Genomic DNA, 144179 nt, shown 5'->3' with positions numbered 1-144179 from the left:
AGATGTTTTATTTTAACTTGGCGTCGAGTGCATTTCATATACTTCCTTCTCAGACCTAAGTCATTTTCTCTTTGCAAGGTCATTATCAGGTAGGCTCTATTTTTTGGGATAATGGATACAAATATATGTGTATTCCACAATTCTAAAGTGAGAATGATGACTTTCATTAGGAATGTAAAGCCAAAACGGTGGAATAACATTCTCAAACCTATTGATGGCATGACACGAATTGTTGTTAGTCAAGAAATTGGAGGAGTTTTCAAATATAATAACTCATCGAGGATGAAAAATGATGTCATTGGGATTTTTATAGGTTGTACGGTGATAATTGGCTTTAAAAAATGGGATATGATCTGATTGTGTCTGAATATTTTCCAATAACCTTGGTGCAAGGGCATCGAGGAGGCCATTATGGGTTTGAATGAGGATTTTTTCTTGTTGCTCCCTTAAATGTATATGGAGTATGACCTCGACAGTTTGAGCATTGCCAATATTCCTAGGCACCCTACCATAGTCATCAGAGATTGGTTTACCTTCAATATGGCTTGGCCCAAGATGGTACCCTACTTCTAATTCTTAATGGGTTGGAGGAAGATAACTCTGATGATAGGGAAAGGATGGTTAATCAATTATCTCAAATTACACAAGGCATATGTTCACTCGAGGGTTACTTTTGAAGATCTTGACAAATTGAATTTTTGTACTCTAAATATTGAAAAAACTAGTAGGGAGAAGTCTTCCTTTGAGTTACCTGCTTTCTTTAAGGTAGAAAATCCTTGTCACGTCGCTAAAGTGATTATGATATATTGGAAAAAGTAACAGACTCTCTTGCAAGGTTGGTCTTTTCGCAGTCCATGTTTTTGGTCATTTATTTTAAGCTATGTCAAAGTATAAGGAAAAGATTTTTTTTTTTGATATCATCTCTTTTGACGCCCCTGTAATTAGGGTTCTTAGATTATTTGATATAGTTATAGCTTTAGTGTTTAATATGTTCATACTAAAAAATGATGGGTGTATATTTGTAAATATCTGGTTAAGTATTTGATACTTAGATAAGTTAAGACAGTTTTAGTGTGCATATATCCAGTTTCTTGAAGACTCTGTATTGGTTCCTATGACATTAAGCATTATATCAAATGGTTGATTATATTACTATTATGGTTGCACTGAATTGATTGTGGAATCTCGTGTCTGGTTTTACAGTAATTGGGATGGCTTCTGAAGGTTTATGCATGAGATGTAGGTTTGGTTTTTTCTCTTGTTTATTAAGTTTAGGAATGGGTTTTTAGGTTAATATGATCCGTCTCAAAGTGATCTGGTATCATTCAAGTTGTATTCAGGTTCCTTCATTATATGAGTTCTGGTAGATTTGTAATTTTGTCAAAGATTAATCTCGGCCTTCGATGGATTCAAGGTTATGGATTTTAAATTTAGGGTTTTATTGTTTTCTCAACTTTTGGTTGTTGGTTAGAATTGGTATCTTTGAGGGATTTTCTATGGTTAATTCATTTTCTGCATGGTTTATGAATGCTCTGTTTAGAGTATGTTAAGCTTCAAGGTTCCTATAGTATGATTTTAGGTTATATGGTATCCTATTCATATCTATGAATTCTTATGAACTATTAGATAGTAGGTTAAATGATGATGATTTATGTTTTTACGAGCTCCCATTTTATCGAGCTGGTGTATAAGGGTTAGGCTTAGTAGAGAATATCTAAGTAAATTCATTAAATGGCATTTATCATCGATGCTTTTTAAAGATTGATTTAAGGATTCATAACATTTTAGTTTTTGTTTCTTGATCTCTTTGATAGTAGTAAATCAATTATTTACTCAGAAATCATGAGAATTTTTAAGCCTCTGCTAGCTGGCCTTGTTCTTCTTATGTTCTCTAACCTCAATAAGTTTCAAGATGGAATGTGTATTTAGTAAGGGTGGCTAGATAGCTCAAAGGCAGATTCTGACTCTTCAACAAGCATTATTTGTTAGATGTAATATAGAAAAAATTGTTTGTAATTTATTAGGGGTATGCCCCTATATTGATTGTAATTTAAACATGTAGTAGTGATGATTTTACTGCGTGTAATGACCCGTACCAATAGACAACTAAACAAACCCTAAACTTAATACACTGCTAAAATATATTGCTGAAATAAAAGAAATAATAGTGCCAATGTATTCATTTAATGAAAACCAATTTTTTTTACAAATGATATGGAAAATTTCAGCACCAAAACATTATGACATAGCACATTACAGAGAAACCCTAACTAGTTGTATACAATTGAGAACGTGTTTCAACTATAGATTGAAATGAAGAACTCAGATTGATCAAATGGTGGAGACTGAATCCTAAAGATGATATGGTGAAAGTGCAACTCCAACAGAAACTCCAAATCAGCAACTAAACACAAATGAAAGGACTGAAATATCCTTTCCACAACTGCAATAATTTAGGTGATCTCTCAGACCCTCAAAATTGTGTACCAATTGAGAGTTTTCGTTCTCAATGGCCAATTGTGACTATTTGCAGAAACCCTAGGCTCCACAACACACATAAGAAAAAATCAATAATAAATCTAGATGATAGGCAATGAGCCCTCAATGCCTCTTTATTCTTTTTTCCTTGATAGGTCAGCCTCCCCTTTTTAATTTTTCTCCGCTTCTTCTAGCAACCTCTAGAAGCTTTTTTTTTATTTAATTTACAAATTTACCTTGTAATATATATATTTTTAATTGATAACTTTATAATTAATTCCTCCAAAAAAAATGGGACATTACAAGTCCGCCCCTCCTAAAATTGCTTGGCCTCAAGAAATCTTAATGCTGGATACTGCAAAATCACTTCTCCCTCCGAAGTAGCATCTTCAATAGGTAAATCTTTCCACTTAACTAGATACTCTTTGATTACTCACCTATGAAGCTACTTCTCTCTATTATCCAGAATGAATTCTAGCACTAAGATCAATTTCCCCTCATCATCCAAGGGAGGTAATACTGTAGAAGGCATCACATTCTGACCCAACACCTTTTTGAGGCATGATACATGAAATACATTGTGCAGTCGACTATCTATTGGAAAGTCCAACTCATAAGCCACCTCACCAACTCATTTGATGATCTTGAATGGTCCATAATAGCGTGGCTTGAGTTTCTCTGCGCCACTCTTCTTAAGAGTGGATTGCTTATATGGTTGCAACATGAGGTAAACCATATCATTTACCTCAAAACTACACTTAGTCCTCTTCTTGTTTGCATATTGCTTTCATTGGTTCTAAGCTCTAGCAATGTTGCCTTTGAGAGTAGCAACTATATCCTTGCTTTCCTATAATAGTTCGCCTACACGGGGTACTCGAATATCTCCCAACAAAAAATGTAAGAAATTAGGTGCCTCATAACTGTAAAGTTCCATGAAGGGTGTCATTTTTATAGTCATATGATATGTAGTATTGTAACAATACTCATAGAGATATATCCATCTGACCCAAGCTCGCTATTGATCTACCACATAATTCCTCAAATACCCTTCCACTCATTTGTTTACAATCTTTGTTTGGCCATCAGTCTATGGGTGATAATTGGTGCTAGGTCTAAGCTCAGTGCTACACAATCGAAGTATCTCCTGCCAAAAGTGACTCATGAAGCGGATGTCCCTATCACTCACAATGCTTTGAGGAAAACCGTGTAATCTAAAAATCTCCCTAAAGAAGACCTCTACCACCTGAGTTGTTGAGCATGTAGTAGCGATAGGGAAGAAGTGAGCATATTTTGTCAGCCTATCCACCACCCCATAGATACAATCACGCCCTTGGGCCCTAGGCAAGCCCATAATAAAATCCATAGAGATGCACTCCCACTTCCTATCAAGAATAGGAAGTGGCTGTAGGAGCCCTGTTGGATAAGTGTGCTCTTCTTTGTTCTACTAGCAAACATGACACTCACACACATACTGCAAAACATCAACCTTAAGTCCCTTTCAAGTGAATCATTCTTGTACTAACCTATAAGTCTTGAAATAGCTAGGATGGCCTGTTGTAGGTGAATTAAGGAATGCTTTAAAAATCAACTACTTCACTTTCGATCCTGGGACTAAGTAAATTATGTTCTTGTAAATGATCAAATCATCTATGAGAGTGTATTTGGTGTTGATTGTTGTCCCCTCCACTATAGAAGAGGCCCACATGTCTTTGGCATATTCTGCTACAATCAAGTGTCGCTAATCCTTTGATATCTAAATCATAGAACTGAGGTGTGGCCTACGGGATAAAGCATGTGCAAAAATATTTTGTGTCCCCTTAACATATGTGATATCAAAATCATATGCCTATAACTTACTCACCCACTTCTGCTGATGATCATTCAGGTCCTACTATCCCAAAATGTGCTTCAAACTATTATGATCAGTTTTAATACAAAATTTTCTGCCCACGAGATATTGTCTAAATTTGGGCCCCTCTGAGTTTCTTACTCTCATAGGCTATAGGATGCTTGTCCTGCATGAGTACAACACCAACTCCCTCTCCAGAAGCATCACATTGAAACTCGAATGGCTTTGTGAAATTAGGCAATGCTAATACTAGGCATGTAGTCATTATTTCCTTGAACAACATAAAACACTCATGTGCCTCCTGAGTCCAGATAAATGCCCCTTTCTTCAGCAAATCTTTCATGGGCACTGCATGTCATGAATAGCCACTAACAAACCTGTTATAGAATCCACATAGACCAAGGAACCCTCTTAACTATGTAAGGTTCTCTTGTGGTGGCCAATCAACAATAGCACAGATCTTTTCATGATCCATTTGCACTCCTTCTGCACTAATGATGTGTCTAAGATAAAACAATTCTATCATCCCCAAATCACATTTGGACTCCTTGGCATACAAGAACTCACTTTGTAAAATGCTTAATACTGTCTCCAAGTGCTCTAAATGTTCCTGCCATGTCCTGCTATAGATCAAAATATCATCAAAGAACACTAGCACAAATTTCCTCAACTGATGGTGGAAGACCTTGTTTATAGTGGACTGAAAAGTGGCAGGTGCATTAGTCAAACCAAAAGGCATGACTACAAACTCAAAATGCCCATAATGACATCTACAAGCAGTTTTTTCAATATTGCACTCTCGAACTCTGATCTAGTGATAGCCTGATCTCAAATCATTTTTTGTGAAATAACAAGCCCCATGCAATTCATCTATTAGCTCATCGATGCATGGGATGGGATACTTGTTCTTTATAGTTCTCTTATTCAACACCCTATAATCAATACACATTTGTAGAGTACCATCCTTCTTTTTTACCAAAACAATAGATGATGCAAAAGGTGACTTACTTGGTTTGATGTGTCCCATTGCTAGCAACTCATTGATTGTCCTCTCGATCTCATCTTTGAGTCATTTTGGGTGATGGTATGGTGTGATCATGACAGGCTTAGCACCTTCCTCCAACTCGATAATGTGCTCAATACCTCTGTCTGGTGGCCTGCCTGGTGGAATCTCACTAAATACCTTCCCATACTTGATTCTCAATTTTTGAATATCTGGATGATATTCAATCTTATGTTGCTCCCCCTAGGTAGGCATCAAGGAACTTTTTTCTACCCACTCTATATTATTATACCTGGCTAATCTTTCTAACCACCTAAATGAGATATTCCTAACATCACCATTATGGATAGCCTTTAGCACATGAGTCCTACCATCCACCACGAATCGTATCTCCATATCCTCCAATCTTAGGGTAACCTCCTTCAAAGAATGTAGCCATTGCATCCCAAGTACTATGTCCATGTCACCCATGTTGACCACATGATAGTGTGCCTTAAACTCATAGTTGTTTAGGCACAAAGGTAGATCTCGCACCATCCTATCACAACGAAGAGTATATCCATCAGCTACCTTAACTCTCAGTCCCTCAAACTCCTCAGTAATGAGTCCATGCCTCTCCAAAAATTGTGCATCAATGAAATTATGCATGGCACCTGTATCCAATAGAGTAATAATCTTTTGTCCTACCAAGACTCCCCAAAATTTGAAAGATCCCTCTCTTTGAATACTAGACAGGTGTGCCTCTTGTAAATGTATCTCTGGAGCCTCTTTTTTCTCAGCACTATCTACCTCTTCTTCACCCTCTACCTCATCAAGATCCTCATCATGGTGCTCTGAGATGTCTGAATCTAAACCTTCATAATAAGCCCACATCACCTAGTTAGCCTTCCCCTTAGGCTTTATAGGACAATCATGACCAAAGTCATAGAGCCCTTTGCAAAATAAGCATATCTTCTTCCTACTTAGGTCATTAAGTGTTTCCTTATCCCAAGATGCAGCTAGCTTGTCTTTTGAGTCACTAACCTTCTCTTTACCCTTGCTGAATTCCCCTTTGTTATCTATAAATGATGAAGAACTCTTTGAACTAAACCAGTTTGCTAGAGCTGCAAGTTCCATACTACGGGCTTTCTTCATGGCTTCCTATAATTTAAGAGGATCAAAGTCCTTTACCCACCCCTTGAGTGGTTCAGTTAATCCCTCTATGAATAAAATGAATAGCCTCCTTTCTAAAATGTCAGGCACCATCACTGTAAGCTTCTGAAAGTCATTGATAAATTGTTCTAAGCCTCCCGACTATCTCAACTGGGCTAACTCTTGGAAATAAATTTCAAGAATTTTTTTATCAAACCTTTCTATCAATCTATCTGCAAACTCTTGATAAGTAGTTACTTGATTGTGTTGCAATGTGATCATGCCATGTGTCCACCAATCATGTGCTGCCCCATCTAAGTGTAAAGTGGCATACTTGAGTCCTTCAATTTCTATCATAGTCTTCAGAGATAGGAAAGTATCCACCTTATGAATCCAAGCACAAGTAGTCATTTTTCCGCTACCATCAAATGTGGGTAATACCAACTTGTTGGTGACCTTTTGCAACTCATTGTGCTTATCTACTTGCCTCTGCCTAGTAACTCTATAGTTTAGGTACCTATAAAATGTCCATCCATCCTGTACATATTCTGTTAATGAATACAACTCATTCCTCACTTGTCAGATTTCATCTACAATATCTATTACCATAGCATCAGGTGTGCGTGCTAGAGTTTCTTCTCTGAATGTAGGATGTGTGGGTTTATTAGTTGTTCTAGACCATGTCCTATGTTGTGATCCTGCTATGCTCCTATCATCCTGGTCATTATTATGATTATTCCTCCTATTTTCCCCAATCAAATGTTGCATCATAACCATCATTGGCTATGTACTTTCCTCTATTGACTATAGAAGCATCTCCTGTTGCTGTAAAGTCTCATCATCTCACGCACTTTTAGATGGGCTTTGAGAATGTCTCTTAGCCATATTCTTAGTTATGTTGGTTATTTTGTAAACTAAATTAAATGATGGTTAGGTAACCCTATCATGTTGGCAGGAAACTGCTCTGGTACAACTGTAATGACCTGTACTAGTAGGCCACTAAACAAACCCTAAACTTAATACACTGCTAAAATATATTACTGAAATAAAAGAAATAATAGTGCCAATGTATTCATTTAATGAAAACCAAATCTTTTTTACAAATGATATGACAAATTTCAGCACCAAAACATTATGACATAGCACATTATAGAGAAACCCTAACTAACTGTATACAATTGAGAACTTGTTGCAACTATAGATTTAAATGAAGAATCTGGATTGATCAAATTTTGGAGATTGAATGCTGAAGATGATATGGTGAAAGTGCAACTCCAATAGAAACTCTGAATCAGCAATTAAACACAAATAAAAGGACTGAAATATCCTTTCCATAGCTACAATAATTTAGGCGATCTCTCACACCCTCAAAATTGTGTACCAATTGAGATTTTTTGTTCTCAATGGCTAATTGTGACTATTTTCAGAAACCCTAGGCTCCACAATGCACATAAGCAAAAATCAATAATAAATCTCGATGATAGGCAATGAGCCCTCAATGCCTATTTATTCTTTTCTCCTTGATAGGTCAGCCTCCCCTTTTTAATTTTTTCTTCGCTTCTTCCAGCAACCTCTAAAAGCTTTTTTTTATTTAATTTGTAAAGTTACCTTGTAATATATTTTTTTAATTGATGACAATTATAATTAATTACTCGAAAAAAATGGGACATTACACTGCAGTATGCCCCTTTTAAAATGTAATAATATAGGACATATGTCCCAAGCTAGACTAGAGGTTTTCTTCTCCATTCTTTCCTACCAGTGCCCGTTTGAATAGAGTAAAGCTATTGTGACTTCATTTTTAATTAATATAATTTATTAAGGCCTTGGCCATTTACCAATAAAAAATAATAATAATTAAAAAATTGTTAACTTTTTGACTATTAATAAATTAAACATTTATATGGAGAATAAGCATATGTCATAGTGGATATAAATCTTTATTTCACTTCTAACTAAAATATTTAAATAATTTCTCTAAGAGAATTATCTTCTTTCTCTTCTTGTTCAGTTTAATCTTCTTTAGATTGACCATTAGTCATTAGTTGTGAACTTATCATCTTATCTTGGTCATATCACTTCCCTAGTTTTACATTTTTATAGGTTAAATGTTTATATCATGAAGGTTGTTCGACTGATTGGATTCATAAACTTTATAACCAATAATAATCATCAAAGAAAAGCTTATATCTTCATATTAAATGTCATAAACAATCATGGGTCTAATCTCTTGTGTGGATTTTGTATTTCTTCAACTTCATCCATTTATATGAGTCTTATGGTACATTATTCATCGTCTATCAAACAATCTATGAGTAAATGGATTAAATTCATGATAAATTTTATTGTTCTTTCATCTTCCAACTAGATGAAATTATCATAGTATTGAGCAACACATAATGAATCCACTCTTCTTTGAAAACCTTTAGTAGGTTAGCTAAATGAGTTAGACCCATCATTACTAAGTACATGAAATCTTCCTTCAACTCTCTGTTCTCATCACACATTTTCAGATATTCCTTCTTGATCTCTACATTTCCTAGCTCAATAATTTTTCATTATACAAATATTATGATATCTTCTATTAGCATCACTCAGGGAGGAACTGATGAGAGGGCACTAGCTTTATCAAATTCTACATGCTTTAAAGGATAGATTTTGTATTTAGGTAGGTTATTTTCTATAATCTCAAACAATGTTGTGATAACAATGTTTACTTCCGTGGTGATCCTGTGAAACCTTGTCTTTAACCTTTAATATTTTCTACAAAGTTTTTTGGTTGATTCTTCCACTCAAATAGGGTTAGCAATTGCTTAATTTGTTCTCTAGAAAGTACTTAACTCTTTAACAATTGACGCAACAAATCAACAATTTATGCACTCACACTTAGCTCAAGACATCACTCTTTGAAATTATAAGGTGACAATTTATTAGTTTTTCATTTTCTTTATTTTTCAGAAACTTCCCAACATCTATAAGGAAAAATCATCACAAAAAAATCAAAACTCTTTACCGATAATGATAGTTTACTATAGTAGATAAGTTATACCCTATTAGGAGCTACAAGTTTCAACCTTCTACATGGATCACCCTATTAGGAGTGATTAATATATTGTTACATGTATCTAAAATCCCTAAAAGAATATCCTAGTAAACTATATTATCCCACTATTATAGTGTTGAACTAGTTAAGGGATTTATCGATTAGTCTTGTTAAGAAGTGCCTTGCTTAAACGATCTTAAAAACTTGTTAATTTTTTTTTTGGAAAACAACCAACATTTGACCTATAATTGCCTTCTACAAGACATCATCAGATCCCTTATGCTTTGTATCTGTTAATACAATCCTTTTATGTCCTCTTGGAGATCATATTTGTGATCACTCCTTGATTCTGCTGCTATTCTTCATATCAACACTTAACTCTTATCAACTATTTTTCATTATCCTTAACTTCATTTATTATGTCCTTTCCTTTAACTAGAAAACCTAATTAGGGTTCTAGATTCCTCAATTTATCTTCCTCTAAAATCCATTTCCAATTCAAACTTTCTCACATCTTTGAGCACATCAATTGGATCTTTGTTTTTTTGTAATTCACTATGTAGAAAATTAACGACATTTTTATTTACAAATACATATTTAGAATTCACAAAATAAAAACTATTCACACATCCCCATAAACTATTCCATTAGGCAATTTAATCTATGCAGATACTTTTACCATTTGTCAAGATTCACTAGATCTTGCTCCATTTTGATTACACATCAAATTTTATCAAAATGGTTATAAACTTCACATGTTCATAGACTGATTGGCTATCTTATTTACCTATTCACAAATATCCATTATTTATCGGTAGGTCTTTACCTATTGGCTCTTCACATATTGGTCTATCTATACATCAATAAATCTTGTATTTTTGTTCACTAATAAGACTTCACATGTTTGTCTCTACCTATCTAACTTGTTTGTTGTTAGTGCCTAATTAACCTGTTTGTCTTTACTACATTTGGCAAGTTATGCCTATTTACCTATTGCATCTACTTAGTGTAACTTCACAAAAATAACTTCACCTATGCAAAGGTTTAGTAGGAATGACAACCATTTTCTGAAATCATAATCAATAACTTTATTATGATTTTCTAACCATTACATTTTTCTAAAAAGTTATTGTAATCTATCAATTTAGTATGGTCCCCAATGATCCTTCATATACCCACTTACTTACAAGTGAAACCATAATTCAAATGCAACCATAATTTCTCTTGTAGTCATGGTTATATAGGTGATCCATCTATCCCATTCTCAATGTAATATGGTTGATCCTTCTATCCCCAAAAGAACACCCTAAATTAAGCAAGTTATCGTTGTTAATTCATTCTTAACTTTATAACTAACAACAAGTGCCACATAGTAGCTTGTATTAGTCAATAGTTTAAAATAGAGTAGTAAAACTAAAATTTCAATAGTTATAAGGAAAAAATGAGTTAATTGTAATAAAAATATTTAATATCATTTTATTAATATTCCATTAATATTCTAATATTTGAGTAATTCTTTTAGATGGAGATTTCCATATCTAAAAAAAAGAAATACTAAAAAATTAACAATATTTAAAAAAATACTATTTTTTAATTTAATAAATAAAATAATTATAATTTAAGATAATTCCTAAATTATAATGTTACTATTATAATTTTATTAGGTTTTTTAAATTGAAAAACTATTATATATATGTATGTATGTATATATATATATATATATATATATGGGTCATGCTTGTGACTATAACACCCAAATATATGAACTAATCAAATTAGAGTACAATGATTTTATTATTTTATTTTTTACATATAAACATTAGAAAAATATAAAACTACAACTAAAAATATATTTAATTTGTTGAAATACAAAATATTAAAATAAAAAATATTAATATAACTAGTTAAGAGGGTGTTTTAAAACTTTATAAAATTTCCTAAATGAAAAATTAAAAGTATAAAAATTAATAAATATTTGAGACACTTAAATGCTATTATTTGTAGCATGAGAATAATTGAAATTTGAGAAATTCAAAATCCTAATATTTTAACTTTTAATAAAATACAAAAATTGTGCCTAATAAAAACTAAAAAAATACTCTCTACAATTATTCCCCATTGGAATTCTCTTGTTATCCACCAATATCTCCCATTCTTTTGTTTGAGATAAAGATGGGTTCACTTAATATGTCCATTTGAAACAAGTGACATATAATGGTTTACTACTTGTCATGGTTTTAGTATAAATATAGTTTTCATTTAATAAACTATTGTAGTATATAGAATATTTAAAATTAATAAAAATGTTGTATAATATTTTTATAATAATAATATATATATAACTATTTCTTAAAAGATTGTATAATATAAGTATATATAGTAATTTCAATTGAATTAAAAAATTAATTTTTAAAACATAATATTAAAACTCTAAAAAAGTATCAAATTATCATGTTTTACAATTTGAGTTAAAATAAGAGTTTAAATGATTGATCCAAAAATATTTTATAAAAAGTATTAAGCTGAACATCTTGACTATGGACAATGTATTGATTTTATTATTAAACTTTTAAATGATACATTTAAAATAGTGAAAGGAAAAAATTCAATCACTAGTTAAGGCATGAAATGCAAAAATATCACCTTAATTTGAACATTCATATCTAATTTCCACCATATGTTGTACTTATAATTAAAATCTACGCTTGCAATTTTAAATAATAAAATATTAAAAATATGAACCTTCAAAATATAATTATTATAACATTTTATTAAAAAAGTGTCCAAGTTAGGGAAAACATGTTTATAACTATAAATACAAAGTTTACTCTCAAAGTTTGTGTTATGAACTTTGTACAAATGTGTATAAAAATATAATACTAAAAAAGATTAAGGACCTTCCAAGTCCTATTATTTTAATATTTTTCTCCAACTACTAAAAGTGTCCGTATATATATTTGTGTACAAGTATCTAACCTTTTTAGAGAGGTATTTCAAATTCATTGATAACCTTAAAACTTTCTTTATTTACAATGTAAATGTCAATCACTTCAAATTTTTTTCCCAAAAAATACATTTAGGCATTGCATATAAATTGATTACCCTAACCTTAATTTCCAAAACTTGCCCTATTTATAATTGAAATCTATCCAAATTATTGCATTACCCTTACCTCGCCTCTGTCCAAGGTGTTCTCATACAAGTCATTAGAGAAATGGGAGTGGTAGTGAAGGAAGGTAGAGTAGAAGAATTGTCTAAACAACCTTCTATCCATTTTAATATTTTTAACAAACTATTAGAAGTGTCTCCAAAAAAATTAAATAATATTACATATACAAATATCTAACATTTTCTAAAAAAAGTATTTTAATTAGATTGATCATCTTAAAAAAACATTATTATAATAATTTCTAAAACTTTATCTATTTCTAACTGAAATCTAAATCACCTCTATTTTTCCCTTAAAAATGCTTTTAATTTTTATGTCGGCATTTCAAATAAAGTAATTACCTCAACCTTAGTTTCCAAAAAAATACACTATTTATAATTGATGGCACCACTCTTACCCTACTTCTCAAAAACCCTCCAGATAAGGCAACTTAAATCTCATTATTTGTATTTACCAATAGCTGAAAATGTCTTGGCATTCAGTTCAATGTGAACTAGGTGTTCTGACACAAATCATTGGAGAAATGGAAGTGAAGGGAGTTAGAGTAGAGGAATTACATTCTCTAGACTCGCAATGTCTAAATGATCTTCTACCCATTTATGGCATTATCTTCCTGCCCAACTATAGATTACCAGAGAATGATAACAGGCCTGTATTGGATCTTCCAAATATCTTCTTTTCAAAGAAACAACTCAACAATGTGTGCCCAACTTAGGCCATAATTTTCATACTCATGAACTCTCCATCTCATGTGTAAATTGGTCCACAACTCTCCAATTTGAAGGAGTATAGTAGAAATTTCAACACCACTGCTGAAATCTATTTGTATTACAAATAACAATGTACTTTGTGAAGCTCACAACAGTTTTTCCAGAGAAGAGGCTGATGCTTCTGCTTCTCAAATCGATGGGCATACTTTCATTATCTATTTGCCAGTTGATAAAATTGTTTATGAATTAGATGGGATGAAGGAAGGGCCCATCTCTCTTGGCCACTTTGATGGATGTTATGGTTTGGATTGGTTGAATGTTGTTCATGTTGAAATATTAAATGCATATAGTCATTTGTTCTTTGAGCCAAATGCCCACCTACCATACATCAGAAACATTAAAGTTCTATAGGTGAGTTTTCAAATCTGAAAATGAGAGGAAAAACATTTTGCTAGTAAGATAAAAGGAATGATCTAGTTCATTCGACCATAGAGTTGAAGAGACAAATTGTAGAGAAGAGTAGAGAAGAAAGAAAAAAGAAAGTGATCAGTAGACCTAGTTGTGCAGAGGATATAAGGAACCTCGTTTCATGCCTGCATTTGCATGTGTTTCTTTGCTGGTCAGTTTGTAAGTTTGTGTTTGTTGAATTCATCCTATTCATCCTTTGAAGTAGTGATTGCTCCAAGCACTATTGTGTGCAGCCATTAGATCTATAATTTTAAAGTTTAAAGAATTAAGTTTTACCCATTTGAAGATTTAGGGTTATTTTAGGGTTTTCTGGTTGAAGCTGAATACTCCCAGATTTTCTAATGTTTTTAATCAATGTTGAATAGCAAATAAGCAGGCATAGTTGAATCTATTGTTCTTCCCTATTCATTGCATTTGAGAAGTTTATTGCTGAATTTTTCAAGCTTTGGCTCTTTGGTTTTAATGCTAAAAATATTCATCATATAAATCTGGTCACTCAGTATTATTTTTGGCAAAAAAAATTTATAGTTATTGCCGGGCTCGCTCGGCATCCACTTTTATCGAGATCTATCCTCCAATGGTGACTAAGTGACCACACTACCGAGCTCACTCGGCATATACTTGCTAAGTTGCTTTGTGTGCTAAATTCACTCAGCATCTTCTTGTGCCGACCACATTCTCCTATCACTCGACATCTATTGGTACCTAGCAAAAGTGGCACTTGGCAATAGTTTGTGCTAAGAAATTTTTTTTGAGTTGTGATTTATTTTTCACAGTTCACCCAATATTTCAAGAAAGATTGGAGAAATACATGGAAAACAACATTGAGTTGACCATATTGGGTGTTATAAAAGATTGGAAAGAAGAGTATGTTACCTATTTGGAAAATCTCCAAAGCGGGAAAGATTAGCTTGTGGAGAAATTGAGAGGCAAGATGGATAACGAAAACCTATTGAGGATTTTGACAGAGATAGAATCTAAGATTGAAACTTTGAAGTAGAAGATATCAATGAAGGATGAGAAGACCAGAAGTTGGAAGAGGGAGAATGAAACTAAGAAGCATAATTATGCAAACTATTTTGAAAATTTCTTTAAGGTTTTGTCTTACAAGGGTAAACTCAATAATTTAATTAAGAAAGCCAAGTGTGTAAGAAATTTATTACCAACCCTAAATAATAATTTCACAACACTTAAATTTTACTCGGCACAACATATTACCAAGTGCAAAAAATTGCTTGGCACTTTAATAAACTGAATGGTAGGAGAGTGCCAAGTGAACTTGGCAAATGAAGAGAAACTCGGTAAACACTAGATACCGAGTGAGCTCGATAGATGAAGAATATCTCGGCAATTTTGAGTGAACTTGGTAGCTAATGCAAGGTGTGATTATCGAGTGAACTCAGTAGGCAATGCAGGGTGTGATTACCAAGTGCACTTGGTAGGATTACTGAGTGAACTCGGTGGCCACTGGAGAGAGGAGCCCAGAAGAAGAAAATGCTGAGTGAGCTCAAAAATAACTATAAAGTTGAAAACTAAAATAAAGAGCAAACTGAGTGAAAAATTTCCAACATAAACTTTCCCACCATTAAAATCAGAGAACCCAAGGCTTAAAATATTCAACAATAAACTTCATAAATGCTAAGAAACATTGGATTCACATATGCTTGCTAGCTTTCTATTCAACTTTGATTCAAACTATTACAAAATCTAGGAGCATGCAACTTCATCTAGAAAACCCTAAAATAACCTTAAATTGATAAAACTTGAACAATTTCAATACTTCAAAACCTTAAACTTGCAGCTCTAATGGTTGCTTACAATAATACCTAGAGCAATCACTACTTCAATAGGTCAAAAAAAATAAATAAACTATGAACTTACAAGATGACACAAAGAAGCACATGCAACTATAGTCACAAAATAAAACTTCCTTTGTTCTTGCAAAAAATTGGATCTGTTGATCACTTTCTCTACAACTTCTGAGCTCTTCCTCTTCTACTCCTTTCTACTAATCAAATGGAATAGAACATTCCTTTTTGTCTTCTGCCAAGAATGTTTTCCCTCTCATTTGCAAATTTGGAAACTCACCTACCTATAATAATTTTTTTCTAAATGTTCAGGGGTGGTAGGTGGGCATTTGGCTCTAGGGAGAAATGACCAACTGTAATTAATATTCTAACACTCCCCCTTTATCTCAAGCGAAACAAACAAGGATCACTACTGATCCAAATCAACTACACCAAGACACTCTCTTAGGTGTACAAAAGTCCCAATGCCTAATGGCTTAGTAAATATGTATGCTAGCTATTGCTCAAACTTGCAAAATTCCATCTTGATATAGCCATTGTCCACCAACTCTCTGATGAAGGGATATCTAATTTCTATATGCTTGCTTCTCCCATGGAAGACTCGATTCTTGGATAGTGTAATTGATGAGATGTTGTCACAATAAATTGTGGTTTCATCCTCTTTCCTTTCATTCAAATCTGTCAAGATCCTCCTTAACCAAATAGCTTGACATGCTACTGAATTTTTTGCTATATATTCAGCCTCTGTTGTAGATTGAGCAACAATAGATTGCTTCTTGCATGCCCATGAAATTGCACCTGATCCCATATGAAACATGTATCTGGAAGTTCTCTTCCTATCATCTATACTTTCAGCCCAATCACTATCAGTATAACCCACCAACTTGAAAAAATTTACTACAGTATAAAAAATTCTAAATCCCTTGTTACCTTTCACATACCTTAGGATCCTCTTTCCTGCTTGCCAATGGGAATCCTTTGGTGTTTCCATAAATCTGAAAATCAAACTTAATACATACATCAAGTCTGGTCGAGTTGTAGTGAAATACATTAAATTTCCAACCATACTCTTGTATAGTGTTGGATCCACTCTCTTGCTAGAGTCTTCCTTGCTCAACTTCAGACCTACTGTTGTTGGTGTTGGGGCTACCTTACTATTTTTTATATTTAATCTCTCCAATATATGCCTTGCATATTTTTCTTGAGAGATAAAAATGCCATCATGCATTTGTTTTACTTCTATGCCTAGAAAATATTTCAAAAGACCTAGGTCTATCATCTCAAATTCATTTTTCATGGTCTCTTTGAACTCACTAATTAGATCCTTGTCATTACTAGTAAAAAAAAAATTATCTACATACAAGAAAACAATCAACACATTTCCATTTGTTACCTTGATGTAGAGAGTAGGCTCATCGTTGGTTTTGCTAAAGCCATCGCTCAACAAATATGAGTCAATCCTACTATACCATGCCCTTGGAGCTTGCTTGAGCCCATAAAGAGCTCTCTTCAATCTATATACTTTGTTCTCTTCACCTGCTACTTCATAACCATGTGGTTACTCCACATATACTTCTTCCTTCAATACACGATTTAGGAAGGCAGACTTCACATCCATTTGGTATACCTTCCATTTGTGCTGAGCTACAATTGCTATGACAACATGCATGGTTTCCATTCTTACAACTGGGGCATATGTCTCATCATAATCTTTGCCATACTATTGTTTGTAGCCCTTGACTATCAGAATTACCTTATGTCTATCAATCTTTCCTTCAACATTGCATTTGGTTTTGTAGACCCATTTCACTCCAATCACTTGCTTCTTGGGAGGCAATTCAGTTAACTCCCATGTCTCATTCCTTTCTATAGCATCTATTTTCTCATCTATGGCCTTACATCATTTCTTCTCTTTAATAGCTTCTTCAAAATATATTGGATCATTATGAGAAAAAAATGCAAAATTAACACTCTCATCATAATCTTCATACCTTTCATCTTGGTATAACTCCCTAAGACTCTTGGTCTTTCTTGGTAACAAGGAGGAGAGTGTGGGATTAGAATCTTCACTGTTGCTACTTTACTAACCAACATGATCTATACTATTACTTGGCACTGACACTTAGTCATGCCTAGAGGTGCTCGGCAATGACTAAGGTTGCTTGCCTTTTCTTCTATCCGCTCCTTCTTCTTGTTGTTCATTAGCATCATCTTCACTCATAATTGGGACTTTACTTGAAGTGCTCAGTGACTCATCAATTGAACCATACCAAGACTAATTTTCTAGAAATTTCACATCTCTTGAAAGAGTCATCTTGTTGTTCAATGGGTCACACAATCTGTATGGATTTGATTCTGAGTTGTACCCTGTGAAGATGCACTTCACAACTTTTTCATCCAATTTCTACCTTTGCTTTTTAGGCACATGTGCATATGCAACACATCCAACCACCCTTAGGTGTTCAACTGTCCATCTTCCTCCTGACCATGCTTCCATTGGAATTCTATTACAGACTGCCTTTGTAGGACACCTATTAATTAATTAAATTTTTGTTGCCATAGCCTCTCCCCAAAATTCATTTGGGAGAGCTTTCTCTTTCATCGTGCTCCTTGCCATTTCAACAATGGTCCTATTCTTTCTTTTAGCTACTTCATTTTGCTATGGTGTATAGCTAGTTGTAAGCTCTTTCTTTATGCCATGTTTCCTGCAAAAATTTACAAAAGAATTGATGGTGTACTCCCCTCCTCTATCTGATCTTAGGACTTTGATATAATGTCCACTCTCTTTCAACCTGGGCTTTAAATTCTACAAATTTATCAAATGCTTTAGATTTATTCTTTAAGAAATACACCCATATCCTACGACTGAAATAATCAATGAATGTCATGAAATAAGTACTCCCCCCAATGGAAGTAACTTGCATAGGACTGACTCGATTAGTATACATTAACTCTAATGGATATCTAGCCCTCCTAGAGTTTTCAAAATTAAAGGAAAGCCTATGTTGCTTACCCAAAATACAAGCCTCACACTTGTCACAAGAATTTCCTATACATGGAAAACCTTCTACGATTCTTTTATTTGACAACAAATTTAAACCAGCATAGCCAAGATGACCATACTTGAGGTGCCATAGCCATGAGGGGTCTTCAACCACACTTCTTAGAGCTGATTGTGTGGGAGGTGTAGCACCAACTTGAGATGAGAAACATGTCTCTATGCTCAAGGGAAACATTATGTTCTTTGTCATTTGAACTGTTGCAAGTAGGTTCTTGCTCCCATCCTTTTCATGAATGACACATGAGTCATTCCCCATTAGCACTTTCTATCCATTTCAGATGAGCTAACTAATTCTCATTAGATTGTGCTTCATACTAGGGGAAAAATACACATTTTGCATTTCCTTCTTCTCACCTTTCTTGGTGCAGACCATAATAGATCCTTTGACCATAACTGGTAGGGTTCCATTGTTACCCATTTTAATCTCAGATTTGAAACTCTCGTCAATGAATGAAAATAAGGTTTCATTACCACTCATGTGGTTGCTACATCCACTATTGAGGTACCAAACCTCAGGGCTTCTTTCTTCACCAAAATTACACATGATGAAGGTAGTGGCATTGTTTCCACTTCCCATGTTCACATCAGCCACATTTGCTTGTCCCGATTGATCATTTTGCTTCTTCCAGCATTCACTTCCATAATACCCATATTTATGATATTAGTAGCATTCTACATTACTCCTATTTGAGTTGTAGTTTTTCTTACCTCCTCTTGAAGTATTTTGTGAGCTACTTGCTCTATCTGCTCTTCCTAAGCTTTCTGCTACAGCATTTCTTTGTCCTCCATTACCTCAGCCTCTACCTCTAGAGTTTCTGCCCAAGCCATTTCTTCCTCTCCCCCTTCCTCTTTAATTTGACTGAGCCTTGAATGCTTACTCATGGGAAGAAGAAGATGTAGATCTATTGATCCTATGCTCATGGGTTTGAAGAGTACCCATCAACTCATCCATTGTCAAAATAGTGAGGTCTTTTGTCTCTTCTATGGTCATCACCAAATTGTCATATTTACAAGGTAAACTCCTCAATATCTTCTCCACTATCCTCTACTCTTGATAGTATTTTCCATTAGAATTCATTTGGTTAATCACATTGGAGGTCCTTGAACTGAAGTCTACAATTGATTCATTTTTCTTCATATGAAGGTTCTCAAACTCCCTCCTTATATTCTGTAGCTTTGTTGTACGAACTTTATCAGTCCCCTTGAAGTTCGTCTCAAGGATATCCCAAGCTTGCTTTGCATAGTTTTCTGCTGCAATTTTGGAAAAAATTGTCTCTATCATTGCTGCCTCAATAAGACTTAATGCCTTAACATCCTTCCTCCTTGACTCTTTCAAATGAGTCTTCTATGCACTTGTGAGAGTAGCATATTGAGCTGGGTCTGTCACATCATTGAACCCATTAATTAAAAACTCCCATAAATCATTTGCAACCATAATGGAACTTTTTTTTTCTTTGCCCATGTATCATAATTTTGTCCATTGAAGGGTGGTGGCTGCTGCCATATCTTTCCTATATCTCTTGTCATATCAAATATCCCAAGAAAAAAATTGTCCTAACTCACTTTGTATGTGAGGCCTCAAGGCTCTAATACCATGTAAGAATTATATTACCAACCCTAAATAATAATTTCACAACCCTTAAATTTTACTCGGCATAAACTATTACCGAGTGCCAAAAATTGCTTGGCACTTTAATAAACCGAGTGGTAGTAGAGTGCCAAATGAACTCAGCAAATGAAGAGAAACTCGGTAGACATTGGATATCAAGTGAGCTCTGTAGATGAAGAACAACTCAGCAATTTTGAGTGAACTTGGTAGCCAATGCAAGGTGTGATTATTGAGTGAACTCGGTAAGCAATGTAGGGTGTGATTACCGAGTGATTACCGAGTTCACTTGGTAGCCACTGTAGAGAGAAGCCCGAAAGAATAAAATGTCCAGTGAGCTCAACAATAAATATACAGTTGAAAACTCAAATAAAGAGCAAATCGAGTGACAAACTTCCAATGTGAACTTTTCGACCATTAAAACCAGAGATTCCTAGGCTTGAAATATTCAACAATAAACTTTACAAATGCTAAGAAACATTGGATTCACGTATGCCTGCTAGATTTGTATTCAACTTTGATTCAAACTATTACAAAATCTGGGAGCATGCCACTTCAACTAGAAAACCCTAAAATAACCCTAAACTGGTAAAACTTGAACAACTTCAATACTTCAAAACCTTAAACTTGCAGCTCTAATGGCTTCTTACAATAATGCCTGGAGCAATCACTGCTTCAATAGGTTAGAACAAACAAATAAACTATGAACTTATAGGATGACACAATGAAGCACGTGCAACTGCAGTCACAAAATAAAACTTCCTTTGTCCCTGCAACAAACTAGATGTGTTGATCACTTTCTCTGCAACTTCTGAGCTCTTTCTCTTCTACTTCTATCTACTGGTTGAATGGAATAGAACATTCCTTTTTGTATTCTGTTAAGAATGTTTTCCCTCTTATTTGTAAATTTGAAAACTCACCTACTTGTAATAATTTTTTTCTAAATGTTCAAGGGTGGTAAGTAGGCATTTGGCTCTAGGTAGAAATGACCAACTGCAATTAATATTCCAACAAGGCCCATGCAAAAGAAATAATAAATCTTGATCTGTGGTGGGAAAAATGTGGTTAAATTGTGCAATGATATTTGATATATTTAAAGTTTACTTATAAATATAGTATTTTACAAAGATTTAATATAGGCATGTATGTTTCTGTTAATTTGATACCCTCTATCAAAGAGCACTCAGACTTTGATCTTGTGACCACTGATATTAAAATAAATTTTTACATAGAATAATATTTACGATTTTTCATTAAACAAATATTATTATTATTATGAAATTTTGTTATCATACAGTTTACAACGAGAGTTTATGAAATTGGTATGTTGACAACTATCCATGAAAATTTTAAAATTTATTTATAAAAAATTAAAATTTACAAACCACTTAGATATATCACTTAATAAATACATCATCCAATACAATTTTCTACAAAATATATAAACAGAGAGCACTATAATCATAGTTATTGAATTATTCAACCTATTAAAACTATGGTACCTACTAAACATGAGCAACCCATAAATGAAAACTACACCCTAGCATTCACCTTCCCTCTTTCTTTCTCCAAAATTCCAACAATTCAGAAAATTTCCAAATTCAAGAAACAAATAGTTAAATCTACACCTTTGTAAGAGTTGAAAATTCAAATTATGTCCAAAAACTAAAATAATGTGCATTACTTGTGTGGGTTTCCACTCTTTATCCTCAACTATTTCTTCTCGGTGATCTGACTAAGGCACATATCCCAATGCTTTGATCCTCTCTGACAAAATTGTATGGAGACAATCGGTGTCCTCAATTTGCAGGAAGGAATGAAGATGCTCCAATTTAACTAGTTTTTCTTCTACTTTGTCTCAACTTTTCTAATTCTTATTTTGATTACCATCTTTCATGTCTGAAGCATATGCCATGATGAAAACTATAAGAGATAGAGGAAGGAAGAAACACCATCCCAATACCACCAATGTATATAGAATAAAACATTGTAAGCATTGGGTTAACAACTCCTGCAGTAGAATTCTTCTCACAAATTTCTCTAAACAAACTCTCACATAATCGGTGAAACATCTCCTGCAATCCATTATGCTACGAAACAATAGCTTATCGATTTCTTAATACATAGATTTATTTTGAAAAGTGGAATCTTAAAATTTTAAAAATTGCCAACATCAATGCCACTGATTTGGAGGAGGCACGGCTAAATTAGAGCTGGGGCTTTTAAAATTTTATGTAGTGGCTGATTTCATGGTCGAATATTTTCATTGCTAATTTTATTTTAGTTTTAAATTCACATTTTAATAATTTGAATGCATTTTAAGAGGAAAATTCCAACATGTAGTAACATAATTTTGTAATTTTTTTTCAGTGACCATTTTGGCAATATTCAATGAGGGGATTCTAAACTTTGGTGAGACATGATACTAGTTTGAAAATATGAAGCTTGCTTCAACATTTTTTTATTTCTAAATGTGGATATACAAATTGTTTCCTCTATACCACAAAACATTCCCCGTAATTTGAAGGTTGGTAGAGACACAGAAAACTAAAACAAAATTAGAAAGCATTGTATTATCACTTATTTTCCTAGTGATTACGTCCATTACATCTACCTCTATTTATAGAGGTCTAGAACCATACACATTAACGATAGCAAGGATCTGGAATACATGGCAGTCAAAAATCACATATAAAAAGAGGAAAGAGAACAATGTATATGGAAGGGTGGTCGGAAGCTTCCTCATTAATATTGGTTGTTGAAAAAATTATGCCAAAGTCTAGATTGTTGACAGTGGTAGAAATGACCACATGCCAACACTAGCCCATAATTTCTACCATTAATTCTATTCAAGTTTACAATATTCATTTGATATATTAAATATTCAAATTGTTCTTGTGCTAATGCCTTTGTAAATATATTTGTCAATTGATCTTCGGATTTGCATTAATACTCCAAGCTAATTTCTCCATTATTGACCAATTCTCGAATAAAATGATATGTAGTATCAATGTGCTTTGTCTTCTTGTCAAAAATATGATTCTTTGATAGCGCAATGATGGAGTTGTTCTCAAAATAGATTGTAGTAGACTCCTCTTTCAAGACTCTTTGCATCCATATTGCTTTACATGTTGTTGATGTACCGGCTACATATTCTGCTTCAACTGAAGAAATAGTCACGATAGGTTGCTTCTTTGATGCCCATGCCACACCTATTCCAAGATGAAATGCATATCCAGATGTGCTCTTTCTATCATCAACACTTTTATAAAAATGTTATATAATATTTTTATAATAATAATATATATATAATAGTATTTCTTAAAGGATTGTGTAATATTAGTATATATAGTATTTTTAATTGAATGAAAAAATTAATTTGTAAAATATAATATTAAAAATCCAAAAAAGTATCAAATTATCATGTTTTACAATTTGAGTTAAAATTAAGATTTAAAATGATTCATCCAATCAAATCATAGAAAAGTATTTTATAGAAATTATTAAGCTAATATTGATTTTATAATTAAACTTTTAAATGATAAATTAAAACTACTCGAAAGAAAAAATTTAATCACTAGTTATTGATAAATTTAAACTACTTCAAGAAAAAAATTAATCACTAGTTAAGGCATGAAATGCAAAAATATCACAATAGTACTTAGCCTACAACAAGTACTAATAGATTGATCTCCTTAATTTGAACATTCATATCTAATTTCCACCATATGTTGTACTTATAATTAAAATCTAAGTTTGCAATTTTAAACAATAAAATAATCAAAATATGAACCTTCAAAATATTATTATTTTAACATTTTAATAAAAAAAAAAGTGTCCAAGTTAGGATAAACATGTTTATAACTATAAATAAAAAGTTTACTCTCAAAGTTTGTGTTATGAACTTTGTAAAAATGTGTATAAAAGTATAATACTAATAAAGATTAAGGACCTTCTAAGTCCTATTATTTTAATATTTTTCTCCAACTACTAAAAGTGTCCATATATATGTGTGAGTGTGTAAAAGTATCTAAATTTTTTAGAGAGGTCTTTCAAATTCATTGATAATCTTAAATGAACTTTCCTATAATAATTTATAAAACTTTCTTTCTTTACAATTAAAATATCAATCACTTCAATTTTTTTTCCCAAAAAAATACTTTTAGGCATTGCAAATAAATTGATTACCCTAACCTTAATTTCCAAAACGTACCCTATTTATAATTGAAATATATCCAAATTATTGCATCACCCTTACCTTGCCTCTCTCCAAGGTGTACTCATACAAGTCATAGAGAAATGGTAGTGAAGGGAGGTAGAGTAGAGGAATTGTCTAAATGACCTTCTATCCATTTTAATATTTTTTACAAACTATTAGAAATGTCCCCAATAAAATTATATAATATTTTGTATACAAATATATAACATTTTCTAAAGAAAGTATTTTAATTACATTGATCATCTTAAAGAAACATTATTATAATAATTTCTAAAACTTTCTCTATTTCTATCTAAAATCAAAATCACTTCAATTTTTTCCTTAAAAATGGTTTTAATTTTTATGTCAATGTTTAAAATAAACTAATTACCTCACCCTTAATTTCCCAAAAAATACACTATTTATATTTGATTGCACCACTCTTAGCCTACCTCTCAAAAACCCTCTAGATAAGGCAACTTAAATCTCATTATTTGCATTTGCCAATAGTTGAAGATGTCTTTGCATTTAGTCCAATGTGAACTAGGTGTTCTGACACAAATCATTGGAGAAATGGAAGTGAAGGGAGAGGAGAGGAATTACATTCTCTAGACTCACAATGTCTAAATGATCTTCTACCCATTGATGGCCTAATCTTCCTGCCCAACTACAAAATACCAGGGAATGATTACAAACCTGTATTGGATATTCCAAAGATCTTCTTTTCAAAGTAACAACTCAATAATGTGTGTGCAACTCAAGCCATAATTTCCATACTGATGAACTACCCATCTCATGTGGAAATCTGTCCACAACTCTCCACTTTGAAGGAGTATAGTAGAAATTTCAATGCACCACTACTCAAATCTCTTTATATTGAAAATAACAATGTACTTCAAGAAGCTCACAATAGTTTTGCCAAAGAAGAAGAGGTTGTTGCTTCTACATCTCAAATTGATGGGATTACTTTCATTATCTATTTGCCAGTTGATAACATTGTTTGTGAATTAGATGGGATGAAGGAAGGGCCCATCTCTCTTGGCCACTTCGATGGAGATTAAGATAGTTTAGATTGGCAAGAAGAGTATGTTACCCATTTGGAGAATCTCCATAGCAGGAAAGATTAGGTTGTGGAGAAATTTGTGAAGAATAAAATCACAAACCCAAAAAACTTTCTTGGCATGTGAAGGTGTCGAGTGCCAATTTTTCTCAGCACCAATAGATGCTGAGTGACAAGAGGGTGCCGAGTGAGCTTGGCACAAGAGGAAGTCAAGTGAACTTGACACTTGGGTAACTCGACACATGACAATGCTAAGTAAGCTCGTTCTCCTCTATGAGGTGAAGATTGACACAAGAATATGCTGAGTGAGCTCAGTAACCAAAGGGTGCCGAGTGAGCTCAACAGGATCTATAGAGAGGAAATTTAGTCAAGTCTAGACTGAGTGAGCAGAGTGACAAACTACCATTAAAATGCAAAAAGCCAAAGTATGAAGATTTCAACAATGATCTTCTCTAATAAGAAATAACATGTAATGATGAATAGTAGAAGAGTGACAACAACAAGATATGTGTTCCTACTTGCTTGCTTCCTTTCTATTCAAATATGATTCAAACTATCACAAAATCTAGGGGCATTTAGCTTCAATTAGAAAAACCTTAAAATAACCCTAAAATATTGAAACTGATTAAAACTTCATCCTTTTAACTTACAATTCTAATAGCTACATAAAACAATTTATTGAGCAATCACTACTTCACAGGTTGAATCAACAATAACTTACAGAATGAAAAAAGATCCAACACATGCGACTCACAAAGCTGAAACCCTTTTGTCTTCTGAACTCTTTACTCTATTTTGTTGATCAATTTACTTCTCTGCAATTGCTTCAATCCTTCTCTCTACTTAGCTCTGCAAATTTTCTTTGACTCTACTAACTGGTTGAATGAATTAGATCATTCCTATTTTTTGTCTTCTTTCCAAGAAAAATGTTTCTCTCTCAAATTTCCAATTCACCTATCTACATTCAAGGCTTTGATGTCCTCAAGGAGGTAGGTGGACATTTGGCTTCTAGAGAAAATGTCTATCTACATTTAATATTTCAACACTCCCCCTTTGTCCCGAGCTAAAAAAAAAAGGATCACTGCTGATCCACGTCAACTACACCAAGACACTCTATTAGGTGTACAAAATTTCCAATGCCTAATGGCTTTGTGAAAATGTTTGCTAGCTGCTACTCCAACTTATAAAATTCCATTTTTACATCCCCATTCTCCACCAACTCTCTAATGAAGTGATATCTAATCTCAATATGCTTGCTTCTCCCATGGAAGACTATATTCTTGGATAATGTAATTGAAGAGATGTTGTCACAATAAATTGTAGTTCGATCCTCTTGCCTTTCATTCAAATTTGTCAAGATTTTCCTTAACCAAATAGCTTGACATGCTCTTGCATTTTCTACTATGTATTCAACCTTTGCTATAGATTGAGAAACAATAGGTTTCTTCTTGGATGCCCATGAAATAACACCTGATCCCATATGGAACATGTATCTGAAAGTGCTCTTCCTATCATCTAAACTTTCAGCCCAATCACTATCCATGTAACCAACCAATTTGAAATCATTTACTGTAGTATACAAAATTCTAAATCCCTTGATACCATTCACATACCTTAGGATCCTCTTTCCCATTTGCCAATGGGAATCCTTTGGTGTTTCCATAAATTTGGAAATCAAACTTATTGCCTACATTATGTCTGGCCAAGTTGCAGTCAAATATATCAAACATCCAACCATGCTCTTATATAGTGTTGGATTCACACTTTTGCTGTAATCTTCCTTGCTCAACTTCAGACCTATTGCTGTTGGTGTTGGGGCTGCCTTAGTATTCTACATTTTGAATCTCTCCAAGATTTCCCTTGCATATTTTCTTGGGAGATGAAGATGCCATCGTGCATTTATTATACATCTATGCCTAGAAAGTACTTCAAGAGACCTAAGTCTGTCATTTCAAATTCATTTTTCAGAGCCTCTTTAAACTCACCAATTAGGAAATTATCATTTCTATTGAAGATTACATCATCTAAATACAAGACAACAATCAACACGTTATTATTTGTTGCCTTGATGTAAAGTGTTGACTCATCATAGCTTTTCCTAAAGCCATTGCTCATTAAATATGAGTCAATCTTGTTGTACCATGCCCTTGGAGCTTACTTGAGCCCATATAGAGATCTCTTCAATCTATACACCTTGTGCTCTTCACTTGCAACTTAATAACCAAGTGGCTGCTCCACATAAACTTCTTCTTTCAATACATCATTTAAGAAGGTGGACTTCATATCCATTTGATATACCTTCCATTTGTTCTAGGCTACAATTGCTATGACAGAACACATGGTTTCCATTCTTGCAACTAGGGCATATGTCTCATCATAATCTTTGCCATATTGTTCCTTATACCCCTTGACCACTAAACATGCCTTGTGCTTATCTATTTTTCCATTGCACTTGGTCTTATAAACCCATTTCACTACAATTACCTTTTCTTGGGAGGCAAAGTAGTTAACTCCCATGTCTTATTTCCTTCAATAGCATCTATTTCCTCATCCATGACATTACACCATTTCTCCTCTTTCACAACTTCCTCAAAATATATTGGATCACTATGAGAAAATAATACAAAATTTACACTGTCATCATAATCTTTAGCATATCTTTCTTTTTGGTATATCTCCCTTAGACTTTTAGTCTTTCTTGGCAATAAGGAGGCAAAAGCGAGATCAAAATTCTCAGTATTGTTGCTGCTAGTATTTTGCATACTAGCCTAACGCTATCTTGAAGTGCTTGGAGCTATTGCTTGGCATGTTAAGAGCTTCTTCCCTCTTTTCTTTTTTTTGCAATCCATGTTTGCTGATCCATCTTCTTTCTGATCACCAATGTCATCTTCTTCCTCTTCAATAGTAGGCACTTTTCTTGAAGTTCTTGAGAATTCATCTACTGAGCATCCCATGACTGATTTTCAAGAAATTCCACATCTCTTGACTTGATGATCTTCTTGTCAATGGGATCATATGGCCTATAGACCTTTGATTCTAAGTTGTACCCTGTGAAGATGCACTTCACAACTTTTTCATCTAGCTTTTACCTTTGTTCCTTAGGCACATGTGCACATGCTACAAATTTAAATACTCTCAAGTGCTCAATTGTCCATCTATTCCTTGACCAAGGCTCAAGAGGTATCTTGTCACAAACTAATTTTTTAGGACAACTATTGATCAAATATACTGCTATTGCTATAGCTTCTCCCCAATATTTAGTTGGGAGTCCTTTTGCTTTCATCATGATTCTAGCCATTTCAACAATGGTCCTATTTTTCCTCTTGGCCACTTCGTTTTGTTGTGGAGTATAACTGGCTATAAGATCTTTTCTTATACCATTTTTCTTACAAAAATTTACAAACGTATTGGAGGTATACTCCCCTCTTCTATCTGATCCAAGGACCTTAATTTAGTGTCCACATTCTTTTTCAGCTAGGGCTTGAATATAACAAATTTTTCAAATGCTTTAGATTTGTTTTTAAAAAAATACACCCATGTCCTACGACTAAAATCATCTATGAATGTCATAAAATAAGTACTGCCCCCAATAGAAGTAGTTTTCATAGGGCCTACCAAATCAGAACGCACCAAATCTAATAGTGCTCTAGCCCCTCTAGAATTTCCAAAATTAAAAGGAATCCTATGTTGCTTACCCAATATGCAAGCCACACACTTTTCATATAAATCTACAATACTTGGCAAACCATCTACCATTCTTTTCTTGGACAACAAATTTAAACCAGTGAAACCAAGATGTCCATACCTGAGATGCCAAAGCTTGGAGGGGTCTTCAATCATGCTTCTAAGAGTTGATTTCTAGTGTATTGTTGTACATGCATGCTTGGAAGGTGCAACATTGACTTGACCAGAGAAATATGTCTCTATTCTCAATGGGAACATTCGGTTCTTTTTCATTTGGACTATAACAAGTAATCTATTACTCACATCCTTTTCATGAATGACACACTTGTCAGTTTCCATCAGCACTTTATATCCATTTTGAATGATTTTTCCAACACTCATTAAGTTCTATTTCATACAAAGGGCAAAATACACATTCTGTATCTTCTTCTTCTCACCTTTCTTGGTGCAAACCATAATAGATCCTTTTTCCACTATGGGAATGGTTCCATTATTTCCCATTTTAATTTTGGACTCAAAAATCTTATCTTGATGAAAGAGAATAAAATTTCATTACCACTCATGTGGTTGCTACAACTACTATCTAGGTACCATACCTCAAGGCTTCCTTCTTCACCAATGTTACACATGATGAAGGCTGTGAAATTGTTTGCATTTCCCATGTTCATGTTAGCCACATTAGTATTCTGCTTTGACTGATTACCCTACTTCTTCCAACATTCATCTACATAATGCCCATACTTATGATAGTAGTAGCATTCAACATTGCTCTTGTTGGAGTTGTAATTCTTCTTACCTCCTCTATAGTTGTTTTGAGAGGTGCTTGCTCCCTCTTGGTTGCTTGATCTTCTTGAGCTTTATGCACTAGTATTCCTTTGACCATTCCTTCCATGACCTCTACTTCTTGAGCCTCTACTGGAGCAATTTCTTCCTTTTCCATGACCTCTTGAATTCTCTTGAGCCTTGAAAGATTGCTCTTGGGAAGTAGTTGCTGACCTATTTATCCGGTGCTCATGGGTTTGAAGAGTTTGCATCAACTCATCCATGGTCAATGTGGTGAGGTCCTTTTTGTCCTCTATGGTTATCACAAGGTTGTCATATTTCTGAGGTAAACTTCTCAATGTTTTCTCTACAATTCTCTACTCATCATAGTCTTCTCCATTTGACTTGAGTTGGTTTATCAAAGTGGAGATCCGTGAGCTGAACTCTGCAATAGGTTCATTATCCCTCATCTAAAGGTTCTCAAACTCTCTTTTAATCATCTATAGCTTTACTATTCTGACCTTATCAGTTCCCTTGAAGTTCATCTCAAGGATGTCCCATGCTTCCTTTGCATAATTTTCTATTGCAATCTTGGAGAAGACTATCTTTGTCATTGTTGCCTCAATCAGACTTAATGCCTTAGCATCCTTTCTCCTCGACTCTTTCACCTGATTCTTTTGATTATTGGTAAGGGTAGCATACTAAGTTGGGTCTAGCACATCATTGAACCCATTAATCACAAACAACCACAAATAATTTGCAACCATTATGATTTTCATTTTCTTTGTCCATGAATCATAATTTTTCTCATTGAAGGATAGTGGCCATTGCCATATCTTTCTTGCATCTCCTTCCATGTCAAATATCCCAAAAAAAATTCCCTGACATAATATGGATGTGGAGCCTAAAAGATTTGATACCATGTGAAGAATAAAATCACAAACCCAAAAATTTTGCTTGGCACCAATAGATGCTGAGTGATAGGAGGGTGTTGAGTGAGCTCGACACAAGAGGAAGCTAAGTGAACTCAGCACTTGGGTAACTCGACACATGACAATGCTAAGTGAGCTCAGTATCCTCTTTGAGGTGAAGCTCAACACAAGACTATGCTAAGTGAGCTCGGTAACCAAAGGTTGTCGAGTGAGTTTGATAGGGTCTACAGAGAGGAAGCTCAATCAAGTCTAGACCGAGTGAGAAAAGTGACAAACTACCATTAAAACACAGAAAGCCAAAGTATGAAGATTTCAACAATGACCTTCTCTAATACAGAATAACATGTAATGATGAATAGAAGAAGAGTAACAACAACAAGATATGTTTGTTTATTTGGTTGCTTGCTTTCTATTCAAATATGATTCAAACTATTATGAAATCTAGGAGCATTCAGCTTCAACTAGAAAAATCCTAAAATAACCTTAAAATATTTAGACTAATTAAAACTTTAAACTTACAACTCTAATGGCTGCATACAACAATGCTTGGAGCAATCACTGCTTCATAGATTGAATCAACAATAACTTATAGAATGACAAAAGATCCAACACGTGTAACTCATGAAGTTAAAACACTTTTGTCTTCTGAACTCTTTACTCTGATCTGCTAATCGATTTGCTTCTCTGAAACTACTTCAATCCTTCTCTCTGCTCTGCTCTGCAACATTTTTTTGACTCTACTAACTGGTCGAATGAATTAGATCATTCCTTTGTTTATTCTTCTTTCCAAAAAAATGTTTCCCTTTCAAATTTTAAATTCACCTACTAGCATTCAAGTCTCTGACACCATCAGGGTGGTAGGTGGGCATTTGGCTCTAGGGGAAAATGTCTATTCGCATTTAATATTCCAATAGAATTGAGAGGGAAGATAGATGAAGTAAGCGTCTTGATAATTTTGACAGAAACATAATCTGAGATTGAAACTTTGAAGTAGAAGATATCAATGAAGGATGAGAAGATGAGAAGTTGGAAGAGGGAGAATGAAATTAAGAAGCATAATTATGCACACTTTTTTGAAAACTTCTTTACAGTTTTGTCTAACAAGGGTAAATTCAACAATGTAATTGAGAAAGCCAAGTTAGGGCAATAGAAATAAGAAATCTTGATCATGGTGGGAAAAATGTCAAAGTTGTTTGGTGATTTTTATCTAATTTTTTTTTGTTATTTTCTATAATAAAAGATTTGGTAAAAATATATTCTATAAACTATTTTTTTGAAATTTGATGAATATTTATTCTTCAAACTATTTTTTGAAATTTAATATTACAATTTTTATTGAGGATAGTCAAATATTTTAGATAAATTGAAATTTATATAAAAAATATAGATATAGACATTATTTTTCATAATTAAAAGATATTAAAAAAGAATTTGAGGTCTATAATATAAATTATTTTGCAAAACTTAATGATAGAAATTTGAATTCTACAGAAACTATTATCATTTTCAAAAGTTAAAAATTTAAAATGGTGTAATTTGTATCACTTAATTAACTAATATATTAATTTTTAAAGGTACCAAGATGAATCCAATCCATTAGAATAATAAAATACAACAAGATTTAATTTATTTATAAAAAACAAAAATTTACAAACCACTTTGATACATCGCTTTATAAATACATAATTAAATACAAGTATCTATTACAAAATATATAATTAGATAGCACTATAATCATGGTTATTGAATTATTCAACCTATTGAAACTATGATATCTACTGAAAGTGACCAACACATAAATGAGAATTACACCCTAGCATTCACCTTTACTCTTTCTTTCTCCAAAATTCCAACAATTTAGAAAATTGCCAAATTCAAGAAACAAAAAGTTAAATCTAGTGAAAATTCAAAATATGCCCAAAAAACATAAATAATATGCATTACCTGTGTGGGTTTCCACTCTTTATCCTCAACCATTTCTTTTCAGTGATCTAAGTGAGGCAAATAACCTAATGCTTTGATCGGTGCCCTCAATTTTCTGTGAGGAATGAAGATGCTCCAATTTAACTTCTGCTTCTTCTTTGTTTGAGCATTTCCAATTCTCAATGCGATTACCATCTTTCATGTATGAAGCATATTCCATGATGAAAATTATAAGAGATAGAGGAATGGAGAAACACCATCCCAATACGACCAATGTATATAGAATACAACATTGTAAGCATTGGGTTAGAACTCTGCTCACAAATTTCTCTAAACAAGCTCTCACATAATCGGTGAAACATCTTCTACAATCCATTATGCTATGAAACAATAGCTTCTTGATTTGTTAATACACAAATTTCTTTTGGAGAGTGGAATCTTATCAATTTTAAAATTGCCAACATCAGTGCCGCTAATTTGGAGGAGGCGCGGTTAAATTATAGCTGGGGATTTTATTATTATTTTATGTAGTAGCTGATTCTATGGTTGAATGTTTTCATTGCTTATTTTATTTTATTTTTACATTTGCATTTGAATAATTTGAATGCATTTTAAGAGGAAAGTCCCAACATACAGAAATAATTTTGTAATTTTATTTCGGTGACCATTTTGGCAAAATATTCCATGAGGGGATTCTAAACTTTGGTGAGACATGATAGTAGTTCAAAAACATGAAGCTTGCTTCAACATTTTTTTATTTCTAAATGTGGATATACAAATTGTTTCCTCTATACCACAAAACATTCCCCCTAATTATCCTTGAACTCATACCTTCCATCATAAATAAGTTCAATGATATCTAAACATGTATTACTGATTTCTATATCTCCAAAACTAATTATCATGTGAGTTTCTTGGAGAACAAAATTTTCTTATTGAATCAATATATTTTAATATAATTTATATTCTAGAGAGAACATACTTACAAAAATCATTGTTTCTTAATAAATATCCATGACCTCAATATAACTGATAGAAACTCTTTGAATTTTATTATAGATTTTATGTACATAAAGTTAATTATATCCACATAATGTAATGTCAATTTCTAGTTGACTACTTATTGGATTGCCAAATTCTTTTAGGCCAGTTTTATGATTATGTTTTATGAGTAGCAATATTTGGTTACCAAACTTGATTAGAAGTTATTTCATACTTAATTGACTTATGTGATGAACTACTTAGTTAGTTAATGTATTTATGTTTATCCTTTCGATGATGATACTTGTATGTTGATATAGTGATTTTAGTTATTTCATGATGTTAGTTAGATGAATGATTTATATGCAGTTCTATGGTAACTTACCCCATACTTGCATGTGTATGGTGTACTTGTCTATTTTACTTTATGCTTGATGCTCCTAATGTGGTTGAGGGAGGGCATTGTAGTCACTTGCTAGTCAAGATCTACACAATGCACCACTCCTCACCATTGCCTATTTAGTTTAGATTATATGTGTATGTACATGCATGAATTTTATATAGATTGCATGTATGTGACATTGACTTCCCTTAATTGCCAGGATGAGCGTGCCCTATTGTAGTATCTCAATGGTAAAAGTGGGGAGATAATTCTTGAGTCCAAACCTTAACTTAAGCCAAATTGTCCTAGAATGTAGGACAAGTATCTGAATTGTTTACTTGTCTTAATTTGTAAAGTGACGTGAATTCGTGATTTCGATATTTGGTTTGTGGGTCTGTTGTAATTTTTAGTTATAATTAAATCAAATTAAAAGAGTATTTAATGATTTAATTTAATAAAAAATTTATAAAGGAAATTCAATATTTAATTATATTTAATTAATTAAATAAAGTAATTAAATTTAAAAAATATTTTCTCAATCCGTAAGAGGTTGAAGCCAAGGTTAATTATTATTATTTATTTTGATTAATTATTTCAATTATTTGTTAAGCTTGAGTAGATTAATTATTTCAATTATTTCAATTATTTATGAGTTTCATGTGATTGCACAACTGAAGCCCTAAATTGGGAAATAAATCTTTATTAGGAAATTAAAGTTCATTTCTCGATATCGAGGTTTGGAGAAGCTGATTTCTGAGAATAGAGTTTTTGAAAGAAAAGGAGAAATCTTGCGTGTTTTACATTTGTTGTTTAGCATCAGATCCAGGTAGGATCTCATGACTTTTGTGCAACAGTTCATTTATGAAATTATCTATCTTCTCCATGTTTTGTGCAGAAGTTCTCTATGAAATTATCTTTCTATTATTATTGTAAATTATCTATCTAACATAGAAATCCTTGGCCCAATTCAATATGCAAAAATGGGCACACACAATGTCCTTGTTTGAGCTCCTCAAAGGACTCTCCTTGTGCAATCTCCCATGCATATGGCTTGTTGTTTCGAGTCAACTTATCCAACCAATAGGATTTTTATGCAAAATTCTTAATGAACTTCTGCAAGTACTCAATGTGTCCAAGAAAGAGTTATGTCTAGTGACATTCGTAGGAGGCTCCATATCAAGGATAAGTCTTACTTTTTCCAGAATAACCTTCAATCCAATAATTAGAGTCAGCAACAATCACCATCTCATCCTTCCTTATTTCCTCAAACTTAAGGCACAAGCATTCAATCCATTTCCAACATTCATTTCTATTGGGGGATAAGTATTTGTAGATTATTGGGCTTAATAATGACAAACAGCTACCCAACAATTAGCCTCTAATTCTAACTACTAACTTCATTACTAGATTATATCACTAAGCATAATATTTATTCCACATTATTTTTAATTTTTTTTTTAATTTCTTAATTAAATGAATCTAACTACAAGAGAATTGCATTGCCTCAAGTAGTCATTACTTGAGGAGATGTAACCTCAAACTTACGAGTAAGCTTTACACATCATCAAGTCAATCACTTTGTTCCTCTAAAATAATACATAGTACATAGTTGTAATAACAACTTAGCAAATCAAAAATCAAGATAGCATTTATGTACATCGCATGTGAATTAGCTGATCCACCAACTGTTGGCAAAACTGGACTTTATACATAGTCTAAGACATGTCTTGTGTCATACAAAAACCTTTTTGCCTTATAATATCCTCTTGTTATTCTCTTTCCTTGGCCATATCCAATAACTTCCCTACTAAATAATGTGGAACTCGATACATGAGTGAGGATGAAAGATTAGCGGAAGCCAACTGACTCCATTGTCCAATGAAGCCTTAATGTAAATGGTTACTCAAGACTTATTGTCAAAATATTTTGCACCCTTGTCCAAATTTTTTACCTAAGAAAAACCTTGTAATCCATGGAAACAACCTCCAAGCTATGGGACTTGAAATATGAGGTTGAGTCTCTGAAGAAGGCTAGCTTCCTTTACTATCAGGGTGCACCTAACTACACTTGGAGAGGAAAAGGGAGAAGGAAGAAAATCTATCTACTCTAACCTAAGGGGTGATGCACAAAAATAGAGTTTTTTACCTTATCCCTATCCGTAAATGCATAATTACCTAGTTATAACCTCAAAGAATACAGATTCAAACTTTTCTTAATTTAAAAATCACATGTAGATTAGACAACAAAATAATGTTATAGGAAGGGTCTTCACTTAATATCATTCAAATGTCAAAAGTAGATCCAATCATGCAAATTGTAGAATATAGACAAAAACATTAACTAGAGATAGAGAGAACTTGCATAGTATGTTAATGGCTAAAAGAGACTCGATATAGGATTAAAATGGCTCAAAGGCATGAGAAATTATAGTAGTATGTATGGAAGCAATACTAGAGAATTAGAGAAAGATCAACCCTTACAAATATTACAAAATCTGCCTTTATAGCTTAGGCATAACTAAGATATTTCCAACTGAAGTGACTCCACAACTACTATCATTAAGTTCTTAGGGAACAATCAAGGTAACCCAAACACTATATTTTATATGGCACACTTATAGAGGCATGAAAATCATGAAAACCTCACTTGGAAGAAACCCTAAAGTGAAAAAGTGGTGCCAATCAATGCTAAGACTCCTCAAAATGGATGATTAGATGGTGAGAAGAGTGTCCTTTGCACTATTAAAACTTAGCATTAACTCTGAACTGGTTGAAATCAATCAAAAAGATTAGATTGTGCAAGAAAACCCAATCATTTCCCATTTTTGGCTTACAAAATCAGCATGGTCAATAGGTCAATCTAGTCAAACAATTAGAAACCTCCGTGTCGACCAAACATATTATTTCCTTTTGCCACCTCATGAAGTCTTTAGTCATTTGACCATGTCATGTTTAACTAACCACACTGCCTTTAAACTTAACCATGACGATTTATGATATTATCAACCTTAACTACAATGTCAACTTAACTTGAGCTCACCAACACACATGGCAAGACCTTGTTATGCCACTATGACTAAAGATCAAAAAACTTCCTATAGTGATAATGTGAGAGATGTCAATCTTCCTCAATCTAATGGCCCCAAAGGTACACCCAACCTATCATTTTTTTGATGAATAGAAACATGGTCCTTTTCCAACCTGTCTAACACTTCACCCACATCACACTACGGCCCAAAAAAGGAGAGGACCCACCATACTACATGTCAACTTGTCGCTTTGTCACTATGATTAAAGATTAAGAAACTTTTCTAAGTGACAAGGTGATCACCCTTGATTTTTTTGCATCAGACAATAGAAGGTAGAACCAAGAACATGTGGCCCATGACCTCAACATGCTATAGGCTAGGAAAATGAGATTACCACCATACACTAGCTCAATCTAACTCATCACCTTGTCACCCTGTGACCCACACAACATGACATTGACATGTCAGTGCAGTCAAAAATTGACCCACTAAAGAAACTCAAACCCAAATAGACATGTGGCATGATGTTTCTTTATCACATGACATAAAGAATGTGCAACTCCACAAAGTGACGAAGCAACAATCATAGATGATGAAAGACATGATGATGAGTAAGGTGCACTGAAGGAACTAGCCCACACCTTACACAATCATTACCTTGGCCAATGAGAAAGCAACAAAATGCCAACATGCTTTGATAAGAAAGGGTCCACCAACCCATCACTATCATATGAAACAAAGGTCATGTAGCTCTACATAGCAACATAGCGATGATTGTAGATCATAAAAAGATCTGACAAGGGGGAAGTTTCTATCCCATAGAATATTAAAGTGCGTAGTCACTTAGGAAATAAAACATAACCTAAAGTTTAGTATGAAGTATTTCTGCACCCCCCTTATTTGAATTTTTAAACATGCAAACATTACCACATTTAAATTCAAATATGGAGATTTTTGCGGAAAGGAAAAAATGACCAACAAGACTTTAATACAATATAGTTGTAGATTTAGTGAGGCTTCTCCCTTTTGAGTTATTGGGTAAGTTCATACCATCAATTCTGACAATGTTTCTTTATTTCCCTACTTTTCATAGCCACCAATTCTATGACCCTTGGATAGTCCTTTGTTCTATATTGGACAAACCCTTCAACCTCTTTCCTTCTATAAATCAAATCAACCCATTCATCTGCAAACTTCTGCTTTCTTGGTATGTGTGAAATGACTTTCCCCTTTCCTACTCATTCCCTCGGTAAGATGAAAGAGCCTTGAGTTGTGCATCTCCTATGTTAATTAAGGAATTCCAACTAAAATAGTAAGAGACTACCAAATTGTGAAGATAAAACTCACACATTTGGTCCTACAGTTTTTGTGTGGCCCTAATCTAAGCAAATAAGAATGAATGAATAGTAAATATAGAGAAAGGTTCGAGGTCTTTTAATCAACATAATTTGAGTAGGGTGATCACCTAGGTTGCTGGGAACCATTTCATATCTAAAGCATCCCAAGTAGTTAAATTATTTTAGCTTTCAATCTTGGCATAAATGGTTCTTCCATGCTTTTGAGTGTATTCTCAACATCAAGTGCTCTCTGCCTATGCAATTGTGTTTGACTAAAACATGGCTTATTTTTTCCCAAGTGATTAGTGACAATATAGGAGCTTAAAGTAGTCTTCAATATTTTTAACACCTCAACCCACAAATTTTTGTATAGCATCCTTGGATATTCAGGGATAGGCACTCATTATATGAACAACAAGCTACACTCTTTTCCACCTGCACCTCAATAGGACTACTTAATAAAATTAGGCCATTATTGGCCTTTGCCATGTATTCATTCATAATATTAATCTAGGAGAAGTGGAAAATATGGGACCCAAATATCCCAACTCCTTACTCAAAGTACAATTGAAAAGGGAGAATGATCAATTGCATATGATTGCATTGAACTACCACTATATTTGCACACTACTCATCACCTGGGTCTCATATTTGGATTTTAATGCATGATTGAGGGATGCATGAACCCTCATTATGAGAAAAAGAAATCTTAAGAGGGAAAAGTATTTGTAGAGATATTATAAAATAATCTTTCTTTTATAGAGAAAGGTTTCTTGATTGTTTGTTCTCTTTCGGGGGTAATTTTGCAATGTATTGTTGCTTATTACCATGGAAAAATGGATGCAGGAGATTTAAACATTGTTTCACAGTTTCAAGTAGGGCACAACCCACAAATAATGTATTTGTTCCTCTCTCTTTTTGTTCAAGCAAACTAATAAGAAATATAACATTCCACTTGGCCATATGTGATGAAGAAAAGTCCTAAAATATGAAGTCCCATATGGACTATAAGTTTAAAAAAATTCAAAATATCTCAACATGGTGATAAAAATTCCATTATTTCTATATGAATATAATTATTCATATGATTTACAATAATAGATTCTACCATTTTAGTTTGACTACATGATCCAACATAAAACATTGAAAGCTGATATAAAGAGCAACTTCATCAATCATGAAAATGAGATACAAAGTGTAGTTTTTCAAATGAATAGTCTTCATTAGGTATCCACCAAAAAAATAGAAATATAAAGTTCAAAACAAAAAAAATAAAAAATAATACCAAAATATGCATCATCTATTCCAATTTTTTAGAAACATGGCCAACGACAGATATGATGCCATAAAACTATACATACTAATCATGATGACAAGCTTTAAGCCCAAGTGTGGAATAGTGCGAATAAACAATAATGTCATCTACTATGTTGAATGGAAAAACACATACTACTTAGTTATTATTGGGAATATCTATAGCTAAGAGAGATAGATTGAAGAATTTTAGGAGGAAGGGGAGATGAGAAGCACTTCATTTACAATGCCACTGAAAAGTGATGATTTCTTGGAAAAACATATCAGACACCTTTGAACATGGGTTAACAATGGAAAGTGCAAAGGGGAATGCCATAGTGTTTGAACAAAATAATTCCTCCCATAAATCTCCTAGAAGTCTAAAACACATTAGATAAAATATTATAATTTTATTTCATATTGAAATCTCCTAGAAGGAAATAAGATGACAAATCCTCTCAATAAACAAAATATAGTGATCCATCTCAACTTGAAATGGTAGAACAACTAACAACACAAAGAAGAGGCTCACAAGAAATGGTAGTGTGCATGAAATGTGCAACATATGAAACTAACATGGGACTAGAATGTGTGGGCAGTACATGTCCTCTCATAAGCTTATATGATTACATGTTTGAAAGTAAGGAAAATGGGGGCATCAAAGAACCATGTGAATGGTGGAAGAAAATCAATATAAATCATCTGAATGGTAGAAGAAGATCACTCAAAAAGTAAAAAATAATTGGTACCTTATAGCTCGCCCTAATGGTGTGAAAACTACAATATCATATGCCCTCACTTTGTGGTTGCACATACTTGCAAATCATATATTCTAGCATTCATATCCTTGGATTAGTGATTAAGGTCTCAAAGATAATAAGAACAAAAGTACTAAGAAAAAATAACATGCCACAACATAATTTTTATTAAAGAAAATCTCATTGCACTCTAATGGAAAACTTGATGATGGAAAATTCAATAATAATGGAACTAAAATAATACTGATGATGATGCTAAAGATTCCAAATGAAAAACCACGAAGCTATTCCCTTTCATTCTGATTTATGTTGTGGGTTTCTTTTTGATTTCACACTCTATTAGATAATATCTTGGTTTTTGAGTCATTCTCAACAAAATCAATAAAGTTATTTCCACCCAAAGGAATACATAATAGCTAATAATTGATAATTATGATAACTTACTTATGCACAAATTCTACCTACTATTGTCACATCATAGAATCCACCCATTTATCATATATAAAAACAAATCGTTATCATTAATCATACAAAGATGAGATAATGAAGTTAGCAAGCAACATGATAAGACAAGAAGCATGATCATCCAACAATTATTACCATTGAGGAGATAACCAAATAGAGCACCAATTACCAAACCAATATGCAATAAATGGTAATGTTAACCATGAAATATTAGTTAGAAAGCATATCAAGATTATCACCTTATGTATTTCTCAAATGATCATCATAATCACCCATAAATTATAACCATTACAAGACATATTGATTAGGAATTAAACATCAAAGGTCAAATTTTGTTACACCATTCAAGTGTAGCCCTAACACTCAGCTCCAAAGGGGAACTTGCATTAAGGACCTCAGATGGCACACTCATGTTTTCTTCAAACATATTAACCCAAGATTTTCAAAGGATGGAGATACAAGAATCTAGGAATCTTATTCTCTATAACACCTCTAATGGGATCATCTAATAGTCTTTTCATTATTGAAATGATACCCTACTATGAGGTCAGAGATTAAAGTTGGCACATAAGCTAATTGTAAACATTTCCACAAAGAATAAAAGTGAAGAATAATTAGAAACACAAAATATTGGAAGAATGTTTCTTGTGCTACACCACTATTGTCCATCCATGTGATGTAAAAATCCAATGCTAGCTCTACAACACCTCCCTACTAAATGAGTACTTCAAATGGATACTATTAATTCATATATTCAATATTTAGAAATATATATCAAAAGTTATTATATTCTCACTAGTAATTAAATATCAACATCTTTTGAACTCCTAGAAGAATCTACAAATCTATAGCCTCAAATCCATAGCCACTACTTCCTCTAAAATAAATGAAAAATCCCAAATGTGATTTAAAGAATATTTTACTTGATTCATGTTAAGGATGTGATGAATAAGGTAAAAATATAGAAGTCCTATTATATGTAAGAAAAACTACGAAAGATGTCAAATGTGAAGCACATGATTAACTAATCCTTTTTAAAAAAAAAGTAAAAATCTATTAAAACAACAAGTGTCACATCGTGGCTTGTATTTGTCATAATTAGGTAGAGAAGATTAAAATATATATTTTTAATATAAAAATACTTATCATTCAAAATAATTTCAATATTTTTTGTTCAAACTATAAGATTCCAAATATATTAGTTGTCAATGGGCCGTTGGTCTCCCAGTGAATTTGAATGGCTCATAAAGAGCCCACCATAGATCAAGTCTTGCTAGTGCAAGACTATGACATCATAAGGGATGAGACCAGGATCATGCCTAGGTAATTTTGATGTCATGGATGCCCCTCAGTCCTTGGCTCTAAGACAAGGAGGTTTTAGGCACGAGTCGACCCATATTGGGTCCCTAAAAAGTATATGTGACAGTTCTTTATGTTTTCATGTATTACTACTTAATGTATATTTGAATTATATCATGACTTTTCAATGGAGTTTCCAACAATATTCATAATATTTATAAAAAAAAAAAATATTATCAACATTATATTTTCCATTGTTTAAAAAGAAAATATAAAATATCATGACAGTTAGAATGTTTCCAAGAGTTCCAAGTATGCATTTAGCTATGTTTTCATGTATAGTGACCAAGCATGAGGTGATGATGTGGTAGAAGCATGGACATTTACAAGTGAAAGAAATAAGTTTTGCATCCAATACAATTGGAAGGCTTTTGCCATATGCACATTTTCAATGAACAATGTCAAAAACTTAGCCTTTTGTGAGATTGAATCTAATTATATTAATAGAACTAATTAGAATATATAGTTTTAAATAGTATTTTAAAATATAATCTGTACTTTAATATTAAATCTATTTTATTATTTATAAATATATATTATTTTTAAATTTATTTTCCTAATCATTTTGAATGACTTATATAAGACAAGCTAGAAATACAAAAAATAACTATTCAATGGTTTTGTAATTTAATATAGGTTTATTAAAAATAAAAATAATTATATGAATATCCATCATAATCTTTAATGTTAGACATAATGAATAAAATACACATGATCTATTATACACCATATAAAATAAAATATTTTAATATTAAATATGTTTTCTCTATATCTAAAACATGGCCTTAGAATACTTCTATAAATCCATTCTTATAGCCAATCAATTAGAAGTAAAATAATTTTTTTTCATTTTAGAAACTTAAAATCTTATATATATACCTTTAAAAATTAAAAATTAAAAATTAAAAATCAAAATTAAAATACTTAAATATTATTGGTTGAAAGAAAAAATATTATTCACTCATAAGTTAAATCAAATCAGCAATTCTTTTGGAGTCATTAATTTTTATGCCTCCAATGATGCTGTGGAAAGGTCGCAAATGTGGGTTTGGCTTGCTGATAACTTGCCGCCTACTACTTGGGTCCTGTGTGGGGACTTCAATATGGTTAAAGTGGCCTTTGACAAAGATGGCATTCTACCTTTCCATTGGACAGCTGGGGAAAGACAAGCCTGGTTTCACATGCGTCATAAATTGGGCATCTTTGATCCCAATACTAGCCGACATCATGATAATAGGGCTTGGCACACTTGGTCCAATTTTCAAGCTGGTCCTGATTGCATATTGAAATGTCTTGATTGTGCTATGATCTCGGCGGAATCTTTTTTTTATTTTTCTGAAGATCATGATCTACCTGTCATTCCCCTGACAGATGTGACATTGTTAGACCACTATCCCATTTATTTTGGCATTTCTTGGCAAACAGTTGTCCCCAAAGTGGTTAAGTCTCAATTCTTCCTCAACATGTCTGTGTTATTGCATGCCTCCACTATCTCCCACATACAGCGTGTCTGGAATTTGGAACCATGTCCACATTCCCATCGAGGTTGGATTCAATGGTGGAATGATGCCATTACCAGAACAGCTCATTTTTTGCGCATCTACGGGCGTCAGCTAGCAATTTTCAGAAAATGTTCTTATGAAGCCAACACCCTTGCCCTCAAAAAAGCCTCTGAAGCCCTCACCTTCAACCCTTTTGATGTGGATCTACAACTTCAGCTTGCCAAGCTTCAGCATGAAAAGGAAATTACTGATAACTATGTTGCCCGAGGAGCTCAAATCAAAGCTCGTCTCCACTGGTTGGAGGTTGGTGACAAAGCCTCGAAGGAATTCTTTTAGGCTCTTCGAGCCTATCATACCAATATTGGCATTAAAAAGATAAAATAGGGAACTGAGGTTCTTTCCAATCTGCCAGACATCTTGCAAGCTTTTGTTCTTCACTATGAGAACATTTTTACTTCGCAGGGCCATCTGGTTGCTCAGGAGGAGGCTCTCAGAAAGTGTATTTTTGTTACCCCAAACTGCCTCGCGGTTGAGCAACGCGCCTTCTATGAGCAATTTATTTCCCTCTGAGACACTAAAGAGGTAGCTTACTCTATGGCGGATGACAAATCCCCTAGGTGTGATGGATTTCCCTGTGAATTTTACAAACATCTTTGGGAGCAAATTGGTCCTGATCTGCACAAAGTCTATCTTGAAGAATACTAGTCTAAAAGCTTAGGAATGATCATAAATAAAGGCAATATTAAGTTCATACCTAAAGCTAGCAATCCTGAGGACATCTACAACTAGAGGCCCATCACCGTCCTCAATGTGTCTGATAAGATCATTGCTAAGGTGCTCTCTCTCAAAATCTGCCATTTGAGCCTTCCTCTAATTGTGCGACCTGAACAAGTTGGCTTCATCAAATCCAGGTATATTCTTGACAACATCATTGCTATCTGGGAAGGTATGGAATGGGCCCATAAGTCTAAGAAACAGGCTATCTTTTTAAAGATAGATTTTGCTAAAGCCTATGATCGTATTGAATGGCCTTTCATTTTGGCTATGCTTCAAGCTCTGGGTTTTGGTCCCAATTTGCTTCAGTCCGTGGAGATTCTCTTTGGTGACACTAATGAGTGCATCACCATCAATAATTCACAATCTTAAGCTTTTGGACTTTTTCGTTCCATCAGACAAGGTTGTCCATTAGCTCTTTCACTTTATGTCCTTGCTGCCGAAGGCTTTGGTTATTTACCTGCTCATTCTGTGTCTTCTGGGCTGGTCCATGGCATTTCCCTGCCTGATTCTTCCTTCCAGTTAGTCAATGGTAATTTTTCTGATGATTCTTTTCTCACTCTTCCTGAGAATGAAGAAAACATCAAAAATGTGTTAGATTGTCTTGACACTTTTTGTCAAGCCTCTGGATCTGCCATCCAATGGCATAAAATGCTCTGTTATCGATAGTCTTTTTTGCCAGCTCCACCTTGGCTCAGCCAATTCCAATGGAAATGGGTTACTCATGGAGAAATTTTCTACTTTCTTGGCATTCCCTTTGCTTTCTAGGCTTCCCTTGTGGAACTTTGGAATGTTGTGCTTACAAAGATTACCAATAAGCTTGATTATTGGATCACTAAGCCACTTTCTCTTGCTGGAAAATTCCAGATTTGTTCTAAGATTTTGGCTACCACCCATGTGTTTTATTCTTCTTGTTGGGCTCCCTCCAAAGCTTCATACCTCGAATTAGAATGTTTGCTCAGAGATTTTCTTTGGGCCTCTGGTTCTGACCATCATGGTTTTCACAGAGTTGCTTGGGATTTTTGTTGTCTCCCGAGGGAATCTAGGGGTCTCGATCTTCTTTCCACTTAGAAGCAGGGCCTTGCCCTCTATGCTAAATGGATTATTAGAGCTATTTCTGGAGATGAAGCCTGGAAAATTCTTGTCAGACATTGTATCTCTTCAGGCTTCCCTGCTAACAGACCGACCTGGAAGGGAATTGGTTTTTAGACTCTTCTCACTATGCGAGAACCAATGGTCATACAGGGCTCCTTCATTATAAAGAGCATCTAGAAAGCCGGGGAAGCTGTTAAACCTTGGCTTCATTGGACTGGTAATGAGTTCTACAATGGGCTGTCCTTAAATCAACAGAACATTTGGTGGTCTCCCCAGTTTGCCTGCCAGGGTATTCCTCTTGCCAAGACTCAAGGTGCCAGTGCTCTGTGTTTCTATAAATGAGGCATTCACACTACTAAGGATATCTTTTCAAGAGTCACCATGAATTTCAGGTCTTGGGAGGATATGCAAGTTCAATACCACCTTGTTCGTGCCGATTGTCCGACTTATGAGCTTCTGTTGTCTTCCATCCCTGTGCACTTACTTCATAAAGTGGGGATTCAGTCTATTCGACCTTGGTGGTATGATTGGAAGTGGTTTCCTGCCACTCCATTTACCAATTATAAGCCCAATATGGGATATAGATGGCTTTCACCCCACCTTCCGATGGTAGACACACTTAATCAACGGTGGCATTTGCATTCTTCACTTTCTCAATGGGGAAAACGGTTCGACACCATTTGGAGTGCCATTACAGAACCTAAGATTGCTCACTTTTCTTGGTGCCTTGCTTTCCAAGGTCTTCCCTTGGGGCCTTGGCTCAAACACATTGGGGTTCTTGACCCTAGATGCCCCTTCAGTGGCCAACCTGAGTCCTTTTTGCATACTTTTTGGTTTTGCAAACGTGCTCAGAATTATTGACACTAGATCCATGATTTTTTCAAGCCTTTCAGGCCCGAACCTTTTTCATGGCACATGATCCTTCTAGGTAATTCCCCCAGATTTCCTTAAAAGTTTTCCCAGATTTGGCATACCTTCAGGATGGAAATTTTGTTTTCTCTATGGAAAGATAGGAATGCAGTTTTATTCACTCATAGTTTTTTGGATGTTAACATTGGTACACTAAGGCATGCATTTGTAACAATGTCATTATGCAGATATAGGTGCAAGCTAATAATGTTGCACTAGAGGTTGCCCACTTACAAGAATTTTTAAACCACTAGGGAAATGCTCCTTGTACCGTTGCCAGAGTGCCTCAAGAGGCCTCAGCTAATGCTTCCTCATCCCGTGGTTGCTATTCCAGATGCCAGTCCTCTAGCTACCATTCTCACACACTACGCTCCCAGGGTCCCCGCCATCACTCTCCTAGCGTTGGTCATGGCAGTTGGAGGCGTCGCTCCGCTTCCCCACCATGTGGTGGTGCTGGCTGGTCCCAGACTCCCTCCCCTGGGTGGGCTTCTAGCTAGTCTCTGGCTCCTCCCCCTGGACGGGCGCACCCTGGAAAGTTTCCCCAGCTGGCCTTGGCAATTTCTCCTCTGCGGCCAGACAAGAAGGATGCAGAGACTGCAACTACCCCAGATCTTATAGATGCTGCTGACGGCTGGACTATTCCTAGTCCACATTATAATCCCACTGATGCATGGGGATTTCAAGATAAAGATGATCCTCCTCCCCCTGCTGGTACTGCCTTGGCAGCATGAGGATTATTATTATTATTATTATGTTTTCTGATGAATATTTTATAGTTTCTGGCTGCAGCCATGTTGTTTAGTCCGGCTTTGGCCGATTGAACTCATTCGCAGGGTGATCTTGTATCCCCTAGCCCTTTTTTGTGAATTGTAATCTTAGTAAATTTTATTAATTGAAAAGGACTATTCATCAATAAAATCAAGTCAAATCGAAATAATAATAATGTGATACTTATATTTACATAAATTAATCTATCTATATGCTAAAACAACTTATTGAAAAAATCTATAGCTTCTTTATAACTTCCCCCTACCTCTTTCTTTTCATTTTTTTATCATGGCTTATATCTAGAGATGTAAGACTTGAGAAACCCCAAGTTATTACAACTTTTTAAACATTCGCCCATGATTTGCATTCGCATTCCACTCAATCTGATGATAACATACTCGGCTATGACTTTGTAATCAAATCCTCAAATTTTGCAGACGATCCCAAAAGGCCATGCTAAAAGAAGTGAACAAAAATGATGTCGACAAGAATGGTAAACATAAAATGGTAAACAATATATTAAAAATACAGCAGTTGCGGTTACTGCTCATGTCACTTGATATATATCTTTGGGTACACCTTAAACAAATTACTTATGCACTCCATTAAACATCTTCTCTGAAATTTTTTTGATAAATAGGCGATATCATCCATGCAATTTCTGCCATGCTATTTGCATTTTCTAATTTTCATAGAGTTTTAGTTTGTTTGAGTTTTAGAAAGTATATTTCCACTTGTGCAAGCTATGTTTCTTACATATTTACCATCACTCCCTGAATGGCTTACTTTATGGGATGGTTGCTATTTGTCTACCTCGGGCTTTACTCACCCTATACTTACCATGATATGCAGATCTCCACAATGGAAAGTCCCAAATTGAAGTATTAATTTTTAAAGAAGTGATTTCATAGGCATTGAGCAATAAGTGAATTGGTTGAAAGGTTATTTAAGTTTTACATATATATATATATAAAACTTAAATAAGATAATTTCTTTTATTTTTGTTTTTTTAAAATTTCTTTGTGAGCCTTTCAACTTCACCATTAGACTAAGGGTCCTTTGACTTATTTTATTTTTTAAGAAAGTTATGCAAATAATTAATTAATTAAGCTTAACTGTGATTAAAATAGAATTAATATGTTTGTTATGATGATGTTAATGAGGAATATATATTTGTAAATTTTTTGGCACTTGATATAATATTAGTATATATTTTTGTACAATATATATCCATAATATCCATTAGCGAATAAATTTCCCCTTTTTATTATCAATCTAAAAAAGAATGCTAAGGATATAAGTGTTATTCCTATTTATGAAAGATATCATAAATAATTTTAGTAAGCTCATCAACATAAAGAGACATATCCTATAGTACAAAAGGTAGTATACAAAAATAAATTGTTTGCATAATTATATCGTTACTTTTGCAACATTCTATACATAAAGATATGGAATAAAGACATCACTAAGATGATAAATTATACTTCAAATGAATATATATATATATATATATATATATATATATATATATATATATCTGTATGTATTGAAAAATATTGTAGGTTGTGTTAGGATTTGTTACTTAAATACTAGGCATGGTATTTGGATTCAAAGCTAACTTCCAACACCAGGAATAATGGCCATCATGTTACATAAGATAATTTATACCTTTAACATGATGATGGCCATGTTTTTGGATGTGGTGCGAAAAGAGAGAAAGTTGATCATATGCAACATGGACACATGCTTTAAAGGCAAACCATGAGAACCCCACAACAAATCTTAACTCCCAAGTCATATAAGCAATTTTTGATTTATCTGGATTGATTCATGCTAGGGTACCACCAACAAGAATTGTTCAACAAGAATAATCACATCACTCTTCATAGGTAGAAGCATTAAAAAATCAAGAGTGTAGTAGGAGACCATCTCCTAGCCATGCAAAAAACCATAAGGAGATAGAAAGAGCATTAGCATTAGTGCATCTTGATGTGCCACAAGTTATGCAACCGCCAGTTTTGTGAGTTTCACAATTAAAGGCACCCACCTTTGTAGTAACCAAAGATTGTGTACAAGATGATTCATGGGTTATTAATCTTTAGAGGTGCTCTGGTTTGTGTATATACGTGAGAAACCTAAAGGCATGCATTAAAATACATTTGATGAGAGACAAAAGATCCACATGGTGGTGTCAAAAGGAATGCAATCATTGTATCATTACTATGCTTACTTGCGAGATTGTTCTAGAAGGACTTAAATTTCAATATACATCAGAGAAATATAGGTGGTGTAGTATATAAACAAGTTTCACACCCTTGAAAAATGAGGTGTGTTTGTGTCTCAATATGAGATTTTTTTTTTGAGTTTCTCTAGTATGATAACTACCTTAAGGATGAGAGGATTCTTGTCAAAAAAATTATTTACGGCCTAAATGTTAGAAGTCAAAGTCCCAAACATATGGCTAGACCAAAATCTCTGAGGCTTGCAGTAGAGACAACCTACATTGTAGAGGATATATAGGGAAAGTCTTACGAGGCACATGAACAATTATAAAACCTTATCCAAAGTATTTAGGCTCATAGATTTTATAGATCCCCTTTTACTAATAGGGGGGATCTAAAACACCATACCTAAGATAAGATAATGATAAAAGATCCAAAGTCTTCAGCCTTAATAGGGTTATCAAGATGGCCCTAATAGGGCATGGTATACACATGGGCCATATTGTAATCAGAATCCCTAAACATAGGATAATACACCTTCATGCTCATGATAAATCTTTTGGAGAGATTTTTATGGATCTTCAGGGAATAGTGGGGAGAAATTTAGTAGGAGATAGTCAGTGGAGGCTTATAAAAGATGTCCTTGTTATGTATATGGTGGAGTTGGAAATCTAGAGAATGAGTTTCCTCTTAGATTTTTGGATTTACGCAATCGCATTGCCTCCTCTATATAGATATTATAGGTCCTCTATGACTAGCTGACATATGATATTGAAATTTTCAATTCATTTACTTTGAGCAAAATCTATTAGGATTTTAGTGCATGATGTTGAAGAATGTATATAATGTATAAACTTCATCTTATGAGTTGGTTAGTATTGTTGAAGAGAATTTTTACAGGAAAAGATTATAAATAAAATAAGAGGGATAGTCCACAGAGAGAAATAGAAGACTTATGTGTAAGCCCAATAAGGAAGAATAAAACAAGATCAATTTATATGGAAATGTAAGAATACAAAAACAATATCAATGAATCTTTAAGTATTAACATGTGATCTAGAAGATATTTGTCTAACACTTTAGATTTGAGCTTTAGTTTGTTTTCTTATCATTACTACTATTGTAATCATTTAACATGGAATACTTGAATGTAAGTCCTTCTAAATCCTCTATCAAGTTTTCTTTCATAAATACATCTCATATCCTCTAAAAACATAGCCTTAGTAGGCTTATATAATCCTAACATTTTCTATCCATTCCTAAAAGTATGTTTTCTTAGAAAGAATAGTTGTAGCCTTTAACAAGGCATCCTTTTACTTACAAAGGAAGATTAGTGGGTATATTAGTCCCACCATTATTTTTGTCCCCTCATCAAGGGTTTCCATTTACAAAGTCTTTGAGTCACTAATGTATGCATCTTTGTGTGAGTTTTTATTCTTTTATCTTTTTTGTTTCATCATTGTGCTTCTATTATAATAACATGTATATAGATTATTTGGAGTGATAGATCAAGTATCTTTTTGAAAGTTTATATTGATTTAGTCCCCCTCTGAGTACCAATGTAGTACTATAATTCATATCAAAGAATAGACCCTAAAAGTGAAGAGATTAAAAACTCAAGGGAAGATCTAATGTAGGATCATAGGCTAAAAAGATAACTCGATAAACCATTTGACAACATTAAGGATTTGAAAGATAATATAAGAGTCATTCACTAAGAAAAAGAAACTTATTTATATTTAAAAATTCATTGAACATTTTGACGAGAAAAGTGGATTTGATGAATTTGAAGAAGCAATAATTAAGCTCATGACTGGAAATGAGAAGCTAACCATGAAAATAGTACTGATAAAGAAGAAATATGAGCATATAGCATTAAGAATGAGCATATATTAGGATAAGAAAGGTAATTCTAATCTAGCAAGAAATGAATCCATTGGGGTACAAAAGAAGCCAAGGAAGCTAGGCTCAAGGATCAACTTTTCCATTAGTTAAGTACTAATTTTTATCATTTGATATCTAATCATAGATCATTTATAATTGGATTTCAATGGTAAATACATTGATTACCTTGGATCATAAACAATGTCTCATCCTATACAAGTATTTCCTTTTATACATCTTGCATGACATCTCATTGCATTCTTCCCTTCCATAGTCTTATAGAAGTTTTGACTTCTTTGGGCTGGATTGGATGTTACTTTTGGATATTATGTTGATGTTGAAATTTCTTTATCCTTGATTATTGATTCCTTAAGATTAAAAATTAAGAAATTATTTTCCATCTCAGAGGGGGCCATAAACTTCCTCCTTATGTCTATTTTTCTATTCATTTCAAGAATGAAAGATAGAGTACACTAGTATAACACAAATTTCTACAGGGAGTTACTTTCTATTCTTTTGGATTGGTTGACTAGCATAACATAGCTTTCTAGAGCACTTGTTGTATCCTGAATATTATATATCCTATATCCATGATGTTAGATTAATTAATTTGTGGGATGTCTAAAAATTTAATTTTCCTAGATAAAAATTATCCTAATCCATCCATGAGGTACACACATGCAAAGTTTCTATAATTTGCAAGATTTTCATAGGACTGACTACTAGGTACACACACCTGCTAGATCATTTCAATTCTATCTTTCATTTGTTTCATAACAAAATACACAAATTTTACTAGGTGGGGCAATTAGATCTCCTTTTTTATTCTCTCTCTCTCTCTCTCACACACACACACACACACACACACATTTTGTACTTGATGAGGATTCAAACTCAATTGGGTGATTCATTGTTTCCTTTTCTCCATAGTCTTAATGAGATCATTAAATGCATTTGATATACTTTATTGTGAGTTTGAGTTCATCTCATAGTCATAGTAAAGTGAGTGATAAATGTATTTTCTTAAAAAGTATATAATTTATATGTAGAACCTTTTATCCATCCCTTTAGGATTTATTTATCTCCTAGGTCTATGAATAAATTTATACATGAACTATTATTATTCCTTGAATTTCTATCTATTTCTAGTTGTTTATCTTTTATCATCATGATACTCGCGGACATCTTGAGGCTCATATAGACTCAAGTAAGGGATGAATTCATCTCTTACCCTTGCATAAGGGGTGAGATCATCTCTTACCCCATGGTAAGGAACTATTTTTTACCTTACTCAAGCTAGTTTCCCTTATATCTCAAGCTAATTGTAGGTATCTCAATTTGTTTCCCACCCAATGAAGTTATTTATTTTTATTTTTATTTCTATGTAAATATAAGAAGAGAGGTTTACATACTTCATTTGGACACCATTACAGTTTCAAGAGATCCCTTTTGGTTTAGGAGCACTCATAAAGAGAAAGATCCATTAAAGTCAACATCCATATAAGAAAGTTTTAAAAGTGAATTAATGGAATTTAGGCTAGATGAGAATTTGTTCATTGAAGGCCCAAAATTTCATAGATCTTACATTTCCTTCTTAAAATATTTCTTCTTTAATCATAGAATATAGTTTATTTTTCCATAAAGGAAGGAGATATCTACATTCATTTACCTTGCATAAGAATTTACCATTCAAGCATTTAACCCTTCAATCATTCAATAGCATGTTTATATTCATTGATCTATGTTTGGGATCATCTAATGCACATGTGATATACATAAATGCTACCTTTATAGATAGAAAATATAAATTCATTCATAGAGATTTAAAAAGGGAGGTGAATATTTACATATTTCTTTCCTTTCCATTCTTTCTCATTTAAAGGTTAATTTTTAAATTGGGGTTTGTCCAAGGAAAGAACTAGGGTTTCAGGTTCCAAGAAAAGCTTTGAAACTTATAAATTTGTGAGGATAGGTCAAAGATGACCTCATCCTTGAATGAATTCTTTCTTATTACTCTAGGTCATTCTTGATCTCTTTAGGTCATCTTTGACTTCCAATTCATTCCTATACAGTATCTCTAATATTTTTAGAAAAAGAAAAATATCAATTATGGGGTCCCAAATCTAGAATAATGACTTTTTTAAAGATTATGCTAGCATTTTTTCAGATTCAAGTCAACCTACTTCATTTACCTTCAAGTTTATTAATGTAGTTCATTTTATATTTCATATCATATATCATGATATCTTATATCTTCTTCCTACACATTATTAGATTTTATATATGTGCTTTCATTACTGCATCTCAAGTAGTTAATTTACTTTTACTTGATAATCACTTATATAAATCAATAATCAAATTTAAGGTAAATAAAATCCTTTATAAATTATTCCTTTGAGTATACATCTTGAAATGAGCCTTTGATTTAGCATTGACACCCATCATATCATCTTTGGGTTGTATTGATCTATTTTAAGTCCTTCTAAGCATTATGTTTAAGGGTTCCTCATTTAATTTTCCTAATGTGAATTTTAAATTTAGGGGTCAGCAATATATATATTCTTTTTCATTATCTCATACATACATACTTCCACCTTCTTCTTTTACAACTAATTACTTTTTACTACTTATATTTTGGCCTAGAGCTCATCAAATTTTATGTAATTTTATATCATCTTGACCTTCAATTTTTGTCTTTCGTGTTAATATCATTGTTGTTTTGACAAGGTAGTGAAAAAATAATTATTCATTATTTAGTAGAGAATAGTGCATGTTGAGTGAATAGAGTGAGTCGAGTGATCAATGTGAGCTAAGCGAATAGAGCATGCCAAGCAAAATGCTATTAGCACACCTAACATCACCCCTAAGGTTCATGAGATAACACAGACCCACCTAACAAGTGTCACTGACAAGCTATGTCGCTATGGTTAAAATTCTCGCAGTTCTTCATAGCAAGATAGCACCTTCCATAGATCTACCTCAAATTTGATGATCGTGAAAACTCATTGTACAATTATGCTATTCTTACCCTGGGCCCATCATACCTGGTGCCACCTCAGCAACTATACCACACTCAAATGATACCTGGCAATACTTGGCACACATACCTTGGTGAGAACTGGCCCCACTGATCCACGTGGCGAAAGGGTGCCATGTCGCTATGGTAAAGATCGCGCAACTTCACCATAGCGAGATGGCGCCTTCTGTCGATCTACGCTGATCTGACAATGAGAAAGATAGATATTACCCTTTAGTGTGTGAAGGAATAAGAACTAGCCATGTGCCAACTGTTTGATGAATCCTTGCTGACATCTGACGGGGCACACCTGGGACTCACCGGACACGCAAAAGAAGGGTGCTATTTCGCTATTATAAAGATCACTCAACTTCATCATAGCGAGATGGTGCCTTCCAATGATCTACATTGATCCTATAGCCACAAAAGACCTGCCCTGATCCTACTGATCACATTGAAAACCTTGGGCCCATAATACACGTGGTGACCCCACACTGGTCCGCGTAGCATTACCTCGGTGAATTATACTACCTTGACCCATTGAGTAGCTCTTACTCGCAGACGTGGCATGTTATGATTCATTAGCATGGATGGAAGACTCTTCCAACTAGAAAAGCAAAGTATGAAATGGGACCCAAACTCGCTCGTCTAAAGTTCTTCTCTGCAGAAAACTTTCTGTTAGGCGATATGTCACTATCAGAAAACTCGTGAGTCTTTCGATGGTGACATGGCCCCCCACCGACATTTGTCATCTTTGGCCCATGAAACTAACCGCCCACCATGAAACTAAAACTTTTTTGACCTGCCAAAGAACCTTGGATGACCTGCAAATTGGACCCACCAAACACGTGTTGACAGGGTGCTATGTCACTATGCTATCCACCGTGCAACTTCGATGGTGAGATAGCGCCAATCGTTGATCTGCGTCGATATAAAAATCGAGAACCTGTGGGCTGTAGAAACTTTTACAAGGTTTGGTTGCTTGAATTTTTTCGATGTCTCTCAGGCATTAAAATAATATTATCTCTAAGAAATAGTCGTTGGATGGGCTGGACATTTGAAATTTGAATCTTGGCGGGGGCATAAAAAATGATAACATTTCTGGCGACTCATAGGGGACACAAGCCTGCTATGTGTATGACTAGTGGCCTCATGTATCCATTGGGCTATGGAGTCAAAAATGGGTCTGTATATTGCAAATCCTAGCCCTAACTTTGGGAGATTAAAACATGAACACCTTAAAACTCTACAACTGCAATTGGAACTGGAAACAAAACTTCCTCTGTGACCTGAAACACCTCAAAATTTGCTACCTCATAGGAAGATGACTATGCCTGCGTACTTCTTGAAAAGTGGAAAATAACAGAAGGAAAGCAAACTACCTATAAACAAGAACTCGACCTTCATCAGAAGCAAGCTTTAAGATAAATCCCATTGACTGGAATGGGCAAAACTTCACCATTTGGCCTGCTCAATTGAAACGCATTGGCCTGCTTGCAACTGGCAATCAGATAGGGGCCACTCCATAATGCATCAAATTTCGAGTGTCTTCCTGGTTTTTCCCTATCTGCATCCCACTTTAGAATTAGATCTCCTTCTCTGAAGGTTCTGACCCTAGCCTTCTTGTCAAAATTCCTCTTCATCTACTGCTAATGTATCTCTAGGGTTTGCATAGCTTTATTTCTCTTCTCTTCTAGTTTAATCAGCTTTGCCATCCTTACTGACATGGCACTATCTTCAATCAATTCCAGCTGATGGGCCAACTCCAAGGACGGGAATTCCAATGAAATTGGGAGTCTAGCCTCCCTACCATATACCAGCACAAAAGATGAATTCCAAATAGATCTCTTGGGTGTTATCCTATCAGCCCATAGAGCAGTTCTTAATTTCTTATGCCAGGCCTTCTAATTGTCTTCTATTGTCCTCTTCATGATTCTGATCATATTCTTGTTGGAAGACTCAGCCAAACCATTACCCTGGGGATAGTAATTTGATGATGTGCTCATGTAGATATTGTGATTCATTTCCCATGCAAAAATCTAGGTCCTAACAAAAGACTTAGCATTGTCTGAGATGATAGTAAAAGGAGCACCAAACCTAGATACAATCCCATCAAGGAATTCAACAACTGATGGTTCAGTGGCATCCTTCGAGGCAACTACCTCTATCCATCTAGTGAAATAATCAGTAGCAACCAATATCCATTTATGACCTACACTACATGGAGGATTAATGGGGCTTATAAAATCCAACCCCCACTGGGTAAAGGGTTGATCCACCTGAATAGGATGAAGGGGGAGAGCTGCAAGCCTCTATTTTCCTGAGAAGAAAGCACACTTCTCACATTTTCTCACATATCTATAACAATCGTGAAACAAAGATGACCAGTAATAACCAGCCCTCATGATCTTCATGGTAGTTGTTCTTGCAGAGAAATGACCACCATCAAGGCCGTCATGAAGTTCCATAATCATCCTCTCAGCCTGATCCTCTTCAATGCATCTCAACAAGATCCCATTAAAATCCCTCCTAAATAGGATTCCATCAATTACAACATAGGGAATGGACTGCAGTCTATATTGTCTACTTTTAGTTCTATCCAATCCCTGAGGGTATCTAGTCCCCGATAAGAATCTCTTCATATCATTTATCCAGGTCCTTGGACCATTAACATTTCTTACCTCCTGCTGCTCCATTATTACCATAGTAGCCTCTTCATCAGAATCCTAGCTTGATAACATTTCTTTGCACAATCCTCTCCCTCTTACCAGCTTGGTAATTTGAATATCAACATCATACTCCATTACCTTAGCAATCCATCTAGCTCTCTTTTCACTAATATCCTTGCTTAACAAGAAGTCTTTTACACTGGCATGGGGCACCAACAAATGGATCTTATTGTGGGATAAGAGGTACTTGAATTTCTTCAAGGATCTGATGACCGCAAGGGCCTACTTCTCAACAAAGTTGTACTTATCTTCATATTCCTTGAGCCCTTCACTGAAGAAAGCTATGGGCTGCTCCTCATCCTTGTCATTTGTTTAAGTCAAGATAGCAGAGATACTTGACTCACCACCTAAAGTGTAGAGGATGAAATCTTTCTCAAAATTTTGGTTCATGAGATTAGGGGCTGAGGCTATGGCTGCCTTGATCTCTTCAAAACTCTCCTTCCCTTCCTTGGTCCATGAGAAGACCATACCTTTCTTAAGCATAGCTGTAAGAGGTTTCACCATGGTAGCAAGATTAGGAATAAACCTTCTTACAAAATTTATACTACCAAGGAAACTTTGCAACCCCTTCTTGTGTTTAGAAAGAGGAAGGGCAAGTATTGCCTTTGTTCTTTCTGGATCAATGGTCAACCCATCCTTAGATACAATGTGTCCCAATAATTTTCCTTGGCTTGTAGAAAATACACACTTGGTTGGGTTAAGGGAAACCCCAAATTCTCTACATCTTAGAAATACCTATCTTAGATGATCAAAATGATTTTCTACATTTTTTGAATATACAGTTATATCATCAAGGTATATTAAGACAAACTTGTCAATTAATTTTTTAAAGGCCATCTCCATTGCCTTTTGAAATGTGTCACCTGCATTTGTTAGCCCAAATGGCATCTTGCAATAAGCATAGGTGCCCCATTTAGTAGTAAATGTTGTCTTATGTTTATCAGATTCTTTAACTAGCACTTGATTATAACCAAAGAATCCATCAAGAAAAGAGAATCTCCTTGAACAACTGACCTTGGATAGAATTTGCTCCATGGAAGGGAGAGGATGGTGATCTTTAAGAGAAGCCTGATTAAGATCCCTAAAGTCCAAACAGATTCTGATTTCTCCATTCTTCTTCCTAGCAGGGACTAGGTTAGGTACCCATGATGAGTGTTTGATAGGAAATATTATATTAGCCTCAATCAACTTGGATAGCTCCTTTCTCATTAGATGTTCAATCTTAGGATTCACTAGCCTCTATTTTTGCCTTACTGGTTTGGCCTTGTCAACTAAATCTATGGTATGCTGAAATAGACTAGGGTCAAACCCTTTTAAGTCATCATATGTCCAAGAAAATACATTATTAAATTCTTGAAATAGATGAATGAAGTTTTCTTGCTCAGTTTTAGAACATACCTTCCCCACATTCAGAGATTTTCCATCAGCAATTGTAACTAGGGCATGATCATCCTTTTCTGTAGCTAGATTCATTCCTTTGCCTCTTGTTTGATCATCAGGGTAAAAGACACTCTCCAAGGTAATGAGACCCTTGGGAAACTTGTTAGAACTGAGATGGATGATCTGATCACCATACTGATCTTGTAGTCTTGACTGATTTCTATCTGAGAATTCTGCCTCATTCTGCAAGAAACTCACAATTTTCTCATCAGAATCAAACACCTGCCAATGTGTGTTGTTGTCAGGGATGGCAGGCCTCACTACCACCTTTATTTGTTGCTTCTTCTCCTCCTCAAGATTCCCTAGTACATCATAAGATGCACCTATTGCTGCAAGTCTATCAGCACATTTATTTTCATTCCTAGGAATGCTCTGAATATTAAATGCATTGAAGCCCTCAAGCAAATCCTAGACTTTGTGTTTGTAAGACTTAAGCAGGCCATTTTTGGTGATGTTCTAATTTCTCACCTGATTGACTACCAACTCACTATCTCCATATAATTTCAAGGCTTGAATTCCTCTCTTTTGGGCAAGTAGGAGGCCTTGAATCAAGGATTCATATTCAGCCACATTATTGGTGCAACTGAATTGGAGCCTAAAGGAGAAGTAGTATCTTATTTGTGTAGGAGAGATCAACATAACACCAGCCCCTAATCCATATTTATTCCTTGAGCCATCAAAGTACATACTCCATGTTCCATTTATATCATCATTAGTCCCAACAAGATCAGGAACTTGAGCATCTTTCTCTATTATGCAATATGTACTAAGGCCTATCTCAAGAGTCTCTGACATAGGTTCCAACTGATATGTATTTGCCCACTCATCCAAGAAGAAATCAGGAATCTCTGCTATGGAAGTGGCAGGCTCATTCACTATGTCATTTTCATCCATCTCTAGAATAGGGAAATTCATGTTAATGGGGTTGGGGGTGTAAGATTCAGTATGATGGAGGGCTTAAGGCTCTGCACTGATTGAAGCATTGGCTCCATATCTGGTCTTAAAAGACATGTATGACCAATCAGCAGATATGAATCCACCAATTTGAGCAATGAAGTCTCTTGAAAGATAGATAGCAAAGTGGGGCTTAACTTTAGAAATAGATATGTCTTGAATCACAGTGCAACCAGGGCATGCATGTAGGGCCATCTCCACATTCCTAAAGATACCTACAGTTTTGACAGTACTACCATCTAGCTATAACACATCCCTAACAATGGGTTCATATTTCATTCCTAAAGCATCAACAACACACCTAGGCATTACTGAGCTACTAGCCCCTGAATCTATCATGCAATTGTGGACTAATTTTTCCCCTATAATCAGAGAAACATAGAATGGAGGAGGTCTAACCTTTTTATTTGTCTCCACATCCCCTGCTGGTTGTACTAGACTTGTGGCACTCTCCATGGTAGATGGCTGATCCTTGGGTTCAATCTTCTCCAATTCTTACTGCAGCATCCTCTTCTACATTGGTATGGTAGCAATAGCATCCCACATAGAAATGTTCACATTTATCTTCTTCATTTTCTCTAGCACACTAAATTGTGCATTAGGAACTTTGGTAGAAACTTTGGGAGCCGCACTTATAAGAGGTTGAGATGGGGCAACAAGAGGATCACTTGCATCTTTCTTTCTAGAATCTTTCCTTTGCTGCTGCAAAGTACTTGTTTTTTCATTTGCTACTTGTACATGAGGTGCAACACTTGAAGTTGAGGCCTGATTAGGAGGAGGAGGGACAACATCTTCCATAGCTCTTCTTTTACTTCTTATGTTATGAGCAATGGAATCTTGGTTTACATTACAATGCTCCTCCATCTAATGATTCATAAAAGAGCAATCACCATGCCCTTGAATATATGAGGCCTCCTTGGGATGATCCTCCTTGTATGATTGCTTTGCTATAGGTTTTTGGATAGTTAGGGCCAAATAAGATTCTACCTTCTGGCACATGCAATAGGCATAAGAAAAGTTGTAGGAAGGATAGAAATCTTGATCTTGGGCCATGTTATTTTGAGGGACTATAGCTCTGTTTTGATTTGAGCTTGAAATAGAAGCATGACTATTTTTCCTAAACTGATCAAAAGAGTTATTCCACTGATTAGTAGGCCTACCACCATTTGGAGTTTGATATTCGAATTGGGGAGGTTTCCCACCTTGAGCTTGCTGCCTTTCTAAGGCCACCACCTTGTTACTCATTTTTTGTATCATAGAAAAACTATCCTCTAATCTCTTTCCTTGATCCTTCAACTCCCTCCCTTGCTCTTGCAATTTTTTATCCAGGGTCTTCTCTCTCTTATCTGTATTCAACACTAGACCTTGGAGTATCTCTTTGAGTTCATCTATCCCATTTGAGGATGTGGAAGCTTGGGGAACTGGAGTAAGGGCTTGTGATGTAGAAGTTGTAGGAAGAGGGGCCATTGCTGGTTAGTAGTTGGGAACATCAAGAAAGAAAGGTGTAGGGGGCCTTGGAGCCAACTTTCCTCCTTGTATTAGGATGTTCTCAGCTTTTATGGCTATCTCATAGGCATTAGGCAGAGTATCTCCTCCCATAGTCTGAATTATGGTGGCAATATCACTGTTGAAAGCTCTAAGGTAATGCAAGAAGGCATTATCGGGGGTAGGTTTCACTGTAGTAGGTATTCTATCCCATGTCTTTTGAAATCTATAGTTAAAATCAGTCATACATTCATGGGGGGCTCTTTTAATAGTAGTTAGCTATTCTAAAAGTGACAGATGGTCACTTCTATCCTCAAAATGTTTGCATAATCCTACTCCTAATCCATCCCAATCAGTTATAGAACCATGAGCTAAGCCTCTATACCATTGTAATGCTTTTCCTTTTAAAGATGAGGCTAGAAGTCTAACAACAACATCATCCTCTATAATACCATGAATATTACAGACATTTGCTACTTCTTGGATATGCTCTAAAGGAGATATGGAAGTTTCACCAGTAAAATCAGGTATACTTTTTAGTGCAGATACTGGTATATCATGTCTTTGGGCTAACAATAGAAGACTTCCACCATTAAAGGTGGCAAAAGCATGAACTCTTGGTTGTGCCATGTAAACAAGTGTTCTATTGATGAGTGTTGATTGCAATCTAGGCTGAGATCTAATAGCAGGAGGAGTAGAGATAGATCTTACAGGTATATCAACTACTATTAGACCCCTAACTGGTGATAATGAAATTCTAGTCCTCCTTCTTCTAGGATTTGAAAGAGAAAGCTCTTCATATTGAAATTTACCTCTAGAAGATGCCCTTGTTTTAGCTCTGGGCATGAATTTCTGCAACTTGGGTTTGGAACCAAATTTATTGATGTTCAGAGTCCCCAAGTACTTTGAAGAGTCAACCTCTTGAAGGCTTGAATACTAAAGCCATCACTACCTCTTCAGCATTAATCTCTAAAACTCTTTCTTCTTAACACTAGTAGACTTCAGATTTTGTTTGAAATAGTGTCCCATCGAGTGTGCCAAAAAATTGTTGTCACTTAGGTTTGCACCCTTGTCCAATGCCTATGTGTGAGGATGACCTAGTGAAACATGGAAACAACCTCCAAGCTATGGGACTTGAACTGTACGGTTGAGTCTCCGGAGAAGGCCGGCTTCCTCCTACTATCAGGGTGCACCTAACTACTCTTAGAGAGAAAAAGGGAGAAAGAAAACATGAAAGCAAATCTACCTAGTCTAATCTAAAGAGGTGATGCACCAAAATAGAGTGGTCAGAAAAATATCTGCCCATACATGCACTACTGAACCAGAGTGAAACTAAGGATATACACATCCAAACTTTCTTTAATCAAATAACCACATACAGATCAGAAAACCAAGATGAATGACACAAGGAAGAGATTCACTTATATGTCATTCATAGGCCATAAAAGATACAATCATCCAGATTACAGATCATCACAAAACAATGGCAAAGGCAAAGAGTTCTTGCACTTTCATACCAATGGCTGAAGGAGATAAGTAGACAATGATGTGTTTAGAGGCATAGGGGAATTTACACTGGAATTGCAGAGCAATAGCAGAGAAAAATTAGAGAGAAGGTCCCTTTACAAAATCTACAAAATTTTCCTTTATAGTTCAGGCATAACTGAGATCTTTTCCAGCTGAAGTGACTTCGCAGCTACTTGCCATTAAGTCTTGCAGAGGACAATCATGGGGATTTGAAGAAAATCTGATCTTTGTTGCCAAAAGGTGTTCTAAGAGGATAGAAAATGGTTTCATCGATGTTCTAACCAGGTAGATGGATCGATTGAGATGGTGGAGTGTTCTTCTTCATTGCGCATTCATTCTGGGTAGGTCAGGATTGATCATGAAGATCAGATCACACCACAAGATCGATCACCTTCATTTTTGGTCCATGAATTAGCAGGGTCAGTGAGTCAACCTAGTTCCACAAGCCAACTTGGACACATGGGCCAATCACTTCTTTCTATTTTACCACCTGGGAAGTCTTTCTGCGGTTGACCACCTTCCTTTTATTGAACTAACCGCGCCACCCTTAAACTGATGATTTCACTAACTATCAGTCATTAACCGTCAACCCTAGCTGAGCCAGCAAGACACATGTTAGCAAGGCACTATGTCTCCATGGTATCCACCGTGCAACTGCCAATGGTGAGATAGCACCAACCATTGATTTGTCTTAATCTGACGATCATGAAGACTCATCCTGTTTTGCAATTTTCTTTTCAACTTCTGGGCTCGCAAAATGTTTTCAGCATACCTAGCATCACCCCTAAGGTTCACAAGATAACATGGACCCACTTCACACATGTCACTAAGGTGCTATGTTGCTATGGTTAAAATTCTCATAGTTCTTCGTAGCGAGATAGCGCCTGCCATAGATCTGCCTCCAATCTGACGATCACGAAGACTCGTCATACAACTATGCTATTCTTACCCCAGGCCCATCATACTTGGTGCCACCTCAGTAACTGTACCACACTTGAATGACACCTGGCAATACTTGGCACACATACCTTGGCGAGACCTGGCCCCATTGATCCATGTGGCAAAAGGGCACTATGTCGCTATGGTAAAGATCACGCAACTTCACCATAGCGAGATGGTGCCTTCCATCAATCTGCCCTGATGTAATGGAGAGAAAGATAGATATTACCCCTTAGTGTATCAATGAATAAGAATTTTCCACATGCCAACTATCTAATGAATCCTTGCTAACATCTGACGGGGCACACCTGGGACTCACCGAACATGTGGCAGAAGGGCGCTATGTCACTATCATAAAGATCGCACAACTTCATCATAGCGAGATGGTGCCTTCCATCAATTTGCACTGATCTTATGGCCATGAAAGACCTACCTTGATCCTACTAATCACATTGGACACCGTAGCCCCATAATAGACGTGGTGACCCCACACTAGTCTGCATAGCATTACCCTGGTGAATTGTACTACCTCGACCCATTGAGTAGCTCTTCCTCGCAGACGTGGCATGTTCTGATTCGTTAGCATGGATTGAGGACTCTTCCAACTGGACAAAAAAAGTACAAAATTAGACCCAAATTTGCTCATCTAAAGTTCTTCTCTGCGGTAAACTTTACATTAGGTGCTATGTTGCTATCGAAAAACTCATGAGTTTTTTGATGGGGACATGGTGGCCCACCAGCATTTTTCATCTCTGGCTCGTGAAACTAACCACCCGCCGTGAAACTAAAACTTTTCTGACCCACCAAAAAACCTTGGATGACCTACAAACTAGACCCACCAGACACGTGTTGACAGGACACTATGTCGCTATGCTATCCACCATGCAGCTTTCGATGGCGAGATAGCGCCAACCATTGATCTACGCCGATCTAACGATTGAGAACTTGCAGGCCACAGAAACTTTTACAAGGTTTGAATCCTTAAATTTTTTCGATGTCTCTCAGGCATTAAAATAATATTATCTTTGGGAAATAGCCATTGGATGGGCTGGACATTTGAAATTTGAATCTTGGCGGGGGCATAAAAAATGATAACAAGTAGTCTTAACATGCTTTTGTAAATCTCTTAACCAAGTTCCTACTTAATTGTGAGTTTAAATCCTTTAGCAAGGTGAGACCTAAGATAAGGCCACTTCATCCAATGGATGAGGTGATCACATCACCCCCAATCAGGAAATCAAAGTTATGCATGGAACTAACATCCAAAATGATATATTTTGCATTAGTTCCAAGTATTTAAGAAATGAAATAGATTTATTAGCATCTATTAAGATGAAATTAAGTGATTAGAACAAAGGGAAAATATATTGTGTTGTTACTTTCTTTGTTGCTACCAAGCATTGAAAGTTTTGTAGTTATTTTCAAGTAATGAAGGTATGGTAGTGATAGTCGAGCTCACTATGATAGCCAAGCATACTAGAAAACCCTATAGCGACTAGATGAATAGTTGTATATATGTACTAAGAATTAAAAAATAGGTTTTGAAGGCTATATACTCAATTTTTTTAGTCATTTGCACTTACCAAAGTTTGAAGAGCACAAAGGAAATTTGTGAAATGAGATTGAAGAATTTGCAAACCAGATGCTACTACAATTTGACATCATATAGAAGATTTATAATGTATTTAACTTGTGCTAAGATACACTATTTCATGTTTTACAAACCCTAGAGAGTCAAGATGACAAAAAGTTCTTTACAACACCTAGGAAAGAAGGGAAGGAAGTTTTTAATGTTCAATCAATTAGTAATGATGTGAAACAACCTTGATTCCATGCCATTCTTGAGATCACGTATAAAAAAGATACATTTGGTGTGCTATCTACTATACTAATGAAGGTTTTAATGATCTAGGATGTAAGAGTTGTTATGTCTACAAGCTAGGTGAGGTTGAAGATTTGGAAATAAGTGAAACTTACTAGAAGTTATGTTAGAATGGTTTGTTTAGGGAAGAAAATAAGATTATAGAGAGTAAAGGGTTAATGCATGCCCTAGATTTCTCGCAAATATTAAAGATGAAATGGATTAAGATTGTGCTGAGCCATATTCATGAAAATTAGATTTGGTTAGAAGGTGGACCAATCAAAATATCTAAGAGGATCATTCGTAGATTCATAGGGTATCCAAACCTAGATCAGCTAAAGACATTGAGGAGCCATGCAAAAGAGAATATTGAAAAGAACACTTGAGCCATGTGGAACAAATGTGGAGTGTCAATTGACAGCATGATAGTCCCTATTATAGTATTTACATGAAGAGTAATTACACATAGATTCTACTAGTTGAGCCGACTCAATAGTATAGTCATAAGATTACATGGAAGACAAACAGATCTATTCTCACCATAGACTTGAAAAATAGTATAGTCACAAGAAAATAAAAAACAAGATGGTAAAGAAGTTAAAAGAAAAATTTGGTGGAGGAGGAGGAGGAGGAGTAGAAGAAGAAGAAGGCCACCCACCACTGGAACTGAGTCAATTATTAGGTTAGGATAAAGATGATGTTGAACAGAAAATTGAAGAAACTAGAAAGAAGAGAAAAGAACAATAGGTGGTAGTGTAGAAACCATAAAAAAAAAACAAAGAAAATTGTAAAGAAGCCAATTGCACCTTTGACAAGGTCTAGCACAAGGGTTGTGAGTGCAAAAACCAAAGAGATAATGACAAAAGGAAAAAGTTGAATTATCATAATAGTGACTCAGATGATGAGAACACAAAATCAAATGACTTAAGTCAATTCAAAATGGTAAGCCACAATCTCTCATCTAATATTGACAATTCATATGAAAATGTAAAGATCAATGTAGATTTATCTAGTTTTTGGCATATTGATTTTGATAAGTTAGGGAGTGAGGATAAGCATAATCTAGAAGAGAATTGAGAACACTCCATTTAAGACCACTCCATTAGAGATCACTAACTCTATTTCTAAAAGTCTATATGAGAGAATTGAGAAAAATTCAAAGTTCTATTTAGAGACATAAAAAATAATAAGAGAGGCTACTTTAGCCATAGTCATGCTTAATCTTGACAAAAGAATGATTAAAAAGGCTATACTTAAAAACAAAGGGATATTTTCTCCCAAGTACTAATCTTTTAACATTTTGAGAAATAAAGTAGAAGACATAGTAAGCTAGAGCAAGTTACTATGGAAAGTTATATATGGGTTATCGACCAAAGCTATGGAAGAGAAGGGAGACCAAGAAAAGGAGGACACAACAACAACATGAGAAAAGGAAAACATAGCTACAATAGAAGAAAAGGATGACAACTCTAAGGAGAATGCACAATATTCACATGATGCTCAAGTGTTCAGTACCAGTCCCCAACATGAAAAGTAAAAGTCTGTAACTATTGAAGACATATTTGATAACTCTTAATAGATTGTTAATTCACTGAGTGAGGAGAACATAAATTCAATGTAATAGGAATCCACCAATATTGTTCTACCATGCATAAATCCTATGTTGGTAAGGATTGATGCATCTCAATAGGTTGAGGTTGAATCCACTAAGAATGAGAATTAAAAAAAAATATCATCAGTGCTATCAAGTGTTGCTGAGGTGAAAGAAACCGAGTCAAAGGAAAATACCACAGATAATAGTGTAACTCTTGAATAGAAAGAAGAGCTAAATCAAACACAATATTTAATGAAAAAAAATGTTATTGAGATGAAAGAGATGGAGGTAGATACCCAAGCTACATCACTGCCAAATGTATTAAGTTCAACATTACCAACTATTATGGAAGTTGATGCACAAGGAAATGAAAAGAGAAATGACAAGGGAGGAAATCCAGTATTTTTGCCACTAAAAATTAGTGAAGAAAGATAGGGTGAATAACAACAAGAAGATGAGAAGACAAAAGAGGATAAGATGATTGTTGAGATTGAGGAACAAGTAGCAATTTAGACATTGATTACCTTACGAGTCACTACACATCCTCCTAGTAGCCAAACTCTTCAAAGGCTGAGTACACAAGCTAATCCTTTGTAAATTGCAAGGCCAAGTTCAAGGAAACCATAGAGTACTGATGCTACATCATTTAAGGATTTAAGTTTGGATGAGGTGATTGTATTACAAACATTTTGTTCGACAACAATCACACTTGAGGAAATGAATTTTCTTCAAGAGGATCTACAAAGGAAGAAAAGGAAAGAAATTTTAAGGACAGATCACAAGCAAACAAAAGTTTTGTTTGAAATCAAAGACATTCATTGATGCTTTTAGTCTCTAAGTTTCATTTTCTAACACACCTATTATAGAGAAATTTGTCCATATGGTTGACAAGATAAAATATGAAGATATAGAGACCAATGTTAAGTTATTGAAATGGTTTGAGCAAAAAATTTCACACAAAAGTTATGGATAATATATCAAGTGCCATTGTACTTAGTCAAGATAATTTAACAACTGATAGATGGTGTGAAGACAGTTTTGGGTTACATTTGTTCTATGTATACAAAACTATGTGATGTTGAACTCTTTACACAATAGACTCAATAGTAAATTGAAAAGTTGCAAGGAGAGTTGAAATCAACTCAAAATTCATTATAGGTATCTCCTACAGCTAGCTAATTAAATTTTTAGATATTGATTCTAACACATAGTATTCTTTCCAAGCTACAAGAAAAAGATGCAAATATTAGATCCACTATGATCAACATACAATCCATGTTGACTCCACATATGGAAGTTTTATAGAAGGAACAACCACAAGAAGAAGCATCAATTTAGAAAGATCCCAATCTTTCTACTAATGAAGGCTTAGTTGATATGGATGCCAGACTAGAAATCTCAATTCAAACACTAGATGTAGTAAGAGATAATTGGGATTTTGAATTGGGAATCATCCTACAAGTGTACAAGTCATTTTTGGATAAAAAAACTATAAGTGTACCATCCAAAAGACATAAGTGTCGAAAGGGGGATTATATCAATTTTGGAAATTTTGAAGATTTTTTCAAGGTAGATTTCTACTCAGGAGGACTCATAGAAAAAAAGAGAAGCATTTACTCAGGGGGAGTATAATTAGTAAGGTAACTTCAACATTTTTGCAAATTTTGAAATTTTGGAATTTTCACATACAAGCTGAGCATAGAAGATACATTATTTGAATTATGCATGAGGGAATATATATGCCATGAAAAAGTGTTTTGTTCACTCATGTAAAAGGTGGGGATTGTTAATTTCTCATTGTGGTTTTGACAAGGCAGTGACAAAACACTTAGTCATTATTCAGTAAAGAAAAGTGCAAGCCGAATGCATAGTGTATGTCAAGTGAATATAACGAGATGAGTGATTAGTGTGAGCTGAGTGAACAAAGCAGGAAGACCATAAGTCTCCAGATAATACATGTCGAGTAATTTATGATAGTTAGTGCCCAACATTAGTATGTGTTGAGCAGATAGTGTATGCCGAGTGATTTAGGTGCCAAGAAAACATAGTGTACCGAGCTATTCAGAAGTTGAGTATTAGTAGATAGAGCACAATGAAGGTTGAGCATCGGAGCCTATTGATGTTAAGTGAATAGTTTATGCCATAGATGTTTGTGATGGCACAAACTTCTATGTTTGCCATTTTTTGGCTAACATGAACTTGAATTTTCAATTATAAGAAATAAGGAGGGAGTGATATTACACATCCCTATACTATGCATGCAACCAATCAGATTGATGGAAGCATTAGGCAACAATATGGGTCAATCACAACCATTGATTCTAACCTAGTTTCATCTCAATGATTTTTGTAAAAGAAGGAAACCCTAAGGGTAACAAATGTTGTGAAGGAGGATAATAAGGAGAGTATTTGGTGTGAACAAAGCATGGAGAAGATGGGTAAGATAGAGTTTTGCAATGAGGAATTAGTCTGAGAAGGAAAAGACAAGCAATGAAAGGTTAGAGAGGATAGATCTAATCAAGAGGATCAAGAGATAACTAGTAAAGAGGAGATCTTACATCAAGTAGTAAGGTGCTAACCAAAGGATCAGGTGCTAGATCATTCTAACAAGCGATATCGAATAAATCTCTTAACAGAGTAGTCTTAATAGGCTTTTGTAAATCTCTAAACTGAGTTCTTACTTAATTGTGAGTTTAAATCCTTTAGCAAGGTGAGACCTTACAATCTTTGTAAGCCTTTAACAAGGCCTACTTCTCACAGGGTAGATCATAGTTTATGATCATAATAGGCCACACATTACAGCTGCAACAGTAAAGATTTGTGAGTGTCATCCCAATCCTAGTTTTACCTTCTCCTTGGAGGGTTTTTGGGTAAACAAAATCTTACATGTGTTATGTGTTTATTTATTTCATGCTTTGGATGTGATGAATGGTTACATATTTTAGTTTACATGTTAAGTTATGAGATGGATGTATGGTGAAATGTTTTAGTGGTAAAAGTTTTAAGTGTTTTTTCACTCCTCCATCTTAGAACTTACTTTCCCATTGTTAATTCCAACAGTTATGATATACCAAGTTCATTAATTTATAAGGGTTGAAATAACTTGATTTATGTTCTATATTATTACTTGAAATAAAATTTGCAAAAAAATATAAAACAATTATAGATATATATTTTTATTTACTAAAAGTGGCTAGTAGAGGTTGTGTATCACCCCTTTGTGGTATATTCATTGCAATTACATGCATTATTCATAATCCTCTTGGTCTATTATTGTAACCTCTTTGGCCTCATCATCTAGATCTATTTTACCGCAAGATAATTGGAGTACTGACTTGCAATTCAACGTGGTAAGATGTAAGTTCCTAATAAAAGAGGCTAGCTACAAATCATATACTTCTATGACAAGGTCTTTCTACAAATAAAGAAGCTTAGTGAACAAATTTGCATATGGGATATTCTTAGAGTGACAAAGAGAGATGATATAGAAGTTTGATAGATAAAGTTTCTGGATGATGGAAGCTTGTTACCTAGATATTTTAGCGGCAGAGTTAATTAAATTAATTTTAGAGAGAGAGAGGTTAATTCCTACTTATACTAAAAATCCTCTCTCTCCATGTACTACCTCTCTCTATATACTATTTTTTTTTTTGACAATTGAGTCTCAACCTTGCAAGATTTTTTTGGAAAATTCTACAAAATTTTAGCCAAAAAACTCTAAATTTTTTAAGAAAATTCTAGAATTTGTTTGTGGTAGTTTTCCACATGCTTATGAGTTGAAAAAGGTGTATGAGTTGTTAAAATGTGTCTAGTCTCTAGAACAATGTAGAAGGGCTTTTTTTTAAGTGTAAACAACTCATTATATGACTTTTATGGGGGGTCTAAACTAGAGACAAAATTATGGACGAAAATGGTATTCTTGGAATTACAAATTACAAGTGGGTAACATGTGCATGGTTGTTTTGCCCATGGTTTTGGTCCATGGATTTTCATGAAAACAAATGGTTTCCAAGTTGTAAATCACTATAAAAGGAGGGCTTGGGGAGGTGTTTGAATCATTGAGTTTATTTTTCGAAATTGGTGCTAGAAGGAGTCTCTCTGAGTCCGAGTCTGAGTTTGAGTTGTGGCAATGCACTCCTATAAGAACTTGCATTACAAGTGTATTGTAATCTTTTAGATTTGAGAATACATTATGCAAGTTTTGGAGGATGGGGTTTTTCTCCTGGAAGAATTTTCACATGGTAATCATTGTGTGATGCATTCATTATTATTTTTAATAATTCTATTGTGTATTTCTTTAGATCTCTATAATATTTAGTTGAATTTGCATAATTGTCCCCTCAAAGATTTGTGTAGGAAGCGGTTCCATGCACCTTTTCTTCCTTACAAGTGGTATCAAAGCCTAGCACATTAGGGAGGATTGATATAGAGAATTTTTCTAGCACAAACTTTGAAATGTAGAAGTTAAAGATGGAAGATCTATTGATTGATTGGGATCTATGGGATGTAGTTGAATAAAAGAAGTTGAGGCCCATATATCTAACTTCAGCCATAGAGTATGATGTAAGAGATAGAAAAGCTAAAAGTTTCATCAAATCGTGTCTTGCAGACTCTATATTGATTAATGTCCATGAAAAACCTACCACAAAGAAGCTTTGGAGGAAGATATCTGAGTCTATCAAGTGAAATCACTTGAGAACAATATTTTATTGATGAAGAAGTTTTATTCCTTAAGAATGGAAGAAGGTGGACAAATTTCTAAGCATCTTGAAAGTTTTAATATGTCGGTGACTCAGTTGACCTCAGTTGGGGTGTGGATGGATCAAGAAGAAAGGTGTCAAATATTGCTATGTCTATTGTCACACTCATTGGGAGAACCTTGTCATGGCCATAGGGAGCACTTCAGTTGTCTTGAAGATGGAAGACATTTTTGGTCTTTTACTTTCTAAAGAGATGAGAAGAAAGGTCTCTTTGAATGGCAAAGAGGCTTTGAGTGTTTGAGGAAGACCAAAAGAAAGGGGGAAGAATGAAAAGTAGCATGGCCATTCTAAGTCCAATAATAAAGGGAGATCAAGATCTCCTAGTAAGTCCAAGGTGATTTACTAAAATTGTGGCAAACCTAGATACTTTTGAAACAACTACAAAGAGGAGATGAACAAAAAGAAGAAGAAGCAAGATTTTGATTCTGAGTCTGAGAACAAAGATGGAGATGCTTTCATCAAAGCCCTGTCCACTCATACAGGTGATAATGCATGGTTGATAGACTCAAGTGCACTTATCACATGACTCCTAATAGAAATTGGTTTAGTAAATATAATGAGTTTGATGGTGGTAAAGTGTATCTGGGTGATAACTTAGTTCTTGATATTGTTGGTCATAGAATTATTTGTGTGAAATTTTCTAATGGTAGAATTAAAAGATATGATGGTGCCTTACATATCCCAAAACTAGTGAGGAATTTTTTATCTATTAGTAAACTAATAGATGCAGGTGTGCATGTATAGTTTTATGAAGTAGGTGTGAAAATGGTGAGAGGTGCTATGATAATAGCAAGAGGAAGTAGATTGGATACATTGTACTAGCTTGATGCATGTACAGCTAAGTGCAATAGTAATTTTGATAATATTGTGAAGAGGACTACTTTGTTGAAGAAGGAGAGGGTTTCTCTTTCAACAGATGGTCCTAGTTTTTGGGTAACCAAGGGTGCTCTATCTATCAAATCAAAGTTAGTTGTAGAGAAGACTATGTTATGGCACTAGAGACTTGGCCACATACATGAGAAAGGTCTATGAACCTTAAAGAAAAAAATCTTGTAAAGGAAAAGACTAACAAATGTATATCTATTCACCTTCAATGACATAAATTTGGTATTACTATTTTGAATTTGAAAATGAATTAAAGTAATGAAATGTGTAGAAATGGATGAAGTTAAGGATTATAATTTTTAATAATTATTTGAAATAATATATATTTTCCTAATTTTTGTAGATAAATTTTTAGGTGCTGAAAAATGATAAAAATTAGGGCTCTAGTTCCAACCACAAAATTATATGGAAATAAACTTATTTCCTTTGATCTTAGACTATGTTATAGATAACATATATATCTAGAACAATAAAAAATGATTTAATCGACTTTAGACCTATATTTTCTCTTTTATATGGATTGAAATCTCAACTCACTTGAACTCAATAGTTTTCATCTCCCACCACATTTTTCAAAACAAATCTATTCTAACTAGGAGAAAAATTATACATTCTAGAAGAGGACTCCCTCCTCTAGAACGACATAATTTTTAGAATTTTTTGATGTGATTTAATATTTTTTTCTTTCTCAAAATTGACATCTTTTCGAGTGTCAAAATACATGGTTATAGTAATTTTTAATTACAATATACTATATCTAATTAAAACACTATAAACTCTATATGATAATATTCTTGACTCCAAGCTCTATTAAATGGTGTTTACATATTATTAAAAAAAATCATAAAAAATAGTAAGAGTTATTGAAATGCCACTTTTGTAAAATAATTTTATTTCTTTAGTAATTAGATACAAACTAGTATAAAGCATGCATTTAATAGTCATTTCCAATTGGAAAAGTGTGCGACCATGCATAACATAGCTAGAATGAATTTATCCTAATCATATGTTTAAAACAAATATATTTTTAGATAGAAATACTCAAATTCAGTTGTTTTGATAAGTCAGCTTGAAAGGTGACACAACTTTATAATTTTACCTATAAACAAAACTGCATATAGTTTTACTCAAGTTCTCATAAGACCTCATATATTTTGGATCTAATCCGTTCGGATGTATTTGGTCTAGTTGATGTTCCTTCTATTGGTAGATTAGTTTATTATGTTTCTTTCATTGATGATTTCAGTAGAAGAACATGGGTTTATTTTCTAAGAATTAAACCTGAAGTTTTCAGTCATTTCAAAGAATTTAAAGCAATGGTTGAGTTGCAAACTAGAAAGAAGATAAAGTGTTTGAGAAATAATAATGGTGATGAATATTGCTTCAATAATTTTGACACATTTTGTAAAGATTGTGGTATTAAAAGAGAGAAGACAATTCTATATTCTCCATAGTAGAATAGAGTTGTAGTAAGAATGAACATGACCTTGATGGATAAGGCTAGGAGTATGCTAAGTGAAGCTGGATTGAAACAAAATTTTTGGGCCGGAGCTATAGACACTACCTGCTACTTGATAAATAGGTTTCCTACATCAGCTCTTGTTGATAAGACACCAACGGAAGCATGGTCGGGCCACATACCTTCACTTAGACATCTGAGAGTTTTTGGTTGTAAGGCATATGCTCATGTGCCAAAGGAGAAGTAGGAAAAAATGGACAACAAAGCTATCAAATGTATCTTCATTAGATAAAGTTATGGTGTGAAAGGATACAATATTTGGGATCCTATTACACAAAAGGCATTTTACTCTAGAAGTGTTATGTTTAGAGAAATTGATCCTTCTTTTGTTACAATGTAGCTAGAACAGATGAAAGAAAAGAAAGATGTGATTCAACTTTCTGCTACAACTAACAAAGTTGAATCAAGGCCCTTAGAAATACAAGTCTTTGAAGAGAGCTCTATGATTTTTGAATCATCAAAGAAAGAGAGAGAACCTAATCATGAACCTGAATCTAAACCTGAACTAGATCTTGTAGAAAAAAGAAAGCACTAGAATGGTATGGATATTCTCTTGATAATTGGAGGTGTATATTTACTTTGAATGCTATGAATCAAAATCCATAGAAAAGGCTCTTGCTATGAATGCTTCATAGTCCTAGAAGATAGACATGGAAGAAGAGATGGAAACTTTTAAGAGGAATGACACATGGGACCTTGTACCATTGCTTGAAGGACAAAAGCCTATTGGTTGTAAATGGGTGTTCAAAAGGAAGATGGGTTTAGATGGAAGCATTAAAAATATAAAGTATGATTGGTTGCAAAAGGTTACTCCCAAGTTGTAGATTATGGTAAAAAAAATTCTCCTTTAGCAAAAATGACATGTGATTTTTATTTTCTATTGCAATAGCTTATGATCTAGAAGTTGAGTAGATGGACATGAAGACAACTTTTCTTCATGGAAATTTGGAGGAAGAAATTTATATGACATAGCTAGAGCACTTTTTGGTGAAAGGTAAAATTCATTTGGTCTATAAATTGAAGAAATTCTTGTATGGTTTTCAAAAAAGTCCGGGATGTAGTACTATTAGTTTGATACATATGTATTGAATTTGGAATTTGTGCGATCCAAATATGTTCACTGCATATGCTACAAGTTTGATGGTGATTATTTCCTAGTTATTGCTTATGTGTTGATGACATATTGTTTAATGGTAAAGGAAAATGTTTAATTGTAAAATTAAAATCTCAGCTCTCTACAAAGTTTAAAATGAAAGATCTTTGCATAGCAAGGAAAATTCTAGGAATGGAGATTATAAGAGATAGAAAAAATAGAAAGCTTTAGCTAGGGTAGAGTAAGTATGTTGGGAATATTCTAAGAAGATTCAATATGCAAGATTCTAGACTGTTGAGTGTTCCTGTTATTATGAGAAGAAATATTTCTAGCTCATAGTGTCCTCCATCCCCATTGGAGATGGAAGAGATGAGTCAAGTATCATATTAGAGTGGTGTTGTAAGTTTGATGTATGCTATGGTTTGTACAAGACTAGACATTTCCCAAGTAGTGGGAGTACTTTCCCATTATATGTCTAATCAAGGAAGAGCACATTGGGATGTAATAAAAAGAGTTTTTAGATACTTGTGGGGTGCCTTAGAGTACTCTATATGTTTTCATGGAATATAATATGATCATTCCTTGGATATTCAAGGCTATGTGGAGTCAAATTGGGCTAGCTATGTTGATAGAAGAAGATCCACCAATACATATGTGTTTACATTATTTGGTGGTGCAATTAGTTTGATGAGAAAGTGACAAGATATGGTTGCTTTGTCCACTACAAAGACAAAGTCTATGGTAGTTAGTGATGCCTACAAGGAAGCCATTCAGCTTAAGAGACTGTGTTCAGATATAGAGTTCAAATAGGGTGGAGTAACAATTTATAGTGACAGTTAGATTGCAATCTACCAAGTGAAGAACCCAACATTTTATGCCAAGACCAAGCACATTGATGTACAATATCATTTTGTGATAGATATTGTTGGGTATAGAAAGGTGAAGTTGGAAAAAGTGGAGACTTTGGTGAATGTTGTTGATGTATTAACTAGGCCCGGGAGCATAAAGAAGTTCAAATGTTCTTTGGAGTTTATGGGCCTCTTAGCCCCTAGCAATTAAGTCCATGACACTATGGATCACTTGAATCTTGCAAAGTGTTCAAAAAGTGGGAGAATTTTGAGAATTATGTCTCAACCTTGGAAGCTTTTTCTAGAAAAATCTAGAAATTTTTAGCTGGAAGACTCTAGGAAAATTTAGAAAATTCTAGAATTTGTTTGTGGTAGTTTTGCACATGTTTATGAGTTGGAGAAAGGTGTATGAGTTGTTATAAATGTGTCTAGTCTATAGAAAAATGTAGAAGGGATATTTTTAGAGTGTAAACAAGTCATTATATTAATTTTATTGGCATCTAAGCTAGAGGTCAAAATTATTGAAGAAAATGGTATTCTTGGAGTTACAAATTAGAAGTGGGTAACATGTAGCATGGTTGTTTTGCCCATGGTTTTGGCCCATGGTTTTGTAAGACCAAAAATGGTTTCCAAGTTGTAAATCACTATAAAAGGAGGGCTTAGGGAGGTGTTTAAATCATAAACTTCAATTTGCAAGAGTGGTGCCAGAAGGAGTCTCTAAGTTTGAGTCCATGTTCAAGTTGTGGTGATGTGCTCCTATAAGAACTTGCATTGCAAGTGTATTGCAATCTTCTAGATTTGAGAATACATTGTGTGAGTTTTGGAGGGTGGGGTTTTTTTCCTAGAAGGGTTTCCTCATAGTTATCATTATGTTATGCATTCATTGTTATTTTTATTATGTTATTGTGCATTTCTTGAGATCTCTGCAATAGTTAGTTGAATTTGCATAATCATCCCCTCAAAGATTAGTGTAGGAGGTGATCCTATGCACCTTTTCTTCCTTTAAAAATCTCCTCTCTCCCCATAATTTTCTCTCTCCACTTACTAAAATTCCTCTCTCTCCACATACTACCTCTCTCCATGTACTAAAAATCCTCTCTCTATGTACTAAAACTTCTAGAAAGAGGTTTGGGTTTGAGTTGTGGCTTTTCTATGTTTTTGATAAAAAATCATAGGGCATTACTATCAAAGCATCTATGTTTTTGATAAAAAATCATAGCCCTCCTTATGCTCGTGGCAATGTTTGAACAAGAACCAAGTGGAGGAACAATTTTTTTGGCTAAATGTCTTGATCCCAAGAAAGCTACAGATGAAAGCATAAACCAAGCACATGAACTATTTCACATATTTCCTATGCAATGGTAATCATGTGTGAGGTGTAGAAGAGTATGGAACTGAGAGAGTTGCGAGTGTTTGACTAAGGATTCCAAACCGAAGCCTATAGCCTACTTCCACTAGTCAGGAGCCTCTTTTGATTTTTGACAACGAAGATGCATTTTTGTATTTATGAAATCTAAAGTCATAACAAGGCAATTGCTGCACTTGTAAATATGTATTGGGAGGAATCTTGAATGATAAGGCTTTGTAGACTATTTAGTCAAATGCCTTGATCAACATGTGAACTATTTTCTATTATGTTCTCAACCCAATGTAGCCACAGGTATAAGGAAACCCGTGTGAACTATTTGATCAAAGGTCCTCCTCACATATGCATGAATTTGATAAGGCATAGACTAGGCACATGAATTGTTTGAATAATCATCTTCATTCTCATTGATCTGTGACATCTATGATTATGGAAGTTGTGGAGTAATGTGTAGCTACATATTCCCAAAGTCTACTCTTAGTCAAAATTCCTAATTTGATACACATAGAAAATTTGGAAATATCTAAGAAGACCCTATTATGTTTGACGAAATGCTAGTCTACCACCATTCACATTCCCTACGCATGTTAAATTCATTAGATGTTGGACATGAGGTGCTATTAAAAAATTCTTTTATTAAGACAACTATGGCTTCATAGGATATGCATGATAGAAGGATGTGTGAACTTCCTCAAGTATATGCACCCAACATAGCTTTAGCTTCTGATCTTCTTGAGAGTTACATATTTTTCATCATGAGTTGGTAACCATATCAAAAGGAGGTGTTGCAACCAATTTAAAATCATTGCCAATGTTGATCAGCAAAATATAGTGCATGGACCTTTATGGATCATGCATGGATGTTATAAATCATATTTGGATGCATTCAATGCCCCTACCACCCATGCTGATAAGAAAATATGGATCTTGGACCCTATATTTAAAATATTGGGGTAAGACTTATAGTACATCAAGTCTGTGAAAGATTCATAAAGAAAATACATTCATTGAAAGGGTTCAAAGTCTTAGAAGGATATAATCAAATTCATGTCTTATCTCTAGCTCGAGGACATGGAGAGAAATGGCAGTTGTGAAGTAAATGAGGTATGGGAGTTGTTCAAACTATTTGACATGATATTTTAACAAAGGCAAATGCAAATGGTAGATGTAAGACCCAAGCCATCAAGGGTGAGCAACAAAAGAAAATAGAAGGTGTAGGGTTCAAGTGATAATGGTTTTGTCAAACATAGAAAAGCACATGAATTGTTTGATGTAATGCCTTCCACGTTCTCAAATACTCAACCTAAGTTATGTTGACTTAAAAGTGTGCATCGAGATAAGAACATTGAAAAGCATGAAGGAAATTTTGGACATGATAGTTTAGGTGAATTTGTGTGCTTTGAAGCCAATAGTCTAAAAATACTAAGTCAAATGAACATTGATTAAGGAATTTGGTAAGCAATACTATGAGGTAAAAATTCCAAGGCAAGGAGCCTCCTATTATATTAACAAGCATGCTTCCTAAGATATCAGATACAAAGACAAGACATATGAAAATTGTGGACTTTTGGAAGATGATGAGCAGAGAAGGTAGAACATCTCTAGCACAATGAACATTGGAAAGTGGTCTAGCCCATGTAGGAGGAAATCTACTTTTATTTTAGTGTGTGGAACTAGTTTCGGAATATCTCAAGGTGTATGATCAAAATTCCAAGGACATCGAGACCTTAGGAGGTAATATCATGGTGAGGCTAGATCCAATGTCTATCTCCATCACATTCATCTTGCCAGTAAGAGAAGAATTCACATAAATCTCTAAAGAAGGTGCTAAAGGAAACTTTTGTTAGAATAATAAAAAATGTTTGAATACTATTGCAAAGAGTTTGCTGGATCAACCTAGAAGAGGACAATCATAGTTACCAAGAGTGATACATAGAAATATCTTTAATGAAGATATTTATGATATGATAATTCTCCTCAATAGGATAGTGGGAAATTAGACTGGTGAAGACATTCATAATTGGATGTTTTTGAACATTAGTACCATCACAACTAGAAAAAAAATAATAGATTGGGGAGAAAAGATTAGTGATGTCCTTCATCATTAGTTAACCAAATAAAATGGGAATCAAGGGTTTTACATATCCTCATACCTAATGTACTTAATTTCTAGTATGAAGGTATCACTTAGTCTTAATCCTTACGGGGAGTATAACCTAACCACACAAATTTGTAATTATTACCCCCAATTGAAACTAAAACAAAGCAACACACACTTTTGTAGGGTAAATGATACTTTTTCTATGCTCACAACCAGAGAACTATAGGGAGATATAAGACTCTAAATGTATCGTTAAGAAGCCAATCTCATCAATACTTACGGTAGCTTTTTCATAGAATACCCCCTATTCACTTAGATCTATATTGGAGGTTTTCAAGATTGTCTTCTTATGTTGACTATCTTTGTAGATGACAGGTTGGTTCTTTCAGAAGTTTGCAAGCAAATTGTTCAAGTAAACAAAAAGTGAAGGAACAAAGGATCAATTCCTTTCCCAATCAATATTGGGCACTAGAATTGTCTTTCTTCTTTAGATTCTCAAAATATCAAGAGATCTATGGTTAACATGACTTTATACTCTTTCTGTAGCTATTTCCCATTTGATGCAAGTAGGTATGTTAAAAACAACTTGGGACCAGGACCTAGCTATCTTCATTTCCCTGTGATGGAAGACTATTGGGCGAATTGTGAAAATAACTTTGAAGTGATAAGAAGGGATTGAATGATATTCATGGTACAAAAAGTAATTGATTGAAAAATGGGATGGGATGTGATAGACATAAAAGAGGATGGATCTAACTTAATTGATCCTTTCTTCTTTGAGTGAATATAGCTATTAGAATTTCCCTATATTAATTGGTCTTTGTTAGAATTGAAAGACCTCAAAAAAAGAACCTTCTTTGTGATCAATTAGTCAAAGAATTGGTTAAAGAATAAAGTCAAAGAAGATACAACTGCTAGATCAACAAGAAGAGGTAGTGAAAAGAAAATTAATAATCCCTAGGAAGGTACATCAGTTTTAGCCATTCCATATTCTATCCCTACTTCTTTTGGTTCTTCACATAGCATACAAGGTGGAGATGATGTTGAAGATCTGGATAAAGGAGTTGATCTAGCTTCAGCATGTGAGCTCAATGGAGTCAATAGGAAGAGGAGACCAAAACCCAAGGAGAATAATTTAAAACCAATTAAAAAAATGATAGATGAAGCTCCTAAGATGAACACTTTACCATCATCACATGTAGATGAGATTATTCAATCCATAGCATCCCCTATATGCTCATTGTCTCATAAAAGTATGGAAGCAACTCAAGAGTTGCTAGTTGTAGAGAATGTGCATAACTTAGATTTATCATCTATAGTCCTACAAGTCCCTTGAGTAATTGAATCATCTACCCATATCTCAACATCTTGGTTACAACAATGTTTGGAGAGAATGAAGAAAATGATGATCCAATTGGAAGCACTGAATCTTGATGTCATAGCTGATTTAATGCATAAAGGTATGAAGGTAAAGAAGACTAGAATAGATTCTAGACTGGTAGTGAATCCTACCTCAAGAAACCTATTTGTTGAAATTGCATAACCAATCACAAAGAAGGACATAAATGAGGCATAAAAAGATGATTTTAGCATAACTAAAGTGGATCTAGGTTAGACCCCTCACAAAGGAAGAGAGCATAATTTTCAAGTGTCAGTTGTTGTCCTAATGGAAAAATCAAGAAGAGATAAAAAAGATAAGAATCAACTCAAGTGTCAAGTTTAGACCTTTCTTCATGCATCCAATTGATGGTCGGTGATTCCTTTTTGAACCCTAGTTCATCTAGATAAGTAATAGGAGATCCCACGAAGATGTTTGATGAAGAAACCATTCAAGACATAGGAGAATTCCAAACTTATGGTAAGATGGTGAAAGCATGGATAAAATGCATGAAAGAATAAGAATCAAGCCTATTTCAAAAAGTTAAGGTTACGTATGCTAAGGCATATCACATACAATGAAACATTAAAAAATAGTTAACAACTCTTAGGGAATAACAAACATTCTAGAAAAAAATTGATGCTATTTTAGTAGAGATTAAAGGGATGAACACTAATACAGTCAAATCATTGAAGTTAGTCACCAATGGAGAAGAAGAGAAAATTGACATACATCAGATGGATGAATGATAGCATGAATCAACAATTAGATGAAGGAAAAAAATTCTTAAACTCTTGCGAGCTACTAAAAAGGAAGGAATAGAGATAAAGATTGACATTGAAATTAGTGGTAAACAAAGTTTATATGTTAAGATTATCACAAGATTGACCAGTCCCTTAGTGGCATTAGACTCCTATATTCAAAACTTACCAGGTTATGTCCTAGAGTTGGATGAAGTTAGAAAGAGACATGATCTATGCAAGATGAAAATGTAGAGTTTAATCATCATAAAAAATAAGGCCTTAGCACAGGTCATCAAATTATTTATATCACACAAGGAAAACTTGACTCAGCTACTCACAGAACTTACAGATCAAAGAGCAAGCACAAAAAATATCAGTGTCCTAGGTGAAAGTTAGAAGTGGATATGTTTAAAGTTGTCTCATATTTTTGTTTATATATTTTTTAAGGAGTTCAACTTTAAAATCAATTTTGGTTTTGGTTAATGTCTTAACTTTTTCTAACCATAGTTAAGCATTGAAAGTTAGAGTTGGTTATGAACTATCTTCAAAGTAGTCCAAACTCTAACTTTGTGAGTAGTTATAAACCCGAAAGGTTGGTTATTCTATAATAGCTATAAATTCATCTCTCAATGTAATATGGGACTTTTTGGATTTTGGAATAAGGGAACACTTATGTTAGAGTTTTGGTCATAAGATAATTTTTGGAAAGTGTGTACAAAGGTTGTCTTTGTAATCAAAGTTTTTGTTTATGTTCTTGGTGCAAGGAAATAAAAGAACATGCATTTGGGTTCTTTTCCATTCTTCTAGATTGTAAAATTGTTGATTCTCTATAATGAATATTTTCATGGTATCATGCAAGTATTCATGAATTATTGAATTATCATTGTGTTAATGATAGCTCTCAAGTGTAGTTCTTGTTTGTCTTTATTACAAGTTTACATCAATTTTATGGAAACATTGAAGTCATGTGGTGCATTCATCATCAATAGTTTCCTTTCTATATTCTAAATTGTAATTTTCTTTATTTAAAAATTAAAATTTTATCTTATGAGGGAGTTGTCCCTCTAAATGTAGGGGAAAATAAAATATCAAGGCCTAACCAACTAGTGGAGAAATTGATTTTCCATACACTTCATTTGTATAAATCACATATTTTCTAAGTGAAAAATCTATTTACCAACAAAGCTAAATTTCAATATTAAAAAGTCATGAAGGATTATTTGTAATGGCCTCATGTTAATGAAAAGAGTCTATTGGTCCAATGACACAAGACAATAAGGATAAGGGCTAAACCCAAAAATTACAAAAAATCAAGTCTAACAAATAGATTGCAGGGAAGTTAGAAAAGGGAGTTCAAAAATCTAAAAAATTAAAAATCACTAGAAAAATTTCTATCTAAACAACAACAACATGAAATAGGAAAAGAAATGAGAACTTAAATAAGGGAAAACTAACAACTTCCCAATTTTGCTTAAGTTGCTTTATACATCTAGAGAAAAAGTACTCTTAGGAGTATATACTACCACATTAGAAGAGGTACCTCCATTTTCTATGATACTCTTCGATAATATTTTCTCCCTTTTCTTTTGATTCTCCCTTTGCTCCCCTAGGTTTACCTATATATTGGTGAAATAGTGGGTAGTGTTCTCCATAATTTTCTTGTTGAATGAAACAAAATGAAGTAATTTTTTATTCAATTAAGAATACTCAACTTTTGGAATTTCTAGAGAACAAATTATCTCACAATTTTCACCCCTTGATGGAGTACAATATTTGATTTTGTATATCTGACGATTCCTCAATTTCCTAGTTGTTCGGCTTTAGCACAAAATCCTCTTCCACTCCCCAAATAATTTCAATTTGTCGAGATAATAGTTGTCACACACATTGCATAATATTTTTATATTTTATTATTTTATTTTATTATGTAATGTTGCACCTAGATGGGTGTGCAACATGGAAATACTCCCATGGGGTATACTTGATGAGTTGTATTATAACATTGTTATAATATTTCATATAATTATTTAATATTGGGGAAAAGAATTTAAATTTTTAATATTAAATGTGGGGTCAATGGGTTAGGTAGCACATAGTTTATGCAATACCACATACTATTTTTTTGAGACTTGCTACTATATAAGCAACCACAAGGGTAGTTGTTGGTGTGTGTGGGAAAATGAAGAAGAAAAAAAGAGAAAGAGTCAAGCAGGACAAGACTTGATAGGTTAGCCAAGAGAGCATTTGTGAAGGTTGGAAGCATGGCATGAGATGTGTGGATTCATGCTTATTCACATAGATTTCTCAGTGGTGGCTATGGCTTTGAAGGCTTCCATGGTTGTATTGCAATGGTATTTTTGCTAAATAATACATGATGATGGATGCTTTTGGAGGCTGAGTTTTTCCCTCAATGAGGGTTTCCTAGGGTATATCTTGTCTCACATTTTACTGTGGGTATGTTTTCTATAATCTTGCATGTGGATTTCAATTACATATTTATATCAGATCTATTATGGGTTGTATGGAAATGGTTATATTATTTATTGCAAGTTTTCTAAGAAATTGTATCAAAGCTATGGTTTTATTATTGTAACCCTAGATTGAATCCATGGAAATGCATGAAAGGATAAAAGAAAGGGGCAGATATATGAGTTGTTTATTGTAGATTTGAGGGTTTTGAGTTTTCTATCATGATGGGATGTTGTTATATTTTGGGCATGTGAAATTGTTGGACAAAAGGATTTTTTGGATGTTTCATTTAAATGAGGGTTTTAGGGGGTAGTTTTCAAAAATGATCTCTTGGAAAAAAATAGACCTCGCCATTAGATCCGGGTTGACATTTCCATAATTTTTAGTATATAATATGCCCTATTTTGGCTATGTTCAGAGAAAATGAAGAGTTTTTTAGTTTCAACCCATGACGACCGTCAAATTTAATACTGTCGAAAGTTTTTGTCACAAAAAAATTGTAGCAAAAATGGTAAAAATACTATCTTAGTAAAATGACCATAACTTTCTCTCAAGATATTGGATTTTAGACATCTTATAGCTATTGGAAAGCTAATTCAGAGCACTACAAGTTTTTGTAAGTTTGATTCTGTGATTTTGATATTTTGTTAGGTTTTAAGAGCCCGAAAGTTAGATGGTGTTTATTTTGAGCACAAACTAGGGCATAACTTGGCTATACAAAGTCATATTTTGGACTTCAAGTAGTGAACAAAAAGCTCTTGGAGAGCACTACACACTGGTTCAAATTTGGTGTAGGTTTGGCATGGTTTATTTGGTGATATATTGATATGAACAATGTATGATATATATTGACTATGGTAACATTGTGAGTTTATGACATTGCATATTTTGGAGATTTGGATTTGATGTCATTATATACTTAGTTCATATTTCAAATTGGTCTCATGATGATATGGTTATCAATTTTTGCTTTGGATATGTATGATGACTTGTTGGGTCTACAAGTTGTAGTGTTGTATACATGATTGGGTATACTGGTACATCTTTTATGGTCATTGGTTTGGATTCCTAATTTAGTTATGGTGGTATATCTTTTTGGTTCAATATCATGGTTATTTGATTTCTCTTGAGGAGCTCATGATGTGCACTTTGTGTTCTTTGATGGTTCGATGATGGCTTTTCATTATCATTTTATGGATAGCTTGGATACACGATTTAGTGGGAGCTTGTGATAGTGATGGGGTGATAGTGTAGGATTAATTCCTAGTTTGGTTTGTATCTTCTTGTGTTTGGAGATCTTTGTTTCACTTGGTATTGAGACTTTGGTTGTGTGAGTGTAGACTTAGAGGTTCTTCACGTAGGAGATGGGTTTTATGATGTCATAGGTGACTTGGTACCATAGTTGAGTGGGATTTTTTTGTCATTGATATATTTATTGAGTGTTTGTAGATGTTGGAGGTTTGTCTTAGATCCTATTGTTACAGAAGCATCTTTGACATTTGCATGGTGCACTTGGTTATCTTGATGGTGTGTGAAGATGGTTAGATCTTGAAAACTCATTCGATTCATGGTTATCTTCATGGTGTGTGGAGATGGTTGCATTTTGAGGACTCATAGGGTTCTTGGTGAAGGTGTGGTTTATGCTTTCATTTGACATGTTATCCTTTGTGTGAGGATGGTTTAATTTTTATGTCATGGTATACTCTTGATACACATTTAGATTTTTGACATTTTATAGTATGTTCATATGGAGAAAGTTATCTCTTTGGTTGAGATGGTTAGATCATGTTGTCTTGTTTATGTTTTCAAGGCCATGGTTGGAACTTTGACGTTGATCTTGGTTTAGTTTCTTGGTATTGAGTACATTGATCATAAGATGGATACTTCATGATATTCCTATGTTCCATTTGGAGTTGGCATAGATTGATTGGTTATAGGTGCTCATGGATACTTAGAAACTATGGTGATTCTGATATATCTTGGACTAGAGAAGTATTTGTTGGGATAGTTGATGGTTTCAATAGGAAGTCTTATGGGGTAGTCACCTATTGTAGACTTGAGAGCATATTGTTCTTAGATGATTCTTCGTTGGAGACTTGGATATCTTGATGAGCATTCTTATTTCCCACTCTTGGTCTACTCAGTAGTTTGCTACTTGAGAGGTATAGCCCATAATTTTTCTCAAGTGCATTATATTTATGCTTCTATTTCATGGATATGGATCTTGAGCTATGGTACATGAGTTAGTTCTAGAGGGTTCATTTGAGAGATGATTTAGCACTAGTTGTCTCCATTTGTGGATGTTGTTATGCTTGTTGAGTTTAGAAGATGGTTTTATATTGGGCATATTCCTTGCTTTTGGAATGGTTTATGAGTTTGATCTTCTTGTGAAAGGCTTACATCCATGATTTTATATGGTAAGGTTTGGGTGTTGTTGAGGCTTCTTGTTGGGATTTTATGGAGGAGATCATACTTACATAGTTTACATCTAGAGATGTGTGTAGAAGGACATGATACAAGTTATGATTTGCATGGTTTTTCTCTGGTCTTGGTTATCTTCATGGATTTTTGGTTTCACTTATATTAGATTTGAGATTGGTTAGATATTGTGATCACTAGTTTGTGCTCATGTGGGTCATGTGAGAGATGACATGGTTATTCCTTTATCTCTTTCCTCTATTGGTTGTGGAGAACTCAAGAGAGTGTTGGAAACTGGTTATGAGAGTTGTTCTTGCAGGTTATTAGTTTATGTATAGTACTTGTCCTTGAGACTACATGAATTCACTTATTTGAGATGTTGTGAGTGAATTGGTTATATATTTGAAATTATCTTTTCTAATGGGAGCTTCTTGGTATATATGTGGCATATATTTCTCTTGAGGCTTGTGATTATAGGTTATAGATTGGATATTTTGATGATGTGAGATTCACTTGATATATCTTTGGAGGTATGAATAGTTGGATGGGTTCAAAATTTGTTGTGGGTGCTATTTTAATTATGGATATTTTGACAACTATAGATACATGTGATTACCTTTGGATCAGGTTTTTTGTGCTTGGCATTTTAGTTGGTATAGGATTTAATGATCTTCTAATATGACAAGTTCAGTGGCTTTCTCTTTGGCTAGCTTCTATGTATGTTCAGTGGTAGTGACATAATAGAAGGTGACTTCATTCGTGTTTGAGATGCTAGATACTTTGATTTTGTTGTAAGTACTAGGATGGAGTACATGGTGTACTTTGATCCATAATGGTGGATGTGTTGGGAGGGATTGTTTCCTTATTCATTTATGTGGTTACAGATTGACCCTATGCAATGTATGCAACAAGTAGGAGATTGTTGAGATAATAGGTGTTGTACACATTGCATAATATTGTTATATTTTATTATTTTATTTAATTATTTAATGTTGCACCTAGATGGATGTGCAACATGTAAAGATTCCTATGGGATATACTTGATGAATTGTATTCTAACATTGTGATAATATTTCATGTAATTATTTAATATTGGGAAAAAGAATTAAATTTCCAATATTAAATGTGGGGTCAATGGGTTAGGTAGCACATGGTTTATGTAATATCACTTAGTGCTTTTATGGGACTTGCTACTATATAAGTAGCCATAAGGGTAGTTGTTGGTGTGTGAGAGAAAAAGAAGACAAAAAAAGGGAAAGAGTCGAGCAGGACAAGGCTTGACAGGTTAGCCAAGAGAGCATTTGTGAGGGTTAGAAGCATGGCATGGGATGTGTGGATTCATGTTTGCTCACATAGATTTCTTCATGGTTGCTATGGCTTTGAAGGCTTCCATGGTTGTATTTCAATGGTATTTTTGCTAAATAATACATGGTGATGGATGCTTTTGGAGGCTGGGTTTTTCCATCAATGAGGGTTTCCATCAGTATGTTGTCTATTCTCTTGCATGTGGATTTCAATTACATATTTATTTTAGATCTATTATGGGTTATGTGGAAACAATTATATTTTTTATTGCAAGTTTCCTTACATCATCCACCTTACCAAGGTTTTAGTCCCTTAAAATTTTACCCCCTAAATAGCTTCAATCATATTGATCTTGATCATCATAGTGTATAGTTGTGGTATGAGCCATTTAGTATAAATATCATCTTGTCCTCTATAGAGGTTATGTATCCCATCTACCTTGTTCCCAATTTGACCTAAATCCACATCCAATTTGACCTAAACCCACATACTCAATGGAAGGTTTGAGCTTCAAATAGGAAAAAGTAGAAATACCCTAAGAGATGACATGATCATCAAAGGGGATAAAAATAGGGGAAGAAGGGTTATATGATAGACTAGGGGATTTAACAATAGTATTTTCTATGGTACATTACAGCTCCATTGGTATCAAGAATGAGTAATCTTATGACAAGTCAATAATTTTCTCTTTGGGATTCTCAATATAAAGTAGCTTTTCTTAATATTTTATATGGGGGTAAAAGTACAAAGCTATGTCACCTTTTAGGATGACTTATCAAGATGACTGAATTTGTGTATTTCTATCGTAAAATCAATTTTGTCCAAACATATGATCTAGATAAATTTACTCTAGCTAAGTTATATATGGTCTCACATTTTTCCAATTGGAAATGTCTATTTAATACATTTTTAATACTAGTTTCTATCCAAGTACTAAAGAAATACAATTATTTCAAAAAAGTGGCATTTCAATAACTCTTACTATTTTTTATGATATTTTTTTAATAACATATAAACACTACTTTATAGAGCTTAGAGTCAAGAATATTCTCATATAGAGTTTATAATGTTTTAATTAGATATAGCATATTGTAATTAAAAAATTCTACAAGCTAAGCGCTTAAATTCCCCTAGCAAGAAAAGATTACTAAAACAAAATTGAAAATCATTTGAATATGAAATTATTCTAATATAGGAAACTATGTTAATAAAAGGAAGAGGGTACTAAGTTAGAAAAGAAACTAGGTAGTTGGAATACTATCTTCCATGAATCTAGAGGGGCTTATGGAGGTTTAGGATTCAAATGGAACCCCAAGAAAGTCACTTTAGAAATCTTAAACTCCAACAAAAATTGGTTAGGCTATAGTGTCAAAAGTACCAAATCTAACCTTCAGTTTATTCTTGTGAATATATATGGTCCAACCTATAATATAGACAATAAATTCATATGGAAAGAACTCACCTTGTTTACTAATAATCACAAAAATTATCTAATCATTCTAGGAGGAGACTTTAATACTATATTAAACATCAACGATAAATTAGGAGGTAATCAGAGAGCATCTCAAGCTTCTAAATACTTCAAACATTGGTGTGATACCAATAATATGATTGATATCACACTCAATAATGTAAATTATACATGGAATAATAGAAGGAAGGACTTTATGTATATTGTAGAGAAGCTAGATAGGTTTCTCCTCAAAGGTGAATTAAGTGAAATTAATGCTAACATCCAATGCTCAATCCTACCAATAGCTAGATCTGATCACTTTCTGGTTATAATTTTCCTTTTAAAACCTTCCAAACTAGCTAGAAACACATTCAAGTGTGAAAAATTGTAGATTTTAGACTCAAACTTTGAAGAACTCATTAAAGCTTGGTGGAATTTAGGCAACTTTAAAGGGTCTAAAATGTATATCTTTGTCTCTAAAATGAAAATGTTGAAAGAATACATTCTTAAATGGAAAAAAGATAATTTCAATAATATTTTTAAATAAAAAATAGAAATTGAGGAAAGACTGAAAGATCTCAATACAAAAGTAATCAAGAAACATATGAACAATGACAGTTATGTATTGTAAAAAGAATTACTCACCAAACAAGAAAACATATTAGGTAAGGAGGAAGTTTTCTGGAGACAAAAGTCAAGTGAAAAATGGCTAGATGAAGGTGATCAAAACACTAAATTCATCCATAACTCCACTCCCCTTAATAGAGCTAAAAGTAAAATAGTTAAAATTAAAGATCATATGGGTGATACTTTTGAGGATTCAGCCAAAATATCAAAAATCCTTGTTAGTCATTTTAAGAATATATTAAAAAATTATGATTCCTCCAACATAACAACCCAATCAAGATTTTTGGAAGGCATTCCTAACATTTTATCTTCTGAGTTTAATAAAATTTTAAACAAACTTATCACCTTGGAGGAAGTCAGATTGGTAGTATTTGATATAAACCTTGAAAAATCATTAGGTCCTAATGGTTTCCAGACATTCTTCTATTGGAAATACCAGAATATCTTGGGTGAAGACCTCTCAAAAGCTATTGAAACCTCTAGAAATTATGGCTTGTTGCTATCTAAGATGAACCACACTTTTCTTATGCTACTTTCCAACAAGGAGGGCCCCAAAAACCTAGGAGATTTCAGACAAATGGCCTTATGTAATACTATATATAAAATACTAGCTAAAATTTTAGCAAACAAACTTAAACAATTTCTATCAAAGTTATTATTAAAGAACAAACCAGGTTTGTTCTAGGTGGGTCGATTCTAGATGGTATTCTTATTATACAAGAAAAAAATCCATTCAACATACAAGAATAAATGGGCAAGCATGTTTATGAAGTTTGACATACAAAACGCATACGACATGGTGGATTGGAGATTCCTATGTAGAACCCTCAAAGCTTTTGGTTTTTCCCACCAATGGATTAATTTTATTTATGAATGTATCTCAACCACTAAGTTTTGTGTCCTTGTATATGGAACCCTAGAGGGCTTCTTCAAAGCCTCTAGAGGGATAAGATAGGTAGACCCCCTCTCTCCACTCCTTTTTATCATTATAGTAGAATCCTTTGGGAGAGCAATCACCAATGCCTACAATAGAGGGGATATTAAGGGAATATCTATAATAGATGACATTCCTAATATTACTCATCAAAAAATTTCATATGACACTATTCTATAAAGTGAAAGCACTCCAAAGGAGGCTTTGAACATCAGGTCAAAAAGTAAATGCAAGAAAATCTGAAATTTTCTTTGTTAATACAAAACCAATAGTAGAAAAGTACATCTATCACATCGTGGGCTTCAAGAAGGGTGAATTTCCTTGTAAGTATTTGGGAATCAATCTAGAAAAAGAAAGCAAATCCAGCAAGGTATGGCAAAGCATTTTGGTCAAATTAGAGTCTAAGATACGTGGGTGAAATGATAAATGGCTCACTAAGTTGATTAAAATTACCAAGATTAAATTTTTCCTATCTACCATCCTTAGTTATCCTTCATCCTATCTTTGACTACCTAAGAATATCAATAGAAAGCTAGAAACAATTCTTAGAAGCTTCCTATAGAATAATAGTGAGGACTCTAATAATCTTGCACTTATAAATTGGGATAACATTTGTAAACCAAAGGAATCTGGAGGTCTAGGTATCAAAAACCTAATTTGGTAGAATGAAGCATTTGGGGCCAAACTAATATGGTGTCTCTTCACAGAAAGTAATAGAAAATGGGCTAAAATTATATACTATAAGTATCTTAATGCGATGGACCGCTTGTCTATTTTCAAGATGAAATCTGTCCCCAAAGGATTAGAGAGCTAGAATTTAGACCTCTCATTAGTAAATATCTCAAGTGTGATACTGGTAAAGGGGACAAAGCCTTTTTCTAGGAGGACTCATGGGATGGAATTCCTCCCATAGATAGCTTGGAGATTCCTATAGAGCTTAAAGAGAATCCAACCTCCTTATTTGGTTGCAAGGTCAGTAATTATAAAGCCAAGATCTCAACAAATGGTACTTCTAGACGGGTGTGGAAATCTTTGGATAATATAGGTCTGGAAGCCTAAGTAAAAGAGAAATATGAAAAGATCATGAAAAGAAGAAAAATCAAACAAGTAGAAAGGAATGATAAAATAGTCTAGGCAGCATCTAAAGATCGAAAGTATAGTGTGAAAAATGGATGTAAAGCTCTTATTAACTCCCAAAAGTGGGATGAAGTGGATCTCCCACTCAATTTGTGTTGGGACCCATCCTATCTACTAAAGGTTGGGTTCTTCTTAGGGTTAGGATATCAAAATAGGATCCTCATGGTAGATAGATTTTGTAAACTTGGGTATGAAGGACCTTTTAAGTGTGTGTTATATAGACAAAACAATGAAGATACAAACCATATCTTTTTACTTGCCCTTACACCAAACATTGTTGGGATTGGCTCAGAAATATGCTGGGATGGTATGCCCCTTTGCTAAATTTTGTAGTGGATTTTCTTAAAGAATGGCCTACTAAAATTTGTAGTGGTGTTTACAGTAACATTTGGAACATTTTACCATCTATCCTCATATGGGAGGTATGGAAAGAGAGAAATAGAAGATTGTTTAGGGACTAGGTAATGTAACCAGAAGAGATTGTTAAGAAGATAGAAGCAATCATAGTAGAGACACTAAACTCATATCTCAATAACTCCTAGATAGAAGAAGGATCATTCTCATGCTCGGATGGCTTCATTAAGAAGAATTGGTCTAATCTAATCAGCTTCCCACTCATTTATAAAAAGAAGAACAAGGAAGCTAGGGAAAAGTATAGATGGACTCCCTCTCCTAATGAATGCTCCAAATTAAATTTTGATGGTGCATCCGGAGGTAACCCGGGTTCAACAATTATCAACTACATTATTACTAATGATTCAAGGGAGTGGATAGCTAAAAGGGCCAAATCTATTAATCCTACTACAAATAATTTAGCTGATTCGGAAGCTCTGCAAGAAGGGCTCCAACTCTGCCAAGAACTAAAACTATCTAATATTATTATTGAAGGAGACTCCCAGATCATATTAAATTTCCTAATAAGGAGAGCTATGCCCAACTGGGTTTTGAACTCAAAAATAGAAGAGGTTGTTAATATTCTAGATAGGTTTGAAGACTCTAAGATTCAACACATCTTTTGGGACGAAAAAAAGAAGGCTAACCTATTGCTAAATGAGGGGGCTAATGGTAATACCTACTTGGTTATTAGAGATAGGTAATATTAGTCAAAAAATTAAATATCATCATCTCTCAATTTTATTCCCTCTCAACCTCTTTTGATGGTGAAGTTCTATTGTTTCCTTCTGTATTAAAAAAGCTAAGATGTTTGTTTCTTTTAGTATAATGATGGTAATTTTATTAGCTTCAATTAATTACTAAATAAATCAAAATCTCTAAATCTTCATTATTTGTTTTTTATTGAAGTATAACTGATCTCAGTATTATAGATGGAGTAGTAGTTCTATCTATTTCTCTCCTATCATTAAAGAAGGCTATAACACCGCTAGATGGGAAAGTGTTGTTTGAGGTTGCAGTTAGGATAATGATTATACTAATTTATCAATTTTTTTGGATAAGTTCTTCCCAAATTAAGACTAGTTCTATATTTATTTCTTTAGGGAGTTTTAAATATTTTCCAATAAGATCTATGTTCATTGGGCTTTGACCAGGGCATTCTACTTGACAATGCCTTAGTTTATCTGCTCTTTGGTCTCCATAGTTAAATTAAACTTTTCCTCAGAAGGGTTCAGTCTTTATCGAACTTATCAATGACAGGATATAATGTTTTCTAAATTTTGTCAAGTTTTAATCTAGCATGAATGATTTCTTAGTTTAATTGGGCTGTAAAGCTCTGTATTATCTACCAAGAATGTCAATTTTTTTCTTTAGTTCCATTTTAACCATACTAACTATATCTTCTTAGTAATCTTTTGATTAATCAAATCAATAAGGCATGTGTGATATAGATAATTTAGGAAAGCAGTGATGCCCATCGATCTAGTACTATGGCTAGAGAGGTTCTTTTGGATAAGAAATTCATTAGAAGTGGTTTAGTTAGAATAGATCATAGGTAGAATATGACTGATGTTTGCTATTTTGTAATAAATTTTGATTTTTAAATTGGGGTTTGCCTGTTTTATTTTGTAATAATAAAGGAATTAGATCTTGGGCAAGACTGGAGGTTTTCTTCTTCATTCTTTCCTACCAGTGCCAATTTGAACAGAGATGCTCCTTTTTATTTTTTCATTTAATTAATATAATCAAAGGCTTTGGCCGTTTACTGATCAAAAAAATAATAAATAATAAAATTATACAAGAACATATTTTAACACTTGAAAAGATATCAATTTTGAAAAAGAAAAAAATAAATGATATCAAAAAAAATTAAAAATAATATGATGTTCTAGAAGAGAGAGTCCTCTTTTAGAATGTATAATTTTTCTCCTGGTTATAATATATTTGTTTTGGAAAATGTGGTCGGAGATAAAAACTATCAATTTTAGGTGACTTAAAATTTGAATGATTACAAAAGAGAAAATATAGGTTTAAAGCTTATTTTTATTTTTGAATGTTCTAGCTATATATGTTATCTATAACATAGTCTGAGTTCAAAGGGAAATAAGTTTATTTCCATCTATTTTTGTGGTGAGAACTAGAGCCCTAATTTTTAATGTTTTTCGGGAGCTAAAAATTTATCTATAAAAATTAGGAAAATATATCAATTCTTATTCCAAATAATTATTAAAAGTTACAATCCTAAACTTCATCCATTTCTACACATTTCATTAGTTTACTTCATTTTCAAATTCAAAATAATAATACCAATTTTATGTTATTGAAGGTGAACAATTATACATTTGTTATCCTTTTTCTTTACAAAAGGGTAACATAGGTTTGTGCTTTTACCCATGGGATTTAATGCTAGTTAACCAACCATGTGGGGACATATTTATAAGTGTCTAGACAAGAGTATTCTTAGGATCTAATCAATATCCTCTATTAGGTCACTACAATATGCATATTGTGAAGGTATTGAATAATCCCTTAATGTAGGAGAGAACCCCATTATTTTTCAGTTTTGACATCGATTGAGATATGAATGAAAAATTAAAAGAGGAAAATTAAAATTAATACAATATAAATTAATTAAAATAAAGAAAATGGGAGAATACAGCCAAGTGAACCTTCCCTCAAGAGTGATTAAATTTATCATTAGACCATCAAAACTATTGGAAAGTTTGTTGTTTTATCATTCATGTCAAATCAATTGATGAGACATATTGCTACCTAATCTAAGTGTCATATCAATTTGATTGATGAAGAGAATTTGAGAAGTTGCTCATGACAATAGCAACAAAAAGAAAGGTTGAGTTATGAAGAGGAATTTACAATGGACAGTTGATTGGATAGACTTTGATAAAGAAAAGTGATTGTTTATATCAAGAAAGCTATGCAAATTTGAGCAGAAGTATAAAATATAGTTGGAGTTGAGTGACAATAGTGTCAACCAACCTATAGTTAGCACCTAGAAAATCTAGTGTTGATTGAGCATCAACATTGACTAAGAAGGAAAGTTGATGCTGAGCTAGAAAACTTTACAACAACTGAGTATTTTAGTGATAATCAAGTACTAGAATTTAGAGATTTCTGAGTGATAGTATAAGAATGAATACAAGGAAATTGTGAGATCAAGTTGACTCAGTTGATTTATTGGAAGATGTAAACCATGTTGAAGATAAGATTGATGAGTTGGATCATTAGATTCAAGACAAGGATTAGGTAAATACCTAATAGATGAATTCTAGAGAAGTTTCTAGAAGAAGATCAAGAAGGTGACATATACAGTGAATCGAGTTGAATTTGATCGTAAACCCTAAGATCTATGATGGATGTAGAAAATGGTAAAGAACAAATTCTCTAATTAAAGAGATATAGAGCCGAACAATCAGTGCTAGGGGATGAGTGCAAATATGTGTATGTGCAAAGCTTGTATGTAAAGAGAGGCATATAGAGCAAGGTTGATCAGAAACACATGAGTGTGAGTGAATGCAAAGCTAATAACGAAAGATTGAAAATATGTTGTTGTTATTGATAAGTATATTAGAGAAGAAGGCTTAAGTGTTGATGAGAAGAGTGGACTGGTTGCTTGAAGGGTGTCAAAAAAAATTATGATTAGAGATGTTAGTGGAAGGCTTATTAGTAAACCAACATAAGGACCAAACAAAGATCTGAACCTAAAAAAGTGAGTTGTAATTACATAGATCAAAACCTACTATTTTCTTTCTAGTCATTGTAAACAATTTGTATTGAAATCTTTTTAATAGAGGTTGACCTAATAGTCATTTGAAGATTTAAAAGTCTATGTAAATTATTTAATTAGGTGACATTCTAAATGGAATGATCAAAGTACTCTTACAAGGCCACTCCTAATAGGGTGATTAAATCCTCTAACCAAGTCACATTTAATAGTGTGTTTTATTACCTCTGATGGAGTTGGCTCCTAAGATGGCTCACTTCACAAGAGTGACATGTTGCTAGTGGGTTTTTTGAAATTAGGTTTTCACATAAAATCCTAGTGCCAAAATTGTGATGAATGCTTTATGTGTTTACATTTGATAATATTTTCATTATGCAATGCAAGTTATGTTTATGACTGTTTTATAGTATAGATCAAGCAACAACAAGATAACCAGAATAGTGAAGTGTTTATTGTTTATTTGTTCAAGTGGTACATATGATACCTTGAGTAATTGATTCAATCCCCCCAATTATTCTATACATTTCTAACAATTGGTATAAGAGCTCAGTACTTACATATAAAATTTTGAAGCTACTTAAAGTTTAGGTTAATGACTAATAAGAGAGATGTACCCAAGATGAAAAAAGAGAACTTTCCTACATGGAAGACCTTGATGAAATTGAAAATATCCAATATCAGTGATGTTATCAATTTTCTACAAAATGAATATGTAAATGTAACAACTACTTCTCTAACTATTGAAAAACTAAAACAAAAGCTAGAACACAACCAAGAAATGTTGGAGATTGCCTTAGTTATAAGCCATGTCAAGTTTGATGACCTAAGAGATTGTGACAATGCAAAGAAGATGTGGGATAGATTGAAGACCATATATGGAGGTGATGGAAATGTTGTAAGAGAAAAATCAAAAAGTGTGAGAGGTAAATTTGATGCCATGAGAATGATGGAAGGTAAGAGTGTAGTAAAATACTACACAAGAGTTAAAGAGGTTGTTAATGTTTTTTGAGATACAAATACAGAAATCAAAGATGAAATAGTGATAAGTAAGGTATTGAGGACTCTACTCCCTATTTATGCCATTAGAGTTTCTGCAATCCAAGAATTTAGATGCACACTAGGTAACAATTTAGCCTTAAAAGGTGTAATTGGTAGAGTTCTTTTGAGATGTCTAACATTAATAACTATACAGCTGCTACTATTGAATCTTTTTTCAAGTCACAACTAGTTCTTAGCAAGAAGAAAGGAAAACATGTGAAGAGTGAAAGTGATAATTAGATAATGATGAGATTAATGAACTTGAGGCCCTCATTGTACAAAGTTTTGGAAGAGGAAGAGGCAAATAAAAGGTGAATTACCTATCACTTTCTTTTCATGCAGCAAAATTGGTCATATTACTGCTAGATGTCCTAACATAAATGATATAGATGAAAGGATGGAAAGCAAGTACAAAGGAAGAAGAGATGAGAAAGAATAAAAGAGAAGAAAGGCTGACAAAGGTAAGAAATATTGTTAACATTTTTAAGAAAAGACTGATAATGAATTTGAGAGTAATGATGATGAAGTTTTCTATGTTGTTATGAAATTTTCTTTTGAGGACGATGAGAAAACTACATTAATTTCTTATGTGAAAAAAAGTGATTGATAGATAATTAAAAGGGGATGTTCTAATCATATGAATGGTGATAAAGATAAATTTGAAGATATTGGTCCATAAAATGGTGGACACATTAAATTTAGTAATGATATCTCATGTGTTATAAAAGGTAAAGGTACTATTCAACTAATTGACAAGATAACATGTGATAGTGTTTATTTGGTTGAAGGACTTAACTACAATTTTTTAAATGTTTCAAAGCTGAACAAATCAGGTTACAGAGTTGAATGTCACAATAGAAAGGACAAGGTACATGATGGTGATGGTAAGATAATTGGAACTAGTGAGTAGACAAGAGGTAACTTATATTATCTAGACCTATCAAATGAGAAATGTTTGTTTTCACAGCAAGAACATGTTTGGTTATGGCATAAAATATTATGTTGTGTGAACTTTGACAATTTGGTGAATATCAATAAGATGAAGAATGTAAGAGGGTTTCCTAAACTAAAGAATCCTAATAATACTATGTGTAAACAATGTCATTTGGGAAAGATGACAAAGCCTAGTTTTAAGAGCAAGACACATACTGCTAATGATATTTTGGAATTGGTCCATACAGATCTACGTGGACCCATTGGTTTTCAAAGTTACTGTGAAGATCAAATTTTCATTCTTTTTGTGGATGAATATTCAAGAAATATGACTGTGATGTTTGTTAAAGCTAAATTTGATGCTTTTTAGTTATTTAAGTGGTATTTAGCTAGAGTTAAAAAGAAAAAGGGAAGATTCTGAAGTGTTTGAGATTTGATAGAGATGGTGAGATCATTTCACATGAGTTCAATACATTTTGCAATGATAGAGGAATCAAAAGATAGATGTTAGCACCAAGGAACCCTTCTCAAAATAGAGATGGAGAAGAATGCATCACATAAATATTGGAGAGAAGCACTTAGTACTATTGTTTAGACCCTAAATAGAGTACAAGTCAAGAAAGGTACAAATGCTACACCTTTTGAAATATTGTATGGTTATGTTCCCAATGTTAAGTATTACAAAATGTTTGGTAATAGATGTTATGTACTGAAAGGTAACAAAAATGGAAAGCTTGATGCAATAATTGATGAAGGCATATTTCTAGGTTATTCTACTAAAAGAAAAGCTTATAAGTGTTTAAATTCTCACACTAATAGAGCTGTGGAACATGCAAATGTGAGAGTTGATGAGTTTATAGAAAGGGGTGGCACTTCATGTCATGAAGCACCTAAATACTTGTAGTGCCTATCCCTAGTTTGCATTTTTGCTGTCATTATCAAGCTCTTTTATAGCTAGTTTTATGTTGATGGTTAGCAACATTGTTTTGAGACAATCAGATATTGTGCTATGGATTTAGTTGATATGTGATGAGATTACTAAAACTCTACATTTCATACATGCATGATGATTATTACCTTTCTTTCAATTATTGATGATGATTAGTAAGATGATTTATTATCATATGTGTTTTCTTATGGATACTTACCCCGTACTTACATGTGTATGGTGTGCGTGTTTCCTTTTGTATGGAATGTTTGATGTGGTTCAGGAAGGGAGTCATAGTCACCTTCTAGTCGGGATCTACACAATGCACCACTTCCTACCATTGCTTATTTAGTTTAGTATATATTGTGTTTGTACATGCATGGTTTTTTATGCAGGTTGCAGGTATCGGGTATCGACTTCCCTAAATTTCCAGGATGAGCTTACCCTATAACATTATCTCAATGATAAGAGAGGGGAGATAAATTCTCAAGTTGAAATCCAAACCCTTTAAGCCATTTGTCCTAATTGAAAATTAGGACAAGTATCTAAGTTGAGTACCCTTTGACTATGGCAGATGACATAATTCGTGATATAAACCCTTGGTTTGATTTTGTATGTATTTTGGCTATGATGGATTTTCATATTTTTACCTTGTGAGTCTTTGATGTATTTTCTATTAATTAAGCCTAATTAAAAGATTTAATTAATGGTTTAATTTAATGAAAAATTAAAATGATATTTTAATATTTATCTTGTTTAATTAATTGGGAAATTAATTAAATAAAATAATTAAATGTGAAGATAAAAGTTATAATTTGGAATGTGACAATATTTATTTTAATAATAATATCTTTAGAGTTCATTTTTAAATAAATGACTAAATAATATTATTATTAAAGCTAATAAATATTTTAGCAATTAAGTTTTGGAAAATGAAATTTAAAAGTGGAAAATATATTTAAATTATTAAAAGATTGTAGATTTCATGTGATTAAAATATAAATATATTAAGATTGAAAAGTGGAGATATTAAAGTTTGTGCATGAGATTTAATAAATAAATAAAATAAATTGGAAAGAGTAAATTAAATATTATATTAATTAATGTGCATTATTTTAATGTTTGCTCACATACGAGTTGACAAATTCTTGGGAGTTGTCATGTAGACAACACAGGGGTTTGCACTCTAAGAATGCACTAAGTTGTCTACACTTAGGAGTTAGCATTTTATTTGAGCACATGGTGTCTACAACCTTAAGACTCATCTAGAAGGTTGGAGAAAACCCATGCTTGGTTGTCATGCTTATCTTCTAGTTATTTCTAGAGACACTCTAGATGCATCTTAGAGGCCTTTAAATAGAGGCTCTCCTAGTGTGTTTCGACAAGTTAATAGAAGCTACAAGCTACAAGATTCAAGCTAAAATGGAAGCTTCAAAGCTTACATGCATTGGAGAAGCTCATATGCTCATATGTTTCTACATGCTTCTATGCTTCTTCTAGCACTTCTAGTCGCTTGGAGGATTCGATTGGCTTGGATCTTGGAGGAATTGCGAATGATGGAGAAGGAAGGGATTTAATATGGACTTCTGAGGCATGGCAGATTAGCATTAGTGTCCAGGTGCACTCGTGATATTCACATATTCTCTTTGCACTATTTCTCTTCCGTTCTTCATCATGTCTGTTATATGTTTCTGAATACTCTTGTGATTGAATCTACAATTAAATTGGAATTTAGATATTTTATTGGTTGAGTAGAAAACAATAGAAAACCCTACATCCAATTAAGAAGAAATTAGGGGTTTGGGTTCGAATTAGAATCAAATTGAGAATGATGATTTCAAATTTATAGTTAAACCTGTTCGATGGATTAATGGATATATTTAGAAAACAATTATTTAAAAAGGAAAATTCTTGTTTAGAAAAGCCCTTTAAATCTAAGTATATATTCTCTTTTGTAAATCTGCATATATATATATATATAATGTAGTGATAATTGATAACAAATTTTGTATATATATATACATATACATACATATACATAAATACATATATATACATATATACATATATGTATATATTTGTGTATATTGAAGTGAGAAACTTATTTATTAAATCTGAATCATATATGGTAAAAGTATTAAATCTATTAGAGTAATTATTTGTTCTAATTTATTAATTAAATCACTTTGATTTAATTAATTAAGTTGCCTATTACTCTAGTTTTCTTAAGCTATCTTGTAGGTGCATATAATTAATATTTTATTAATTATATTGTGCAACCCTAGCTTTCTTAGGCTTTAGTTTCCCTTTTCGGGTTTCGTGATTCCTTTATAAGGATTCACCTCTTTGTATTTTAAACATTCACTTATTGGATTATATGAGATATTGCTCTTTGCATGTCCATAAGATGGATCTGGCTTTTTGGCCTCCTTGATTTTTCCTTCCCTCTGTTCTTTGCTTCATCCATGTGACAGGTTTATGCATGCAGGTGTTCTTGGGAGATTAGTTTTTCACCTAATTCTAACAAAATCATATTAAGAAGAGGGAAAATGTTTATTTAAAAATTTTATATATATTAATACTGGGGGGGATGGACCCGCGTCCCATACTCCCCTCTGTCCCCTTGGTGATGGCGGTCATAGGGTACCTGTGTACTGCAGGGTACCTGTGACAGACCTTTTTCTGCCGCATGGTCCTTTTCAAAAGTGCCGCTAAGTGATTATCATCACTTAAAACTTTTAACACATTTTTTTTATATATATCGCAGGTATAGACTGTGATCATCATAGTCGACGGTACATGCAAGGGGTGCCCGGTTAGTATAAATTTGTAATAAGCAGTATGTGTTATTTTATTGTGTTAAAAAGTTTGAATTATGGTTTAAGTATGATCGAAGTTATTAAATATAATTATTATATATATATATATATATACATATATATATACATATATGTATATATATACATACATACATACATACATACATACATACATACATACATACATGTATGTATGTATGTATGTATGTATGTATGTATGTATGTATGTATGTATGTATGTATATATATATATATATATATATATACATACATACATACATACATACATACATACATACATACATACATACATACATACATACATGTATGTATGTATGTATGTATGTATGTATATATATATATGTATATATATGTATATATATACATATATATATACATATATGTATATATATATATACATATATGTATATATATGTACATGTATAATATTATATTGTAGTTCGGCTTTGTAGATATAATGAAGTATTGAGTATTAATTATTTTATATATATATATATAATATTAATAAAATTTTATTTAAGTAATTAATCAAGTTAATTAAATAGTGATAATAGGTCAGTTTAAATATTTAAGTTCTTAATCGACTTATTGGAAAAGATAAATGATAAATGACTAATAATAATTTGTGAATTATTATTAAGAGATTTTAATATAGTTTTTATTGTGGACTTTTTATATTTATTTAATGTATATTAAATACTATTTAATATATATTAAATAATTTAGAGATGGTAATTTTATATTACGAGATGATTTTAAATTAAATGACTCAAATTTTATTGTTATTGGACAATGGGTCATTGTTACATCTTGACCTTGTTATAACATAACTACGACTTGAATTATTGTTATGATTAATACGTTATGTATTAATAAATAACTTAATGGCATTTAGGTTAGTTAAATATCAACTAATGAGATTTATGAAAATAATAGTTTGATGAGTTTATTATTTATTAATGTTTGTTGGGTCTACCAAACTATTAATAAAAAATGGTTTAAATAGTTATCAATAAATTCGATAAGAGTTAATCTAGTGGAGATTATTTAATGATTAAGTTTTGTAGAGATATTAGTTTTTGGTTTGAAGTATTATTGATTTTTAATCAATTGATAATCATTGGGTTGCCAGTATAATTATGTTATGCGATAGAGTTTTTAACTTGAAATGATTATCATTAATATGAAGTTGGTAAGAAAATATTAGTATGACGAATGTGGTCATTATGGATAAGATTTCCAAACTAACTTATTATTATTATCAAAATATTAATATTAAGATGACCTTTTCTTGTACAAACTATTGTTAGTCAATTGATATTTATTGGGTTGATGGTATGGATGTGTAATTATTAATTAAATCAATCAACTAGAGTTAATTGGATTTAATTAATAATTATGTTATATAATAGAGATTTAATTGATATAATTCTTAAACAAGATTGTAAAAATATTGGTATCAAAAGTTGGTAAGTTTTATGACTTGAATAAAGACTTTAGATATTATATCGTTATTAGTTGTAACGATTAAATTAAAAGGCTAAAGACTTAATTTAGAGTTATTAGAATGATAAAAGGTCATGGGTTGCGTACCTATGTTAATTGATTAATTTAATTGATCATTTTAATAAAGTTATAATCTTCTTATTCGAAGATTGATAATTGGTTCTTTTATAAATGAATAATGATCCTTTGATTATGTTGAAATGTAGAAATAACATTAAGGAGGAGTTATTCAATTAGTAATACGGATCTTGGCAAATAAAGAAAATGATTTAATGAATAAATATTTATCCTTAAGTTATTCTTAGGATAATGCTTTTGGGGAACAAATGGGTTGACTTGTAGGTCAAATGATGAAATTTAGACACTTGAGATATACTTGCAAATGAAAAACTGAAACTCCACACATTATTTAGCTATGAGATTCTAGTAAACGAAAACATGTGTTTGCATCGTGTATTCTCTATGCTTCTTGTTTTGAGTTTTTGGGTTGACTAGTGTTGACCAATCTTAGGTTGTTACGAGAGGCTCGGGGGTTATGAGATGTGATGGCACGTTGATCTTATTTGGTCTCGATCTTTACAAACCCAACCATGGTAATGTGATCGTATGCTCTATGAAATATTTATATTCACTAATTTTTATTATTCATCAGTCTTCTTGTGTGAAGCTGAGATGTATGTGTCTGAGACACTTGAGCTAATCATTTTTGAGTCATCGATCAGTTATCCATGGATTATTTTCTAGTCACCATGATGGTACTCAAATGTTGATTTATTTCTTGATGATGTCATGTTGTGACATGTTTGACTCAACCATTTTGGAGTCTTTGATCAATATGATTTTGAGATATTTTGGTTATTGAGAACCAATGGATATTTACGATTATTAGTGATGCCTTCAGTTGCGAATAGAGAACTGTTGTGGTCATGATTTTCTATCGATGCTTTTCAGATGCTCATGGAGATATGATGATTCTTATCTTGGAGATTTGATGAGTCTTATTATGGATATTTGATGCTTTTCTCATGGATATTTGATGATTCTTTTTATGGATTATCTTTTGGATTTTCTATCCAGTCCCTTGTATAGGACTGGGGTGATTTTATGATTCCATGAGCTTAGGGTAGGTAATCTACATGTAGTGTTAGGAAGTGGCTTACAATGGGGGTCAGGGCCCTAAGTGGCTACCTGGGTAACTCATTGTAAGTGTGGTTAATAAGGGATAACATTTACACACTAAATGGGGATTAAATGAACCTAAAAAGATCATTGTTTTGGTTCTTACCCATGGCTTGAGTGCTTGTATAGACTAGGATGGCAGTAGAGAGAACGCATGGTTGTGACCATGCATTCCGTAGTATGCCTCATCAGTATGAGAGAATACTAGTAGCCGCATGAGATCAGTATGGACCCATGTAGTTTAGCTAACTGCCAGGGTAACTTGTACGTGATAAATGTGATGATCCTTTCCCACTTGCATGGTAGGTTTCCTACATTTCATTGTGTGCCTCTGGTTATTAGATGTCATTTTTTTGTGATGGAACCTTTGAGTTAGTATACTTTTAGGATTCTTGAACTTAGAGAGTATTTGTGCTATGTGATTTGATAGCTTGTTTGGGACTTGAGATTATCTCCTTAGCATGGTGTGAGTGGACCACTTAGGTTCCACGTGGTCGGGTGGTAGTGTTTTTCCACTATTATCATTTGAGATCCGTCCGAGACATCGTGGCTGGAGTATTCTTGATTTTTATTTATCTTCATTTTGTTCTTGGATCACTATGATAGATGATATACCTTATGATGGATATATTTACTGGTATGTTTCTTATATTGATGATTTGCATATGTTAGATGATGTTATCTCATGCTTTACTTTGTTAGTAGGATGTTTTAGGAGTGACATTCCTACTATGTTCATACTGATGATCTCTTCGGTGCTTTGGAATGTTACGCATGGAGGGATGGCTAGGATCTATGATGGTCTAATGATGCTATTTACGATTGGGAGGAACCGTGCACTTAGTTATTTATGTTTGTGATAAATGGTTATCTTTTATGATGGATGTTATATCTTTTGTGATGATGTATCATGTATGATATGAGGTTTCATTTACTTTAATTGTATCATGGATTAATATTGGATGATGATGTACTTTATTTACATAGATGTTTATTCTTTTAAGCTTTTCATACCTTGTAACATGTACAGTGGATGATTGAGCAATCTAAAATGTAATTCTAAAAGGACACTTGTATATGGTTTAAGAATGTTAGATGTATCATTGTTATTTAATAGGGATGTGATGTTAGATGAATAAGTTATGATTAGATGTGATTCAACGTTAAGGGATCTTTAAAGAATGTAATCTGTTATGTATGAATGTTTTCAGTTGGATGTTACTATTGCTTTCGCAAGTGTTGTGAATGGTTTATCTTTCATGTTTAAAAAAAAAAATTGTTGGGTAAACTTAGTGAAATTCCTAGGATCCCTTGGTGGTGCATTACAATACTACACTACATCGTCTATGTGAATGATGATTCTCCCAACACTCCAAGTGAATACACAACTCAAGCTGCAAGTTTTGATTAGACATAAAATGATGGAATACAAATACAAATTATTGAGTAGTAGAGAGTGGGTATTGAGCAATAGACTAAAGATGTTGAGTCTCAAATAGGCAATATCGACCACTAGATAGAAAATGTCGATCATGCAAAACCTAAACTAGAACTAGAGAAAGGAAGAGAAAATGAACTTGAGATTAATTTTCAAGATGAACCTATAGAAGTTCAGAGAAGGAAACTATGAATGCTAGAAAAATATGTGAGAAGACATCATAAACCTGAATAAATCATTGGTAATGCTAAATCAAGTGTTATGACATGAAGAAGACTCAAAGATAATGCATGCTTAATTTGTGAGTTTGACCCCAAATCAATAAAGCATACTTTAGAAAATGAAGATTGGATCAAGGAAATGAACAAAGAAATTGACCAAATTGAGAAGAACAATACTTGGACATTAGCACAAAGATATAAAGAGAAATGTCGTTGGGAAAAAATTGGTTTTTAGGAACAAGCTCAATGAGAATAGAGAAGTAACAAGAAACAAGGCAAGACTGACATACAAGGGTTAGGGTTAAGAAGGAGTTGATTATGGAGAAACTTTTTCTCTAGTGGCAAGAATTGAAGGGGTCAAAAATCTATTTGCATACTCAACCTACCAAAATTTCAAGCTATATCAAATGGATGTCAAAGATCTACATTTTTAAATGGTATACTAGAGGAAGAAGTATACATTGAACAACCTGAAGGATTTTTAGATCCAAACAAGAAGAACATAGTATATAAACTAAAGAAATACCTCTATGGATTGAAGTAAGCCTCAAGAGTATGGTATGAAAGATTACACAACTATTTGGCGAAGATTGGTTTTGAAAGGAAAAATGATCATAGTAACCTATATTTGAAGAATGGTAAGAAAAATAAAATATTGTTATTTAAAATATTTGTAGATGATATTATATTTGGAGGAAGAGAATCTTCATGCAAATCATTTGCTGATAAAATAAAGAAGGAATCTAAAATTTCCATGTTTGGTGAAATCAAATTCTTTAGTGGACTACAAATGTGTCAAATAAAGTTTGGTATATTCATTACACAATCCAAATTTATCAAAGAGATACTAAAGACTCTTGGCATGTAATATTTTAGGCTAGTGAGTACACCTATGTCAACTAGACATAATCTATCTAGGATTGATGATTCAATTGATGTGAACTAGACCATATATAGATCCATGATTGAAAAATTGCAATATATTGTACACAATAGGCTAGATATTGCTTTGGCAGTTGGTATAGTTGCTAGATTTTCAAAAAATCCTAAAGAGGGTCACATGATGGTAGTGAAAAGGATAATGTGATATCTAAAAGGTACATAAGACTATGGATTGTATTACAAGAGAAATGATAATTTTAAACTAAGGATGTTTATTGAATCAGATTGGGTAGGAAATATTGTTGATAGAAAAGGCACTATTGGAGTTGCATTCTTTCTAAGAAAGAGATAGGTGTCTTGGACAAGCAAGAAGTAAAATTTTGTATTTCCCAATCTATAACTGAAGCCAAGTATGTGATAGCTACAATGAGCTATTCAAATATTATGTGGATCAAACAATTACTGAAAGGTATGAAAGAAGAAATCACAGATCTAGTGGTTATCTATTGTGATAACACAAGTGCTATCAGCATTTCAAAGAATCAAGTGATGCACATTAATACAAAGCACATTGCTATCAAGTATCACTGCTTGAGGGAATTAGTTCAAGAAAAGGAAGTGAAGCTAGAATCTGTGAATACCAAGGAATAGATTGTTGCCATATTCACAAAACCCTTACCTAAAGATGCTCATGAATATCTTAGAGGTAAACTAGGGGTGACTCCCTTAATCATAGCTACTATTCAGGAAAGATGCATTGCATCACATTTACTAATTAGAATATCCTACATAATGATGCAATATAACTCTACTTTGGGAAGTGCCTAAGGTAGATAATTTAGTACATCATAATAGATCAGTCATAGATAGATGACAAATATCAACCAAACATGCTAAATCTACATAATTCAGATGTACGAAAACTTTGAAGATAAGACATTACTGTCAAAGAGGGAGAGATTACGTAAGAAGGGGAAATTTTACAAAGAAAAATTTAGACAATTTATAGAAGGAGAGATTAAAAAATGAGGGAGCAAGTAGTCCAAGAGAAATTTCAAAGAGAGAAATTTAGAAAAGAAGAATCAAACTTTCAGTAACAAAATCTTTTGGATTTTATGGTAACTAAGCTACAATTAGTATTAAGATGTTTGAGATGTTTCCATCAATGCCAAAGAGGGAGATTGTTGGAAACATATATTTGGAAGAACTATTGTTTTTTCATTGATGTCAAATCTATTGATAAGACATATTTCTACCTAATCTAAATGTTGAATATCTATTTTATTGATAAAGATGATTTGAGAAGTGGCTCATAAAAATAGCACCTAGACAAAAGGTTGATTTATGAAAAGGAAGTTAAAATGACATTTGATTAGATAGACTTTGATAAAGAAAAGTGTTTTTTTATGTTAAGAAAGTTAAGCAAAGCCAAGTAGAAGTATAAAATATAGTAAGAGTCAAGTAATGATAGTGTAAATTGAGCTATAGTTAGTGCCAAAAAAATCTAGTGTTGACCGAGCATTAGCATTGACTGAGCAAGATAGTTGATGTTGAGGTAGAAATATTTATAGGGACTGAGTATTTTAGTGATGAATGAGTGCTAGAATTTAGAGTTTGTCTAGTGACAATATAAGAATGAATTCAAGGAATTTGTGAGATCAAGCCAACTCAATTAATTTCTTGGAAGGTGTAAACCACATTGAAGATAAGATTGATGAGTTCGATCATTAAATTCAAGGAAAGTATTACGTAAAGACCTAATAGACAAATTCTAGAGAAGTTTCTAGAAGACAATCAGGAAGATGGATAAATATGGTGAATTGAGTTGAATCTAATCGTAAATCCTAAGATCTATGGTGGATGTAGCAAATGGTAAAGCACAAATTTTCTATTTGAAGGAACTAGCACATCACCTAAATGAAGTTCAATATCAAGAAGAAAAAGAGAAAGAACTATCAGAGGGTATTATATCTGATGAACCTAAAGCTAGTATATTAGATTTCATGGAAAACAATACAACCCTAAGTAAGTAGGTAAAATCAATAAAGAAAGAAAAGAAGTGCAACCAGTGAGAAAAAACAATTGGTGCTAGGGGATGAGTGCAAGTATGTTTATGTGCAAAGCTTTTATGTGAAAAGAGGCACATAGAGCAAGTTTGATCATAAGTGCATGAGTATGAGTGAATGCAAAGCTAACAAAGAAAGATAGCATATATGATGATGTTATTGATTAGTATATTAGAGAAAAAGGCCTTAAATGTTGATGACAAGAGTGGACTTATTTCTTGAAGTGTGTCCAAGAAAATCAAATTCAGAGATGTTAGTGGAAGGTTTAATAGTAAACCAACATAAGGACCAATCAGAGATCTGAACCTAAAAGAATGAGTTTTAATTACACAGATCAGAACGTATTATTTTATTTCTAGTCATTGTAAATAATTTTTATTGAAATCCTTTTAACAAAGGTTGACCTAATAGTCATTTGAAGACTTAATAGTCTATTTAAATCCTTTAACTAGGTGATATTATAAATGGAATGATCAAATTCCTCTTACAAGGCTACTCCTAATAGGGTGATTAAATCCTTTAACCAAGTCACATTTAGCAATGTTTTTTATAACCTTAAATAGGGTTGGCTCCTATCAGAGCTCACTTCGAAACAGTGAGAATAAGTAGGTTGTTTTTTAGTGGTGAATATTCATAATTGTGTAAATTTAAGAAAAATTTTGGTAGTAATTTGGCTAATAATTTATGATTTAATGCAACCTAAATCGATTCATTTTTATTAAGTTTAGTTCTAAAATATTTAAAATCGCTCAATAATTTATTTTATTAAAAAAATTAAAATCAAAGATTTGACACAATATTCGATACATGATTAGGTTTAATTCACCTAAATATTATATATTATTGAAGAAATTAAAATTAATTCACCAATGATTATCATAATTATTAGTTACTTTAGGGATATATTGCCAATATTTAGTTTTCACTATTCATTTAAAATATAAAGTAACTATTCTCATAATTTCTATGAGATAAAACATGTTCAATTTTCATTAGTAATATTCTATGATGGCTAGAAAACTTCTTATTATTATTGAGATTTTCCAATATTCTCTACTAAAAAATTATGATTCCAAAATAATCGCCAATGTAAATAATATTTAAAATTTAAAATTGAGAGATTCACTAACAAAAATAATTTGGTTTTTCAGAACAATGAAATATTCACCAATAATTTATATATTTTTCTAGAGGGGGTTTCTTAAAGTTTACCCTAAAAAAAAGTGACATGTTGGTGGTGGTTTTCCTTAGTTGGATTTTCATATAAAATCCTAGTGTCAAAACTATGATGAATGTTTTACATGTTTACAATGGATAATATTTTCATTATGAAATGCAAGTTATGTTTATGAAACTTTTATAGTATAGACCAAGAAACAATAGCATAAGAAAAATAGTGAAGTTTTTATTGTTTAATTATTCAAGTTGTACATATTGACCTTGAGTAACTGATTCACCCCTCCTCTTAGTTATTCTAAACATTTCTAACACAAAGCATCATTCTAATTTCTTAGAAGCTCCTCTTTGTTATACCCTTTCTACAATTGGAATATACTTCCACCAGAACCAAGAAACCTCTTAATTCCATGCTTGTAGTGGTTATTATAGTTCAGGACATAGATTCACCTTCGACAATTAAGCTTGTTGTCCACACACTCCACTCTGCCAAAAAAATGAATCAAAACCTTGTAATAACTTGTTTTCTATTTCTTAGAGAATATATATATTTCATTAACAAATGTGGCTTTAATTATTCCATGCCCTTGAAAAACTATTCAAAATTCCCTACTATTATAAACCAAATCGTGGAATTATTTTTAAATTCCTTAATGATCTTACGGTCAACTTGATTGATTTCACAACCAATAATATATCAGACAATATAATCAATAATAATTGTGAGTGAGGATGAAAATATAATGCCATGAAAAATCTAAAGTTTATCTCAAAACTTGTAGCACAAGTATAATGAATATTCTCTCATTATGATGATTATTTAGTGGGTAATATAATTTATGTGAGGTACAATGCCCCTTTCAATATCCACAATATTTAATATGGTAAATATTGGGTGCAAAATCATGTTTTGATAGATAGCATTAATCTACCCATTATATCTAACCTATTAGCTTCTCCACTACCTTCCCAAAAAGTGCGTTGGTATCTAAAACTAAATACCTTGTCCAATAACCCTTTAGTCTGCATTATGACATCCATAATTTCCTATCTTGGAGTAGTAGCACTTGTTAGCATCATAATTACTTTGAGGATTTCATCAATAATTATAATATATTTGATTGCCAATTCACTCTACTAGGGTTTGATGAAAACTTGCAGTTTTCTTGCATACGGCTCTCTATGTGAGCTTTCCTCCTGTTGTCTCCACTTGTCACACTGCATTTACTATGAGAGCTTTTATGATAGTTGTAATGACCCCAGCCAATGGTGACCCAATTGTTACTAGTGTTCACATTGCTACTTTAGATTACCATGGCACCTCTACAAAACAAATGCCCTCACAATATCATCCCAAAGGTTTTTCATGAGTTAATCCTAATGTTATCCTTCCTTTACAAGAATTTTATGTTGCATGTGATTGGTTAGAACAACATAGCTTCATTGGGTATTTTGTGGTTAGGACTCCTCTTGAAGCTGTGCTCCATGAGTGGGTTAACAAGAGCTTGACTCCTCATGGAGTCCACCTTGACACTATAAAAAATGCTACCAAAGGTTTTTTTATTACTTCACTTCACTAAGCCATCGCAAGCAGATGTGGTTTTTAACAATGGCCCTTGGTCTGTGCATTCCTCTCTATTTGTTTTTCAAAAATGGTCACAAGAATTCATAATCTCTGATGAGAAAAAGCTTAGGGTTCCTATGTGGGTCTAGTTCCTAGGTTTAACCTTGCCATGTTGGCCTTTCATTATTTCCATTACCAAAACCCTTGGCAACGTTGTCACAAAGGAGCTTGAGAATTTTTTAATGCTCACCCATAGAGAAACATTTGCATCAAGGTTGATCTTTCCAAGGATCTTAAGGATTCTATTGAAATCTAGATTGGGGCTCAAACCTTCTTTTAGAAGGTGATATATTTGAACCTCCCCAAAACTTGTTATAGGTGCTATTTCGTAGAACAAAAGATCAAGATTTCCCTTTGGCTACACCTAGGGTTAAGCCCACACCTAAAGAAGCTCTTGCAAAGCCAGCCAGACGTAAAAAAGAAGAATGGGTTACTATTGGGCTCAAGGGAAAGGGTCCCTTCAATACCTTGGCCCATAAACAATCCTATGCAGAAGTCACTATAGCCCCTCCTATCCCAATAGAAGAGAAAATTCCAGCCAGCATAGGGATGCAAGTGATTTCCACAACACCTATTCTAGATGTCTAATAGGTTTTAGACCCTGCTAGTTTGTAGGGGATTAAGGCAACCACTAGGGCTTGTACCTTAGCTATGGTTCATACCCCTCTTACTACTTCTTCCATAGCACCATAAGTGATGTGGTGTTCTTACAGTCCTCCTAGACATGCAAAGATGCCAGAGGTGAAATGGTACGCTATAAGTTCAGAAAATTGTCCTTCTAATTTTAACTAGGTTTTTTCCTTCTTGCAGAATAGCTACTCCTCTCTTGAGGATGAGAATGATATGGAAGAATTTTTATGAATTTTTTATCATGGAATGTTTGAGGTCTTCTAGACCTCTCCAAAAAGTACTATGTCTGAGACACCTGTCATAGACTTGCTAATTCAGATTTTCTCTATCTACAAGAAGTTAAGATTTTTTGATTCATGCTCTCTTCTACATGTTGCATCATTTGGTAGGATGGCATTATGTTTTCCTCTCAACATGAAGCTAGTAGAGGTGGTGTAGTTACACTCTTTTCACCTTGTCTTCATTTTTCTATTATTTTGCATGGTTCTGACACCATGCATAGAATTATTTGGCTCTTGATTTCCATAAAAAATCATTAATGTTTATGCTTCAAATGATGATGTGGAAAGATACTAGATGTGGGGTTGGCTGAATGACAACTTGCCTCCATCTACTTGGGTTATTTTTTGTGACTTCAATATGGTCGAAGTGGCCTCTGAAAAAAAAACATTTTTCCCTCTTGCTAGATAGCTAGGGAAAGGGAAGCCTAGTACTACATGTGCAATAAATTAGGCCTTTATGATCCAAATATCAAATTTCATTAGGATAGTGGGGTTTGGTACACTTGGTCCAACTTTTAAGCTAAAATGCCTTGATCATGCTATGATTACTGCACAATTTTTATTTTCCTTTTTTGAGGATTGTGATTTACCTGTCATTCCCCTACTAGATGTGATGTTATCTAACTACTATCCCATTTATTTTGTCATTTCATGGCAAACAACTACCCCAAAAGTTGTCAAGTTGCAGTTCTTCCTCAACACATCTATGTTGATGCATACTTCCACCATCACACATATCCTATGTGTCTGGAATCTAGAGCCAAGTTCACATTCTTAGAATGCATGGATTCAATGGTGGAATGATGTCATTACTAGAACTACTCATTTTTTGAGCATCTATGGGTGTTAGTTGGTAGTTTTTAGAAAATGGTCTTTTGATGCCAACACTTTTGTGCTCAAAAAAGCCTTTAAGGCTCTCACCCTTAATCCATTTGATGTGGACTTGAAAATTCAGCTTGCCATGCTTCACCATGAAAATAAAGTTGTTGATAACTATGCCACTCGAGGAGCCCAAATCAAATCCCATCTCCACTGGTTGGAGGTTGGTGATAGAGCTTTGAAGGAGTTCCTCTAGGGTCTTCAAGCTTGTCATGCCAATGTTGTGATTAAAAAAATCAAACAAGGAAATCCTTTTCTTGCTAGTCTCCCTAACATCTTGTAAGAATTTTTTCATCACTATGAGAAAATTTTTGCTTCCTAGGGAAATTTGGCTACTTAGGAGGAAGCCATCAGAAAGTTTATCTTTGTTACTCCAAACCAGCTAGTAGTTGAGCAACATGCTTTCTATGAGCAACTTCTTTCCCTCTGAGACCTTAAAGAGGTGGTCTACTGCATGGTTGATGATAAATCCCTTTGGTGCGATGAAGAGCATATAGGTCCTAATCTTTACAAAGTTTATCTTGAAGCCTATCATACTAAAAGTTTAGGAGCCATTATAAATAAAGGAAATATCAAATTCATACCTCAAGTTGATGATCCATAGGAAATCTACAATTGGAGGCCCATTATCCTTCTGAATGTGTCTTATAAGATAATTGCCAAGGCAATTTCTCTCAAAATCTAACACCTATTGCCTTTAATTGTTCGCCCTGAGAAAACTGGCTTTATTAAGTCCAGATATATTCTTGACAACATTATTGCTCTCTTAAAAGGAATGGAGTGGGCTTGCAAGTTCAATCAGAAGGCTATTTTTCTAAAGATTGATTTTGCTAAAGCCTATGATGGCATTGCATGACCCTTTATCTTGGCTATCCTTCAGGCTCTAGGTTTTGGTCCCAATTTTTTGCAGTCCGTGGAAATGCTCTTTGGTGATGCTAATGCTTGCATTACCATAAATTAGTCACAATATAAGGCTTTTGGCTTTATTTTTTCAATTAGGCAAGGTTACGCCTTGGCACCAGTGCTTTATGTCCTTGTTGCTAAAGGATTTGGCTATTTGCTAGTTCATTCTATGTATTCTAGGCTAGTTTGTGGCATTTCCTTGCCTGAATCATCTTCCCAACTAGTTAATGGTCACTTTGTGGATGATTCATTTCTCACTCTTTTGGAGGATGAAGAAAACTTCAACAATGTCATAAGTTGCCTGTACACCTTTTGTTAAGCCTCTGGATCTACTATTTAGTGGCATAAAATGCTCTGCTTTTGACAGTCATTCTTTCCAACTCCTCCTTGGCTCAGCTAGTTTGAATGGAAATGGGTTACTCATAAGGATATTTTCTACTTTCTTGGCATTCCTTTTACTTTCCAAGCTTCACTTGTTGAGCTTTAGAATTCTATGCTTGCCAAGATCAACAAGAAGCTTGACTATTGGCTTAGGAAACCACTCTCCCTTGCTAGAAAATTCAAAATTTTCTCAAAGGTTCTTGTGGTTACTCATGTATATTATTCTTCTTGTTGGGCTCCCTCCAAAGCCTCCTACCAAAAATTCGAAAGATTTCTCAGGGATTTTCTTTGGGCTTCTAATTCTAATCATCATGGCTTTTACAGAGTTTCCTAGAATTTTTTTTGTCTCTCAAAAGAATCTAGTGGTTTTGGCCTACTTTCCAAATAGAAACAAGGCCTTTCTCTTTGTGCTAAATGGATTATTCATGCCATCATTAGAGATAAATCTTGGAAGCTTTTGGTTTGACATTGCATATCTGCTTGCTTTCCCATCAATAAACTTGGTTGGAAAGGGATTGGTTTCCACACCTTGCTCATCATGCATGAGTCAATGACCATATAGGGTTCATTTGTTATCAAGAGAATATAGAAGGCTTGAGAATAATCAAGCTTTAGCTTCAATGGGCTGGGGATGAGTTCTGCAATGGTCTCTCCTTGAATCAATAGAACATTTGGTGGTGTCCCCTATTTTCCATTCAGGGTTCTCCCTTTGCCAAGACTTAAGGTGTTAGTGCTCTACATTTTTACAAATGAGGTATTAGAACTCCCAAGGATCTCTTATTGAGGGTTACCATGTGTTTTTAGCTCCTGGGAAGACATGCAAGTCTAGTATCGCCTTATCTATTTAGATTGTTAGACTTTTGACCTATTACTCTCTTCAATTCAAGTTTACTTAATTCATAAAGTGGATATTTAGTATATTTGACCTTCGAGGCATGATTGGAAGTGGTTTCCTACCACTCCTTTTCCCAATTATAGGCCAAATTTGGGATATACACGGCTTTCACTCCATCTTCCAATGGTGGATAAGCTCAATCAGAGATGGAATTTTCAATCTTCTCTTTCGCAATGGAGAAAACACTTTGATACCATTTGGAGTGCTATTATAGAACCCAAGATTTTCCATTTTGCTTGGTGTCTTGCCTTCCAATTTCTTCCCTTAGGGCCTCAGCTCAAGCATATTGGGGTTCCTGATCCTAGATGCCCTTTTTGTGGGTAACCAGATTCTTTCATGCATATCTTCTAGTTTTTTAGGGTGCCCAAAATTATTGACACTGGATTCATGATTTTTTCAAGCCATCAAGTCTTAACCCTTTTCTTAGCACATGGTTATTCTGGGGGATTCCCCTAGAATCCTTTGAAAATTCACCTAGATTTGGCATACCTTTAGGATGGAATTTTTTTTAACTCTATGGAAAGATAGGAATTCTATTCTTTTCACAAGGATTTTTCTAGATATTAATATTGCCATGTACACTAAGGCGTGGATATGTAATAATGTAATTATGCAGATTCAAGTGCAAGCAAAGAAAGTTTCCTTTGAGGTGGCTTACCTATAGGAGCTGCTAAATCACTAGGATAATACCCCCTACACTATTTCTAGAGTTCCTCTAGATGCCTTGATAGATACTTTGGCACCCAATGGCCATCATTAGTGGCACCATTCCTCAGCTTGTCACTCGCACACCCAGTACTCTATGCTTCCTACCATCACTCTACTAGTTGTGTTGATATTAGATGGAGGAATTGCTAAGCTTCTCCACCCCATGGTGGCTCTACCTGGTCCCCAGATCCTCCTCCTAGTGCTTGATAGGCACTTTCTGGGAAATGGCCTCACCTGGATCTAATGATTTCTTCTCTACAACCAAAGATAAAAGATGTGGAGGTTGCCATTGATACTCTTGTTGCTATTTTTGATGATGGTTGGATTGTTCCTAGCCTACCCCCCAATCTCAAACATGATTGGGGCTTTCATGATCGTGATGAACCACCACCCTTGGCTGGCACTACTTTGGCCGCTTCATGTTGCTTTATCTTCTTTTTTTTTAATGAATAGTGTCTGATTCTGACTGTAGCCATGTGAACTTATTCACGAGTTGATCTTGTATCCCTTGACCCTTCTTGTTAATTTTAATATTAGTATATTATTTATTAATAGAAAAGGATTATTTATTTAAAAAAATTTATAATATTTTTAAAAGCATGCTTGCTACCAGTTCAATGCTAGGGTAAGTATTCTTACATATGTCATGTAGCCTCATACATCTCCAAATTTGTTAGAAGTTGTAACCTTTCCTTGGTGTGTTTATAAACCAAGGTTAGACCTCCTTTCTTTATTGTTATAATATATATTAGGATATAAGCCAAGGTATCCTAATCTTTTCCTTTTTTGTCCTTTTTCCACTACATCTTATTTTGTCCTCTAGTGTAATATGTGAGGACAAATATTTATTGTAATTTGTAATTTAGATTATTCCTCCTTAAGAGGAATATCACACTTGGCCTCACACACTTATGAATGGTGGCATTAATAGACATGGGAGTTACATTCTAACTCCTCTCTGTCATCTCTATTTAAGAGATGACCCTCCTCTCTCATTTCTGATGAGGTTTCTTCCTCTTCTCAATTATTGTATGAGTGATTGCTCTCTCTCTCTCTCTCTCTCTCTCTCTCTCTCTCTTCTTAGGCTTTTCATGCCTCATTCATAATGTCACAAGTGGTTTTCTTTGCTTTCCCCTTTTCAAATATCTTGTCTCATAGTGTTGGATCTTGAAACTTTCTCTCTCCTAACTTATGGTAATATTTTTTCATGCATTAACTCGCTTAGATTCTTTCCTAGTATTGCTTATTACATTTTTTTCTTCCATTTCTAACATGGTATCAAAGAATTTTAATCTTTGTTTTTGAGTGTTTGCGTGAAGGTACAATTTGAAGGAAACTCTTGAGAGAGATTTCACTAATTTCTTTTTCCATTTCTAATTTCTTTTTTAATCTTCTTAAGTTGGAAGAAATTAATTTTTTTTGGGTTTGGCTGGTTTACCACCAAACTCGATTAACTCTTGTTTTGCTCTAATTTGTGTAGGTTTTCATATATTGTTGATAAAGAAAATAATGTAAATTTAAAGATATCACACTCCTAGTTTAATAATATATTCTAGTACAATCTAGTATATTGTTGAGAGAGTTTATTCTAATATATTTCATTTTTTTAAACTAATTTAATTTAGTAAAAAAATTAGTACCTCCCCTTACCTTGTTAGTTAAGTTCATTCTAAATCTTTTTTATCGAAATTTGTGCTAAATTATTATTATTATCTTTTATCATTTCATATAAATCAAAATCTCAAATATTATCCTTTTCATTTTGATAATAATATTGATTCTTTTCTAATATTATAATTAAAAAATTTTAATATCATTTTTTATCTAATCATTTTTTTTTGAAACTACACTCTCTAAGTTTCTAATTTTGTCTCTTGCAGGTTTAGAATATTCTCTTTGCAATTATTATTTCTAACTCCTTATCTCTGCATGTCGTAATATGAATGATAGTTCATTCTCTTTGTGCATTTTGCATTTTTTTAATTGCTTAATCATTACTTTTATTTCCGCATGCCTTGCATGCACTGTGTTTTGTATCATTGCTCTATTGCTCTTGGAATCATTGCACTATTCTTAATAGACTTACAAAGGAGGCTCAAGCGATTTTTGATGAAGGTCGACAAGGTGGAGCTTCTTTATACCAAGTTTGTTTCATTGATAAAATCAGATCCTTTTATTCACATGCTCTTGCCCCTTTCCCCTCTGGGCAAGGTCTCTGACATTAATCGTGTTTTTGTGGATATGGCAGAGGATGAGATGTTTAGGTTTACTACCAAAGAGGGTAAATTGATGATGGAGAGAAAATTTGTGAGGACTCCCACCCTGGAGTTTCCATGGTACAATTTGAGCAAGATCTGGTTGAAATCTTGGATGCCCTACTGGCGCTTTATCTGAACAGCTAGATCCTCCATGCGCTTCAGGAGTCCCTTGCCAGTGAGCTTGCTTCTCGTATGAATGCCATGACTTGCACGAGTGGCAATGCTGAAGATCTCACCAAGTCGGTCTCTATTACTTCAATAGGGCTCAGTAGGCCAAGATTACGAGAGAAATCTTAGAGATCGTTGCCGATGCCAATGCACTCAATTAATTTGGGCTTTCTTTGTTTCTTCTGGATTAGGGACTCAATTCCATGTTTTTGATCTTTAATATAATCGAAGAATAGATAACCTCTTCTCATCCACTACAAGCTCCTCATCCTCCTCCCATTACCCTCCAACACCGATTGTTCGTTGACCAAATCCCCACATCCAAGCCCTCCGAGTCCCAGATTACAATGTCATACGAATAGGGGGATCCTCGTCGGAGAGGCAAAGGTCAAAGAGAAGTATGAAGATCATGGCATGCATCTAGTAGCTAAATCTATCACCATGCCTAGCGAGTGGAGGCAATAGATATGGGATAGAGTTTAAGGGCAAGGTCAAGCGAGGTGGGTGCACGGTGTGGAGAGGTCCCCTGGTGTTCTATGATTTGTAGACGCTAAGATAGCACATAGACTCCATTAAGAACACCAAGAAGATCACAAATGCCCAGTGATAAGATTGTTGGAGTCAGGGACGATGCTTTCAACATGTTTTTCAGTGAGACTTTGAGTGATTTGATGTTAGGTTGAGGCAACTGATGGAAATTTTTGACGGCTTGGTATGGCATTTCGACGAGGCCATAAAGTGTGATGATTCGCACCATGAAACCCTCGTTAGAGCTCAACTGAATTTTGTTGTTCTCGTGCTCAACGATATCTTCAATGGCATCATGGCACCCCCCCACCGCGATAGTCTCTGTGCTAGAGCTATCTACTATAAATGGTAAGGCTTTTAGTTTTCTTTTTCTTATTATTACTTTTAAATATTTGTAATTATCATTAATTTAGAAATTTAATAGTATTTTTTTAATTTAAATTAGAAGGGTATTTTATTACAAATTTTTTTTTTTTTTTGATAATTCTTTTAAACAAAGGGAGTATTTTTTTTGTTAAAGATTGATCAAAAGAAATCAAAGTCATTCTTTTACTAAATTATAATTTTTCAAACAAAATTTTCTTTATGAGTATTATGGAAAGTTTAGGTGACTCCTTGGTATAAGTTCAATATAGCTAGATCATAGCTTTGTCTTATAAATTTACAAGTGTATTTCAATGTGGTTTAAACCACATATAAGTTACAAATGAATAGTGTTTATTGATTCAAAACTCAATATGATTCCACATATATGTATCTCTAAACCACGTATCCTTGAATTATGGTGTTTGAAACCTTAAATAAGCTTCTTGCTTAATCATTGTTTAACATTTTGTTAAACTAACTTTCTTGTTAAATTGATTTGCACTTTAAACTAACTTCACTATTACTAATTGATTTCTCAATCCTTTCTTTGTTCATATCTCTCTAACCATTTTCTTGATTTATTCAATTTCTTTTTTGGATACTTGTTTTTATTCTTTCATATATTTTCCTTGGTGGGCCCATCCTTTCTATATCCACACTTTTAATCACCTTGCATGGATATTTTAACTGATATCTAATAATTTATGCTTATTACTCTTCCAAATACTTCTTATTTATCTCAAATTATTCAGGTTTATGGGTTATCTTACACTATTGCCTTCATTATTTAATGATTTGATTTAATTTTACTATGTTCTATTGATCTATCTATAGATAGTTGCAGTTTTATGCTTTTATAGCATCTCTTTATGCTCATGGTAGTAGTTTATGGTTTTATACCATTGGTTTATATGATTTTTATTTGATTTTGCGTAAGTTGCATCAGGAGCCAAATTTTTCAAGGTTAACTATGGTGGACCCAATAGTTTTAAACTAACTCATAGTTGCCTTATCTGGCCCATGGAGTATCCCTCCAACCTATAATTGGTGTGCACTTACTTCAATGGAGTTTCCCTCCATTTGTTCCACTTTTTTCCTCAATGCAAGGATGATATTTTATGGGGATTTCCCATTCCAAACTCCTTGTCTCCTTGGTGTATGCTCCTAGTTGTGATTTATTCATGGTATGATTTCCTACACCTTGACCCATGTTGATCTTTTTCCTCATGGCAATGATGTTGCTTGTCCATGATGGATTTCTTATTTGAAATCAATATGTTGTTACTCCTCATAAACCCTTCCTTTTGTCCACATCGGAAATCATTCTTGGAAAAAATGTAACTTGAATTATTTGGTGCTTGAGGCACATGTTCTACTTATTTATTAGTGTCTCTCTTATATTTCTTTGATAAATATACAATGTGATAATGTTCTGCATACTTTATTGCCTAGATCGTGGGTCATGTAGGTGATGGAGTCATGACCTATTCACTTGTAGTGGGATGAATCATTAGTGGACTATCTATATCCATGTGATTGACGCAATGTTGATGTAGGTGTCATTAGTTGGCCTTGTCTGTGGTCATTTGTGCATTAGTATGTACCTTTCATGAGAGATTTATTGCATCTATTATGATCATTTTGAGCTTATGACTTATTTTAGATATCATGTTAACTCCATTGCATGTTGGTGAAAATATTCATTTATCCTCATCTCTCTTAGTTCCTCCTTAATTAAATTATTATAACTTCATTTTTTTAACTAACGTCTCCATTCAATGTAATTCTACTTGTGGATAGTTGTCTTGTTTTTTATTCTCTACTATTTTCCAGGTGATCCATCGAGGAACCTTCTCGATTTTTGACATATGAAGATGTGTCTAAGCTTCCACTTGATCACATTCAAAAGACTCATGTAATTCTCTTGGATCTGCAAATATACCATATGTCTTGAAGACAATCAAATTACTTCATATTGAAAATTAAGTTGTAGATTGTTGTAAATTATGGGTTTAATACCCTTTGATGTAATTTCCCCAAGTAAAGATTAAAGGGAGGTGTTAGAAGTTTTAATCTTTCCTTGGTGTGTTTATAAACCAAGGTTAGACCTCCTTTCTTTATTGTTATAATATATATTAGGATATAAGCCAAGGTATCCTAATCTATTTCTTTTTTGTCCTTTTTCCACTACATCTTATTTTGTCCTCTAGTGGAATATGTGGGGAAAATTATTTATTGTAATTTGTAATTTAGATTACTCCTCCTTAAGAGGAATCTCACACTTGGTCTCAGACACTTGTGAATGGTGGCATTCATAGACATGGGAGTTACATTCTAACTCCTCTCTCTAATCTCTATTTAAGAGATGACCCTCCTCTCTCATTACTGATGAGGTTTCTTCCTCTTCTCAATTATTGTATGAGAGATTGCTCTCTCTCTCTCTCTCTCTCTCTCTCTCTCTTCTTAGGCTTTTCAGGCCTCATTCATAATGTCACAAGGGGTTTTCTTTGCTTTCCCCTTTTCAAATATCTTGTCTCATGGTGTTGGGTCTTGAAGCTTTCTCTCTCCTATCTTATGGTAATATCTTTTCATGCATTAACTCGCTTAGATTCTTTCCTGGTATTGCTTATTTACATATTTCTTTTTCCATTTCTAACAAAATTGACTGCGAAGGCTAAAAGTGGTTTTCCTACCACATCTCTAATGAGATCACACACTATTTCCCATCTAAGGTTACGAAATGATGACTTCTCAAGATGTGTCTTGATGCATAAAGGATTGACAGGGAGTGTAATATAATATGTCATAAATATATGCACAATAAATGTTACTTTTGAAGTTTATATGTGCAAACATAATAAAAGTGAAATAAATTTTCCCTATTTTTTTTGGATGCAGTATATTAAAAAACATTGATTTTTTAGTTATATCCCCCTTTAAAAAATTAAAATTTCATCAACATAGAGAGCTGCAACTTAAATAATAAAGGGAAAGTTTTCATTTTTGTAACTTATAACTTATTTTTAGTGTTTCTAGTTTCAATTGCACATGCCAAAAATTCTAATAATACTTTCGATCGCACTTTGCCATCAATTGTCTGGAAAATTGTAACAAGAGAGAATTTGAATTGAATAAAAAAATTTAGCATATCAATGAAATACATACACAAAATATCCTCTTATTTTAGAATATATATTCTCTTATTAATATAGACTATATTGTGTATATGCAAATATATATCGAATTAGTATATACAAACATATCTACTAATTATATTAAGTTGTAAATATAAAAAGAAAATTTTAAAAATAGGGATTTTGAGAACTTATAATTTCATATTTCCTATAGGTAATCTTAAGTTGTCAAATGGATTGTGAATTATTTGAAATGTCTACCCTAGCATTTCTCTTTTTAATTTTCTATGTATTAGATTGTCTTTACAAATTATTTAGATTTTTAAGGATATGCATTTAACTAGAAAGAAACAAAGACAACCTAACACCTATGCATAACAATTAATAATTTACTTATCACTTAAAATAGACAAATAATGGAGAGATCCAATTGTCTTAAATTCCAAACATATGAGTAGCTCAAAGATTTTGCATGAAAATTTTATATAAAATCTAAGATGAAAGAAAACACAAAAAGCATAACTCAACACATAAGTATAAATACTTGACACCTGTGGTGCCTAAGGATAATGAAATTATTCTAGATGAATTGGTTAAGGATGTGCTAGCATTTGGTAAGAGTAAGGGGTCTACTCTCCCCTTGAGGTTGATGCATAGACTCTTTACGTGGCTTTTCTTTAGTCCTCCTCTAAGGAGTGGCGACAAAACTGGCAAGATTAAATTCACAAGAGATATATTAATAGAGTCTGAGTCTGTGAAACCATTGGATGTTCATTTTCCTCATTCTACTCAATGATGATTATATTCTCAAGGAATAGTAGGGCATATGCACCGAGTTGTGGTGCCAAAAAGGTGACAAGTTTATTTTTTTCTGTTTCCAATAGCATGTACGCACTATTAGAAAAATAAAAAAACTATATATGATGAGCTGCACACTTGCAGCTCATCATTTTCATCAGCATTTTTGCTATTCCTATAGAGAGCAGTGTGTACGTGATTTAAAAATCCAACATTTTCACCATCCTTTGCCAAAATGCCATCTTGCTGATGAAATCCAAGACCACAAGTGCACCCACGACAATGCCATAAGTGATATGAACTTAACTTTTCATTGTTTGCTATGTTTTTCATATTGTTTTGTAGGTTTTTTATATTGTTTTGTAATGTTTTTACAAATTTCATTTAGATTTGTTTATTTATTTGGATTTCAATTGATTTTTTTTTATCAAGAAATGTCCATAATCAACTGGCAAATCCATAAGAACCTCAAAACCCTCAAGAACCTCAAAACCAAAACCCTCATCAAGAAGAACAACAAATTTGACAACCCAAACCAATTGCAAGACCTTTTCCAGTCACACAAGAAAATATAATAAATGAAATGGAGAGAGGCAAAATTGAACTAGAAAGACTCATTGCTCGGTTGAAAGAATCCAGACAAACCAATCCAATGAGGGCTCAATTGGCATCATCCCTCGAATCCATTAACACCTAGATAGCCTTAGTTAGTGGTTAGTTAGATATTTGGCAGGTTAAGAGGGATGAATAAAAAATATTTTACACAAATAAATTTTCATATGAAGATGTTAAAAAAAAAGAAATGCCAAAAGGTAGTATATGTGCATTATTTAGAAAACCCGATGAGCAAAATACTATTAGAGAGTGTAATAAATGATTCCCCATCCATTGGTGCATACACGATGCTATTAGAAATAATTTTTGGGATAGATGGTGGATGGTTTTTGATGCCCCTCCTTGCAACAATCATGAGGTCCCCATGTACTTTTTGAAGAAATTATATTGTGAGTTTGTCATTAGGGAGATCCCCAATTATTTTGATATATTAGACTCCTAGGGTAGAGGTGAGGGGTCATCATTTGAGAGGCTGGGAGCACATCATGACCCTAATGTAGTTAGGGAACCTATGGTCAAGCCACAATATAAGCATGTGACTATTCCTTAAGTTGTGAAGGAACATGTAGAGGCCATCGCTCTAGGGACCATTAATGCTTAGATGTAGACCCTAATCCATTCCACTAGCCCATTAGTTGAGGGGGAGCCTTATGTGCATCATGGTCACATGTACACTTCATGCAGATCCCTATGCACATTTAGCACTAATGCTGGAGATGGTGTAGATGATGGGCTTGTCACCGATCAGTTCCTGAATGACACATTTGGCATTGACACACATGTAAATTACAATTATAATTTACTAATTTGATGAAATTTCATATGTATAGTGAATGATTAATTAATTAGCATCTATTGACATTCTTCAAAATTCAGGGTTAGAGTGTTGCTGGGCCTAGTAGCGATCCTCGAGGCCCATTTTTTGTCCCTTCAAGGAGAGGTATGTATCTATTTAATCATTTTAATTAATACATATATTTATTATGTAATCATATTAAGGATTGACAAAAAAAATTATGCATGTGCATCAATTCTCCATAGGACCCTCAACCTTTACTATAGACTCGGAGCATAGACATCGTACGAGCTTCACATAGGTATAGTTGTTTCATGTTAGATGTAACGTGTATTGTATGACATGTAGCTCATGATGTCAAACACACCTCCTCATCTATGGCAGTCTGTTGATAGTAGAGTGTCTGCAACTATGGTTAGCTCACAGCCATTGATGGAGGTATGAAAGAATTTTCTTCATTTTAGTTGTTATTTATAATAGTTAGTCTCAAAATTTCTAATGTTATTTATAAGTGATTATATTTATTGAATTTTTGTAGGGTCTCATCATGCTTGATCATCCACAAGCATTCGAGGTGCAATTACAGAGTGACTATTTGATGGCGATAAGAAAATAATTGATTTTGTGTGTGCATATATTTGATTTCAACGTATAATAAATATTTATTCATATCTACTTTCTTTATATCAGTTGGAGTTGGAGAAGAGCCTTAACAAGAGATCAAGTGAGCATGTCAGGAGGACCCTGTCATCTCCACCGTCTCCCTGCACACGACAGTAGAGGACGTCGAGAGACTTGTTTCGAAAAGATATAGTTGATCTAGACATGTATATATATAGACATCAATGGACATATTCAATACACATTTCATGTATATGACATTCTATATTTGATGTATGACATTTATTTGATGTATGACATTATTTGAATTATGACATTATTGGTTAATATATGATATGTTTGTTCATATATGACATTATTGGTTATCATAATATATTATGTGTTTGTTAATGTACATGACATTATTGGTTATCATTTTATATTATATGTTTGTTCATGTATGAAATTAAATTAGATATGTTCATGTATGACATTAAATTAGATATGTGCATGTATGACATTAAATTAGATATGTTTATGTATGACATTAAATTCAATACCTAATCTATTCAATACTTTGATAGAATATTGATCAACAATAAACTTTATCATTGTTTAAACATAAGTTAATCATTTGTACTATGTCATCGTCATATGATTTATGATCTTGTTCATGTTTAAATTAGATATGTTCGTTTATGACATTAAATTACATATGTGTAGGTATGACATTAAATTAGATATGTTTATGTATGACATTAAATGCAATACCTAATCTATTCAAAACTTTGATAGAATATTGATTAACAATAAAATTTATCATTGTTTAAGCATAAGTTAATCATTTGCAATATGTCATTTTCATATGATTTATGATCTTGTTCATGTTTAAAGTTTTCCTTCTCTATCATTTGTTTATCAAGTTTAATTCAATACCTAGTTTGTTTGATTTTTTGATACAATATTGATTGGCAATAAACTTTATTAGTCAAGATCAATTAGGACCTCCTGGCAATAAACTTTATTAGGAAATATTCGTGGACCTCTTGGTAATTGGTCACCTAAATGAGAACCTTGGGATTTATTAGGAGCTCCATTAAAGAAATCAATAGTTTAAAATTACTCTATCCAAAAAAATTAGATCAAAAGTTCTCTAAACATTTATGTTAAAAATAAGATAAAAATTTGATCACAAGTAGTCACAAAGTTTGTGTAGAAGAAAAAATCATTGTTACAAAAATAATATAGACAAGAAGAAAAAACACAATTAGCTTGTCGATCTTCAATACATAACCACTATTCTTTATCATCAATTGAAAAATGTCAGAGATAGTAGAGAAAAGATGGATTATTTGCAAAACAAGTCACTTTAAAAATCATAAATGTAACATAATCATTGATAGTTTTATGTGTTTTCATACATCAATGATTGTAATATAATCACCAGTTGATTGGAATGTGTTGTTATTATTCTATAGTAAATGGATTAAGGTAAAAATAAAAGTTTAATAAATAGTTGTGATGTATAAGAAAGAGAGATATTTGACATTAGAGTGGGACGATTCTAAGATGACACATAAGATACTTGTAAGAGGGAGCTATACTTGTTAACGAATTTACATTGCATGTTATGGAAAATCATACAACATCTTTAAAAGGAAATAAAAGAGTATGACAAGTGGAAGGAACATGCTATTTTGTAGACTCGTATTCAAATTTGGGTGTCAATTTTCTAATGAAGGATTCAAGCACTGCAATTTGGTAGTTTTGGCTCATGTTATCCTTGTATCTAACTCTATCTTGTATCTCACTTTTTCTTATTCCTCCCCCCCCCCGCCCCCCTTTTATATTTCTATTTTTTCCATATCTATGTAGCTATTTATTCTCTTCATCTCCCCCTCACTAATGTAGATATGTTGAGCAAGAAGTGAGGTTTAAGCACTTTCTTCTTCCTAATCTACCAAACTAAACTTTTGGCCTTCCTAATATCTTACTCCTTTAGGATATCATTTTTGTGGCCTATCCAAAGTGATAGGGTCATTTGTGAACTCCTCCAAGGTGAGTACTTCTCCAATCAAGATCACGCACCTTTTTGTTTTAGGGATACTAGCCCTATTCCAAGCCAATAACTATAACTCTTCACCAATGACATCACCAACCCCAAGTTTCTATTGGGACACCTTCCTTATGATGAACTGATTGAGAATCAACTCTTGGTTTAACCCTCTAATTGTCATACAATACAAAATGTTGACTATCATAGAATTCCTTGTAGGTCTCCTACTCTAATTTTTTGGACTTAAATTCCTCTTAGGTTGAAATCTAACTATTCTATGGGAAGATTTAGACACCCTTTTGAAATTTATTTAAGATTCCAAAGCCTAGATTCCCAATTCCATTCCTGTAGCACCTAACCCATGTAAAGTACATAGACCTAATAAGGTCACACTAGTTTTGGTTTTCAAAGTAATTACTAGACAATGGGTGCATGAATTGGTGCATGGCCTCAAACCTCCTCTACTCACCAATATTTATCATCTTCAAATTATGATGAAACACAATAATGTTTCCACTTTTTTCTATTATATATTCCCCCTTATGAAAATACTCATAGAATAAATAAACCCTTCATCTCCTCCTTGCAACAATTCTCTACTTCATGTCTCTACTTGACTCATATCTTAACTATAACACTTCTCTCCCTAAGTAGCATTTGCCAATAGTTCATTTCTCCCCCTTTGACTCATATCTTCTATTTTTACATCACTACCTTTGATATAAGTCCATTCAATATTTTACCTTCATTAACAATTTATCAATGTTTTAAACTAAATTTCTTTTTTTCTTAACATCTTTAAAGTTAGTCAATATTGATTATCCATTGTCACATAGGAATATATTTATATTTTGTAGAAAATATTTTATATCTACTCATACTCTTATCATCCCTAGTCATGACAAACAACACAAAACAATGAGTTTCCTCTACCAATTTGATGTTTTTAGTGGAGGATAGAGAGTTACAGAGTTGGTGACAATTTGGATGTGTAATGAATAAAAAATAAATGAGTAAACAAGAAGCCATTAGAAACATGACCTACAATGTGGTATTTTCATGCATTCATTGGGTTTCAATATTATGGCTTTTATGAGAGCAATGTTATCATTACAAAGATATTCACACATTGAAGGTGAGTGCAATGTACCCTTCTCAAACATAATCAATTTGAGAATGATTAGGATTTTTTGAGATTTTTTGTAGATTAATTTGGTAGACAAGGGAGAAATCCAAATCGGAGAGGACAACGTTGATTGAGCAATGTTTTGTTCATGGACAATGTCAACCTTGAATTTGCATAAGGTTACTATTTAAATTAAGTTTACATTTCAGCACAAATTATTCCAAGACCTTTCTCGAAACTTTGGATGGGGATGAATAAGAATGCTAATAACTTTATTTTGAAAGATAATGCCTAGATTTAATGTAATAAAATTTCTTGTTTTTGAAGTTGGCATAAAAAGGTACAAGTCAATTTTGAAGGTCTTAAAGACTCCTAAACAACTTGAAAGTGTTTGTAATTAGGGTAGTGGAGAATGTTCGAGATTGCCAGAGAATTTATGAGCACTGAAGGGGATAGGACAAGGTTGGAGATAGAGCTAATGGACTAGATAGTTCAATCCCATGATGAAAGGTGAGAGAGATTTGCCAGTTGGGAACTTTGTACTAGCCAATACTACAAGTTTCAACATCATCCGAGATGGCATCATAAAATGAAAAAGGAGTGTGATCTCAATAAAGTGAGAGAGGTTATTGTAGGTCTCTACAACACCATCCTATAGGAACTATAATTGCATCCATACCTCACATGAGCTCTGAGATATGCCCCATCAAAGATCATAGCCCTATGGCATTTAGTGCCCTTAGGGACATTCAAATTTGGTGTGCCCGAGAATGTTCCAGCACTAAAGGGGATAGAATGAGGTTAGGGATAGGGTTTACCCAGCCACTCAGAGCTAACAGAGTAGATAGTTCGATCCCACGATGAAAGGTGAGAGAGATTTGGCAGTTGAAAACATTGTACTGGCCAATACTGTAAGTTTTACCATCACCTAAGATTGCATTGTAAAATAAAAATAGAGTGCGATCTCTAAAAAAGTGAGAGAGGTTATTGTAGGTCTCTACAACATAGTTGTGTAGGAATTGGAATTGCATCCATACCTCACATGAGCTCCGAGATATTTCCCATCAAAGATTATAGCCCTATAGCATTTAGTGACCCTTAGGGACATTCCAATTCGACATGCCCGAGAATGTTCTAGCACTGAAGGGGATAGAATGAGGTTATGGATAAGGTTTACTCAGCTACTCAGAGCTAATGGAGTAGATAGTTTGATCCCATGATGAAAGGTGAGAGAGATTTGGCAATTGGAAACTTTGTACTGACCAATACTACAAGTTTCAGCATCACCCAAGATGGCATCAAAAAATGAAAATAGAGTGTGATCTCAAAAAATTGAGAGAGGTTATTGTAGGTATTCACAACATGGTCCTGTAGGAACTAGAATCACATCTATACCTCACGTAAGCTCTGAGATATGCCCTGTCAAAGATCACAGTGCTATGGCATTTAGTGACCCTTAGGGACATTTTGGTTTAGCATGCTTGAGAATGTTTGAGCACTGAAGGGGATAGGGTTTACCTAGCCACCCAAAGCTAATTGAGTAGACAGTTCGATCCCACAATGAAAGGTGAGAGAGATTTGGTAGTTGGCAACTTTGTATTGGCCAACACTGCAAGTTTGAATATCATCCGAGATGGCATCGTAAAATGAAAATAGAGTGTGATCTCAATCAAGTGAGAGAGGTTATTGTAGGTCTCAGCAACACCATCTTGTAGGAATTAGAATTGCATCCATACCTCACACGAGCTCTGAGATATGCCCCATCAAAGATCAGAACCCTATGGCATTTAGTGACCCCTAGGGACATTTCGGTTCGGTGTGCCCGAGAACATTTCAGCACTAAAGGAGATAGAATGAGGTTAGGGAAAAAGTTTACTCAGCCACTTAGAGCTAACAGAGTAGACAGTTCGATCCCATGATTAAAGGTGAGAGACATTTGGCAGTTGGCAGCTTTGTACTAGCCTATACTATAAGTTTTAGCATCACCTGAGATGGCATTGTAAAATAAAAATAGAGTGTGATCTCTAAAAGAGTGAGAGAAGTTATTGTAGGTATCTACAACACGGTCATGTAAGAATTGGAATTGCATCCATACCTCACATGAGCTCCGAGATATGCCCCATCAAAGATCACAACCCTATGGCATTTAGTAACCCTTGAGGACATTCTAGTTCGACATGCCTGAGAGCATTCTAGTACTGAAGGGGATAGAAAAAGGTTAGGGATAGGGTTTACCTAGCCACTTGGAGCTAATAGAGTAGACAGTTCAATCCCATGATGAAAGGTGAGAGAGATTTGGCAGTTGGCAACTTTGTACTAGCTAATACTGCAAGTTTCAGAATCACCTAAGATGGCATTGTAAAATAAATACGAAGTGTCATATCCAAAAAGTGAGAGAGGTTATTGTAGGTCTCTGCAACACGGTCCTGTAGGAACTAAATTTACATCCATACCTAACATGAGCTCTGAGATATGCCCGGTCAAAGATCGCAGCCCTATGGCATTTAGCGACCCTTAGGGACATTTCGTTTGGCATGCTTGAGAATGTTTGAGCACTAAAGGGGATAGGAAAAGGTTAGTGATAGGGTTTACCCAGCCAGCTGGAGCTAATGGAGCAGACTGTTTGATCACACAACCCTTTTTGCACTAAGTTGCAAATTTGAGCAACTTTTATAACTTTCAACAATGCAACTTTGCACAAAAAGTGCAATTTTTACATTTTTCACTTGATTCCTATTCTATGACTTAGAAAAGTTTTGGCAATAGTAAAAACTCAAAGGAATATAGGAATATAGATAGTTTTATGGTTATTTCCTAAAAGTTGCTAAATTATTGCAAAAGTTGCTAATGCAACTTTGCAATTTTTGCACTTTTTGGAATTTCAACTAACCACCAACCTAAATGAATCCTAATCATTCCAAATTATTATTTTAGACTCAAAACCACTAAACCAACCTACAAAAGTGCAAAAAATTGTAGAAAAGTGTAAAAAATTGCAAAATGCAAAAGGTTGCTAAGAGCAATTTTTGCAAATAATAGTTGTCAAACTGAACATGAGGTTGTATGGTGTTCCAACCATCCAAATGGAAGTTATAACTACTCAAACCCATGTAATTAAGAACCCCACATGTGAAAAAGGTCATTATACAGATGGTGGACAACATTGGTCAATAAAAAACTCAGATTTTATGCTTTTTTTACCATTTTTTCAATTATGTATGGCTTCAACGGATTGTTGGAGGTACAAGTTTTATATTTTTGGATAGGGGGTTGAGTTAGGATTGCATTTCAATTGGTTTGAGGTCTTGATCTTGTTAAAAAAAGGGTTATATCAGTTTTAGTGTAGGTAGGTCAGATTTACTCCAAATTTGAGAGATTTAGCAAGATGGAATCCTAACTTGCAAATCCACTGTGGGATTTCAATGTCACTTTGTGGAATACAAGTTAGGAGAGAGTTCTTTAAGATGGAAGAGATTTAGGGCTGTAGGAGAATGGCATCTATTTTTACCAGCAAGCCCTAGACTGAACATAATGTTATGTCTTGTCTAGATTTGAAGGAAAAAGAAGGATCAGGCTCTTAAACTAATTAATCTAACTCAAGTGAAGGGTGTAGAAGTCTATGAACCCATTTTTTTATGTTTTCCTTTTAACCCAGCCTAAACTGACCATTTAGGACTGTGACACAAAGTGGGCATAACTTGATTCTGGAGCCGAGTTGTTGGTTAATCTTTTGGAATCTCTTAAGGGATGTTGAAGAGTATTTAAAAATGCAAAAATAACATGGGGTCCTTTTTATGGTTTGGGAGTTTGACCATTAAAACTAGAAATTTTCCTAGTAGGAAGTGTTGGTAACAGTTTTGAAATTTGATTGTTGAGTGTTGAGAAACCTCAAGTTTGAGATCTTTCTTGTTGGTTTGAGTCTATAATAACCATTTCCATCTAAAAAGTTGAGTGTTGAAACCATTTAAGAAGTATTTTCCTTTTTAGGCCTACTAGTGGAATGTAGTTCCTAAGTGTTGATCCAAGTTGTTTGAGTACCCTAAGTTTGAGGGTTGAGCTTGTGAAGTGGAGTCCACTTGTAGGGTAGAGTCTCCCTATATTAGAAGTCCATTGGATCCTTAGTCCTTGGTGTCTTCAATGAATGTATCTTCATAGCATAACCTTGGTTCCCCTACACCATTAAGCAATGATGATGAACATGAGTAAAATTATGAGATTTGTGCCTACATGTTAGAATGAAAAAGTTGTATCTATTTTGAAATTAAGAACTACAAAACAAGTTTCAAGAGAAGCTTAGGCTGTGATGTAGGAGCATCATATGTTTATCAGAGGCACATTGGAGGTCCAAGTTATCACAGAGGTCATGGAGAATCTCCTAGAGTCAATTGGGAAATCCTTGAACCAATCATGGCATTTGAAAGCATAAAAAAGTCATAATGTTGTATGATGTCTTGATGGATTTCAATGTTGGAAAAGTTGTAGTTGAGCCATTGAATAGTATCTAGGGATTTCATAGGGTAGGAGAGTCCTTTGATAGGGTCCTATAGGTTATCATAACCTTAGCATGTCATTTTCTAAGTTAAAAGATTCAAAAAGGTCTTCAAAAACATAGTTTAATAGTTTAAAAATTTAAATCTTGAATGTAACGGCTACATGGGCATTTTGGATGGAAACTCCATAGTTTAAATTTTATGAGGAAATAGGAAGTGAAACTAGTTGGAGTTGGTTAAGGGGGTTAGTTTCTATCTCCCAAGTCTATAAATATTTGTTTTGTATGGACCGTAAACATAGATTGTATGGACTGTGTCAGAAATATAGAAGGAAAGTGCTTGGTTTCAAGAGTAATTTAAAGATCTCTTTTCTTTGTGAGTGCTTCCACATGTTGGAATGATTGGCAACATGTTAGCAGATATTTTTTGAGATTCTTTACTTAGTTTAGCTTACAAACTTGAAGTTTTGTTCATCAAATTTTTATACCGTTGGCTGTAGCTGTCTTATTTCTAAGCATTTTGACAATTTTTTGCATCTAATCATGGTCGTTCAATGAAATGCTCACTATTTCTTCATGGAATTCAATTTATCTAACTTCTACAAATATTTCTAACCATGAAATGAAAATATAACTTGAGATTGGTGGCCACCAAATCAAATAAAGTTGTGAAAACAAGGGTTATTTGGAGGGGATAGTCAATTAGGAAGAGATTTTCCGTAAGGAGGGCATTGTTTGTGAGTTGATTAATTTTTATGATGATAAAACATAGATTTCTAAATTTTGAATTAGTCAAAGAAGGCTTGGCAAGTGTGAGATTGGTGATGCCCTAAGAACAAGGGTTTTAAGAAAGTGAATTGGGGCTTTTGGGGTTAGGGAACCCATAGAATAAAATTGAGAGTGGATTTGTCTGATTGAAGTCATTTTAGGATCCTATACAAAGTTTGAAGTCCATACATTGAGTATTTGTATATGTTGCTTTGTAAATGCACTATTGCTTCATTGATGAAAACAAGGGCAATGTGTAGAATCTCAAATATTTTCTAAAGGAGTTGCATATAAGTCTTACATATGTTTGAGATAAGGATAAAGGGTATCTAGAAAGATCATTTATCCAAGGAGTCATTTGAAAAAATCAAAGGTTATCCATCATTTTGTCTTCCTGCTATCACAAACTTGTGAAAATGCATTGACAACATTTGGGTGAATTATGCATTTTGACTTGCACGGTATGGAAACTGAAAGATGTTGATAGGAACATGCTACATAGGCTAGAAAAAACCTATTAAAGTCTAAAAACATCCTAAAGTTGACTATTTGTGGGATTTTCCCATCAAGACCTAGAAGGGTCACTTGGCACATTGTTACAAATTTTCTCATTTTGGGTTGTTACTTGGGTCCATCACCCTATCCTCTACATTAGGCTAGAAGACTTTTTTTCTATGAGATGACTACTCTTGGTAATAAGCTACCAATTATTGAAACTACACTCAAATCCAATATTGATAAGGATAAGGAAGAACTTTTGAAATATAGTAGCTATGCTAGTTGTATGAATTTTCTCAAGGAAAAAAATAAAAAATGACAAGATCTAGTAGCTCAATCGATAACACAAATTTTTCAATTGTTGGCCAACACTGGTGCATGAGCACCAAGGTCACCAAGCAGGAGGCAAGATGAGCAATCCTTAGGTGGATTGGAAGACAAATGGCCTTCTAAGGTCATTAAAACTTGTAATGATTTTAATCATGGACATTTGATCTTTTTTTGACCATAGATTGATCATATTATAATCAAAGCATTAATGTAAGCCTTAATGGCATTATTGAGCCTACAAGGTACCTAGACGTCACTACGAATGGATTTCGATTGATCCTAGGTTAGGGGTGGATAGAAAAGACCTATAAATGTATTGAATAATGTAATAAGGCTATCAAAGCCTCTAAAAGATGTAAAAGGCACTAAAACTACAATATTTTGTAAAATTGCCAACATTGGCAATATAAGCCAAAATGGGCTTAATTGAGTCATGTAAGGGGTCCAAAGGGAGGTTTCATTTGGTTTTGAGAGTATAAATGAGTTTAAAACCTCATTCCCACATGTGGGAGACAATTTTGGATGGTTGAAATTGATTGATAATGTAAGAGTTTTGAAGTTTGAGCAATGAATGTATAGTTTTCCCTGCAATTTGAGTGCATAAAAAGGGGTATGTGATTGCTCCAAAGGTGGATTTAGTGTTTTCTCCAAATAAGAGTTGCATTTTATGTTTGAATTCATCTAATATAACCAAAGTGAACGTGTTTGAACCATTTTGGGATTCTAGAGATGTTGCAAAGTAAGATTTCTAGAAAGCCCTAGGGTAAAGGGGCTAGAAAGGAGGGTTTTGTAAAAACCGTTGTAAAGTTGATCATGAGACCAAAAAAATAGAAGAATCCTTGCATTTTAATTGTCTCTTAAGATTTTTTTGGGTCATGGGAGTTCCAAAATTCAAGGGAGTGTGAGTTGCTTTGTAAATGGCCTTAAACTAGGCCTAAATGGCAGATTGAAATAGCCAATTTTGAGTGATATTTTAGAAAAAAAGTGTAGTTGGTTTTGGAGTATATTTTAGAGTGATGAAAAGTGTATTTTAATCACCCAATAGTTTGGGAATTTCTGCGGGAAAGTTTGGAAAAAACAACAAATTAGTGACTGGCAAGGGTTAGTTGGAACAAGCCTAGAAGAGGCAAAATTGAGAAAGTGTAACAGATGAGTTGTTGAGAGTGTGCAAGGAGTTGTAACATGTTATATGGGATTTTTTGAGATGACCAAAGGTATTGGGGTCATGTTATGAGGCCAAGGACGAGTTTTGGAATGTTGGAGGCACTAGGGTACACTAGGTGCATTGTGAACAATGTGAGTGTTTAGAAGACAAACTGAAGATTTGATTTATAACCTCTTAGACATGGTTGTAGGAATATGTTACCAAGTCAGAGACCTCCTCTTGAACCCTAGTAGAGTCTAATTCCTTTGGTAGATTCCAATAATACAAGAGAATCCTAGAGTTGAGTTGTGGTTCCTAGGGCAATATAGGAGGGCTTTGCATCAAACATAAACACTTGTTGTATAGTCATGGATATTGTGATCATTCATGAACTTGAACAACACCATGTTAGAAATAGTGTTGTGAAAAAGGACTACAAAATAGAGGGAAATGGCCATCAAATATGCAAGATTTAAATAACAACATTAAATAGCCCTTCACTTCATAAATCACTTCAACTCAATCATTACATTGTACAGACAACCTCATCATATGTCACTTGAACAAACTAATCATGTACAAAATGAGGAAAAAATTCACAAAATTAAATCTTAAAATGTTACAATAGTATTAACGTCATGGAACACACATGGGATGAATATACATAATCAAGTATTAACCCTTTCCAACATTCCAACTTTATGATAATAATGAGTCAAAGTCCAACAAATTGGAATGCAATGATTGAAAGTATTCTTGGGTATCGATTACAAGCACCATGGTTTGAAAGAAAATTAAGAGTAAATTAGTTTTGTAGCAAGGAAAATGAGCTTAATAAACACTTTTGAGATGGTCATCTCATGATGATCGTGGATAAATCATTCAAAGCATACGCTAAACCTACCCAATATATACTTGCATCACTTAAATCACATTAAATGCTGGACAAAATCAATAAATACAGTAAAAGTTGTTAATATAAGAATCATTTTATGGAAGACTAAATTGATTGTCTGTATACTTTTAATTCTTGTCAAATCCATCAATATACATTTTGTATCCTAAAATATCAAAAGTTTGATTTCTTTTCAGTAGACCTAAATAGTATTTTTGGTTTTTTCAACCTATACATCGGCTGATCAACATTATCCTTAGAGAGAACTATATCTGTCATTGCCCCATTATCATTAGATCTAGACCTATTTTCCTTCTTACTCTTTGATGATTGTGATCCACTGCAATTCCAAGCATAAGATGATTAACATACAAGGGTACTTGAACAAAGAACACTAATAAATATTGAGGATGTGAATTGATAATACCATTTCGCAGATGATTTTGGCATCTCACCCTTTATCACTTGTGCGTCAACTTTATTAGACCTCTTCTTTGGTCACTTGCAAATGAAGAATTACCACAGTAAAAAATCTAAGATAAGATTAATCCACTAAAATTAGAGAATGAAAAAAACTAAATTTGGCTTGTCATTAAGAATTATCCATTTGTAGAAATCCTTGCTTTTTGAGTTATATGATAACCCTTGTTTGATGAGTATTGAAAACTTCTCCCATTGTATCCTTGCTTTTGCCAGTTTGAAGTTTCTTGTTACATGCACAGAATCATGACTTTACATCACAACGCATTCACATTCTAAAAATATTCATGTTCTTTTATTACATTTTGATCTAAACAACAAATTCTAAACTTTAACTTATTCAAATGACTAATCTAAAAATGGGTCCTATTAAAGAATCTAATATAAATTCAAATAATGTATCTAGATTCTAAACAAATCAAAACTAAATCTCATCACTTACACATCATAACAATATGGCCCACATTAGTCATGTGGATAGTCTTGGGGAAGAGGTTGTAACATTTTATTTGGATCCAACTGATCACTCTTCTTTTCTCTCCCTCTCTCCCTATTCAATCTAATGAGCCAACTGGATCTGCTCAACATTTTAATGTCTCAAGTATTGCCTCATGGTCTAACTTGCGAACTTTCCAAAGAATCTTATTATGTGGTTTTCCACTATATTTTATCAAGTGGACATTTGATGCAACAACAAGGTTTGAATAATGAAGAATCTTCCTCGTTGTTTGCCAATCCTCGAATAACCACAAGTTAGGGTTCTTCATAGAATATCGTCTAAGAAATGTGCCTATTACAACCACCACATCGACATGGTACTCTAAACCTTCACCATCTATGACCGAGTGATCAAATTTTTGTTTGGCTTCAACACAATGAAACAAATATTAATCTGTCCTTTTTTCATTGTCTTCAGGTGCAATAACAATAAAAACATGGCCTACAGTGACAAATGTACAAAATGCGATCAGTAATTTAGAAAATACTTGGGTAAAAGTTATAAAGTTACATATTGAAATTAAAAAGATATATAAATATATATATTACCAGGTTGCACTAGATCTAAAAAGAAATCAAATTCAATGGACAAATCCATCTCTACCATTTCCAATGTTTGTGGGGGATGATAGGTGTCAATTGGGTCCAAAACTTGTATATCACATTTGTCCACCCATTCAGTTGACTCACAATCATCTAAATTTTCCTCTGCACATGATGGTCAATAAAATACCATTTTTCATGTGTGGATATTCCATGAACCTACATCATTGCTTATAAAAGAGTGTAACTCACTAGATCCGGTTAGTGTGCAACAATCTTGATATGGTGCAATTTTAGTATTATCTATCAACCAAAAAAAACTATAAACCGTAGACTCACCTTCCTTACCTGGGCCCATTCTAGCATTACACCATTGGATGATGGATTTTGCATCTATCAATATTGCTCCATCTTTGTACTTTAGTTCTTCACAAGCCAACACTCTTTTAATGCATGCGCCTACACCATCGTGCTCTTGCTTACCATGAGCAACCTCTGTGAAATTCCACATATATTGAATTCTACACAACCTGTGCATCCTGCTCAACCAATAGAACATCTGTGCATTCTTGAATTGAGATGCACAATTGTTTGATCAAATAATGTATTGACGATATGTTATGCCCCTATTAGCCAAATCTTCATAAAATAGTTGAAAAAAACCATGTACAAGCTTTGTAGAATGTGATCGATCATCGCTGATGTAAAAATGGTACTCCCTCAAAATCTTCCTGTCATACTCTATACTTGTAGGTGAATGCATGAATGTTATGTGAACAAATATGGAAACTTTTTGAGAATTATAATACTTTTCTTGCACCTCATTTTTTGGTTCTATTGTGTAGTTCTCTGTGAAATCTACAACCAAAACAATGGTATCCAGTGGAAATGTATCCTTGCACAACTTGAATTGCAAATCTAGCCATTGAGTTGTATGGGTATGCTTTGCATACTTGTAAATAATCTTTTCACAAAAAATCTTCATGAAATCATACATTCGAATCTTTTCAATGTCTAAATCACATATTTTACCATATTTCCCATCTTTTAGAGCATATGTCACTGTCTTAAATTTTTTGTAATCTACTATTTCTTTTCCAATTGCATGTGTACTATCTATATGTTGACAAGTTGATAAAAGTTGCAAAGAACCACAAAATAAGCACGTACCATCCAAGCATGATGTCTTGTAAACATTTTGGCCATCCTCTATTTCACATAAAATTTTGGATATGAATTCCCTTGAAGATCTTGGTGGCTCATTTATGTCACAATCTTGCAAAATAAACTGAGAATGCAAAACTACGAATATATGCTGAGAAACATCAAAATGGTTAGAAAAGTCAATATGTATCCTACAACAACAAGTTGTACATGTGTGATTTATCTTCACATAAAAAGGTTTACCCATCTCTAAAATTCTTTTACTTATTCAAATTTGAGGATACATACCAATAAATTTTGCAAAAAATTGTGTCTGAGTTGAGTCCAAAAAATGTTTCGCATGTGGGTCACGATTTTGGCTACCAATTCTCCTTCTTACAACATCTCTTTGATTAGGGAAAACACGTGTGTTATTTTCTAAAAATCTTTGATCAATGATTTCAAGGCTTCACTAATTTCTTTATCCTTTTGCAGAAGTCTACCACTAAATGTCCATAACTCATTTTTTGTTGGATCTTCCAATCTCTCACACGTTAGCATGGCTCTCCTTAGAGTATCTCTACCAATTTTTAATATTTTTCTTGTCTTTCTCATGAGTCAAGCTTTCTTCATTTGGCTACTTAATATTGTCAATGTAAGTACTCATCTTGTGATATTACTATCTTTTGTGTGTGATTTAGAACCCACTTATTCATAAGCACTCATTAGATTCTTTACAATATTTTTTTTATTTTGAATCATCCATCATTCTTAGCCTAAGAATCTTCATGATAGGCCTAAATTTAAAATCCTTCATCATTTTAACAAATTATTGGCATTGACCTATAATATTTAATTATTCAAAAAAAATCTCCACATATGATTAACTTTTCTATCATGTCCCCTTTTTCAAATAATTAAAAATAATAAACTTTGCTAAGGGAGGCAGGCTCCAAAAATGTGAAATTTTGGCAAAAGAGGCTAATCTCTGGAAACTAATGGACTAATAAATATTTTATTAACCCCTCTTGGACGTGAGTTAGGGTTATGCCCTCTTTTAAGGGGTTTTGGAGGCATTTTGGGCTCATTCTAGAACTTGATTTTTTGCTCATTTCTTTGTTGTTCTTCAGAGGCTGTCAAACCTGTGGAGAAGGAGACCCAAGAATGAGAGTTTTTAGGTTTCTAGGAAGGCTAAGGATGAGATTTTGAAGCCATTCCATGTGCATGCTCATACAAAGTTTGCCTTCGTGCTGAACAGTGCAGATTTGTGGGTTTTCGGGTGTGTTTTTTGTAAGAGTATGGTGTTTCAGGTTCAATATTTCATATCAGTTTGGGTTGCTGCTATATTTCAGACTTTAAGATGTTAAAATAAATTTGTATATATTTATTGGGATGTGGTTAAACTTCTGAGATAGATTATTAGTGTTTTTGTGGTGTTTCCAGGCATTTTTGTGCTAATTTCGGGAGCCCAATGAGCATGGTTTTTGTCTTGCATTTGGGAGCTATTGTGTAAATGCTATATAGATATAGAAATGTCATTTTTGGGGCTGTTATTCTACTTAAATTTCTATAAAAATTTTTACTTTCAAATTTACTAATAATATGTGAAGTTGTGAAGTTTTTGACACTATTTCTGGCATACCCGATTTGGGGTTTATTGAGAAATTGGTGGATCTTTGAAAGATTGGTTGTTTGATCTTAAAGATATGATTATAGGATTGAAATATCATATAAAATCAGATTAAGATAAATTATAGTGGTATCAGAGCTATGTTCTTGCCAGCTTGAGGGTTTGTAGAAGTTTGCATGTCAGTTTTGACAACTACCCAAATCTTGCATGTCAAAATTAATGGTTGCATGCTACTTCTAATCATTTGCATGTTTGTTGTTGGTGAATTTGGTGGTTTCATGTTGCTTCCAATCAGCTTCATATCAAAATTTATGGTCGCATGCAACTAAGTGAAAGAGAAAAAAGATATTTGCAGCGAGAAAAGAATAAAAAAAAATTGATCAAACCTCCAGTTGAAAGTAAAACTAAAAAATCCAAGGAAGGGAAAAGTATAGCTGATCCAAATGAAATGGCAAAGAAACTCTTCCAAGACATCCAAAATGCTCAGAAGCAAACAGTGGATAGTTTGGCAGAAACTAGAGAAGCTTTGTGAATATTGATAGAAAAACTACAAGGAGTTGCATCTATCAATGAGAAAGGGAGCATTTCAGAGGAGTCAAGAAATCTGAAATCCGAACCATCTAAATCCACCAAAAACTATTTTCTTTCCTACAAATGAGCCACTAGTACTGAATCCAGCTATTAATCTCATGGAAGAGGTTACAGGTAACTTGATTGCATTAAGAGCTACTTACAATGGCTTAGATGATGATTTTCACAGTTCGGTTCCTTTTAGAGAATATGTGGATACGATGAACACTTTGATGCCCAAAAAATAGAACAAGAGGGAGCATGACATAAGTGGAAGAGAGCTCAAAAATAAAATAAGCAAGTTTACAGCACCTACTTTTGATGGAACGAATAAAATTTCAGCTACATTATGGCTACAAAAATTACAGACTTTCTTCACACTTAACCCCATGAAGGAGAGTGATGCTATTCAATTTGCAAGTCTACACTTGGAAGATGCAGCCTATGATTGGTGGTATCACAGAATGACTACTCAAGGTCATGATCAGGTAACTACATTTGATGATTTCAATCAAAGAGTGATAGATAGATTTGACCTCAAGGATGATGAAGAGTACTTTAAAGAATTGTCAAAATTGAAGCAAACCAAATTAGTTAATGAGTATATAAAAGAGTTTCAAAAAGTGGCTGTTATGGTACCTCATATGAGTGAAAAGAAGATTGTTTAGAAGATTTTGTTAAGGTTTTGGTTAAGGCTTTCTCACCCTCAACCTTACAGGAAGCCATCAAAAGAAGCTTGCAACTTGAAACTTGCGTGCCTATGAAACCAGTCACTAATAAAAAACTCCCAAATCTTTGGCAACATAAGAGAAATTTTCAAAAAAAGACTTTCCCAACACTACCACAAAAAGATGTGATAAATGTGGCAAAAAAGAAGGTAGATGAAGAGACTAGGAGTGAATTAGGAAGGAAAAAGCTTTGTTTTACTTGTAGAGAACCATGGGTTCTAGGACACAGATGTTTGGGGAAAGGTCAAGTGCACTATATTGAAGTTGCTTCGGAATCTGATTTAGATGAGCATGAGGAATTTCATGACACTAAGGAGGAGGTAGAAGAAGAGAAACAAAAAGAAATCAGCAAGGATGGTACTTTAGCAGCATTATCAGGAGTCCAAAGATACCATCCCTTTCGAATTCGAGGGGTACTAACAGGGAAAAGGTTGACAGTTCTTCTTTATAGTGGGGCAACTCACAACTTTATTGATGAGGGATTTGTCATGAAAAGAGGGCTTAAAGTAGAAGATTTTGAGGGATTCAATGTTACTGTAGCTGATGGATTCACTATGCCTTGCACACGGGTGGTGAAACAACTCAAGACGACCTTAGGAGATTATGAGTTATGTGATGACTTCTATGTGGTTGGTATTGGGGAGACAGATCTTGTATTAGGTTTTCAATGGTTGCACTCTATAGGAGGCTATTACATGAACCATCAAACTATGGAGTTTAAATTTCATTCCAATGGGAAAGAAGTCATATTGAGAGGCTTATCGAATGGAGCACCTAAGGTGGTCTCTGCAAAGAGGATGGAGAGGACTTTTCGAAGAGGACAAGTAGCATGGGCAGCAGGAGTCATGATCCATCCAACAAGCTCTCCAAAGAATCAAGGTAATTTCCATTTTGAAATTCAAAGTATTCTTGATAAGCATAGTATAGTTTTCAATGACTTGCCTCTAGGATTACCACTAGATAGAGGTTTTGAGCATGTTATAGAGTTAGAATAGGGTGCCAAACCAGTTATAACAACCCCATACAACCATCCAAAAGGTTATAAGGAAGAAATTGAAAAAACTATTAAAGAACTCCTGGACATGGGATTCATAAGGCCTAGCTCTAGTCCATTTGCATCATCTGTGGTACTTGTCAAGAAAAAGGATG

The 144179-nt window shown here is 33.7% G+C and overlaps 1 pseudogene; it reads left to right on the top strand.

Moving 5' to 3' along the window:
- Nucleotides 1-47026: 47026 nt before the first annotated feature.
- On the top strand, nt 47027-119456 carry LOC149558045 (ATP synthase gamma chain 1, chloroplastic pseudogene; annotated as a pseudogene).
- Nucleotides 119457-144179: the final 24723 nt, after the last annotated feature.

Source organism: Cupressus sempervirens, chromosome 5 (genome assembly GCF_028749045.1).
Source record: "Cupressus sempervirens isolate cs-2001-9-10 chromosome 5, ASM2874904v1, whole genome shotgun sequence".
Lineage (NCBI taxonomy): Eukaryota > Viridiplantae > Streptophyta > Pinopsida > Cupressales > Cupressaceae > Cupressus > Cupressus sempervirens.
This window is presented reverse-complemented; position numbering and strand designations above follow the sequence as displayed.